The 142645-nt window shown below is 48.7% G+C and overlaps 3 protein-coding genes across 9 annotated transcripts; 2 read left to right on the top strand and 1 right to left on the bottom strand.

Moving 5' to 3' along the window:
• Positions 1-16054: 16054 nt before the first annotated feature.
• On the top strand, positions 16055-16453 carry LOC308346191 (large ribosomal subunit protein eL31-like; the record flags this gene model as incomplete). Its single annotated transcript, XM_080808868.1, has 1 exon — positions 16055-16453. Exon 1 carries the CDS (start codon positions 16076-16078, stop codon positions 16451-16453), a length of 378 nt encoding a protein of 125 aa, XP_080664994.1. The 5' UTR covers positions 16055-16075.
• Positions 16454-25283: 8830 nt separating this feature from the next.
• On the top strand, positions 25284-57604 carry MOK (MOK protein kinase). 2 transcript variants are annotated; one of them, XM_080808453.1, is made up of 11 exons: positions 25284-25392; positions 37015-37104; positions 38511-38581; positions 49728-49806; positions 49928-49976; positions 51754-51932; positions 53459-53560; positions 54507-54680; positions 55147-55261; positions 56749-56949; positions 57028-57591. In XM_080808453.1, exons 1-11 carry the CDS (start codon positions 25331-25333, stop codon positions 57106-57108), a joined length of 1203 nt encoding a protein of 400 aa, XP_080664579.1. In that variant the 5' UTR covers positions 25284-25330; the 3' UTR covers positions 57109-57591. The 2 variants fall into 2 exon arrangements, with proteins under 2 accessions (XP_080664579.1, XP_080664578.1); XM_080808452.1 differs by having other exon boundaries at positions 56749-57604.
• Positions 57605-61416: 3812 nt separating this feature from the next.
• On the bottom strand, positions 61417-127530 carry WDR20 (WD repeat domain 20). Of its 6 annotated transcripts, none has more exons than XM_080807777.1 (4): positions 127236-127515; positions 84035-84217; positions 71434-72693; positions 61428-61691 (listed from the first exon to the last, which is right to left on the bottom strand). In XM_080807777.1, the coding sequence occupies exons 1-4, from the start codon at positions 127482-127484 to the stop codon at positions 61638-61640; spliced, it is 1746 nt and encodes a 581-aa protein (XP_080663903.1). In that variant the 5' UTR covers positions 127485-127515; the 3' UTR covers positions 61428-61637. The 6 variants fall into 6 exon arrangements, with proteins under 6 accessions (XP_080663906.1, XP_080663903.1, XP_080663905.1 ...); XM_080807779.1 differs by lacking the exon at positions 127236-127515 and adding an exon at positions 84626-84680; XM_080807780.1 differs by lacking the exon at positions 71434-72693 and having other exon boundaries at positions 61417-61691.
• Between the last annotated feature and the right edge of the window lie 15115 nt (positions 127531-142645).

Below are 142645 nucleotides of genomic sequence, written 5' to 3'. Positions count from 1 at the left end.
TCTGATTTGCTACAATAAATCGGTTGGTTCCAGAGACTTTTAAGAAGTGTCCTTCCAGGGGCACCTGGATAGCTTGGTTAGTGGAGCACGTGACTCTTGGTCTCAAGGTTGTGAGTTGGAACCCCATGTGGGGTATGGCGATAACTCAAAAAATTAAATCTTAAAAAAAAAAAGTGTCCTTCCTTAAGGCATGTACATTAATTGTAAAGCTTTTACAAAGGTCTCTTTTAGATGTAAGAGAGCCGCAGAAGCACAGGCAGTTGGGAGCTGCCGATTTGGGTCTGGGCCCAGGACGGCCCCTAGCAAGTGGGTGATCTTGGCAAAGGCCTCTCTGGGTCTCCCACAACAGGCCACATGGCCTCTACAACCTGTCAGTCTGCCTGCTTAATTCTTCCCTATCAAGGGTTAAAGTTTGTCCTGCATGCTCAATAATCATTGAAAATCAGGTTCGCCCTTGTCAGAACTCAAGGCTCATTTCCTGAGTGGATGGGCCCGAATCACCTGGCAGGTGACTAACAGCCAGTGCCAATGGGTGATGCCTCTTGATCAGTCAACATTTACTGAGCGTCTGGGCAAAAATCAAGCGGTATTGTATAGTGTGTCACAGACAGCTGATTTCATCTGCACGAACACTCTTTAGAGTGGGTATTGTTAGCCCCATTTCACTGAAGTGAGAAGACAGTGCTCCTGGGATTTGCCTGAGGTCACCTGCTGTGAGTCTCTCTATCACTTTAACAGCTGAATTTTAATTCTTTCTATCCTCCTTTAACAAACCTTTTCTTAAACTTTACATCGGTTGGTCTGAATGCCTTTAAGTTGACCTATTTTTGCACCCACATTACACAGTACACCATGATCGCGTTTACCGAGCTTGTTACCCACGGTGCTTCATGTTAATTTGAATGGCTAATGTTCTGCTCGCTCCTCGTTATCTCATACCCCTGTGAGCTTAGTGTCCTTTGAGACATGTTTATTATTTTCTAAAGCGAACGCAATTTCTACTCTCTTTAGGTTGGTTGACATGTGCTCCCCTTGTGAACCCGTTTGAAATTCGTCATCTCTAATTTTTCTTCCTAACTTCTGCCTATTTCCAGAGGCTCAGCAGCGGGACACACATCTGCCAACCATGGCCTTGTGGCTGAACCTCTTGACATTGGAAAATAGGGAAAAGTTAACGCGAGGATCCGGATGGACGGTCCGAGGAACAGTTTAGAATGAATCGGAAAGCCGGAGCGGCTGTAGTTAAGTAGTATTCGAGCCGTTTCAGGAGTGGAGCTCGAAGGCGCCGGGGGTTCCAATTCACAAGCTTTTTTTTTTTTTTTTTTTTTTTTAAGATTTATCTGAGAGCGAGCGAGAAAGAGCGAGCGCATGCAAGCAGGGAGGAGGGGCAGAGGAGAGGGCGAGAGGGTCCCTTTTCTCTTCGAAGTAGCATTTCCTAGTCTGTTTAGAATTAAATAAAGAGGAAGGAATTATCTAGACCAGCGGTTCTCAGAATAGGGTCCCTGGTACGGCCGCAGCATCACTTCCGATCCTCTTAGAGACGCAAATTCTCGAGCCCCGCCCCAGAAATACAGACGCGGAAACGCTGGGGGCCGGGCGTGGCGCTCGAGGGTCCGCGAGGCACAACCGCCGGAAGGCAGGCGATCCGGGCGCTGGGAAAGCTTAAGAACCAGCGCTCTCGGCGAAGTCGCTCCCGAGTCCGCCCTCGCAGGCCTCCTGCTAAGGTCCCCCATGGGTATCCTTTGCTCTTCCTTTCGGGAGGCCCTTTCCCTCCCTGTCCCCCGGGGCCTCCAGGTACGGAGGTGCAGGCTGCGCACCAGGGGCGCGGGCTGGGCCACCCGGCGAGCGCGGCCACCCGGCGAGCGCGGACGCCCGGCAGCCCCTGCTTGCCCGACGACCCGCGGCGGGCTCGAGCTCCTCTGCAGGATGGTGGCCAACCTGGTTTTTACAATGTCACTCCCAGGAGCCACAGTGAACTTGCCCACGATGCAAACGAGCGGGAAATTCCTCGGCCCGGGGCCGTCAGGAACAACGGGCTGGGGCTCACCCGCCCCAGGCATTCACCGGCTCGTCGGCTTAGCAGGTGCTCGGAGGCTGTCCCGCCGCGCCCTCTGCCGGCAGAGGAGGCGAAAGACGGGTGGGCCGCCCAAGGAGCTCAGAGCCCAAGCGGGTAGAAGAAACAGGTGAAAGAGACAAGAGAAAGAGAAATGTGTCAGAGTCCCAAAAGAAGAGGCAAGACCACACGGAGGTAAGGAGGGAGAGATCAAATCCCAGCGGTCTGCAGGGATTACATGTGGCTCTTCAGAGCCAAAAAGAGAGCACCGTCTACAAAATACCAGCAACGTTGTTGTTTGTTTTTTTTTTTCAATTTATTTTGAGATAAAATTCACATATTATTCTTAACCATTTAATATGTACAACTCGGTAATTATTGGTAGACTGACAAAGTTGTGTAACCACCAGGGTACTCTAATTCCAGAACAATGTCATCCCCACCAAAAAACACCGAAAAACAAAAAAACCTGTCCTCATGAGCCATCACTCCTCCTTCTCCCCACCCCCTAGGCCCTGGCAGCCACTAATCCACTCTCTGACTCTACAGATTTGCCCATTCTCGACTTTTCCAATAAATGGAATCATTTTAAACGCATGTGACTTTTAGTGTCTGGCTTCTTTCCCTTAGCATCATGTTTTTGAGGCTGCTTAATGAGTACAGGGCTTCCTTCTGGGGTGATGGAGCTATTTTGGAACTAGATAGAGGTCATGGTTGCACAACACTGTGAATGTACTAAATGTCACTCTTTAAAATGGTTAATTCTATGTTATATGAGTTTGACTCCATTTTCAAAAAGAAGCCAAAATGTCAAAGTAGATACTTCGGACTTGGAAACTCCACTTTAGGAATTTCTCTTCTAGGTACACTTGGACATACAGGAAATAATGTATGTACAGGGTTGATCACTGCAACAAAGTTTGAAAGACCAAACTATTAGAAACAACCTGGATGTCCATCAGTAGGGGACCAATTAAATAGGGAACGGTGCAACCATGACACAGAATAGCCACCAAATTTATAAAATAATATAACATAATACATCATATCGTATTTTACATACCATTATATATTAAACAATAGTCAAAACATTAAATATCTATTTTATACAATAATTTAAATAAGTAATATATTTATAAAATTATAATTTATAGTTATTAAAATAATTAAATGTACATTAAATATATTTAAAACATTATTTGAGGAAGAAAAAATAACTTTCTAAACCAAAATGATTTTGGACAGGAAGACATTAGAGGAGGATGGGATAGGCAAAGGGTTGGGCCGGAAGATTTCGGGTGGAGGGAGATTGTATATGGGGTGAGAAATGGGGATTTATCCTGTAAATGACAAGCGACTGTGGGGACTTGGTCACCCTGGGGCTGGAAGGAAGAGGCTGGGACCAGCAAGAGGTGAGGTGGGTAGAAAAAGGTGGAGGGGTGTGCAGGAAACAGGTCTCTCGTGGGGACAGGGAGGAAGGAAGTGTTGAGGGTAGAGCACATCTGAGCAGGTGTTTTGTCCCTGGCCAAAATGCGATCCAGACAGTAGGGGACACGTAAGAAAGGCTGAGGCCACCATTGGAAGCGTTCAGGTCTCACTTGCAGTGGCTTACAGAGGAGAAAGCTTCCGGCTTTCCAGAGAAAAATATGTCCTCAAGGAGGGACAAGAGAGAGGGACTGAGAAGCATGAAGGAATTAAAAATTGCACGTTGTCATGTTTTGATCTTTTCCCGAATCTTAGTAGATATCCTGTGTCCAGGCAAGTGTTAGGGGCAAGGAAGTTCACGTGTAGATCGTCTGTGTGTTGGCACAGAGTTTTTGGAGAATGATTCCACGTAAGCCCGTAGTTAAATCGTAGGTGTCTTATAGTCCATCGGTCCCAACAGGACAGTCACGCGTGTGCTCAAAGACAGGCACACGAGCCGGTATCCACTGACAGTTACCCAGTGCGTCCCCAGCCCAGTTAAAGCTCCGCTGTGGTTCTGGCATTAGGTCTCAAATGGCTAAATTCGCACGCAGGATGGGGATAGCGATTCCGGAGGGGACCCGCGCTCTTCAAAGGCCGGGAGTTGTCACGAAAAGCGGCTGGGGAGGTTGCTCAGCAACCAGACCGAGGAGGCGGGTCGCACTGCGCACGCGTACACGTAGGGCCTACGGCGGCGGCCGCGGCGTCTTGCGCACGCGCGGGCGGCAGCCTCGCGGCGTCCGGAACCTGACGGTTGCTAGGGTGACGGGGATACAACATGGCGGCCGTATCCTAACGCTTTCTGTCGGGGGCCGGCGCGGAGGTCCTAGTTCCGGACCCTGCTTCAGAGGAGTGGAAGGCAGGGGGCCGTCCTTTCCGGCCCTTTCTTCTCCGTCCGGTGTCGGCAAGGGCTTGTCGTCGGCTTCCGTATCCAGGATGAAGAGTGAGCGGGGCCAGGAGGGACTGGAGGGGCCGGGCCCCGTCGCGCCTGTGCGGCCACTCGGAGGGTCGGGGTGGGGGGGCCGCCGCGTGTGGGGACCCCCAGCCTCCCTGGGCGGTCGAAGATGGTGCCCATGGGGTTCGGGGTGGATGTGGGGGCGCTGGGGTTTCCCAGCGTCCTCCCGAGTCCCTCTCCTCGCCCCCACCCCCGCATAATTTAGTGCAAGGTTATGTTACAAGTTTGAGGGTTTCGTTGTTGTTGTTGTTGTTGTTGTTGTTGTTGTTGTTGTTGTTTTAAAATGCTGGATTGAAACCGAGATTCTTGGACATTCGGCAGTGAGGTAGTGAGCGGTTACTGTGCGGCTTCCTGCTTTTTCCTGACATCGGTTTAGGGAACCGCTGAGAGGAAAGCTGGGCTGTTTTGATTTTTGGATCAAGCCGTTTTCATGGGAACTAGTAAAACACTGTGTTTTTATGGGAACTATTTTTATAGGGATTTTGAGACAACCTTTTGGTGAAGTGAGTGTTACTGGGAAGTTGGGAAAGGAGATCGTCGTCCCTGAAAATGTGTGACGGGTACAAAATTTACCTATACTTGGATTTGTGGACTATTGGGCAATTCAAATGCAACCAACTAGAATGGGCTAGAATTTTTTTTTCCTATGGAAAGATTAAATTTTATCAGATACAGTTACAATGTAAAATTTGCCTTGTATGCTAAGTGTCAGTTGGTGATTGATTGTGGCATAAATTGCGGACCAAAGATATTTAAAATAATTCATCTCATTCGCCCTTTACAAGACATTCTTATTTTCTGTTGGTAGATATTGTTTACATGTTTATCTTTTTCACTAATGCACCCAAAGCTGTAGTCAGAATACAAGGCCTACAAAAGGCTTTACACTTTTACTTGTAGTGTGGAATTATATACACATTTTTTTTTTTTTACTGTGTTCCTTTTTTCCTTCCCAGCTCTTTATTTTGAAAATTTTTGAATCTACATGAAAGTTGCAAGAAGGATTCACTGAATATTTATAAACCTTTCACTTAGATGCACGTTTTGGCTTTTGTTTGTGTGCTTGCTCACTTGTGCTCTCTAAATCAAGTACAGTATTTACTTCCGCCTAATTTTTGAGAGTTAGTAGTGGACACCAGTACCTTTCACCGCTTTCAGCAAGTATCTGCTAAGAACAAGGACGTTCTCCTGCATAATCACAGTACAAATAATGTGTTGGGGTAGCATTGTTATCCAAAATGCAGCCTATGTTTCAGATTTTCCCAGTTATCCCAATAATATCCACCATAGGTGTTTTTATTTTTTCCAGAATCCAATCAAAAATCACAAATTGCATTTTGGTGTCATATCTCTTTGGTCTCCTTTAATCTGGCCCAGTGTCCTGCCTTATGTGTCTTTCTTGACTTTTTAAAAGAATTCAGGCCGTGTATCTTTCGATTTGGATTTGTCTGATTGTTTCCTTATGATTAGCTTAAATATTTTGGTCAAGACTATGTCAGAGAGGGTGTTGTATGCCTATCAGTGTGTCCCATCTAGATCCTGATGTCAGCCTGATGTCAGCATGTCTCAGTTTTGTTTAAGTTAGGTTTGATCATTTGATCATTCCATTTATTCACCTTTGCTTCAAAACCTTTCCTGCTCCTTTCCTAGAGGCAACCACTCTTACGATTTCTTTTATGTTTATATGTTTGCATATATAAATGTGTATCTATGTATTTACATAGAAGCATATGTAAATGTGTATTTACCCCCCACTTTTATTTTTGTTTATTTTTTTAAAGAATTTATTTATTTATTTGACAGAGAGACAGCGAGAGAGGGAATACAAGCAGGGGGAGTGGGAGAGGGAGAAGCAGACTCTCCCCTGAGTAGGGAGCCCCATGTGGGACTTGATTCAATCCCAGGACCCTGGGATCATGACCTGAGCTGAAGGGAAATGCTTAATGACTGAGCCACCCAGGTGCCCCTATTTGTTTATTTTTTAAAGATTTTTCTTTTTAAGTAATCTCCACACCCAACGAGGGGCTCAAACTCACAATCCCGAGATCAAGAGTCCTGTGCTCTGCTGACTGAGCCAGCCAGGGGCCCCATCCCCCCTTTTAAACACTAATGTTAGCACTGCATGTTGTATACTGCAACAAAATACAATACATATTATAAACAAATATTTTATATAAGTACTTGCATTTAAACCTTTGGGTATTTTATATATATGTATATATAGTAGGTATTATTCGATATGTTCTTTTAGATGGCCCTTTTGGTAGTTTTCAATTAGTTGGTTTAGTGTTACATCTTTATTCTGCCTCCTACCCTAACATCCAGTCCGAGAGTTGGGGAAACCTATTGTCACCCAGGTGTGAGTCCTGATCAGTTAAATGTTTAGCAAATATTTAGCAGTGGAGAAAATATTCCAGAACAGGAGGTCACAGAGACAGAGCTGTGGAAATCGAATGAATAGAAAAAGCGAGTAATGGGGAAAATGGACTCCTAGCTTGGGGTCAAAGAGTGGGGGCAGGAATATCAGGTTATCATGCTGGTCTTTATCTTACGGTTTTCTAGGTGTATCATCTACTGTATTTTCTAGACATTGCCCAAGTGTTTAGGGATGTATTGATCATTGATTCCCCTTCTTCTTTTTGTTTTGCATCATAGGCAGTTGTAGGGAGGAGGGAGAAACTCAGCGAAGCTGTTGAGAGTGTGGGCTTTAAAGCCAGGCAGACATGGCAGCCTCCTGCAGGATACTGACCTTCCTTAAACTGGTTTTCTTCATTATTCTGGTTATTTATTGTTTCCCAACAAATCACCCCCAACGCAGTGGCTTAAAATAACATCTTAATCTCTCTCATGGTTCTGTGGGTGGCCTGGATTCAACTAGGCAGGCCTCACTTGGAGTCTCTCATACACTCGCAGTCAGATTCTGGCTGGGCTGGAGGCCTCCCAAAAGTTTCTTGGGCACCTGGGTGGCTCGGTGGTTAAGCATCTGCCTTCAGCTCCGGTCATAAATCCAGGGTCCTGGGATCGAGCCCCGCATCATACTCCCTGCTCAGTGGGAAGCCTGCTTCTCCCTCTCCCACTCCCCCTGCTTGTGTTCCCTCTCTCACTGTCTCCCTGTCAAATAAATAAAATCATTAAAAAAAACCCAAAAACTTTGTCACTCACGTGTCTGGCGATTGATGCTGGCTGCCCATTGGGACTGTGGCCTGGACTGTCAGCCAGAACACTACTGTTTCCTCATGGCTTGGCCTTCCTCCCAGGGTGACAGTTGGGTTCTGAGGATCAGCATTCCGAGGTAGGAGGTGGAAGCAGTGTTACCTTCTCTGCTCTAGTGTCAGAAATGTCAGTGTCTTTTCCACATCCCTCAGATTGGAGGATAGAGAACGTAGATCCCACCTCTTGATGGAGGAGTGGCAAAGACCATACTAAGATGAGTGTGTGGGCTGGGATATCTGGCCGCTGCCTGCTTTCAAAAGTAAAATCTTCCAGGGCACTTGGGTGGCTCAGTCGGTTAAGTGTCCAACTCTTGATTTTGGCTCAGGTCACGATCTCAGAGTTGTGGGATGGAGTCCCATCTCAGACTCCGCACCGTGCGTAACGGAGCCTGCTTAAGATTCTCTCTCCCTCTACTCCTCCCTCTCCCTCTCAAAAAAAAAAAAAAAAAAAAAGAACAGGCATAATAATACCTATTTTATAGGAGTGTGTCAAAGATTAAATGAGCAACTGTGTAAAGCTCATAGCCTAGCATCTGGTTAAGTGGTAAATTATAAATGAATTATTATTTGCTATCCCAGTGGATGGAAGGTGGGGGTATAAAAGGGGAACGAATGACAGATCCCTGCTTTGAAAAAAGTCTACCCTTATCTAACCCAGTGGGAGTGCCAACTTTTTTACTGTCTGAACTTTTTAATGGATTACTCAAAACATACCTATAAAAAGAGAAAAAGTCCTACACATTCTGAAGGCATCACAGTTTCCAATTATATCACAGAGAATTTTTTAAATTACGTGTTGTCACTGCAGAGGTTTAAACTTTGTGTCTCTCATAAATGCATTTTTATAGACTCAGAGTTGCGGGGCACTGCAAATAATCTTGTTTTATTCTCTCTCCCTAGTGTGCATCTCACCTTTGGTTTTTATAAATAGATGCATCAACTAGCAACTTTTTCTCTTTATATTAAAACAAAATTAAGTAAAAATAATACTGGCTTTGTGATAAATTGAAACAGCGAAAGGTTTTAAGTGAGTCTCAGGACCCTCCCCTACTTGACAGGGCCAATCCTGGTTAACATTTTCTCGGATGTGGGGTGCCTGGGTGGCTCAGTCAGTTAAGCGTCTGACTCTCGGTTTCGGCTAGGGTCACGATTGCTGGGTTGGGGGACTGAGGCCCAAATCAGACTCTGCAGTCCATGGGGAATCTGCTTGAGATCCTCTCTCTCCCTTTCCCTCTGCTTCTCCCCCTGATCCCTACTGTGTGCTCTGGCTCTCTCTCAAATAAATAAAATCTTTTTAAAAAGGTACATTTTCTTGGGGCACCTGGGTGGCTCAGTGGGTTAAAGCCTCTGCTTTTGGCTCAGGTCATGATCCCAGGGTCCTGGGATCGAGCCCCACATCGGGCTCCCTGCTCAGCGGGGAGCCTGCTTCCTCCTCTCTCTGCCTGCTTCTATGCCTACTTGTGATCTCTGTCTGTCAAATAAATAAAATCTTAAAAAAAAAAGGTACATTTTCTTACCGTGTACTCCCATAAATTTTCTATGCACATTTTGTGTGTATACATACATATATATGTAGGCGTGTGGTGTGTGTGTGTCTATGCATGAATGTGTATTTGTCCCGTAAACAGATTCCCCAAACTGTATGGGATTCTATTAAATATGTTGCACTGTAACTTGCTGGGATGATTCTTCAATAAAGGTGTTCGAACATAGATTTTTTTTTTTTAGTTATTCTTCACATTTATCGGGGGTTAACATTCCTAGCAGTGGATTTACTTCATTAAAGGGTGTAATTTAAATGAAAAATTTTTGTGAGTTATGAATAACTCTATGTCCTTTTGTGTTTTCATGATGTTTGGTAATTCAGGTCACAATTTTCCTCCCTACACCAAATAATTAATTGGGTACAGCCATCTTCATCGAAGGTTCTTGACCTTGTTTTATTTATTTTATTCTTTTAAGATTTTGTTTGTTTGACAGAGAGGGAGATAGTGAGAGAGAGAGAGCACAAGCAGGCGCAGTAGCAGGCAGAGGGAGAGGGAGAAGCAGGCTCCCCACTGAGCAAGGAGCCGGGTGTGGGGCTTGACCCCAGGACCCCGGGAACATGACCTGAACCCAAGGCAGACACTTAACCAACCAAGCCACCCAGGTGCCCCCCGACCTTGTTTTAGTAATTTGGCTTGAATTATTTAGTTTCTCAAAGAGAATTGAGATTAGAGCCTGAATCCTCTTCCTCCTAACTCTGGTTGAGTGTGGACTCCGTAATTAACCTCCCCCAATTCTTTTCATCCCTCCACTGGTGAAGCCCCATAGCTTGTGCCTATCACCTGCCTAGATTAAGATCTTTTTTAAAAAAAGATTTAATTTATTTGGGGGGGCAGGGAGAGAGGGAGAGAGAGAGAAAGAGAGAGAAAGCACAAGCAGGGAGAGGGGCAGAGGGAGAGGTAGGCTCCCTCCTGAGCTGGGGCTCCATCCATGACCTGAGCAGAGGCACGACGCCTTTGGTTAAGATCTTTAGAAGCATGGGGCGCCTGGGTGGCTCAGTGGGTTAGGCCTCTGCCTTTGGCTGGGGTCATGATCCCAGGGTCTTGGGATCAAGCCCCACGTCGGGCTCTCTGCTCAGCAGGGAGCCTCCTTCCCCCTCTCTCTCTGCCTTCCTCTCTGCCTACTTGTGATCTCTGTCTGTCAAATAAATAAATAAAATCTATAATTAAAAAAAAAAATCTTTAGAAGCAGTCCTCAAATACACATGTTTGGATTTGGGCATTACAAGTGTTCCTTTTCACAAAAAGTGAATTTGGCCTCCATTTTCATGCATTAAATAAGGCTTAAATTCCACTTGAAGAAGACTTGGTTTATTAAAAATGAATAGGATATTAAGTAATGCAGAGAGTTTTGTTTACCTTCCTCTTTCTACCCTTTCATACAGTTATATTATTTAACTCCTGTTTGTCCTTGAGTCTGGGTGGGTTTGGGGTTTTTTTTGGGGGGGGAGGTGACTGTTTATTTTGTCTATTCCCCGTAATGTGGGGCAGCATATTTGTTTTGTTTTGTTTTTCACTAGCACAATTCTGTACCCTTCTTAGCTGTGTGTTCTGCTTAGTGTACTTCTTAACGTTCCTCATCTGACTTTAAAGGCACGTGAAAATATGCCAGATCCTGTTGGGAGAGAATAGGAAGTTACTTTTCCTAGGTGTTTTTTCATAAGGGTGTTTCTCTTTTTTCTCTCCCCTAATTTTCATTTTTGTTTTATACCCAGCCCTTATGTCTATTGAAAGAGTTGTGAGGGAAATAAGTGCTCCTTTATCCACCATGACCATTTCCAAAGCTGCAGCTGGGTTGATCACTTGCTGGTTATGATGGTCTGGAACCGGCCAGGAATGCTGGCACCCACGGGGAGTTTCTACTTAAACCACTTCGAAGTGTATGGTTGACTGGTGTGGTTTTGGTTGCTTTTTAAGTAAGTTTGCCTGTCCGTGATGAAACACAAATTAGGATGTATTGTGTAAAATTTCTCTTCTCCAGGTGCCTGGGTGGCTCAGTTGATTAAGGATCTCCATTTGGCTCAGGTCATGTTCCTGGGGTCCTGGGATTGAGCCCCACACCTGGCTCCTTGCTCAGCGGGGAGCCTGCTTCTCCCTCTCTCTCTGCCTATTACTCTGTCTGCTTCTGCTCTCTCTCTCTCTCTGTCAAATAAATAAATATTTTTTTAAAAAGATTTTATTTATCACAAGTAGGCAGAGAGGCAGGCAGGGAGAGAGGAGGAAGCAGGCTCCCCGCGGAGCAGAGAGCCTGATGCGGGACTCGATCCCAGAACCCTGGGATCATGACCTGAGCCGAAGGCAGAGGCTTTAACCCACTGAGCCACCCAGGTGCCCCATAAATAAAAATTCTTTAAAAAAAAATAAAATTTCTCTTCTGTTCTCAAACTGAATTACTCAGTCCATAGCCCAGCTTTCAGTAACTGCCTTTCATCCCTCCCAGGAACTTCATGTCTGTCTCCCTTTAAGCTGCTGTTATAGTATCTAGACAGTTCATTTTGAGCTCATGTTTCTGTTGGTGATTAACCCATGCATTAACTGATTTCTTAAAGCTCTTGATAACGCCCATACCCACACACATTTAAGGTAATGTTTATTACCTGTTTATTCATTGTGAACATTGAAAAATATAGAAAAGAATAATGAAGAGGACTAAAGTCATTGCTAATCCCACCCGGACATAGATACTTTAAGGTATTTTACATATTTTGAGCTCCTGGGTGACTCAGTCCATTAAGCGTCCAACTCTTGATTTCTGCTTGTCATGATCTCAGGGTCGTGAGATGGAGCCCCACATCAGGCTCCGTGCTTAGTGAGGAGCCTGCTTGAGATTTTCTCTCTCCCTCCGCCCCTCCCTCACCCCCCTGTGCTCATTCTCTCTCCCTCTCAAATAAATAAATAAATCTTTAAAAAATATTTTATGGGGGCATCTGGGTAGCTCAGTCAGTTAAGTGTCCGACTCTTAGTTTCAGCTCAGGTCATGATCTCAGGGTCCTGGGACTGAGCCCCATGTCAGGCTCTGCACTCAGCGTGGGGTCTGCTTGTTTCTCTCTCCCTCTCCCTCTGCCCCTCCCGCTTGTGCTCTCGCTTTAAAATAAGTCAATAAATCTTTAAAAAAATAAAGTATTTTACATATTTATACCCATTCCCTTTCTTGTGTGTGTATGTGTATTTGTGTGATTGTTACCATCTTTTTCTTACTTAAATTATAGGTGAACATTTTCCTATATCATTAAATATTATTTGAAAGAATCATTTTTTTAAAAGATTTTATTTATTTATTTGACAGAGATCACAAGTAGGCAGAAAGGCAGGCAGAGTGGGGGTGGGGGGGAAGCAGGCTCCCCACCGAGCAGAGAGCCTGATGCAGGGGCTCGATCCCAGGACCCTGGGATCATGACATGAGCCAAAGGCAGAAGCTTAACCCACTGAGCCACCCAGGTTCCCTAAAAGAATCATTTTTAATGGCTACATAATATTTCAGCTTGTGGCTGAAACTATTATTAGATCATTCCTTGATGTTAGGTATTTAGGTTTTTAGCATTCTTGCTGTTACGGTACCGTGATGAACATCACTGTCTATAAATTTCGTTTGTGTCTCTGTTGGTATCGTTGGGATAGAAACCTAGAAACCTCCAGACTGGTTTCTAAAGCGCCTATACCATTTCCGTCCCCATTATCCACATGCGAGAGATCTGCTGGGTCCACATCTTCACTAACACTTGGCATTTTCAGTGTTTTAATTTTAGTCATTCTAGTGGATGTGCTTTAACAAGTTTTAAGAGCTGGTTGTTCCCACTTGGTTAAACCACCCTCTCATGTTGTAAAAGGCATGAAGTTACAGCTCAGCGTAGGCGACATCAGGGAATACCGAGTGACCAGCTCGCCTGATGGACTGGCTGTACCAGAAGTCTGAAAGTTACCGATAAGGAGAGACCAAGCAGTACTCTGGTCATTGATTATGAGGGGTAAGCCACCAGCAACTGGAGTTGGTGTTTTCACTGTTCCTCACACCAAAGGATGTGTCCCTGTATCGTTGGCAGCAGGGTTCCCAAATTCTGCCTTTCGGGACCTTGTTAGCTTTTGAAAAGGATCTGTTGCCAAGGTCAATGCTCCTATAAGTGCATCAGTGTGACTTCATCTGCATCCTCTTGGCAGTGTTCTGCTCCTGGGGGACAGCAGTGGTAGTGGAGTCAGGAAATGGCTTCTGGAGTCAGACTCCCTGCTTTTAAAGCCCTGCCCTGCTGTTTATTGATGTGACCTTGAGCAGGCTGCTTAACCTCATTTGTAAGATAGGGCTGATGGGGTGCCCTGTTGCGTGGGATTGTTGAAATGATTAAGTGTAAAATGGTGCCTGATTCCTAGTACTCAGAGCTTGGTGATTAATAAACACCATTCTCCTGTAAAAGGCATCTTGGAGAAATGGCTGATCCTCGGACTGAGACAGGAAATACACAGGATTTTGTAGTACCAGGAAGTAAGAAAAACTCAAAAACAAACCCTTTATTGATGGGGCATGTCAGAGGGACACAGGGACAATTGTGAATGAGCTCCCAGTGGCCAAACCTGGAACAATTTAAGCAACAAAATAAAATAGTATTGGATAATCCCAAAGTATAAAATAAATATCTATGGGTTCATATAATATAAATGATTAACTAGAATAGACAAACTTCTCATATAGAGAAGTTTATATATATAGAAAGAAGAATTCCAAAGGGGCGCCTGGGTGGCTTGTGGGTTAAGCCTCTGCCTTAGGCTCAGGTCATGGTCTCAGGGTCCTGGGATCGAGCCCCGCATTGGGCTCTCTGCTTGGCGGGGAGCCTGCTTCCCCCCACCTCTCTCTCTGCCTGCCTCTCTGCCTACTTGTGATCTCTCTCTCTGTGTCAAATGAATAAATAAAATGTTTAAAAAAAAAAGAATTCCAAATAATTTAAATGGATGCTCTATCCTCACAAGAATATTATTTCCCACTCAAAGTGCAGAATATGTGTGGTAAATTTTCCCAAAGAGTACAGTATAGAAGGGGGGAGGGAAAAAGTCACTTTACAGGGGAGAAACCTGACAAGACCTCAGCCTGGTGATTGAGGTCAACGTCAATGGTGACAAGCTACGCTGATGACATGGGCCCTTGATATGATGTGCCAGTATGGCACCACAGTACTCTGGTCTTCTTCCCCAAACCCATAACCTGAGTCTCATGATGAAGATGATGACAGATTCCAGTACAAGGACATCTTAGAAAATACCCGACCATTGACTTCAAAACTGTCGATGTCACAAACCAAGGAAGGTCTGAGGAACTGTCATCACAGCCATGAGGGGACTAAGGATGTAGGATGACTAGCTGTAAAGCAGTGTCCTAGATGGGATCCTGGGACAGAAGAGGATATTGGGTAAAAACTAAGTAATCTGAATAAAGCATGAACTTTAGTTAATAAGAATGTGTCGAGGACCCCTGGCTGTCTCAGCCGATAAAGGGTGCGACTCTTGATCTCAGGGTTGTAAGTTCAAGTTCCACGTTGGGTGTAGAGATTGCTTAAAAAATAAAATCTTTAAAAGAAATAATGTGTCAATATGGGTTCATTAATCATGACAAATGTAAGCTGTTAATAGTAGGTGAGGGGCACCTGGGTGGCTCAGTGGGTTAAACCTCTGCCTTCAGCTCAGGTCATGATCTCAGGGTCCTGGGATTGAGCCCTGCATCGGGCTCTCTGCTTGGCAGGGAGCCTGCTTCCCACCCCCCCTCCGCCTGCCTCTCTGCCTACTTGTGATCACTGTCAAATAAATAAATAAATCTTTAAAAAAATAGTAGGTGAAACTGGATATGAGGTATATAGGGATTTCTATATTATCTGTGGATTTTTCTGTAAATCTAAGACTATTCTAAGGTTAAAAGTTTATTTTTTAAAATGGTGCTTGTGTTGGAGAGGATGTGGAGAAAGGGGAACCCTCTTACACTGTTGGTGGGAATGCAAGTTGGTGCAGCCACTTTGGAAGACAGTGTGGAGACTCCTTAAGAAATTAAAAATAGAGCTTCCCTATGACCCTGTAATTGCACTACTGGGTATTTACCCCAAAGATACAGATGTAGTGAAAAGAAGGGCCATCTGTACCCCAATGTTTATAGCAGCAATGGCCACGGTCACCAAACTGTGGAAAGAACCGAGATGCCCTTGAATGGACGGATAGATAAGGAAGATGTGGTCCATATACACTATGGAGTATTATGCCTCCATCAGAAAGGACGAATACCCAACTTTTGTAGCAATATGGACGGGACTGGAAGAGATTATGCTGAGTTTAATAAGTCAAGCAGAGTCAATTATCATATGGTTTCACTTATTTGTGGAGCATAAGGAATAACATGGAGGACCTGGGGAGGTGGAGAGGAGGAGGGAGTTGGGGGAAATCGGAGAGGGGGACGAACCATGAGAGACTGTGGACTCTGAGAAACAAACTAAGGGTTTTGGAGGGCAGAGGGGTGGGGGGTTGGGTGAGCCTGGTGGTGGGTATTATGGAGGGCACGTATGGCATGGAGCACTGGGTGTGGTGCATAAACAGTGAATTCTGGAACACTGAAAAGAAATTAAAAAAACAAACAGGGATTGTGAGAATGAAAAAAAAATGGTGCTTGACATACGGTAACAGCACAACAATGGTAGCTATGATCACCTAACTTGGTTTTGTTTGTTTTTTATGTTTCCGGGGATCTGCCTGTGGGTAAGGCTGAATTTACCTTATGCATCCTTTCTTGGCATGTGATTGGGAAAAACATATCCTAAAATATAGCTTATTGAAGGACTATAAAACTTCTAGAAGGCTTCCTTTCCAACCCGGGCCTGGCAGAATGGCTCCCGCGAAGAAGGGTGGCGAGAAGAAGAAGGGCCATTCTGCCATCAGTGAGGTAGTGACCAGAGAATACACCATCAACATTCACAAGCGCATCCATGGAGTGGGTTTCAAGAAGCATGCTCCTCGGGCACTCAAAGAGATCCGGAGATTTGCCATGAAGGAGATGGGAACTCCAGATGTGCGCATTGACACAAGGCTGAACAAAGCTGTCTGGGCCAAAGGAATAAGGAACGTTCCATACCGCATCCATGTGCGGTTGTCCAGAAAACGTAACAAGGATGAAGATTCCCCGAACAAGCTCTACACACTGGTCACCTATGTACCTGTCACCACTTTGAAAAATCTACAGACAGTTAATGTGGATGAAAACTAATCGCTGATTGTCAAATAAAGGTATAAAACTGCAAAAAAAAAACCAAAAACAAAACTTCTAGAAGGTAATTTAAGGCGTCTTTGGGCCACTTTATCCTCCTCATCTTTTTCATCTCACTGTTGCATTTATATGGATGGTCTGACTTGGGAAAGGAGATAATCTAAGAGACAAGAGGTCCCTCTCATTGTGATTGGAGATACCCAATATTTAAAGATTGATTTGTTTTGAATGTAAGGACACACACATGAGTGGGTGGGGTGGGGAGATGTGAGGGGCAGAGGGAGAGGAAGAGAGAAACTTTAGCGGACTCTCCTGAGTGCAGAGCCTCGCCTGGGGCTGGATCCCACAACCCTGAAATCAGGACCTGAGCCGAAACCACAAATCTGATGCTTAAGCAAGTGCATCACCCAGGCGCCCTGGGGATACTCAGCATAAAGATGGAGATGAATAGAAAAGGATCAGTTGCCCGCTGGTCAATAGTAATAATTTTGTGATTCCCTTGTCAGTAGTGTTCCTCCCACCCTATGTGTCCGGAGGACTATAGGAATGTTAGAGTAAGGCATGTGACCAGGCATTTTCTCTGATTCATTTGTTGAGTGCACAGGGCACAAAGAGAACAAATTGTAGACCTTCCCCTTTAAGGGGTTTAGGGCCTTCCTGGGAGAAGTGCGAAGTGGAACGTGAGCGCTTCCGTAACAGAGGAGCCGGTGCCTACAGAATGAGGGGAAGACATCTGTTTTAAGGCCCACTAGGTGGGTCCCAGAAGATTAGAACCTAAAGCACCACGTGCTCAATAATATACACGGGTGCTTACTAGTTATTTTTTATTGTTTAAAGATTTTATTTATTTTAGAGAGCACACAAGCAGGAGGGGGGGAGAGAGAGAGAATCTGAAGCAAACTCCACGCTAAGTGTAGAGCCCAACGTGGGGCTCAATCCCACGAACCTGAGATCACAAGCTGAGCCAAAACCAAGAGTCGGATGCTTAACTCACTGCATCACCAGGCGTCTCTAATCTGACCTTAATATTGTCTACACACAAGTGTGTGGCCCTCCCTCTCTTTTATAGAAGAAAAGGACCCAACATTAGGGACACGAGGAACATACTGTAAGTCTTCCAGGTGAGGGTTATGTCTTACTGATCTCTGTGTCCGCAGCGCATGGCACCGTGCCTGGTGCGTAGCAGATGCTGAATAAATCTGTGTGCATAAATAGCGTTGGGGAAGGGGGTTCCCAAGACCACCCCTAGTTTCTGTGATTTGCTAGGATGACTCACAGGACTCAGGAACTAGTTTTACTCAGAGCTATGATTTACTACAGTGAGAGGACATACAGCAAGATGAAGAAAGGAAAAAGGGACACATGGCAAAGTCTAGAGAACAGAGAGAGAGAGAGAGGGAGAACACGAGCGGGGAAGGGTGGGGAGAAGCAGACTCCTCACTGAGTTAGGGAGCGCGCCTTGGGGCTCGACCCCAGGACCCTGGGATCCTGACTCTGGCACCCCCTAAGGGACTAGTCTTAAAATAATAATACCCTGTTGCCCGAAGCTTGCCTTGTTTTTGTGGTTGTTTGTTTCTGTCTTGGTGTAATATAATGGCAGGACCAAGGTGACCTTTGAACAACACAGGTTTAACTGTGGGTCCACTTATATATAAAGTGAACATGCCCATGTTACCTGCTCCAAGATCAGAAACCGCACTACCAGTCTCCTGGGAGTCCCCTTGGGTCCGTTCCACTGACACCACCTCCCAAGGGTAACCAGTGTTCTGACTTTCCACGCCAGAAATTTGTCTGTTTGAATATCTTTATTGAGATATAATTTACATACTATAAAGTTCACCCATTTGAAATGTACAATTCAATGATTTTAGGTATTTTTACTGAGTTGTGCAACAGCTATCATGCGAATCTATTACAACGTTTTCATTGTCCCCAGGAGGCATCCGTCCCCATTAACAGTCACTCCCCATTCCTCGCCACCCTTCAACCCAGGAACCCCTAATCTACTCCCTGTGCATATGGATTTGCCTCTTCAGACCATTCCATATAAATAGCTTTTTGTGTCTGGCTTCTCTTATAATGTTTTTAAGGTTCATCCACGATGTAGCTTGTGTCAGGCTGTCCTTCCTTCTATGGCTGCATAATACTTCCCTTTATGGATAGACCATGTTTTGTCGATCGGTTCATTAGCTGGTGGACGTTTGGGTTGCTTCTCCTTCGGCTGCTAGGAACAATGCTTCTGTGAGCATTTGTGTACGGGTTATTGTTTGGACGTAAATGACCATTTCTCTTGAGTATATACTTAGAAGTAGAATTGGTGGGTCACAGAGTAACTCTGTTTAACATTGTAAAAAAATTGCTCAACAGTTTTGCACAGTGGCCGCCCCAATTTTCCACTCCCACCAGCCATGGGCCCGAGTTCCCCCTTCTTCACATCCTCGCCAACACTTGTTAGCTTACTTTTTGATTCTAGCCGTTCTAGTGGGTGTGAAGTGGTATCTTATGTTTTGTTATTTTAAATTTTCTCATAAATTATTTTTATTTCACGGACTGCCATTTGCTTTAAGATGATATTAAACAAAATGCTTAGTTTTTAATTTCATGATCCATTTTCCTTAAAGGAACCATGAGAAAAACATCACATTATCCCTTAAATTGTTTTCAATTGATTATTTCTTTGAAAAAACAATGCAAGTACAAAGTATAACTTTAAAAGAGTATGGATGGTTATATGGTGAAAAGTGGGTCTCCTTTCACCTCCTGTCCCCAGCCGTCTAGGTTTCCTCCCTTGAGGTGACCATGGTTGGCGCTTTCTTATGTTCCTTCCAGTTCCTTCTGTGTGTAGATGAGCATACATGTGTCTGTGGGTTTTAGTTTTTTATTGCTGCTGTAATAAATTGTCACAAAGTCGGTGGCTTAAAAAAACACAAATTTATTATATTAGAGTTCTAGAGGTCAGAAGTCTGAAAGGAGTCTCCCTGGGCTAAAATCAAGTTGTTGGCCGGGCTGCACGCCTTCTGGAGACTCTGGAGGAGAGTCTGCTTCTGGGCCTTTTCCAGCTTCTAGAGGCCACGTGCATTCCTAGACTTAGAGCCCTTCCACATCTTCTAGTGTCTCTCTGACTCTGTCCGCTCCGCCGTCTCCTGCTGCTTGTAAGGACCTTGTCACTACAAGGCCTACCTGCTAAGTTTAGGATCATTTTCTTATTTTAAGGTCAGCTCATTGGCAACCTTAACATTTCCTTCTGGCGTCTTAATTCCCTCTTGCCATGCAGCCTAACATTCACAATTTCCAGGGACATGGACACTGTTGGGGGGGCCATTCTGCTGGATACTATGGGTATACTTTTCTTTCTTTCCTTTTTTTTTTTTTTAAAGACAAATGTTAACGTAGCTGACATGTTGTTCCTTAATTTGTCTTTTTTGTTTAATAATATATCTGCAAAGGTTCTTCCCTGTCAGAAGCTACAGAGCTACCATATTCCTTGTATCTGCTATAAATAGTCTTTTGTACGGCATTTTCGTAGTTGACTTAGCCATTTTTTTATAGTGTTTTCTCAGGTGCTAGAGTTTTATGTGTTTATGTAGTCAAGCAGATCAGTCTTTTCAGGGGGAGTGCTACTGTTGTTATACTTAGAAAATAGTTACCTTTAATGGAAAAAAAAAGTTTTCCTTAGATTAAAACAATACTGGTTACGTTCTGTTTGTATCTTGGGGCTGCTGCAACAAATTGCCACAAGTTTGGGGACTTAATACAACAGAAATGCATTCTCTCCCAGTTCTGGAGGCCAGAAGTCTGAAATCAAGGTGTCAGCAGGACTGTGCTCCCTCAGGCCCTTCCACCCCTGTTCCAGCCTCCAGAGGCTTCTGGCGCTCCACGTCTGTCTTCACGTGGCCTCCTCTTCTATGTGTATGTCTCTCTCCCTTTTTTTATTGTTGTGAAAAGCAATGACATGAGTTCTACCCTCTTAATAAACGTTTAAGTGTATAGTACTGCTAAGTATGCACGTTATTGTACAACAAACCTCCAGAACTTTTTTTTTTACCCGGCATGACTCAAACTCCATACCCGCTGAATCACAATTCCCCAGCCCCTAGCAACCCCCATTCTGCTCTCTCTCTGTGTCTCTTATAAGGACTTGCCATTGGATCACTTAGATAATCCAGAATGTTCTCATTTCAAGATCCTTCACTTAATTATACCTGCAGAGAACTTCCAAATAAGGTAATAGTCACAGGTGCCAGGGGTTAGGATGAGGGCCTATCTTTCTAGGGTACTCTCAGTGCTTTTTATCTCCCTCCTTGGAAGTCCTCTTTGGAAAATAAATTTTTGTGAGCAGCTTAAACAATCGTTTCTTCAGTCTTCACCTGCACGAGTTGCTGAATGTTTCCCAAATGCACAGCGGTCACAGGTCCTTATTTCCTCCTGTGGCAGCCACTACCGCATGATGGCGGTGTGTGGCATTTTGAATGGTAATAACATGGGGAGATGCTGTTCTTCGGGAGAAGCATTTTTTCCAATTTCTACAAATATGTAATTACAAATAGGATTTTCTCATCTCATGTGACCTGAAGCTAAGATATTTGAAAATGTGCACTGAAATCGTTATTTTGAGGAAGATTGAAAGGTAGCAGTGAAGTCAATATGACATATATAGGAGTCCTTACAGGCAAGAACAATACCATACCACGTACTGTCTGAGTAAAAGTGGCTGCTGTGTGTATTAACCCTGTAATGAGCTGTTGGGGGAAGCACTTTGCTCTGTGCCCTGAGCTTCCCTGCAAGTTTCTCGCTGAGTCTGCCAGATGGCAGAGCTTTCCGTCTCTGAGCTGCTTGCCCAAGAAGGGCTGGGCCACTGGCCCTGGGTTCCTCTCCGGTAAAGCACTCGGTTGCATGTACACGTGTCATCTGGGCCCATCATGTCACCACGAGACTTCGGCTCTGACGCAAGACGCTGTGTCTTCCGCCAGTTCTCACGAAACAGGAGCTGGCTAATTTGGTAACTTACAAGTAAGTAAAATCTCAGACAGGGAGAAGTTTGTTCTGAAAAATTAGGCACAGGCTGAATTTTTGTAACTAAAGTCACTGAATATTGAATGACAAGATGATTTTTTTTTGAAGTGAACTCCATGCCCAGCGTGGAGCCCAATGTGGGGCTTGAACTCATGACCCTGATATCAAGACCCGAGCTGAGATCAAGGGTTGTAGGCTCCACCGACCGAGCCAGCCAGGTGCCCCGAAAAGATGACTTTTCTGTGAAATCTTATAAATACAAATTCTCAAAAGTCTCTCATTGCTTCTGTTTTATGACATGATATTTATATATCAGGTATATTAGGGTAATGCTCCCCAGGTGCTGTAATGGATACATAAAACTCCGTGTTTCCAGGGCTTTCACAAGAAAGGTGTTTTTCACGCTCACGTCAAGTCCTATGTGGGTGTTCCCCATCGGGAGTCTTTCCTGGTAGCTTTTCCATCATCTCTATCTGCTAAGGTTTCCCGGGGGCTCATTTCTCTCCTGGCTGGTCAGAGGGGCGTGAGCTTGTGTGGGGCGGGGGGTCACATGGGGGAGGTTTGGTTTTTCCTTTTTTCTGCCAGCTGTCTTGGTGCGCGCTGCGGCCGCCACAGCAACTGCCGTTTCCTCTGCTTTTATTTTGTTATTCTGACTTTTTATTATGGACAGCTTCAAGCATGCCAGTGGTAGAGAAAATAATACAGTGAGCCCTCCTGTGTACCATTACCTAGTTTCTACAGTGATGACATCTTGCCGTTCTTACCCCTGCCACTTTTTCCCCCTGGAGTCTATAGTTTTTATTGTTGCTTTTTAATAAAATGGTGCTGTCATTATGGAAAATATCTAACTTAGGTGAGGAGACACTGGGAACCTTACCCCTCAGAGAGAGCACTAAGTGTATTATCTTAAAGGGAATAATATTCTGTGTCAATTTCTTTTTTCTTTTTTCTTTTTTTTTTTTTTTTGAGAGAGAGATAGAGAGGGAGAGGGCAGGGGGAGGGCAGAGGGAAAGAAATTCTCAAGTAGCTTGACATGGGGCTCCATCCCACGACCCTGAGATCACGACCCAAGCCAAAACCAAGAGTCTGACATTTGATGGACTGAGCCACTCAGGCACCCCTAATCTGGGTCATTCTTTTAAATATATTCAATATATTCCATTATATGGATAAACCATACGTAATTTATCTAGTTCCACATGGGGGGGGCATCAGTTTTTCCCTATTAATATAATGTTGAACTAACATCCTCGTGTCATACCTACTTGAGCAAGTGTTTTTTACAGGATAAGTTCTCTACTTGGAATTGCTGTGTTGGAGGGTATGAATGTCTTACAGATAGAACGGGTATGTCAGATTGCCCTCCAAGTGACTGTCCCTGAGTAGACATTCAGCAGTGGCTAGTGGGAACATACAGGAGCATTTTTTTTTTTAAGATTTTATTTGTTTATTTGACAGACGGAGATCACAAGTAGGCAGAGAGGCAGGCAGAGAGACAGAGGGGGAAGCAGGCTTCCCACTGAGCAGAGAGCCCGATGTGGGGCTCGATCCCAGGACCCTGAGACCATGACCTGAGCTGAAGGCAGAGGCTTAACCCACTGAGCCCAACAGGAGCATTTTAAAGCAAACCTCACACCCCTTATCATTTCACCTGGCAGTACTTCAGTATTTCTTGCGGATAGAGAAATTTTTTCATTTTTATACATATTTCTAAGAAACATTATCACTTCTAAAAAAAAATAATGTCTTTTATCATTGGTTTATTCAAATCAGAACTCACGTGAGCATTACAGATGTGTCCTATCCAAGAGAGGCGTTGGAGGGGGAGGCCTCCTTTGGGGCTGTGCTGTTGTACAAGCCTGCTCTGTGCTCGTGTAGGTCTGGGACCCAGAGGTGATGGGGCTTTTTGTGGTCCAGGTCTGTTTAACAGGTTTCTGATCTGTTTGCTTCCGGTCAGCTCCACACTCATGGTTCTTTCCTAGACACAGTTCGAAAGGCTGCCCTGTTTCTTTTGGGCCTTGCATTCTGTGTCTCGTCCTGATCTCCGGGCCCTCCCTTGAAGCTCCCCAAAACCAGTGCCTGGCCGGGGTGGGGAGTAGCTGCCTTTCTGTGATCTTGGTGCCACGCTGAACCCTTTGTGGGACTGGGAAGTCTCACAGACTGCTTCTGTCAACATATTTTACAATCTTACTCTTCTCTTACTTGGACTGAAGAAACTTTTTCAACCCAGTAAGACTTTTTCCTTTTGGGTCTTTCTCATTCCTTCCATCTCTGCTTGAAAAGTAGCATTTGCGCGCCGAGCTCGTTGTTGTCTGGAACCCTTTTGCCGAGGCAGTCAGTCGTCAACATGCCCCACCTCCCTGGCCCTTCCCACTGCTTTCCAGAGGCCCACAGGCTGGGGAGACACTGCTCCATGCCAGGCAGCGGTCACCACAGGCGGGACTTGGGTCCTCGCCGTGGCGCCCCAGGCTCCCCAGCACCCCAGCCTGCTGTCTGCCACCTGACTGTATTTCTTAGATTTTTTTTGTTCCCGGCATCTTAGCTCAAGATCCTCGTTCCTGCGCCTGTCAGGGTTTGGTCTGAGAAACAGCCACTGCCCTAGGGACTTCAGACAGCATGGCATTTCACGTAGTGAATCAGCGGCTATGAAGCCGTCCTCTGAGCCGGAGTGGCAGTGGTGGCGGTGGCAGCGAAGCCGGCGAAGCTGCTGGCCGCTTTCCCAAAGTCAGGAAATGCAAGAACGCCGGGAGCCGGCCACAGATCAGCTGGGCCTGCCCAGGACCCCGAGGCTGACGTTCAGGGGAAGGTTGGGGAAGGTTCGGAGGCTGCTGGTGCGAGACCACGCCTCCGCAGAGCCCCGGCTCGGGGGCTCCTGCTAGAGAGTTCCAGCCGGCCTCGCCGCTCAGGTCATCTGCTTTCCAGCTCCGACGGGGCGCCGAGCCTCTCCCCGCAGGCGGGCTTCGGGCGGGGAGCTTCCCCGCTGTACCAGGGGGAGCACAGCCCGGGAGGAGACGCTGCTCATTGCCGACACACAACTCAGCTGCCTATTTTTTCTCCCAATGTGTGAAAGTCCTGTTTACTTTTTTCCGAGTTGTATTGAGAGACAGCGGGCACGCGTCGCCGTGTGAGTGTAAGGCGGGCAGCACGACCGTTTGGTTCACACAGGTGGAGAAATGATGACCACGATGCGCTCAGCTACCGCCCATCCTCTCCGGCAGAGACGATGGAAAGGAAAAAGGAAACAAAATTTTCTCCTTGTGATGAGCACTCTCGGGACTCTTCTCTGAACAACTGTCCTGTATGTCATGCGGTGGCTGTTAGCCGAGGTGGCTGTTAGCCGTGGTCGCTCACCTTGGGGCGTGTTCCATCCCCGGTACTTCCTTCTCTTGGACCTGGAAGTTTGGCGCCGTTGACCCTCTTCGGCAGTTCCCCCTGCTGGCAGCTTCCCTTGAGCCGAGGGGAGCCCGAACCTTAGAAACCGTGGAGTAGGGCGCCTGGGCCGCTCAGGTGGTTGGGCGACGGCCTGCAGCTCAGGTCATGATCCCAGAGTCCCGGGATCGAGTCCCGCGGCGGGCTCCCAGCTCCCCGGGGAGTCTGCTTCTCCCTCTGACCTTCTCCCCTCTCAGGCTCTCTCTCACTCGCTCTCTCTCTCGAATAAATAAATAAAGTTTAAAAAAAGGAAGAAACATGGAGTAACAGTGCTCGCGGAGCCGGCGTCGGGCTACCGTCTGGGCGGAAGAGCTGCCGCCCGGGAGTGAGTGGACGGTCCCCCGCGCGCGCAGCGCTTATCCGTGTGGCTGTTTTGTTCCAGGCTATAAAGCAGTTGGCAAGATCGGAGAGGGGACGTTTTCCGAGGTGACGAAGATGCAGAGCCTGAGGGACGGCGGCTACTACGCGTGCAAACAGATGAAGCAGCGCTTCGAGAGGTAGGCGGGCCGGCCGCGGGCGCCGTCTGGTCGGCGGCGGGGGTAGAGCGGGAAGGGCCCCTCTCGTCGCGGGAAACGCGTATTCATGGGACAACGTGTGACACGCCGCCCGCGTCCTCCGGGCAGAGCAGTGGGGCTGACCTGCCGGTTCCGGAACCGCTCGTGTGTGGGATTTTACTCGCTTCCGAGAAGGTGGCGGTCATGACGACGGTCAGGTCCGGGCTTGCTGCCGTGTCCGCGGTCAGCGGCCACCGAACGTGTCATTCTCGCGGCGCGCCTCCCTTCGGGCCGCCGCTGTGCTCCTGGAACGTGCGTGTCGGGCCCTCAGATCCGCACCCTTAGTCCCAGCGCGCGGGAGGCGCTTTGGATGTAACGAGCCGTGCGCCCCTTAGTGTGCGGGAAGCGCTTTCCGGGCGGGGCTGGAAGCGTTCATTCCCGGCGGGGGGGGGGGGGGCGGGGCGGGCGCCGCTGTGGAGAGGGCGCCCCCCCGGAGCAGGCCGGAGGCTCTGGCCCTCAGAGCGTCTCCTCATCCCCTCGGCCTCGCAGCCGCTTCCGGGCGGCACGAGTCGGGCACCGGCCTGACTCGGAAGCTCTGTCAGGATCACGAGGCGGACGCCGGCCTCGCGGCGGCGGGGAAGCTCTCAGCAGGCAGGGGTGAGGCCCGGCCTGCGACGGCCCAGGAATCGGAGTCTCTCAGCGCTGACGGCTGCTTGTACGACACCGCAGGCGCCCGCCACGTGGCCCACAGCCCGCGGCCGCGCTCGTCAGCCTCTTCGCGCCACAGCGGTTCTCAGATCGGAAGGGCGCGCGGGGCCGTCCGTCACGTCAGAGAGCACCGACGACACACGTGTCCCCTCCCTGACCCCCACGGGGCGTCCGCAGCCCCCCTGCCGGCTTGCACACGAGGAGAGGCGCTTAGAGGACCGAAGCAGCCCGAGCGTCGTCGCCGCAGCTCACGAGGCCGGCAGAGCCGTATTTGGATCCGGATCTCACCGGGCCGGGACCGCCCTCCGCCGCCGCGTCTTCGGCCTCGCCTCTGCGCCTCGCTTCTCCCTCCGCGCACGCTCGGGGCTCCTTCTCCCGGCCCCCCCCCCCCCGCGGCGGCAGCTCTACCGGCCCGCGGCGGGCGTTCGCCGAGGGCCTCCCGACGCCGCGAACCGAAGAGCGCTCCTGCCGGGCCGGCGGGGAAGGGGCCTGGAGCCGCAGGACGGGCACGCGCACCCCAGGAGGGGACCGGCCTCCCCGTCAGCTTCCACCGTCGGGGCCAGGGGCGGACGCACCGACAGACGGCAGCGCCTGCGGTCGTGATGTGAAGAGTGGACGGGACAGACGCCGGCAGACGCGAGGCGCCTCCGGGCTGGACCGGCCGTGGGAGGGACGGCGGTGGCGCCGGCCCGCGGCGCGCGCTCAGGGAGGTGGAGGCGTCCGGACCCAGGACGGTTTGCGTCAAAGAAGCAATTCTCTGAGGGGCCGGGAACGCTCAGTTGTAGCCGGAGAACTACGGCCCCGCGGGAGAAGCTGGTCTACGGGACGTGCTTTCCCCGCCGTGCGCAGCGCGGCCTCGCCTCTGCCGGGCCCGACATGCTGCGCGCTGGTCTCCGCGCCGTGAGGTGCCTGAAGGTTAAGCGGGAACGAACAGAGCGGGGGCGGGCGGGCGCGGGCGGGGGCGGGCGGGCGCGTCCTTCCTGAGCGTGTGATCGCCGTCCGAGTTCAGAAACACTAGCGCTCTTTGTCCTCACTGACAAAGTGGTTGATTAGGGGCGCCTGGGTGGCTCAGTCGGTTAGGCCGCTGCCTTTGGCTCGGGTCATGATCCCAGGGTCGTGGGGTCGAGCCCCGCATCCGGCTCCCTGCTCAGTGAGGAGCCTGCTTCTCCCTCTGCCTCTGCCTGCTGCTCTGCCTGCTTGTGCGCTCTCTCTCTCTCTCTCTGACGAATAAATAAATAAATAAATAAAATCTTAAAAGAAAAGTGATTAGAACACCTGTTTTTCTTTTAAAAACTCAGGATAAGTAAAGGTTTTTAATAAATACCGCTGAATCAGAGTTACTTTTTATTTTGTTTTGTTCATTTGTTTAGTTAGTAATCTCTACACCCAACGTGGGGCTTGAACTCAGGACCCCAAGATCGAGAGTCTGATGCTCCACAGACAGAGCCAGCCAGGCATCCCAGTGTTACTTTTTTTTTTTTTAAGTTTGTGTACGTTTAGGGGATTATCAAGGCTTTAGCTTCTGCTGTATAAGTCATAATTTCAGGTATTGGCTTTCCTTGAGAGGAAGTACACTTATTCTGGGCTGGTGGAATTTTGTCGCTGTTTGATGTACAGAGTCAGCGATAGAGTCTTGAGCTGGTTTTGACAGGTATCTGCCAGCCACGTAATCCAAACCTGAGAGCAACTGGGTTTTGGGTTTATTCTTGTGAGTCCTGATTTGCTCTTGATGCATATGTTCACAACTAGTGGAGATTATGACCCAGTACTGTCATTATTTATGTAATCATTGTTCCACTTAGATTATCCCAGCTGTGGCTTTGGAGGCTCTTTCAGGTTGGCTCCTGTGTTCTCTTGATATGCTCCATCCTTTTTCTTTTCCTTTCCTTCTTTAACGCTTTAATTTTTGGCACCGCAAAATTCTCTAGGCTCATCTTGTATTTTTCCTGCCCCTAGAATCATCCATTTCTCTAAGGAGCCCTGGTTCCTTTTACTGGAGAAAGGTATTTAGAAAACAAGATCTTGGCACCAGATGTGCTCATTGCTCCTGGAATGTCGATCCCTCTAGACTCAGCAGACAGAACTAATCTGTACACTAGTCTGTATGCACACACATCTCTCTCTCTCTCTTTCTCTCTCTACCCTCCCATCTATCTTTTCAAATAACCATGAGTCCATACTGATAAATAAATGAGTGAATAAATAAATTGGGATGAGGGGACAATTCTTCCTTTCAGAAAAATTCCAATTAATAAATATAGAAGGACTGACGGAAATAGAAAATCATCATTAGAATAACAGTAATAATTTCTTCAGGGAGGATAAGCTGATGGATACTAAAATTAGTAGGTGATAGGATGCCTGGGTGGCTCAGTGGGTTAAGCGTCTGCCTTCGGCTCAGGTCATGATCCCAGGGTCCTGGGATCAAGTCCTGCATCAGGCTCCCTACACAGCGGGGAGTCTGCTTCTCCCTCTGCCTGCTGCTCCCCCTGCTTGTGCCATCTCTCTCTGACAAATAAATAAATAAAATCTTAAATAAAATAAGTAGATGAAACTTTAACAAGAATAGGATTTCTGCAGAGCCTCAAATGAGTTCCCCCCTAACTATTTATGAATTACTATGGTGGTTTTAACATATGTCCACACATGGTTCCTTCAGGAGATGGGGCTTAATTTCCTGGGCTGCAGGAAATGAATATGGGCTGCACTTGCTTCTAAGGGATAGAAAGTAGGGAGGGAAGGATAGTAACTTTACAGTGAAAAACCTGGAAGATACCACCTTAACTAAATGATAAACATCGTCAGTCATAAGACATATTGATACCACGTACTTTCTGGTATAATGGGTTTGAAAGAGCAAGCATATTACCTCCATGGTGTTCTTTCCTGAAGATCCATAACCTTTAATTATTTAATATTTAATATTTAATTATGAGAATACACCAGACCAGACCAAACTAAGGGGCATTCTATAGAATACTTGCCTGGCACCCCTTACAACTGTCTAAATAGTAAAAAACAAAGATAGGAAGTGTCGTAGACCGGAGGTCTTAATTATAATGAGGTGTCCTGGGTCCTGGAAGAGAAAAAGATCTTCATAGGAAAACTGGGGAAATCCAAATAAAGTGTCTAGTTAATAGAACTGTACCAATGTTAATTTTTTAGTTTTGCTAAATGTTGCATAAGGTGTTAACATTAGGAGCAGCTGGGTTATGGGGATTTTCTGTACCAACTTATTAACTCTTCTGTTAGTCTAAAATGATTTCAAAGTAAAAAAAAGAAATAGCAAAATAAATAAAATTAACCTCTGGTGATCTGGACTCACCCCTATTGCTCCTAAGCTCCCTCCACTAGTAAAGGTATTACTGTTATTTCTGACCTATAGGAAGAAATGACCTTATAGTTTCTAGAAGAAAGTTCTAAAAGAAAGACAACTGCCTTGGCGGTCGTTTCAAGAAAGAGATTGCCAATAATTTGTCGGAAGCTCTAGTGTCACTGATACTTGATCCACAGGTTTAATGGTTTTGTTTTGTTTTGTTTTGTTTTTTAACCATGAAAATAATATTTCTAGCTTCTGGATTCCTGGAGTATCTATCATTATTAAACAGTGTAATCTTATTCACTTGAAGAATAATTTTGGGTTCTTTAAAAATGCATTTCTGCTGATTTATCCTCGCCTAAGTAAATGCTCAAAGTCACCTTGCACAGTTGTGTGGGTGGCATAAGAAATGAGGAGCAGTTACAGGAAGATCACGCTGAGTCACACGGGCAGAATGAGGTTGGTATTTGGAGCTTCTGACTCCCACCTCCTCCAAGTCTTACTTCCAGTCCCTTCCTTTCACTTTTACAAAAATAGAAATTGACAGCGTTTGCAGTAATAGTTGCTAATGTGACGTCCGGGTGAGGTCAGAGAAGCCCGTTCGTTAGTACTGGGTCAGGAAGGCACTTTGAGCTTCTGAGGCTTGTTCTCCTGCAGAGTGGCTCAGAGGCTCAGTCTGGGGACAAGTGACTTACTTGCTGGAGGCCTGCGGTGTGACCCAGTCCTTTGGATACCCTGGTTTCCACCTGTCCTTACCACAAGGGCAACAGTTCATTACAGGTCCCCCCCCCACTTTTACTCTTTTGCTATGATTGTATTTTGTATTCTTCCTGTAGAAATACTGTAAAGAAACAGAATGGGTTTCTTTAAAAAAGAAAAAAACCCGTAGTCCTGATAGTTGTAAGATCTCTCTGGTGTCCTGAAGCAGTAGGACACGCATATGGGCTACTCCTGGTCGGCACAAGGATGAGTTCGGGCTCTGAAGTTATGGGACCTTGGACAGCTCCTGTGTCCATTGCTCTGTGCGTGCCATGCGGAGACACGGAGGCTGTCTCTTGCAAGACCCTGGTGAGTGGTCAGGCTGGTGGGCACTCAGCGCAGCACTTGCCCTGAGATCCACACTCATAGATCAACCTGCCGTGGGCCAGTGCAGGTGACTGGGGTTTCAAGACTTTAGAAAAGTGAAGCAGGCGATAGCAGGAATCATGACAAGGAGGACAATGGTTGTTCGCCACGTGTCTGGGGCTGGCCCCAGTGCCGGCAAATTATGTGCGTAGAGCTCTGAGTCCTCACTGCAGCCCGAGGGGAAAGATGGATGGTGTCATTGCCTTAGGGAAGCCTGGTCGGAGAGCCGAGTACCCTTGCCTGCCCAGGGTCACCGAGCTGGCAAACAGTGGAGCCCAGCGTGGGACCCAGGGAAGGACCAGCACTCTTCGCGGTGCTCTTGACTGCTGCAGACGGTCTGGTCTGGTCTTGACTTGGCACACGGTTTTTCTCCCGTCCCATTACTTCGTGGTCCTCAAATCACTTTTACAGAAATAAATTCTGCTTTGGAAGGTTATAAGTAAAAACAAAGATAAGAAATTAATGAGTCACTTTAAAAGCTCTTTAAAAGAATATAATTATGGAAAATTTCACACTTATGCAAAGTAAACAGAGCAGTATAATGGACCCCAGGTGTCCGGCCACCGGAATCAACACGCCTGTCATGTTCATTTCCTGTGCGTCTCCAGCGGGCCTCTTTCCCACTTGCTTGTCCGCTCACCGTTCTTTTTTTTAAGGCGGAATTTGCATACGTTAAAATGCACATTTCTTTATAATTTTGGCAAATGGCTGCTCTCATGTAATTAAGAGCTAGAACATTTCTGTCACCTATAAGACTCCTTCATGGCAGTTCTCCACCCCCATCCCAGGCAGTCAGTGCTCTGGGTTTTTCCCTTCATCCTCTACTAGAAATTCATACTAAATGGAACCACCGAAAGCAAAAGCACTGACCATGCTCCGGTGACCCGCTCTCCTGGCGCAGCGGGAGGAATCTTGGAGATTCCTCTGCCCTGTTGCGCCCGTAGTTTATACCTGTTTACTACCTAGTAACACACCAGCTGTTTATCCGTTCTCTGGCGATGGACTTTTACTGGTTTGGGTTGGAGGCTGCTGTGAATAAAGCTGCTATTAAAACTCATGCTCAAGCCTCGTTGGGATCTAGGTTTTCATTGTTCTCACGCAGCTCCCTAGAATAGAACCCCTGGAGCCAAGAGTAGGTGTTTCGTGGAAGAAACGGCAGAGCCCTTTTCCAAAGCACGTTTCCTGTCTCCATCCCCACCAACAAAGAAAGAGAGTCACAGCCGCTCTGCACGTCCCCAGCATTTGGCGGTGTTAGTCTTAGATGTTAGCCACCCTGGTGCGTGGTACCTTATTTAATTTAGTTTCCACTGCCCTGGTGACTGGTGATGATGGATACTCACTCGTGTTCTTATCAGCCACTCACGGACCTTCTTTTGTGAAACGTGTGTGAGTATTTCTTAAATGTTTGAAGTAATTCCCCTGTGAAATCACCTGGGCCTAGAAGTTTCCTTTGTGGGGAAGGTTCACCCCCACCACGCAGCATAGTGGGCCATGGCTCCGCGGTGTATCAGGACCATGGAATGTTGAAGAGTCAAGTAGAACCATACCAAGTGATTTTGGATTTTTATAAGGTTTTCAAAGCTTCATTGAGATATAATTTACATACCCTGAAAGTCCACCGCTGTAAGGAAAGCTATGCAGGTGTGCAGCTATCACTGTAATCCCATTTTGGAACACTTCCATCAGGTGAGGAGGCTTTTGATAACAAATTCCGTTTCTTTGGTAAACATAGGGCTACTCTGATTTTCAGTTTTGTGTCGGATTTGGTAATTATGTCTTTCAAGGTGTTCGTCTTTTTAAATTGTCAAATGTATTGGCATACAGTTCATAATACTCCCTTTTGTCCTTTTTTAAAAAAAGGTTCGGGGCACCTGGGTGGCTCAGTGGGTTAAAGCCTCTGCCTTCGGCTCAGATCATGATCCCAGGGTCCTGGGATCAAGCCCTGAATCGGGCTCTCTGCTCAGCAGGGAGCCTGCTTCTCCCTCTCTCTCTGCCTGTCTCTCTGCCTACTTGTGATCTCTGTCTGTCCAATAAATAAATAAAATCTTTAAAAAAAAAACGTTGTTTTTAAAAAAAAAAAGATTTGGGGGGCCTGGGTGGCTCAGTGAGTTAAAGCCTCTGCCTTTGGCTCAGGTCATGATCCCAGGGTTCTGGGATTGTGCCCCACATCGGGCTCTCTGCTCAGCAGGGAGCCTGCTTCCTCCTCCCTCTCTTTCTGCTTCTCTGCCTACTTGTAATCTCTGTCTGTCAAATAAATAAATAAAATCTTTAAAAAACAAAAAAGGTTTTATGTATTTATTTGAGAGAGAGGGAGAGGGAGAAACAGATTCCCTGCTGAGCAGGGAGCCCAATGCAGGGCTGGATCTCGGAACTCTGAGATCATGACCCAAACTGAAGGGAGATGCTTAACGAACTGAGCCACCCCGGCGCCCCCCCCCCTTATCTTTTTAATATCTAACTCTAGTGATGGTCCCTGTCATTCCTGGTATCATTTGGTGGTGGTAGTGTTTTATATAATTTTTTTCCTCCGTTGGTCTTGGTAGAGGTTTATCAGTTTTATTAATCTTTTCAAAGAACCAGCTTCGGTTTGTTCATTTTCTCTATTATTTGTCTATTTTCTTCTTCTTCCTCTTTTTTTTAAGATTTATTTATTTATTTTTAGAGAGAAAGAGCAGGGTGTGGGTGGGGTAGAAGAGGGGGAGAGAGAGTCCAAAGCAGTCTTCCTGCTAAGTGCAGAGTCTAATGCAAGGCTTGCTCTCATGACCCTGAGATCACGACCTGAGCGAAAAGCAGGGGTCGGTTGCTCAACCGGCTGAGCCACCAGGCGTCCTTATTCGTCTGTTTTCTGTGCCATCAATTTCTCCTCTTTAGTGTTGCTTTTCTTCTACTTTGGAGTAATTTACTCTTCTTAGTCTACCTTAAGGTGAAAACAGAATTTATTTTTAACCATTTCTTCCTAACATAAGCACTTAAAGCCACAAATACACGTCTAAGCCCCGTTTTCCTGCATTCTGTGCATCTTGATATGTTGTGTTTTCTTATTGCTTTGTTTAAAATGTTTTCTAATTCTCCTTGTGAGTTGTCTTTCCCCGTGGTTTATTTACAAGAGTGTTGCTTAATTTGCAGATGTTTGGGGCTCTTCTAGCTCGCTTACTGTCATAAGCTGTTGTGGTCAGAGAACGTGTTCTGTAAGTCTTTGTGTTTGGAAGTTTACTGAGACTTACCTTTGGGTCCAGCGTATTCGTCGGAGTAAAGAGCACGTTGTACTTAGGTGTTAAATGTGGGTTCGATGTAAGGTTGGTTAGGTCAAGGTGGTCAGCAGTGCTGTTAGGATCTTGTGCATCTTTGCCGACCTTCTCAGTGATGTAGAGGGGTCCCAAAGCTTCCAGCTCCTTCTGCTTTCCACCGTCAGTCTTTACTGCTTGTGTACTGAAGCCGTCCTATTCAGCACATCGTCTGTCTTTTCGGTGTACTGCCCCATCATTATGAAGTCATTATAGCTAGTGATAACCTTTATTTTGAAATCTGGTCTAATATTAATATAACTGCTTCTTCTTCCCCTTCAGCTAAAGGACTCTCTTCTTACACATTGGATTGGTTAGATAAACCGGGGCGCCTGGGTGGCTCAGTCTGTTAAGCGTCCCACTCTTGGTTTTGGCTCAGGTCATGCTCTAGGTCCAGAGATTGAGCCCCGTGGTATCAGACCCTCTGCTCGGGGGGATTCTGCTCCCCCTTTCCCTCACTTCTCCACCCCTCATGTATATTCTCTCTCTTTCTCTCTAAAATAAATCTTAAAAAAAAAAAACTTCTGATAAAGTGAAATGTTGAAATTGCATAATTAATATTTTTTATTTTTTAGACTTTGACCTGGTAATTAGAATTTTTTCCAGTTGTAGAAAAAAAAATCCATTTGTGGCACCTATCATTGGTTCTTTTTGGAACAGAGGCTGCCTGTACTCCTCTGTGTTCAATCCCATGATTGTTTCTGTGTCCAGTAGGACAGTGAAAACAAACAAACAAAACCCTGAATGTCACCTGACCGCAAGATTCAAAGCAACTCCAAGGCAGAGAAAAATAGTTAACTCCAGGGGCCCCTGGGTGACTCAGTCGTTGGGCATCTGCCTTCGGCTTGGGTCACGGTCCCAGGGTCCTGGGATCGAGCCCCGCATCGGGCTCCCTGCTCGATGGGAGGTCTGCTTCTCCCTCTCCTTCTCTCTGCCTGCCACCCCCCCTGCTCGTGTGCTTTCTATCTCTGTCAAATAAATAAATGAAATCTTTAAAAAACAAATAGTTAACTCCAGTTTTTTAGATTTTTTTTCATGATTTTTAAAAGAGAGAACAGAGTTGATTTATATTTTCTGAAAATAAAAATCTTTTTATTTGAACAAAGACTAGTGGTGCTCAGAGGAAATTGCCTTTCTAAATCTATTAGTTCATTATTTCTAAGTGCAGTGTCTGTAGAGGCAGGAAAGAGTTATGTCACAATAAGCAGAGTATGTTTTGGGGTATGATAGCCAGTTTTCATATCAAAGATGAGAAGAGTGGATGGTTGTCTCAGTGACTAGGCTGTTTAACTATCCAGTTCTTTCATTTTTTTTTAAGATTTTATTTATTTAGGGGCACCTGGGTGGCTCAGTGGGTTAAGCCTCTGCCTTCGGCTCAGGTCATGATCTCAGGGTCCTGGGATCAAGCCCCACATCAGGCTCTCTGGGGAGCCTGCTTTCCTCTCTCTCTCTGCCTGCCTCTCTGCCTACTTGTGATCTCTGTCTGTCAAATGAATAAATAAAATCTTTAAAAAGATTTTATTTATTCATTTGACAGAGAGACAGCACAAGGAGGGGAAGAAGAAGCAGGCTCCCTGCTAAGCATGTCGGGGGAGCTGGTTCTGCAGGCCAGGGTGCTGGTGAGGAGTGTGGTGGGGTAGGTCCTAAAGCTGATGTAATGAATGGAGAATGTCAGGATCCGGGCTCAGCACACACCAGAATGGCCGTGCATGATGCTTCTTAGAATAGGGAAAGCCTCATATTCTGGGTGGTCAATGGCTGTTCCGAGCCTCCTGACTGCTGTCCGCTCCCACCTCCAGCCTCCACCTGGCCCTTGGCTCGGTGGTCCCCAGACCTCTCCTCTCTCCAGAACTCGAAGGTTCGTGCCTGGGTTGAACAGGGGCCCCCTCCGTGGGACCTAGCTCCAGCACTATGGGCTGCGTCTTTCCTGGCGGGTTGCCGACCATGGTGCCCAAGTGCCTAACATTTCGCACGACGTCCTGGGCATGAGGGAGGCAGTTGGGAAAAGTAAATGGCAAAGGGGTCTAAAACTTGGGGTCGGAAATAGCCTCGCACTCAGATTGTTCAGGCTGCCTCTTACAGGCCAGGCTCCTGTTTGCCGGCTAGCACCAAAGACTGGAAACCTTCACACTGACCTCGGACAGTCATCATACACTCTCGATACAACTGCTCTTTCAAGAACCAATCCAAAGGCTGAGCTTTACACTGCGTGTCACAAGTTGGTGGAACAGAGTGTTGCCGTTCAAAGAAAGAAGACAATTCCCACAGTCTCTTTCCCGGCCTGGGAGATGGAAGTCTCTGGGGGATCGAGTCATTTGACTGGGGGTGACCAGGGCCCCGCCCATGGGGAGGCGTGTCTCTTGTAAGGGGTCTCTGGAAGGGGGTGACAGCCAGTCTCAGCCCCTCCACTTCCGTCACACTCACATGGGCATGACTTTGGATGTGAACAGGGCGTGGGGCCGCAGGGTGTGGGGCCGAGCAGCCTTTGTAGGAAGAGCCGGCAGTAAGGCGCCACTGCGGGAGACCAGGGAGACCACCAGCTGAACTACGCTGCGAACACGCACAGCGCTCACCAATCAAGCAGGAAGGCTGGTCTGTTCATGGAAATCTGAACCGGGTACATCAGACGGTGCTCGGGTTGCTCAGCTGGGTGGTTCCTAGAAACTGATTAATAGGAAATTTTAATATCTATTTCTATGTTTATTAATTTTTAAAAGATTTTATTTATTTGATAGAGAGACAAGTGGAGGGGGAGACACAAGCAGGGGAGTGGCAGAGGGAGAAGCAGGCTCCCCACTGAGCAGAGAGTCCGATGCGGGGCTCGATCCCAAGACCCTGGGATCATGACCTGAGCCGAAGGCAGGCGCTTCACTGACTGAACCACCCAGGCATCCGATCTATGTTTATTAATCATAAAAGAAACTACAAAGGTATTCTTTCAGGAGCTTAGGTGGGGAAGATCTGAATGTATGTCCGAAGCTATAAGACGCTTGGTTTTTAATCAGATGATAACCAGAACGAGACGTGCTGAACTTCAGCTGCTGATGGGAGAAATGGAAGCCGATTAACTTGCTTGAAATATCTATGAGGTTTTCGGTTGTGATCGTGGGTAACAGATAATGATTGAATAACCCTAATGAAAGCTGACCTAAATTAAAAGCGAGTTATTTCTCTTTCCCTGCACAATAGTATCGAGCACGTGAACAACCTGCGGGAGATACAAGCTCTGAGGCGCCTGAATCCGCACCCAAACATTCTTACGTTGCACGAAGTGGTTTTGTAAGTATACGGGGGACTTTACCAATGATCTCAATTTGATAAAAATGATTACATCGCTTTTTAAGAAAAACCGTGTAGATGTTTAAAATATTTGCCCTGTGGCTCAGGGAGTAACCATTTTCATTTCACTTTAAGTCCCGTATTTAGTCCCTGGGGCAAATGCGCGTCTGATCCCTCTCGCTGCTGTGCCTTCACCTGGGTGACTCCGTGTCACAAGAGCGTGCAGAATTCAGACGGCTCCTCTCCCGCAGCTCGGGGAGGCCGCTCGGTAGACGCAGCCTGGGCAGGCGAGGCCTCAAGGGTGGATGGTGGCCTCGTGGGAGAGCCCCGGTGTCTCGTGCCCCGGGCTGCCCTCGCTTTCTCCCTGTGCCTGCTGCCACGTGTGCACCGTCTCAGGCAGTGAGAGCTGCTGCCTCCCTGCAGCTGATGTAATCCAGAGGACTTTTCTGTTCTAATTCTAGAACAGCTTCCCTAAGGCTAAGCTGCCTGTCGAGAAGGCAGAGCACAGCTCGTCCCCAGGTGCCAGCACTTCTGCGGGAGCTCAGACCCAGGGTACCGGGACCGGCCCTTGTGTGGGTCCCAAGGGGGTGCACGCCGGGTGAAGCCCCTCGGTGGCTCTCCCGGCTGCTTTAAAACCAGCCGGTCTCTGACAGTTCCAGTGCGGCAGGCTTTAATCAGAGGACACCGGGTGAAATATCTTGTCACGTGGCGTGGCCTCCTGGCCTGCAATGTCCGGAGCAGCCAGTGTGGCCGTCACCGCGCTGCCCGTGTGTCCCGTGCTTCACGGGCACTTGTGCCCGGGACCTCGCTCGGGCCTCCTGACACACCGTCCCACGGGATGTGCCCTGAGTGGGGGCTGTGGTGACATGTTCTCCCCTGCCTGGGGCTCACCTGCTCAGCGGGAGGCCTCTGTCCCCAGCCCAGGCAAAGCCTAGACACCCCACAGGTGTGCTGTCACCTGTCTTTCTCCCTTTTCCCCTGACCGCTTTGTGGATTTTGTTCCCCCATTATAATCTATCCCAATTACATGGAAGGAGTTTAGGTAAATTAAAGCTAAATTTGCAGTCACGGAGATGAATTAAATTCTTTTTCCTGTTTTGCTCAGCCAACTCTTCAGCCTCCTTTCTCCTGTCTGCTGGTAGTTAATTTTATATTTTTAAGACACAGCTCATTAAAAAGGGGGCAAGAGTTTAGAATTTTTGCTTAAAGTGAAGGTTTTACTCTTATTTTAAGTTAATTTCACCTGAAGTACTGACTGAAAATCACAGCGCCTCCTTCAGTCAGGACGCTTCAGCCTTTGCTGCGGGAGTGCTTTATGTCGACCGGAGATGTTTGCAAGTGAGTTAAGTACTTGATTGTTTTCTGATTAAGACAAAACATTCTTACAAACCTGCTTTCTTCCTCAGCGACAGAAAATCTGGCTCTCTCGCACTCATATGTGAACTTATGGACATGAATATTTATGAGCTAATACGAGGTACGTAGAATAATTTGTGAGCTAATCTAAGATCTCCTTTTAAAGCTTGTAGTTCCCATATGCTTTGTTTTCGTCCTCAAAATCGCTAGTCACCAGAGTGCGGGCGTTCCTATAAATACACGGTACTGAGCTACTCCGCGCTTGGGAGGTATTTTTCGGGACTTCTCGTCTACCTGGCACAGGGCTGCCAGTGGGACGGGTGCAGCCCTGTGCCTTCAGGCTGGCCGGGAGCTGGCTGGGGGTGGCTCCCGGGGCAGCAGAGGCCGCTCAGGCCTCCCTCGCCTCAGGTCCCTCCGGGGCCACCCTGCTGGCTCTGCCGCGGTCAGCACTCCGTTCTGCGGCTCAGAACAAGGCAGGGCTTGCCCCCAAGCGTAATCCCCCCGACGAGAGACGTGACCCCTTCTCTTTGGATCCTCGCACAGTCCCTCCTGCGCCCCAGGGTGCTCACCCCTCACCTTCTGAACTAAAGCACCGTTAAGGGGAGCACGTGTGCCTGAACCGGCCTCAGTCAGGGCTGGTTCTGGAGGCTTCGAGAGGTCACGGGAGGAAACTGGATAGAAGAAGACAGGTGGTCGGCCCGTGTAGCAAGTATCCCCGAGGGAACGGCTGCACAGGTGTGTCAGGTGTCGGGACACATGAGCCTCGGAGACGCCCCTGGGAAATGCCCCGGATGCGTGGTGTTGTACACATTGCCTCGTGCTTCTTCTTTTTTTTTTTTTTTTAAAGATTTTATTGATTTATTTGACAGAGATCACAAGTAGGCAGAGAGGCAGGCAGAGAGAGAGGAGGAAGCAGGCTCCCTGCTGAGCAGAGAGCCCGATGCGGGGCTCGATCCCAGAACCCTGGGATCATGATCCGAGCGGAAGGCAGAGGCTTTAACCCACTGAGCCCCCCAGGCGCCCCATGCCTCGTGCTTGGACACATGGAAACAAATCAGCTGCTCCATGTTCCGTGAGGGACTAGTTAATGCTTGGAACGGAGTTTTAGTTGCACACGAAGAGCTTAAATAAAATGGTTACCGCGTGGGAAAGTAGAAAAAAGTGTTGTTATCAAACTAGTATATTTTATATGTGACTGGAAATGTGTGCTTTAGTAAATTACTAATAAAATAAATAGCATAGACAGGCAAGTTTTTATACGTCTGTAGACGTTGATGAAAAGCTTTTGGATCTAAAAACTTTAGGATCTTTTTGAAAAAAATAGGAGTTGGCCGTATATCTGGGACTAAATGCTATTTATGTGACAGACCTTGTGCATTTTATTCACAGGTAAACCCATCATTCAGGGATCTATTTAACTGTGTTTTAAGTCCAATTCTAACAAAGTTAGTTATCAGGTTGCTTGGTTTAAAACCTATTAAGAATAGAGCCATTGGTTAGAAGGAGCTTCTAGAACGTGGCCCATCTGCAGTAACAGAATGTGACAGGTGACAGTCCCACAGTGGCGAGGAAACCGAAAATACAAAACGTGAGAACAAAAGCAGCAGCCCAAGCGTGAGCAGTGTGGGCGGGCGGCCCCGGGATGGGCTAGAGAGTGCCCAAGCTCGTGGCGCGTGGTGGTCAGCAAGCCACGCCAGTAACGTGACGGAGGAAGTAGGAAAGTGAAGAAAGAAAATGGTTTTGTTTTGGTTTTTAAGACTTTATTTATTTGAGGGCGCCTGGGTGGCTCAGTGGGTTGGAGCCTCTGCCTTCAGCTCAGGTCATGATCCCAGAGTCCTGGGATCGAGTCCCGCATCGGGCTCTCTGCTGAGCAGAGAGCCCGCTTCCCTTCCTCTGTCTCTACCTGCCTCTCTGCCTACTTGTGATCTCTGTCAAATAAATAAATAAGTAAAATCTTAAAAAAAAAAAAAAGACTTTATTTATTTGACAGAGAAAGAGACAGAAAGGTAACACAAGCAGAGGAAGCGGGAGGGGGGAAGCAGGCTTCCCGCTGAGCAGAGAGCCTGATGTGGGGCTCGATCCCGGGACCCTGGGATCAGGACCCGAGCCAGAGGCAGACGCTTAACGACTGAGCCACCCAGGCGCCCCAGGAAAGAAAATGTTTTGAAAAGATCCGCACTTAAAGTGATGGCTATAGAGAAGAGTTTCACTTGAAGTTCAAGGAGTAGACCTTATTGATCTGAAATTTTCACATTTTAAGCATCTGTTTCAAACAGTCTGGATAAATGAGGTGTTCTGTGATTACATTTTCTCATATATTCTGTCTGACACAGATTGTGCTCTTTGATCCTATCTGTACGTACATCTGTCCATCAGGACAGAGCCCCTAATACAATCAAGAGAAACAACCACCAAACCTTAATATTTCATTGATAATTTTTTTTCTTACCAATGAACCAACATTTTGCTTCTTAATGAACCTACATAATCACTTTCTGTATTTAGTAGCGGGCCTCTTGGTGTGAGATGTGCCTTATGTTAGAGCTCTGATTGTTGCTTCTGAGAGTGTGGAATTTCAAAATTCAAGGGGAGGGGATCATTCCCAGCAAGTTTCTATGTAGTTAGACATTTGAGAAATCTTGGTTTAGAAATAAATATCTTCTCTTCCCAGTAGTAGAAGAATTGTACAATGGAAGAAATCGAATCCGTTTCTTACAGTATTTGTCTACAGAGAGAGATTGTAGGAAGTGGAATGTTCCAGGGTGCCCGGGTGGCTTAGTCGGTTGAGCATTTGACTCTTGATCTCAGCCCAGGGTCGTGAGTTTGAGCCCCTTGTTGGCTCCATGCTGGGCATGCAGCCTACTTAAAAAAAAAAAGGAATGTTATATTTTATATCAACAGACATTGACTCATCATGTAAATGTTGAGTGTCTTCCATAGGCCAGTGCTGTGCTCAGTGCACAGGGTCTAAGATGCTCAGGGGTATCCTAGTTTTAGAGATGCGGAAAGATGGGGAAACCGGCATGCAGTCACCATAAGATATTAAATATGGCAGTATTGCCTCAGGATTTCAGAGATGTTAAAATGTGAGGGGAAAAAACCTGCCTGAGCATTGATGCAATACAGTGGTCACTGTAACAGCCAACAGTTCCTCAAGGCTGACCACCGGGCAGGCGCTCTTCTTAGCCCTTTGTAGGAATTAACTCATTCTACCTTCACGACAGCCGTTCAGGCAGATGCTGTTACTATCCCCGTTTTAAAGATGGAAAAACAGAAGCAGAGAGATAAGTAATTTGTCCAAGGTTATGTACTTAGTAAGTGGTGGACATGGGCTTTGGACTTGGACAGCCTCTTCCAGCGGGGGTGTTCTTAACCATCACGTGTGCAGCCTCTTGACAGCCCAAGGTGCCTGGCATCACCACCATCTTCATCATTACCCTCATCGTCATCTCTGTTTTGTAGATGAGGAAATCAAGGCTTCAGGGATTAAGTGAGAACCCAAGGTTAAGTTATTAATAAATAGTAGAGTCAGAACTTATACTCCAGTTTGACTGAAATGCTAACCATCCCGCTCTATCACTATCCTGGGTCCAGGCTGCTGGCCCCCTGCTCAGTGCCCTCCGGTGAACGTGCACCTGCTAGTTATCTGCCCTTGTTGACAACGACACCGACTTACTGAGACCTGAATCCATCACTAAAGCGTTTCCTACGAGAATGACAGTTCATTTCTCTTAAATGACTGCTCTCACGGCAGCCCTGTCAGATTTCGAAGAGCCGGCTAATGGCACAAGGATGGTCACAGTGGTTACTGGGCTGTCTGCTTGATGCGCAGTGATGGCCAAGGTCTGGTGAAGGTAGAGGAGAAGAGTAGAAGATGTGTTTTTTCGTAGAGGGTGTAGAGTCTGTTGAAGAGAAGGAACCGTCTGAAAGTCACCGTCATGTCATTAGAGAAAATGAATTGCTTGGGGTAATTTTCTCTTTGTCCAGTAGGTGTCAGATGAGGCGGAGATGACTGGGCTTCGCCTGGAAGAGCGGCAGGTGTAGGCAAGAGAGGCGGGAGAGGAGGTCTCACTCATGCCACGTGCCAGGCGCTGCTCTGGATGTGGGCATATTGGGGATAGACATGGTCTCACCCATGTGGGCCCAGACTCTGAGGAAGAGAGAGACGCACGAACAAGTACAGAAATGATCAAGAAAGAGTTCGAGACAGAGATAAGTGTTCTGAGTGAACAAAACATGTCACATCACAGAGTGATGGGGATGGAGTATTTTAGACAGAGACAGCTAGTGCAAAGATCCTGAGGCCACTGTGATGTTAAGAGGCTAGTGTGGCTGGAGCACAAGGAGGAGAGTTAGAGGCAGCGAGGTAGGTAGGGGCCAGTGGGGTGAGTAGGGCCAGAGTAAGAATTCGGGTTAGTCTATGTTCAATGGGAAGCATTAGTGGGTTTTGAAGCAGGGAGAAGGATCTTTTGATTGGTGTACAGACCAGTGCTTCTAAAACTATCGTGGAAGACCAGTTTTTAGTGTGTTCATTTTTTCCCCTAATCTGTTGTGGACCAGAACTTTTATAAAATACATAAAAATTAAGTACTGGAAAAATGGTGATGGGTTTCGATGTCGCAGCAGTGCTGAATCACCGTAAAAGTTCCCGGTTGCTCTTTCTTGTCATCTCTTAAACCAGTAACAAGGAGCCCCTGGACTGGCATCAGTTCACAGACTATGCTTTTCAGAGAACGTTTCTGTTTAAAGACTGTTTAAAGAGCGAACAGGCCATAGGTGGACGTATCAGTCGACCCTTCCCACCACGGACAATGAGCAGCATTTGTTCTCGCCCGTTTAACCCCAAGGGACGTGTGTGATCTGGACGGCTTCACGGAGTCACCGGGCAGGCTGAGGAGACGCTCCGGATGTGGCATCCGGGAAGCAGCTTCCGAAATCGATCCCGCAGGGTTGGGCCGTCGCAGGGGCTGCTGCCTCTGCACAGACAGGCTGCTGTTGCTGCCACCAGCTCCGGAACCGGGTCGCCTCTGCTGGAGCCAGGAAGCTGCCCCACCACCGTCTGCACTCACACGGGATGCCCCCTTCCTCCCGGCTGGCCCCGCAAGGTGGGCCCGAAGCCTCGTTCTCGAGGGGAAGGATTGAGGCAGGACCCAGCCCCATCTGGAGCTCCCAGCTACAAACAACCCGAGGAACGAGGAACGTTGCTCTGGGCATTCATGCCCAGCCTGCGAGGTCGGGGTCGGGATGGGTCTGCACCGTGAGCTGCGAGGGGAGAGCGGCCCAGAGACGGGGAGCCTCTCTGCCCGCCGCGCACTGGGCAGCACCCCTGGCAGGGGCGAGTAGCTGGCGTGCCTGGGCGCCGCGAGCCGTCCTGGTGGGTGGACTCGGGGGCTTGTGCTTGCGGCGCCCAGCATCTGCCCCCTGCAGCGGGGAAGCCTGTCTGGGAGTTTGCTAGGAGAAACTGGTTAAGACAGTAACCTGATCATAGCGGCATCTGTTGTTTTACTTGTTTATGTGATCTCTACACCCAGGCTGGGGTCAAACTCCCGACTCCAAGATCAAGATTACACGCTCTTCCCACTGAGCCAGCCAGGCGCCCCCAGAGGCATCTCTTATTTTAACTTGTATCTGATTTTTTTTTTTTTTAACTGTTTCAAGTTAAATTACTCTGCTTTCTGCGTGGCTAGGTCACTGTGCCCCACCCTGCGGTGCCTGGTTCAGAGCCTCGGGTGCCGGCTCCCTCACCTCCCCCGCCCCGCTCCGTGGCATCTTGCTCTCGTTCCCGTGTATCTTCTGCTTTATTGTTTGTCCCCCTCCGGCCACTGAGCCGTTCACTCTCGGACAGTGAGGCCTCGCTGGCTCCAGCACGGATGCCCTCCTAGTGCCCAGCACTGTTGCCTGTGTGACACGGTGTCATCTACCAGTTGGTGGCTATAGATATCGAGGGCTGTAGTTTGGTTTCACCGCAGGGAGCACGCGCCATTCAGCTGTTCCCATACGAAAGAGGGAGTTTACGGTCAAACCTCGTATCTGCTGCCGGAAGCTCAGTCAGGCCTCTTGGGAGGTGGAACGGGGAAAGGTCTGGCTGTCAAGGCCACCACCGGCCCCCATGGAGCCACGTGGTCCCCTGCCCCTCCTCGTCTGCTTGTCCCTCCCCTCTTCTTTTGGCTGACGTGGCCACTCAGACCCTGGGAGCCTTCACTGGCAGCAGATGGGCCAGGCCCAGAAGTCCCGGCCCGTGGCCCCCTGCTGGGGTGCTGGCTGTCGCAGGTCTAATGGGCCGGGCCTTGTCCCCTTAGGGTTGTACCATTCAGAGGCTGTGGGTCGGGCAGGCACCCCGAAGTAAATCCGTGATATTGGGGAATGAGGTGTGGTTTGACTGTAAACACAGCACTACGGTTCATTTCCGTGAAGAGCTTAGGCAGTGTGCCTTATCACCTGCGACAGAGGTCACCGTGTCGGATCAGATAGGTGGTATTTTTATGTCACGTCAATCTGACCAACCGACTGTAAGACGCAGCATTGTTTTTTGTTTGTTTGTTTGTTTTTTTAAAAGATATTTTTTATTTATTTGACAGAGAGAGAGAGAGAGACAGATCACAAGTAGGCAGAGAGGCAGGCAGGGAGAGAGGGGGAAGCAGGCTCCCTGCTGAGCAGAGAGCCCGATGCAGGGTTCGATCCCAGGACCCTGGGATCATGACCTGAGCCGAAGGCAGAGGCTTTAACCCACTGAACCACCCAGGCGCCCCAAGACGCAGCATTGTCACATACGAATGGAAGCGGTGACACGGCCTGTCGTCTCCGGCACACAGCTCTCTACCTACCTAGTAATTTTACTTCTGTCCTTGCTAAAAGAGCTCTTTGGCTCTGTTTAGGCAGTTTTCGCCCAGATCACGTTCATGGGTATATAAAAAGGAAAGTGGCAGTGAAATGAATCTTTTGTCATTCCTAACACTTCCTTGGAACGTTCTGACCCAGTGACCGATGTCTTTGTTTTCCGTGCGCAGTAGGGCTCTGTGCCATTCAGAGCCGTGCGGCCGTCTTGCTGCTGGAATCTTCTTCCACGCCCACGCCACCAGCCTGTTAGTGTTGATGCTGCGGTTTCTGGAAGCGCGGCCCCAGGTGGGCTGCGTGGCCACGGCACAGAGCTCCCCTGCCCTGCGTGTCCGAGGATGGCGGGTCTGGGTCAGGCCTGTGAGCCTTGGTCCTTGTCTGTGAAATGGGAATGATGCTAGCGTCTAACTCCTCGGGGGGCTGTGGGGAGTCCCGTACAGTAACGCTGCCGCCGTTAGAGCAGTGGCCCCCTGCCTGGTCTTCAGTGAAGCGACTGCTGTCCTCCTCATCGTCCCCACCATGTTCACGCTGGTTAGTGCGTGCGCGCTGCGGGCCCGCCTCGGGTCTTCCCCATCCTGTGTGCTCGCCTCCGGGGCAGAGGTGAGGAAGTGGGATTTCACAGAGGGTCCAGCGCTCGCTGCAGGTGAGCTGGCTTGCTAGAGTGGAACCAGAGGAGCCGTCCTGGAGTTTTGCCGTGGTTGATAAGGGAGGGGTGTGGGGGATGGCTCCGGCTCCAGCTGAGGCTGATGGCCCGCCTGCTACCCCCTGCAGGTCAGGGTCTCTAACCCCAGATCCGTGTGCCATAATGCAGACTGTGTGCGTACCTGGTGCCCCGGGCGCAGCCTCTGGGCCAAGGTGTAGCTGGTAGACCATTTATTTGCCAGTGTCATGCTGGACCCCAGCATGCCCCTCTGAGCCTGAGCAGGAGAGCCTGGCACAGGCCTGCGGATGGAGTCTCTCGTGGGAGGGATTGTGTGCGAGATACTGTGTTACAGGGTGGGCTACACTGGTGGTCACGTTCCTTCAGTTAGTCCCCGCAGCCAATGCCGCAGCTTATCATTGTGTTCCTGGAAATATTTTTTACATGATGGATATTGTACATGACATGCTTTAGAATCTTCTTAGGATATTTGGTTAAAAAAATCAGCTAGCAGGGGGCACCTGGGTGGCTCAGTGGGTTAAGCCTCTGCCTTCGGCTCAGGTCATGGTCTCAGGGTCCTGGGATCGAGCCCCACAGAGGGCTCTCTGCTCAGCAGGGAGTCTGCTCTCCCCCCCACCGCCTGCCTCTCTGCCTACTTGTGATTTCTCTCTCTCTCTGTCAAATAAATAAATAAAGTCTTTAAAAAAAATCAGCTAGCCAAAATTAACTTGGTCGGGATAGGCACAGCAGACAGGAAGCACTATTCACGGTCTGCTGGTGTGCAGGAGGACACACAGGCGCTTATGAGTGGTTGATTAATTCTCGTACTTGTTGCAAGATGTTTGAGAACAAGAATCTATTGGGAACCAGGTAGAGTCTCAGGTCTGGAAAGTTGGGATCTTGTTTTTGAAAAACCATTGTAGAGAATGGATCGTCAGCCCCCTCTTGGTCAAGGGTGTGGACTCCGAGATTGTTCGGACCAGGGTTCCAGACGGCTCACACTGCCCCTCACTCCCTCAGGAGCCCCTCACGTAGGCAAGGATTCTCACAGAGGGGCACGGGGAGGGGGGAGCCACGTCCTTACCTGCGGGACTGTGAGTGGGTGGACCGGGGGAACAAAGAGGAAAGGAAGGGTCAGTACCTGAAGAGGGCTCTTACACTGGGGAACTGAGGGCAGCTGAGAAATGCAGATTCCTGGCCCATATGTTTTGTTTTGTGATTCATTAGGTCTGGGTTTGGAGCTGGGAATCACCATTTTTTTTATTGTATTTTTTAAAAGATTTTATTTATTTGAGAGAGCGAGAGCACACATGCAGGAGCAGAGGGAGGGGGACAAGTAGCCGATCCTGAGCTCATGACCTGAGCCGGAGTCAGAGGCTTAACCGACTGAGCCACCAAGAGGCCCCCACGGGAGTCGGCATTTTAAAGCATCCCTCGGTGATGGTGGAGTCTGGGTGGGTTAGACTTTCCCTAGAGGACTCCACCTTCCTGAGTGCAACTTCAGATGACGGTCCTGACCAGTGTGTGCTGGAAGATCTGGGTGTGTGGGCGTGGCCGGTAAGGTGCTCCTAGAACAGAACGGCCTGAGCACAGGGGTGAAGCAGGAGAGCTTTGGAGGCATGTGCGGAAGCATCTACGGGGGAATGTGGCTGGAACATTCCATGGACAAGAGGGATGTGGTGGGGCGTGGTTCTCCAAGTGAGGGTCCAGACCAGGCAGCTGCACCTGTTAGTAAGGCAGCTTTTGGAGCCCCACGCAGACCTCCTGAACCACAAATGCCTAGAGGTGGGGGGAACATCCTGGGTCTTCGTGAGCCCCCAGGAGACTCAGCTGCCCCTGTAGCCTGAGAGCCCCTCGTCAGGAGGAAGAGAGTCCTGAGTGCTGGGCTAGTTCAGTGGGCAGTGAGACCCCTGTCACAGGACAAGAACCAGATTTCAGGAAGCTTTTCATCTAACGGCACATGTGATGGTGAAGAGAAATTTTGCTTCCTTTCGGTTCTTAAACAAATAGGAATTTAATATAAAGTTACAGAATGACTCAAGCTAGGGAGAGAAGACTAAGTCTTCATTTAATTTTTCTAAATTCTAGAAAGTAGGTGATAAATTATTTGAAACAGAACAAAAAAATTACAGTATTATGAAAAAGTTAATTGTACTTAGACATTTTGCAATTTAAATTCCTTTTTTTTTTTTAAATTCCTTTTTTTTTTAAAGATTTTATTGATTTATTAAACAGACAGAGATCACAAGTAGGCAGAGAGGCAGGCAGAGAGAGAGGAGGAAGCAGGCTCCCTGCTGAGCAGAGAGCCCGATGTGGGGCTCGATCTCAGGACCCAGGACCTCGATCATGACCTGAGCCGAAGGCAGAGGCTTTAACCCACTGAGCCACCCAGGTGCCCCTAAATTACTTTCTATTAACAGAAAACATTCTTGTCTAGTGAGAGAAAAAGAATAAATTTGTCAACAGAAATTGCAAACAAAGGAGCAAAAATGTCAAAGGGGATGTGCACTTCTAGAGGGGAAAGTGGTTTCCTGGATTGTTAGGCGAGAATGGTGGTTTTTCTGATTCAAAAATAAAAACGCACACCTTTGAAATTAAAATCGAGTAGAATGTACCATCTTCTGGGACAAGGATAACCGTGATGCTGGAGTGTGTTGTTAAGAGTCATAGGACACAAAAACCCGCAGGCAGGCAGGCCTGGGGAGCAGGTGTGCGTGACGAGGAGAGTGGGCTGTGAAATTCAAAGCAATCCTAGGTCTTCTTCCATTTAAAACCCACTTCTGGGGCACCTGGGTGGCTCAGTGGGTTAAAACCTCTGCCCTCGGCTCAGGTCATGATCCCAGGGTCCTGGGATCGAGCCCCGCATCGGGCTCTCTGCTCAGCAGGGAGCCTGCTTCCCTTCCTCTCTCTCTCTGCCTGCCTCTCTGCCTACTTGTGATCTCTGTCTGTCAAATAAATAAATAAAAATCTTTAAAAAAAAAAAAAAAACCCACTTCTGTGGAACTGTGATCCACCCCCTTTTAAGATGGAAATCCCCAGGGGCACCTGGGTGACTCGGTTGGTTAAATGTTGGCTCTTGGTTTCAGTTCAGGTTCTGATGTCAGGGTCGTGAGATGGAGTCTGCTTGTCCCTGTCCCTCCTCCCCATGTGCACTCAAGTAAGCTCTCTTTCAAATAAATAAAATCTTAAAAATTCCAGACTGGAAGCCAAGGAAAAACCTGGATTTTCAAGTTACTCTTGACATCTCATAATCAGCAGTCTGGAAGGGTGTGTCCCGGAAGACCTGCCCCAGTGTGGGGCCTGGGGGGAGTGAGTGGGGTTTATCAGACCAAACCGCACAGGTGTTTATTACTCAGTACTGCTGTTGTGATCCGAAGGCATGCACGGGGGATTTTACATGGGATCATGCCAGTATGTAGGATTTTATTTTAAAATTTTATTTATTTATTTGACAGACAGAGATCACAAGTAGGCATTGAGGCAGGCAGAGAGATTGGGGGAAGTAGGCTCCCCGCTGAGCGGAGAGCCCGATGCGGGGCTCGATCCCAGGACCCTGAGGTCATGACCTGAGCCGAAGGCAGAGGCTTAACCCACTGAGCCACCCAGGCACCCCAGTATGTAGAATTTTAAATGGTGGATTTAGTGTGTGCACTCTGTATTTCCTGAAATTACTAAAGGTTGTTTTTTAGATTTTCACACATCATTAAATAAAATTGTTGGATTCTATTTTTGTTTTCAGAAAATGGGATATGTATCATTGGTAACCATATCGGCAATTTCCTTGATTGCACAGGGAGAAGACACCCATTATCAGAAAAGAAGATTATGCACTATATGTACCAGTTATGTAAATCCCTTGATCATATGCACAGGTATGGTCTTGGAGAATTAGCAGCTCCAAATTGATCAAATGTATTAACATTCATTAAAAATTCAATGTAAAAGAATTTGAATGAGGCACAAATTAATTCTATCCTTTTATATTGAATGCAGAAATGGAATATTTCACAGAGATGTGAAGCCAGAAAATATACTAATAAAGGTAAGAACATCTATATAAAAAAATGATATCAGAAGAGAGGTAGAATGGGAAGCCTTTCTGCTAGGTAGGGTTTCAGTCCCAGGTAGCTGGGCACCATGTTTGTTCCGCTGTTGTTTTCTCCCAGTTGGAGGAAGTGGTTTATTTAATAAGTTCCATCAACACAACTGTACATCTGGGAGGAAGTGATCTTAGGCACTCTCTTCTTACTATCGGCAAAAATCAACAGCTCAGTTGATCGGCAAAAATCTGGCTCAGTCGGTGGCGCGTGTGACTCTTGATTTCAGGGTCATGAATTCAAGCTCCACGTTGGGTATAAACACTACTTAAAAAAATAATAGATAAATAAACTCCATTCATATTATCACTCCAAACTCTGTGCATGTAAAAGCAGAAGAGGCAGGATTTGCACTCAGGTCTGTCCCATACTGTAGCCACGTCAACTGTACGTATTTCCAAGTGTGAAGGCTGGTAAGTTTGGGGATATGTGTACACACATGAAGCCATCATCACAGCCAAGCAGACAGACCTCTCGTCTCTGGAAGGTTCCTCATACTCCTTGGTCACCCCTCCTGTCCATTGTCCCCAGGCATTAGTTTGCACTTTCTAGGATGTTCTCTAAATGGCATTTGTAGTATGTGCTCTTTCTTGGTCTGGATTTGTCCCTCAGCATCATCGTTCTGACATTTGTCCACGTCGTAGTGCGGAGTGCCACACCTTTTGAAGTTGTCCCACAGTTGTTGGCTGTTCTCTGTCTTCACCATTATTTGTTGTCTCTGCATTTCAGTTTGGAAGTTTCTGTTGACACATCTTCCAGCTTGCTGATTCTTTCCTCGGCTGTTTAGCCTGTGGATGAGCTTATCAAACTCATTTTTTATTTCTGGCTCAGCGGTTTTATTTCTAGTGCTTCCTTTTGATTCTTAGAGGTTCCATCTCTCTGCTGGCATTTCCCACGTGAACTTTCCCTGAACTTGGCCATGATCTACTTTTTCCACTAGAGCCCTTAACTAGTCACTTGTAGAGATTTTAAATTCCCTGACGAGTCATTCCAAAATTCTTAACTCTGTGCCACGTCTGACGCTGGTTCTGATGCTTGCTTTGTCCCTCAGACTGTTTTTCTTGCCTTTTAACAAGTCTTACAATCTTGTCGGAGGTCTGACATGACGCGCTGGGTGATGGGATCGGGTGAAAGGCTGTTGGAATGAAGTTCCCTGACAACCTGGCTAGGAAACGCGCTGTGTTTAATGTTTGCTGTAGGTGTAGGCACAGAGACTCCAAATTTGTTGGCATCGTGTAGGTTATTACCTGAATGTGAGGGGTGAACAAAATGGGAGAGATATCTTGAAACGTGTCTCCCTGGTCTTTCTGACTTGACCCAAAGAACCCGTGGCTCCAGAGAGCCGGCCCCCACTTCCCCCACCCCCAGGGGCAGAACAAAGGGGCCAGCAGAGCTGGACAGATGGAAGTTAGAGACACAATAGGGCCAATGAACCACTATGGGATTTTTAATTCATTTGTAGACTCATGCTGTGACTTAAAATTTCCCAAAACCTATAGACATTTGGAAATATTTGTAAAACAGAGCCAGGATATTTGTAAACGCATCCCACTGGATAGAAACCCCACTCTGGTACCTGTCAGAGGCCCTTGTGCGCGCTCGTGGAGTCATTTGTATTTCATAAGCTGCTTTCGATGCTCGTAATTTTCCCATCGGCGCATAAATATTTGAAATGGTCTCTACTCTAACAGCTGCTTGGTGAAATGTCATTTGTCCCTGCAGCAGGATGTCCTGAAGTTGGGGGACTTCGGATCCTGCCGGAGCGTCTACTCCAAGCAGCCCTACACGGAGTACATCTCCACCCGCTGGTACCGCGCCCCGGAGTGTCTCCTCACCGACGGCTTCTACACCTACAAAATGGACCTGTGGAGCGCTGGCTGCGTGTTCTACGAGATCGCCAGGTAGAGCTAAGGCCCGCCTCTGGTCCGAGACCTCCCGCCCCGTGCCCGCGGGCTTCCAGGCCGATGTCCCGAAGCGGGCCACGTGGCAAGGCTCAGCCTACCCACCGGGTGGCTTCGGGCCGGGCCCTTCCTTTACCAGACAGACTGCACCGTCGTCCTGCCGACGGGACTGTTTCACGTGACAGAAAACACACTCGGCCTTCATTTTCCTTTTCGTCAAATACTTGTCCTTGTTCGCGCGTCACTAAGTGCAGAACAGCATCGGTTTCTTCTTCCCTACGGGCCTACCTTGGCCGGCGGCCGGCGGGGCTCCCTGCTCGGCTTCGCCCGTGAGACGGTTGACTCGTGAGGTCAGGACCAGAGTAGAAACGTGCTTATTGCCACCCTGTGGGGCCCGCCTTGGGGGTGTGTGAGCAGTGTCCCCGCTCCTGGGACCTACCCTGAGACACACCTGTGCTGGTCACAGGTATGAGGTGGGTCACCTTGTGGCACAGCTGGATTCTAGAAAGCCCGGTCCAAACCGTCCTCCCCAGCCTCCATGCCCCTCAGCCTTCGTGCTTAACCGGCAGGTGGAACTGTGGCCCAGGAAGAAGGGAGGTGGGCTGGTCCCACGCAGGGGAGAGTAGGGCGTGGGGTTGAAGACCCCCACGGAGGGCATGGGTCGGCCGGCGCTCTCTTGCTCGGAGTGGACTGTTACGGACGAGCAGGTGAATTTAACATCTGGGTGACGTGCCTAGGCGAGGACCCGGCTCTCACCAGCTCAGCTGCCCACTTCATAAATACAGACATGCGTGTCCTTCAGGACACACCGACTGAGAATCGACTGGTTATTTTTGCAAAGCTAGTGGCACTTTTCATGGACACTTAAGTACCGGCAGACAGGCCTTCCTGCTGCACTGAGTTCCGTACGGGGAGTGGATTGCGGTGCTGGGAACATGATGCCTGGTGCGGGGAGGGGGGCTCGCCACACACACCCCTGCCGCCCGCCCCGTCTCAGAGCTGCTCCCTGCCTGCCTGCGCTTTCCTCCTCTCTCCTGGAGCCACGGACGTGGCGGCTTTCCCACGCAGAGCTCCCGTCCCAAACTCTTTGTGGCATGTCCTGCGAATCAAATTTATTTATATAAGCTGAAAATCTTTCATCCACGATCCCAAAATCCATAAACACTCCGGAAACCGAAACGTTTCTTGGACTTCATTTGTCCCCAGAACCAGACCCGGCCCACCATGGAGTTTTGTGGGAAAACCTCCCCTGTGAAAGGAGACTTGTGGGGCTGATGCGTCTCACCGCGGGGACCCCAGGGTGTGCAGAGAGGAACGTGGCCGTCTCTCAGAAGGACGCCCCCCTGTCGGGAAAGGAGAAACGGGCCCAAGCCGAAGGGGGACCGGAAGCCCCATGGCTGCAGGGAGGACCACGCGGGTGGGACCGTGTCCTCGGGTTTCCGTGTGAGCGAGCCGCCCGGCAGAGGGGGACGCGGGCGTGAGGAGGCTGTGGCCTGTCCTCACCACAGCCCCGTCCCGCTCTCCAGTCTGCGGCCCCTCTTCCCCGGAGCCGATGAGCTGGACCAGATCTCAAAAATCCACGACGTCATCGGCACGCCTCCCGGGAAGACCCTCGCCAAGTTCACACAGTAAGTGTGGCGAGCGCCCCAGAGTCCCGTGGAACTCGCCCCCTGCCAGGGCTGGTGGTGGCCGCCAGCCGAGGGGACCGGTCCGTGCCTCTCCTGCCCCTGGAGGCCCTCCATCTGCTTGCGTCCCTGCGGCCGCCGAAGGGCCTGCTCCGGGCTGTCGTCCCGCAGGGGTCCTGCCAGGGCCACTCGCCCTCCAGCAGCACGGAAGAGTTCAGATGGCCTCGCGGAAGGCCTGGCGGGCGGGTCTCGTCCTCCGAATCTTTACCCGGGACTGAGAGACCTTCGGGTGGAGAAGGTTCCCACATTCAGGCTGTGCGTGGTGAGGCGTCCATGTGACCGTCACCCAGCATTGCCAGCAGCCCTGACAGCCAGACCACGACGGGTTAGGGTTTGGTTTTGGGCGGGGATGCAGCGGCTCCTGGGCCCTGGGAAGGCGGGGAGAGGCTACCGGTATGGGTTCCTCCTCCTCCTAAGTTTCATCTCTTCCCTCTCAGCTGTGGATGTGCTGTTAGTCTTCTCGGAGAAAAGTTGTTTTCTTGCATTGATAGCGCAACAGATTTCGCAAACCTCCGCCCCAGCCCCGTTCTAAAAACTAGACTTTATTTTTTAGAGCAGTTTCAAGTTCAGAGCAAAACTTAGTGGAAGGTACAGAGATTCCCTGTAGACCAGCCGGGGCCCACAGTCTCCCCCACCGTGACTGTGCCAGGGTGGCGTGTCGGTTCCCACCCACGGGCCCATGCTGACACATCATCACCCCAAGTCCGAGGCTCCCATGAGGGGGGTCCCTCTGCTGCCGCATGTCTCTGGGTTCGGACGACTGTGTGGCTACACCCCTACTTAGTGTATAAACTGTCATCAGCACAGGGCCCTATAGAATCATGACGACGCTGGCCGTGTGCTCTAGATAATGGCATGATCGTTTATTATCATTGGGCTTTTAATACAGGTCGAGAGCTATGAGTTTTGATTTTCCTTTTAAAAAGGGATCAGGAATACCTCTACTGACAGCCAGTCTATCCCCGCAATGCCTCTCCCTCCTGCACGCAATGGTGGCCTATGACCCTGATGAGAGGATCACTGCCCACCAGGCCCTGCGGCACCCCTACTTCCAGGAGCAGAGGTGGGTGCCCGCGCAGCTCCGGGTGGTGGCGGGAGCTGGCCGTTGGAGCGGGGGCGGGTAGGTCTGGGAACAGCTCTGTCCTGAACCAGGTACCCCTGAGGTGGCCCCCTCGCTCTTTGCTGGTGTGGCCTTCCAGGAGGAGGCGGTCAGTGGCCCGCGGCAGGGCACGAGGAGGGCTCGGCGGCTGCTTTGAGGTCGATGCCGAGGCTCTGGCGGTTAAACCTCCAGGAGGGGCCTGGCGCACAGCAGTGACAACAGGGGACCTGGCTGTGGGGCTGGGGGCACGCTGGTACTTGGCACGGGAGGAGCTGCCTGAGGGCGTCTCATCCCGCACCTCGGAGCCCTGTGCCAGGGCGAGCATGGTGGCGAGGGCGGAGGTGACCAGCTTGGGAACAGGGAGAGGGGACGTGCCATTGTGCTGGGCACCTTCTCAGGGGCGCGTGCCCTCCCTCTCCCTTCCCTGCAGGGCGGCTGAGAAGCAGGCTCTGGCTGGCCACAGAAGAGCTTTCTTTCCAGAGTGCCCTGTGGCTTCAGAACTGCTCAGTAACCCCTGGCATGTTGCCAAGGAGGACAGAAAGCAGGTACTGAGTGAAGGTAGTGAGCTGGAAACGGCCGTTGTAGCTGGGCCGGGCTGCCCTCGGGTGGCCCGTGTCTCTGTGGAGGACGCCCCCGCCCCCCGCCCCCGCCTGGAAGGGCGCCCGTCCTCGAGGCCTGACCCCATGCCTTCCTGTGCCCTCTGACTGACCCTGGCAGGGGACACGGAGAAGGTAAATTGGCCCCGGGTGACCCAGCGAGCCGGTGACCGGTCCCCACGCCCGCGCATCATTTGCTTTAGAAACAACAGGTTCCTTCTGCATTCTTTCCATCCGTGAGCACTGCAAGTGGCCCCCGCCGCTCGGCCCCACCAGCTCCGCGTCCGGGCTGGCACCACACTGTGTGGGAACTGTGCCCTTCCGTCACTCGTCCCAGCATCTCTGCGTGTCACTTCGTGCTAGGAGCTGAGGTCACTGACCTATCTGCTGCCAGGCTGCTCTCTGGAATTCCAGACTGCTGTGTCCAGCCGCCTGCCTGAAGGTTCCCTTTGGCTAATAGGCCGAGTGGTTCAGATCTCCTGGTCTCTTCCCCCAAACCTGCTTTTCTACCCATGCCTTCCCTTTAAGGGTGGAGGTGGCTCCCTTTCAGTGGTTCAGGCCCCAAATAGTGACACACCTGAGCCTCCCTCATTTTGCCTCCCAATTGGTGTCCCTGCTCAGCCCTTCCCACCAGGGAGACGTTTGTCTGACTGTGTCACTCCTGCCGGCACCCACCAAAGTCCGCCCGTGTCTAGAGGGGCCAGATGGGAGGCCTTCCCCACTTTGTGGGCCATAAGGTCCCATCACAGCTGCCCTCTTTTCTCCGGTGCCGTGGACGGTCCATCAACGAACCGTGGGGCTCTTTCCCAGTAAGACTTAGGACACTGCGATGTGCATTCCATCTGTTATATGCCATGAAACTATTTACAACTATTAAAAAATGTAGGGGCACCTGGGTGGCTCAGTTGAGTGAGTGTCCAACTCTTGGTTTCGGCTCAGATTGTGATCTCGGGGTCTTGGGATCGAGCCCCACGTCGGGCTCCGGGCTCGGCGGGGATCCTGCTAAAGATTTTCTTCCTCCCCTCAAATAAATGAACAAATAGAATCTTTTTTTTTAAGTAAAAAAATTCTTAGCTCACCAGCCACACTAGAGCAAGATGGCGGGCAGATCTGGCCGACCCGGAGCTAGAGCAGGGCCACCAGCACAGCTGTGGCCCGTGGAGCGCGGCTGTGACCGTCTCAGTGTCCTCCCTCGCGTCAGGCCAGGCTACCATCACCTGCCCCATGGGGCGGACTCCATGTGAGACTCCCGTGGGACGCTGCCAACAGCAGCCGGGGGGCCTGGGTGGCAGGGATACCATCCAGTCGCCGTATGGCCACACCTCTTGGTCAAGTTCCATTAGGCCAAAGTCGTGCAAAAGAGCCTCTTTGGTTTTTCCTAATTTCCATGAAGGGAACACCATTGTACGTTCATCTGACCTGTGTTTTGTTTCAAGAAACAGTCCCTACAGCCAGAGGAGGACCATCCCAAGAGACCAGGCCCAGCCTACGTCATGGAACTGCCCAGACTGAAGCTTTCGGGAGTGACCAAACTGTCCTCGTACCCCAGCCCCGCACTGCACCCCGTGTTCGGCCCGGGGCCCGGCAGGAAAGTGCCAGGGCTGAGGCCCCTCGAGCGTGTTGGCGCCCGCCAGAAGGTAGCCCATCGCGCTCGCTCCCCGTGGCCCACGGCTCTCGGGCTGGCCCTGCTGAGTGTCTGCTGTTTCCTTCAACAGACGGATGCGCACAAGGACACGAAGCCCGACGTAAAGCAGTACCGCCTGCCCTCGATCCACAGGAAGGGCGGGGGCGGCTGAGACGCCCTGGCCGGCTGGCCCCTAGGAGCAGAGACCGGGTGTGGCCGGGCCGGGCCGCGGATCGCCACCGAGCCCCGGGGGAAGGGCTGCGGGGAGAGGCCTGGCTTGTCCCCCTCGCAGCGCCTAGCGTCCCCGGAGGCACTGCCCCGCCGGCCAGCCGGCACCCCCTCGGTCTGGAGCCCCCAGCCTGCGGCTCCGGGTGTCCTGAGAGCGGCTGTCCTGTGCTCCAGCCAATACATTCGTAAAACCACCTCAGCCCAGGCTTTCTTCTCATGTTTCTAACTGAGAAATTTGGGGCAGAGAATATTTTGTAATCTTTTTTAAATCTGAATCAAAACAGAAGTCGGAGTTTATACACTGTGTTATTTAGGCTTGGTTTTAGCACGGGCTCTGCGCGTCGTGCCTTCTTTAGCATGTCACCAGTCACACCGGCACGTCGCAGTTACATCATGCTGTCGGAGTTTTATTAAAGAATAAGCTATCAGTGCGATATTTTAATATTTTCTGAGTTAAACATGTGTCCTGACATGCATTTCTCTATTTCAGGTCTTGGGAACATCTGTGGGAATTAATTTTGTTGGGAAGGCTTTGGCACAGCTTAGTTTTGTGGCACTTGAGAAGCCAGAGGCTCAGCCTGGGTGCGCGTGGCCTCGGTGCCCCGGGGAGCTGTGGCCAGACGAGGCCGCCACGCGTGGGGTACGTCCGAGCACCGGCTTCCCCGCGGCCCCTCGCATTGGCTCCGCAGTACAGATGCTGCTTTGCTTTGCTGCGGGCCACCTGCTGGGCAGACGCCAGCCCCCTCCTGAGCCCGTTTTTGTCTTGGGATGTAGCGTAGTGACACCTTCGTTTTCTCGTCTTCACAAATGTACACCATTAAGAAAAAGCAAATCTCCCAGGTTAGTTTTCGTCTTCTTATTCCCTCTTTGAAGACAAATCTGTGATGCTCTTCCACACGCTCTCCAGCGGCCACCGCCTCTGACCTGCCCGCCAGGTGGTGAAGCAGAACCGGGGGTCCCAGGCCGGCCCGGCCGAAGGGCAGATTCAGCTCCAGAAACAACACCTCCTGTGTCGGGGGCCCATGAGGACGGGCGGGAAAGAGCTTCCTTTGAGCCCATTTAACACCCTGGCAGAGGCTTCCAGATTCCCTGTCGTGGCGGGGGGCTCTGGCGGTCAAGAGGGGCGCCGCTCTGCCTCTGCGGAGGACCTGGGAGCTCCGGGGCCCCCGGGAGCTGAGGCAGGGAGGAGGCCAGAGCCGGGTGGCGCTGGGGCTGAGCGGCAGAAGAGCCAGGGACTCTGAACCCAGGCCGGGGAGGCTGCCGGAGAACCAGGCCCCCGACGGGCAGTGGCTCACGGGGCATGCTCCCGTCCTCGAGGACTGGCCCTAAGGACCATTTAAGGACGGACAAGAATTTGTATATTTAGGAAAACTGTTACCCCTGTAAGTGTACAAAACTCAACAGGAAGATCTTTAAAGTTCTCCCGCGTGCCTTTCGGAGAAAGCAGACTCGTCCCCACGGAGGGCCTCTCTGGGGCAGGCCAGGCCCTTGGGGGTGTGACCTGTCCACCCACTGAAGCTCTTTTGGCTTCATGTGGGTCTCTGGAAGACAAAGCTGGGAGGCGGTCAGCCCGGAGCGAGGAGCCCGGAGCGCAGCCACACCAGGCCCCAAAGCGGGCACAGCCAGTCCAGCCCCATGTGCGCCAGCGTCCACGGAGGAGCAGGCCACGCTCTCCCTTCCGGCACCCACCCAGCCGCCCTCAGCATGGGATCCAGTCCCCGGGCAGCTGGAATGGCTCTGGCTCTGTGCCTGGCCTCCAGGCCCTGTGCTGGGCCCGTGCGGGGGGGCCACCTCCGCCCACTGCCGAGGCCCTGGTGGGTCTCCGCTCGCTCCAGGCTGGGAAGGTGGTGAAGGGGACCTGAAGGCCAGGTGAGCCTTTGCGGGCAACGCTCTTCCCAGGCGACAAAGCCCAGTGCACCAGCCTCCACTCCTCCCCCACGGGGCCCTCCTGCCCTGCGCCCCAGCGGGCACGAGCACACACAGCCCGGGTGCCCCGGCGTGGAGGTGCGGCCTGGGGTGCTGGTCCCAGAGCTCCCGTTGACCGTGCCTTCGCGTGTGAACCTGTTTGTGGGGTAGAAAGAGCGAAGGCGACGCCACCCAAGGGACCTGGGCGCGGCCGCTCCCTGCCCCACCCCCGGCACCGGGGACCCTCGTGGGCCTGCTGCGTTTCCTCTGGCCGCGGGCGGGCTCACTGACTCCCGGGCCCGCAGCCTCGGCCCCCTCTCAGCTTCCCTTGGACCCGGCCCCACGCGGGCAGCACGCCTTCACCGGCCCCAAACGTGTACGAAAGCTCAAGGCAGCAAGTAAAAGTGAACGCGAGTCGTGCGGAGCCTTCCCTGGCTTCCGAGGGTGACGGACCTCGGGGTTGGCCTGGGGCTGCCCGGGACCTGCCATGTGCTGCGTGTCCGCGGCGGCGGGAGGCTGGGGGGAGTGGAGGGGCGGGGGAGGGCAGCTCCAAGGCATTTGGAAGCCACCTTGGATTACTTGGTCCAAGAGCCATAAATTCGTTCCCACTACAGATGCATCGACAGCAAATCGGGGCCCATCTGACAGCTTCGCCCCGCAGCCTGAGCCCAGGGGGCCGGGCAGGGGGCCGAGCCAGGACCGCTCACCTCCAGAGATGTGGAAGGAGGGATGGGGGCGGGGGGCACGGCTGGGGCGTCCAGCCCAACGGAGCCTGAACTTTAACACACGCGATCGTTGTCCTCATGCCCAGATTTGCACCTGTCACTTCTAGAAAAAGGAGCCCAGCCCAGAGGATCCCAGGATGAACGCTGGACTCCGTTCTCTGGCCTGGGCCTTGGCTGACCTGCGGCAGTATGTGGGCCCCCGTGGGTGTCCCTGGACCCGGCAGGTGGGGTCTCCTGTGTCCTTGACCACGCCTAGAAGCCAGCACTTTGGTCACCGTGACAGGCCATCCAGAATGTGCAGGTCACTTTGCATGTATGCGATTGATAAATTCGGACTCTCTCGAGACAGTGGGGGGTCTGACTCTTTCCTGGCGTTCCCTTCCCCCAGAACGCCTGTCCCGGGGACCCAGGGGCTCCGCGAGCTGCAGAAGCGTTGGTGGCCCAGCCTCTCCTCTCCCAGCGCCCCAGACACACGGCAGCTCTCGGAGGGCAGGCGCTCGGTTTTCTGGCTCCGCCGTGCGGACAGGCCCCAGATCTAACGTGCTCGCTTCGAGAGCTGTTGTTTCGGACACTCCGTGTCAGTCCCACAGGTTAAGAATGCCTCCCACGGGTGTAGCTGCAGACGACAGTCCAAGTGACAGCCTTCTGCTTGGCGATTCCCGCCGCTGGGGCGTCCGCTGGTGGGTGGGTGTGGGCGGGACCCGTGCCCAGAGCTGCTCCGGAGCCGGTCTCAACCCGACACCCGTCCCCGACGGTCCCCACACCCCGGACTCGCCAGAGGCCGTGATGACGTGTTGTGACCACGGGCTTCCGCGATGACAGACCGCGCCCAAGGACTTAAAGCTGGGAGGAGAAAGGGGTTCGCTGGCTCACCTGCACAGCGGTGGCCCCCCAACTCCTCACGGCGGCGGAAGAGCCACAGAACTCTCCAGATGAGCCGCGCTCCTGCAACCCGTCCTCGTCGTCCTCGTTTGGGCTTCCAGGAACAGGGTGGAAAAGGACAAATCATTTCATACCAAACTTTAATCGAACAAAAAGTTACATTAAAAATTGAGCCAACTTAACAGAAGATAAACGGTATATTCAAGAAACTTTTAATATTAATATTTTTTGTGAATTAGAAAGATCACTCATAAATGACGGAAATGACTGGTGAAACAACCACGTTCCCCAGCAGCAGAGTCGCAGCATTTACACACACAATACAGAGCTGACGGCGAGGGGAGCCCCAGTGTTAAGTTACTGTTAAGATTAAAAAGAGCATCTTCACACCCTGCAGGGCCATTGAGTCTGTGAGACCCGTATTTAAAGTAATTCCCTAATAGCATTAAACTATTTTAAGTGCAAAAATTCGTAAAAATCTGCGATTGCAGCATCCATCTTCCTGAATGACAGATTTAAGTCAGAAAGCAGCAGCCTTCTCCGGAAACGCTTTCCAGCTTATCTCTGATCACCTACATGTGGAAACATCAGTGCAAAAACAGAGTAAAATACTATTTATAACCATTGATTTAAGGGGACTTCTCGTCCAAGAATTATATTTTACACTATGTATATATGTATAGTTTTGTGTGTGTGTGTGTGTGTGTATATATATATATATATATATATGAGATTTTAATTACAGTTGAGTAAAATGCAAGAAAATCCCCTTTATTTTTTTACTGCGGCCCCAAAAGAACCTTTTAAAAATGGGAACAGCTTCTTTGGGTGAATGGCAGAGAGGGCCCTTCCGAGCGGGCCCCGCGGGTCCTCGCACGTGACTCCGGGTGACCGCCGCCTCCGTGAGTGTCCGCGCTCCCGTCTCCATCCGTCCGTCGCCCCCGTGGGGCCCCGTCGGCCGCTACACTACGGTTCCACCCGGAGAGCTGGCCTGGTTTTGGGATGACAGTAAACCCTGCAAACAAAGCAGTTTACATTAATCCAGCAAAACACGGGCAGCCAAGGAAGCCACACTCATCCTTCGCCAGAGGCTCCCACGACCACAGAGTTGTCGGACTGTTAGCCGGTGTGTGAACAAACCCTCCATTTCTCATCTACTTCTTCCTATCCACGTCACCGTGTGACGTTCCCAGTCACTGAAGCCGGCCCCAGGCTGGGCGTCCTATGCTGGGCAGGGCTGGCCTGGGGAGCAGCGGGTGGCCTCTCGGGGCCTGGGCTCCTGGGGACATCAGCGGTGCCCTTTGACCTCACGACCTGTCCCCACAGCAGGTCGGCCACCACAGGCGGGGTGTAGATCTTTCTAAAGGTGTCTTCCTGCCGGGGGTGCGGGTGGTCTCGCTTTCTCTGGTTGGGGTGATGGTGGCGTCCCTCTGCCTTCAGCACCGGCATATGGGGCTCAGCGCGAGGATAAGGGAGGATCTGGGCCCTGGGCTGTTGGGTTTGGGGACACGGCGCAGGACGTGGCCCCCACTGAGAGGCGGGAGGCCAGAGCTAGGATCCCCCCCAACCCTCGACACAGCAAGGAGCGTCTCCATTTCTCCACACTCACTGGGATAGAGTCTCCTCGCAGCTCAGTGTTCCTTCAGTAAGAAATTTAAGGTTACAAGTAAGCACGTGACCCTGAAGCCAGGTTTTCAGTTCTCTGAACACAAATAAGCTGTCCTAAAAAGTGTTTCCGTTGTTTTCTGTTGACACGGGACAAGCCTTGAACTTGGACGAAACGGAGCTGCGCTGGCACACCCCGGACCTGTGTGGACGCGGACGGCGAGGGGGGCCGAGACACTGCCCTTTGGCTCTGCCCATCCCTGGGGGCGGGGAGGGGGGCAGGGGCCCGGGAAACTGTCCCACCGGGACGCCTTCCACCTTGTTTGTCACAACTGACGGCTGCTCATCTAGACACGGTCAGGAAGCCAAGAGTGAAGGGAGGGTCCCCCCGGGGTCCCTGCTCCGAATCCACAGGAGATCTTTCCCTGGGGTCCAGGGGCTGCCCCCGAGGAGCACTACCTGGGCTGACTTCCACGGGGAGGCGCCCCCTGTGATTCCCACGCACCACCTCCAGGCAGCTACACGGCTGGAGGGGCCGCAGACCTCACCCTGGGCCCCCAGCCTTCCCGGGGTGGGGGGAGCAGTAGCCGCCAAGGGAGGGGAGCCGCGGACCCGTCCCTCCTCGCGGCCCCTAGGGAGCTGCAGGGAGGCCAGCAAGGTCGGACTCGACCTCCGGGGGACGGTCCAGAGGGAAGAAGCCTTTATCCCAAGAACGCTCTGCCTCCAAGAGGTTTCGGGGGACTCAGATGACAGACAGCGGTTCCCAGGAGCTGTGGGACGTCCAGGAACAGTGCCAAGTCTATAACGTGAAGAGGACCCTTTTCTCCCCAAATGAGAGGAGGACTCTGCTCCTCCCACTAAAGGGGGAGCGGTGACCCAACCTGGGGACAGACCCCAGTCCTGCGCAGCGCTCCAGAGGACGGTGGCCCGAGACGCCCGCGGCTATTTAAAGACTCAGGACACACAGAGAAAGGCGCCCCCCCCCCAGTTCCACCCCCCAGACCAGCCTTGTCCAACTCGAGGACAAGGAAAGCCACATGTGAAATTAAAAATTCTAGGAGCACATTTAACAATTAAGAGAAAAGGTGAAATTAGTTCTAAGACATTTAACCCAATATAGCCCATATTATCATTTCAACAGGTAATGAAGGTACAAATTATTAAGGTCGTATTTTATGTCATTTTCTCGTATGAAGCCTTGGGAACACCGTGGAGCACATCTGGGTTTGGGGCGCCCCGTTCCTGTGCCACAAGGCTGCAGGTGGCCCGCACCGCCCAGCCCTGCCTTCGACCCTCTCCAATCCGGAGCGCAAAGGCCACAGCATCAGCGGGGGCACCCCGAGATGCCACCCCACCCTCGGGGATTGGGGGGAGCCCCATTCTCCTACACAGACTCACTCACTCTCCAGTTTCCGTTGGCTGAAGCCTCCGCCCCCGACAACCACCACCCCCTGCTGTCCTGCTGTCCGCATGAGGCCCAGGTTCAAAAGAGATCACCAAGGTCACCTGAACAAGCAGCCACCTCGAACCCGCCCTTCCCCTGGGTTTCTGCCCATAAACATCAACTACCAGATGCTCCCCTGCCCAGGGGACCGCAGGGTCTGGATCACGGGGTTAGCCCTTCCGATGTCACCTGTCGGGGACAATTTCTTATGGACACTGTACACCAGTATGGACCCGGGATCCACACCCTGGTGCCGCCCCTCGGTCACCGCGCTGGGACACAGCCCGGGACGCCAGCCTGGCATGGAGGGAGGATCCCGAGAGCTCTGTGGGGTGAGCCTCTGCCAGAACAAAGGGACAAGGGACAGAATGGTGGGCCTCCAGCAGCCTGGCACCAAGCAGACATGCCCCGCTGAGGGGGCACGACCCCAGGGCGCAGGTGAGGGTCTGGAGCACTCCTAGAAGGAGGGTGCGAGGGACTGTTGGACACAAGGCCTTTGCAGGTCAGCGTTAGGGGAGGGGGGGCCCATCCAGAGGCTGTCCGGGGCCAGCAGACACGGTCCCCGTCGGGCCTGGCACGGCCGGCGGGATGTCAACCCCACCTGTTCCCTTCCTGGAGACGGAGCCGGCTTCGCGGAGACGGACCGTGGAGGCATCCGGAGAAATCCTGCCGTTCAACCAAAAGTTCACTGTCAAGGTCACCTTGCTTCTATCAGCTGTGCTTTCGTTTAAAGGTTACCAGGGGACAGAGAGAAAGACGGGCAACACAGGTCCCCATCCAAGACCTGCGACGGCCATCGCGAGGAACCCCTGCGGACGTCCGGGGCCCCGCTGCGGCCCGGGCCGCCTGCTCCGGAGGAGGGCTTGCTGTTGGCGTCCCCCCCGGTGACTTCGGGGGGAGGATGCAGAGTCGGGCCTGGCCAGCCTGCATGGCGCTGACCCACCAGACACCGGACAGTGGGCGACGACGACCCGCTGCGCGAGCACCCATCCTCTCAGGCCCCCGGGGGAGCTATTAGAGGACCAGGGATGACTCCTGAACCTGGTATTTAATAAGCTGCTGTTCTCACCAGAGCGGCCGGTTTAGCCCCGCTAGAGATGTCACTGACAAGTAAGGGATGAGATACTCCAGCTCTTGGTCACGCACAGACTAAGAGGCAAATATCATTCGTAAAGCGATGGCCCTTCAGAGACGGCCCCGAGTCGGCGAGATGTCACCAGGCTGCCTTCCTCCAGAAGCTTCCAGCCGTGGACGCGCTCCCCCCCCCCCCCGCCAGGGCCTCGCCGCTCACAGGACCCAGACCACGTGCCCGGCGGGGCCGAGGCCCCAGGGCCCCCGAGCCAGGCGTGGGAAGTGGGCCAAGCAGGGCCTCGGCCCCCACCCCGCCCCCGAGCCCCCGCACGCTCTGGCAGCGGACCGTGTTCCTGGGACAGCCTCCAGCTGCCCAGTGACAGGTTACACCAAAGGTGACACGTTTCCCCAGAGGCCCCTCAGCCTGGCCTCCAAGGCCAGGGGAAAGTGACGCTCTTGTCAGACGTCTGGGAAAAAGGCGCTCCCGGGCACAAGCGTGTGAGGGCCGCTCTGAGAAGGGGCCTGGAGATCAGGCCCAGACTCTTACCCTCGGGCCCCACATCCGGTGGCTGGGGGAGGAGACCCTCTCGGGTGTCCCTGAAGCCTCTCCAGAGGCGCCCACCCAACACGAGAGGCCGGTCTGGAGGCCACCGACGCTAGAGGAGGGGACAGGCTGAGCGCCTCCGGGGACTCCGACCCTTCCGGGACCCCCCGGTCCAGATTCAGCGGCTCCAAGAGGCAGCCACCCGCGGAAGCAGGGCCTAGAGCCTTTTCGCAAGGCACAAACTAACTCTTTTGAAAAGATGAAGTGTTGTGTGTATCTTTTTAAACTTGCTGTTGACCTAACAGGTGCGGCGTTAAAATCCACTCCGCACTTGGGGAAACCCCACGGCTCCGCGCCGGGAGACCCGAGGCGGCCCGTGTGAGGCGGAGGCCGGGGCCGTCTCCTCTGCTTCGGCAGCCTGGCGTCAGAGGCCAAGGGCACACGCCTGCACCCGAAGCTCGGGAGGCCGGCCCCGTCCGGAAGGTGCTGGGCTCCACCCCCTGCAGGAGCTCCCTGAGGCCCCGGCGGCCCCGAGCCCCGGGCTCAGACGTCTCGCGCCAAGTGGGAGCACCAGGGCCTGACCAGGGGCTCGGCCCCACGTTCGCCTCTCACGGCCTCCGGGGCACTTGCAGATCTAGGCCGGGCTCCTGGCCTTGAGGCGTTCAGGGTCGCAGGCGTCAGGGCGCTGCGGAGAGGGAAGGGACCCTTCAGAGCGGGACAGTGTGAGCGGCCAACTCTTGGCACCCTCAGTGGGCCTTCCCTCACCGGCCCTTTCTGCAGGGGACCGGACCGCTGGACTCCCCGCGCTGACCAAGTCGCCAGCTCGCCCCGGCACGCCGGTCAAGACCAGGAGGAGGGCAAGGGCCCTCTCGCCCCAGCCCGCCTGCCCAGGGAAAGAGCTCGCACGGAAGCCTGCCGGCTGGGTGGCCGCCGGGTGTGCGGGGTCCCGGGGCCAGCTGGCAGCCAGGGCACCTTCCGAGTGCCGGCCCTGCGGTTCACAGGGCCTCCGCCAGGCTCAGCCACGGGGCCACCAGCTGCCCCTGCCCGGCCAGGAGTCAGGGAGACGAGGGCCACACGCAACGGTCAGTGCCTCTGATCCCACAAACTGCGCGTCTCATTACAAGGAACTCTGAGCTGGCAACGGGAGGTAGAAATTCATGGCTTCTTGCTCTATAAATGCTAACAAAGCCCGTAATTTTACAGCATTTAGAAGTTTTCTTTTTTGGCTCATGGAGACTGTGGTGAAGCCCAGCTGGGAAACGGCCAGCCGCAAACCGTGCACGTGCACACGTCCCCCGCTCGCTTAGTGCACATCCACGCGCACAGGGCGGCAGCCCTCCCGCCCAGACACACGCGCGTGAGTCTCGAGCTGTGACAGTGACAAGAGAAGAGCCAAAAACCAAGACAGTGAAACAGAAACATGATTTTCTTAAAATGATAAATTAACAGTACTGATATTAAAGCTTCAGTAATTACTGTAACATATTGTAACTAATATCGTAACTTAATTTATCAACATTTCATGTTAGGAAGGCTCTTTATCGAATTTATTCATCAAGAAATTAGATGAAAACGTAAAAAAGGAAATATATTATTTTACCTTTGACTTTCATTAAAGGTAAATAATCGTACAATTTTATACAAGGTCACCTAACATAGCAGTCTTTAATAAATTCAGGCATACAGAAATAAAAAATGCAGGAAATTCTTCCTTTTACACTCAAACTGGGTGGCAGCAGTGTGAGGACACCAAGTCACATAACAGGAGAAGCAACAAATCAGAGTTAATACAGGGGGGAGGAGTAGGGGGTGCGGCGGACTCTGCCCTCCACTGTGGGGTCGGGGGGCATTCTCACACAGCTTTGAACTTGGGCTCTGAACACAAGTGCTTTTCAATACGGGCCCCGGACTCCGCTCTCCAGACTGCTGTCCGCACTCATGGGCCATCCCTGGGGTCACGGAGCTGAGCCCCTTGAGGACCCGAACAGACGACAGTCCCCGGCAGCCCACCATGACAGGCCTTCGGCGCCCGGTCCCTGCGGTGTTCCTGGGACGGCTGACACCGCCAGTTACTCATCAGGCCCACAGCCCCCGTGCAGGGGTCCCCGCTGTGGAAGGGAAGCCTGACAGTGGACACACCCAGCAGCACCAGGAAGTCAGTCGGGGCCGTCGGCTGGTTGGCCTCTGCCGAGCCCTCGGGCACAGAAGGGACGCTGTGCTCCGTGTGTCTCTCCCGGGAAAGCCAGGGGGACTCTGCTTCTAGGTCTTCCTCGCACCGTCAGGCACCCGAACGCATCGGGGTTTCCCGAAGGCTTCCTTCTCCAGCCCCCCCTGGCCCTGCGTCCTTTCCCCTCACACTTGGACCTTCCCCAACAAAAAACCAAGCACCTGCCCGCCTCGGTCGGAGGCGAGGGAGCCCCGTGCGCAGATCCAGACTCTGACAGAGCAGCTTCCCCAACCTCCGTGCCAACTCACCCCTTGACGGGGTCTTCAAAATTCAAGATGCACCACGGGAAGCGGGGCAAGTGGGGCAACTGGGGCAACCTGCCAGCCAGGACCTGGGTGTTAGGCCAACAGTGGAGCAGAACACCTGAGTCCCACTGGGACGTATGCGCATGTCCATAAAGACGGTACAGTTTCCTGACGTCCTCTTGCTAGTGGCTTCGGAGCGGCGAGGGCAGTAATGCTGGTAATAGCTTTACTGCTGTTTTCCACTCCTCCCCTGCCCTATCCTAGGTGTTTATCCTCAGTCCCAAGGCAATGGCTCACAGAACACTTCCAAAATGCTCCAGAAGGTTCAATCAGCACAAAAGACAAAATTAAGATTCTTTACCACTATTTAAGTGAACTTAGAACCCAAAGGTACCGATTATTTTTCAAGAGTCTGTCTACTCCCTCTTACGTGTTTGCTTTTAAAAGAAGGCAGGGTTGGGGCGCCTGGGTGGCTCAGTGGGTTAAGCCTCTGCCTTCAGCTCAGGTCGTGATCCCAGGGTTCTGGGATCGAGCCCTGCGTTGGGCTCTCTGCTCAGCAGGGAGCCTGCTTCCCCTTCTCTCTGCCTGCTTGTGATCTCCCCCTAATACATAAATAAAATCTTTAAAAAAAAAAAAAAAAGGCGGCAGGGTTTTCCAAAGGCTTCCTTGTCCAGCCCTCAGGGACTTTAGTCCCCCAGCCCCCAAGGAAGAGAAGAATCTCAGAGCAGGGCTGGGGTCCCTGCACGCAGGCCAGGAGGGAGCGGGGGTCGAGAGCCCCCTGGGCTGTGCCTTCCCTGGGCGCATGGCAGCTGTGGCGGCCGAGGAGCAGCCTCTCTCGCCAACAGCTAACTCATCCCCGGGACGAGGCGGTTGAAGCTGTTCTTGCTCAGATAATGTTGAAGCGAGAACACTAAACAGTTTCCATGAAGCTCAAAGTTCAGTAAGGAAACTAGAAAAGCGCTCCCCAGATGTGCTCAAGGCCACCATGGAAGCTACCCGGCCCTGGGCCTTCTGTACCTGAGACCAGGACCCCCACCCCCCGGGGCAGCACACGGCCCCGTCGGAAGCCAGTCCCGGGGGGGCCCAGCCGCCTCTCCAGTGCCCTCTTCTCCTCAAGCTGCGGGCAGCTCCGGGCCGCGCTCGGCTTGGTCTCGGAGGACACCTTGCATTCTGTCCTCCTGACAGTGGGACACTGGCTCAGCGGCTCAGTGGCTGGCGAAGAAAGGGGGCGCGTGTCAGAAGGGCCGCGTGACCCTCTGCAGCACCTCACCCCCAGCAACGGGCCCCAGAGCAGGACGGACAGACGTTCAGCATACGGTCACCAGCAGGAACTGGAAGAACAACACTGACCAAGCCCCAAACCCCAAACTGTGACATGACCATGGTTTCAAAAACTGGGGTGGGAGCGGGGGATGGTGACACCACGGCTTCCGTCAGCACATTTCAGAACTTGCTTGGGAGGGAACAATAATCTCCTCTTGCCTCTCCGAGACATCCCCAAACTCCCCCTCGGTAAGGCCCCCGGTGCCCCCGAGCGCCCCTGTGGTAGCGCGCAGCGGAGGGCGCCACAGGGTGAGAGGGGCCAGAAAGCCCCCAGCCCCAGGGCGCACCGCGGCTTCCCCGCCCGCAAGGCAGGGAGCTGTGCTCAGAGCCCGACGTTCCCAAGAAGCTTCCCCGTAAACGCTACTTACCTGGGACGGGCCACTCTGCCTGGGCCACTCAGTCCTGAATTCTGAAACTGCATACTCAAGGCCTCAGAAGCATCTGAACTGAAATTTCTAAACCTAAGTAGGTACATAAAATTGCACCTGGGGTGCCTGGTTCTGATTCTCTCCATCTGACATCCCAGTTCAGCCTCCAAAGTTGAACAGTCCACAAGCACAGCTGTCTTTGCTGCCGGTTAACATTTAGGAACAAAGGACCACAACAACTTAAGAGTAAACAGAACATGAACATACACCCGTGACGTCATGCATAAACGGGGGGCGGGGGGTGCACCTGGAAGGCTGGCGCGCTTCGGAACACCGCGATCTCGGAACACCACGATCGGAACAGAAGGCCCTCCCGTGGAAGGGGCGGGTGGAAAGTGAGCTGGGGGTTGCGGGGGGCAGGAAGCAGGCCCAGAGAAGTGGGGTCCCCCTCCCAGGGGGCTGCGGGCTGCGCTCCAGCACACAGAGCTCCGGCTCCAAGCCCAGAGCGCGTGTCCTCTTTGCTGAATCGCATCCACTACTCAAACAGGTGTGAACGATCAGCGTCTCTATGTTTAACGACAAAGGTGTGCAGAACAGAAAACAAACCAGAAAAACCAAAGTAAGTGAACAAATAAGATAATCACCATCTTGACATAAAATATTTGGGTCTAAGAACCAGCTCCTTCCCCGTGAGACTGGACTCTGAAACGCCCCGCGCAGCCTCTGGCCCCCCGCGAAAGCGGCTCGGCGTCCAGCCAGAGGGGGCTCAGGCGGCCGCGCACCAGTGCCGGGGCGAGGCAGTCCAGCCGGAAGCCGGTGAGGACGGAGCCCAAGCGGGCGGGACACGACAGCCACCCAGTAATGCAAGGGGGCAACTGGCCCCCTGTGCCTCCCCCCTGGGTAGGGTCCCCTGGGGAAGCACTCGGAACCTGGGGTGGGGGGTGGTGTCTGTCAGTCTTTACAAAACAAGACCAAAGAGTCTGTGCCGGGCCTACAGTTGGGCTTTTTGACCAAAAACAACATCAGCAACAACAAAAAACCCACAGAAAATTGCAGAAGGAACCAAAACCTCCTTTCCCTTGTTGGATAAAAACACAAGCAAAGCGCGTCCAACGGAAAAGGTCTTGGCTCACGTGGCAAGAGGCCCCCCCGACGCCTGCTGCTGGCGCCCGTCCTCAGCCCGTGGCTCCCAGGAGCTGGCCAGGCTCCGGGGACAAGGGGATTTTAGTCAGTGCACCGAACCTCAATCAAAGTGCTACAAACTGCTTCTTTGAAAAAAGATGTTTATTAAACAATTTTAATTGTCATAAAATGACTAAAATGGGTTTTAAAAATTAAGGCTCTTCTCTTTCTGTGGATTGCCAGAACAATGTAAAAATAATATCAATCAACCCTGCTGAATGCTTTGTTTCCTAAAGTTAAATTTCATAGATTCCTAAACATTTTATGATTAAGATAAAAACTGGACTAGAAATGACAATTAATGGCCGCCCATACTGAACACACACTCTGATCAGGTGTACAACATTCTAATTGAGTAGTTAAGCAAAAATATTCCAGTTAAAGCAGAAGTTTTAATTTTAGCATTTTAAAGTCATTGTTTCCCCACACTGTCGTGATTTTCCTAAAGTCGAAATAGTCTAATACAGGAGCGCTAACCTTGGGACTCTATATGCTCCCAGGAGGGTGACTGACTTGGCTGGCAATTAGTTTGATTATATTTTTTTTTAAACGTTCTAAGTTGAATTATCAAATGATTCAGAATTACATGGCATGCAGTATCCAAAATTATGGCTCTGATGCATTTAGATTTACATTAAGAGTAAGAAGTGCCATTCACATTCATTGTACACCCCACCCCTCCCGCAAGGAAAAAATCTCTACCTATTCGAGTTCTAGATCTGGTGCAGCATTAAGGATTAAAACTTACCACTTTACCAGGCCTTCCCCATGTGCAAATAAATCCCTCCTGACAAGCAGTGACTAGACAGTCTTCAAGAAAAATTAACACAGTCAGTCTTTCATGCGCTATCTTTTTACAGATGAGCGGCTCTAACAAGGGGACGTCTTCCATCCGAGGACACAGGGGCGTCCCCAGGGTTTTAGCTGGGTCCGTTTTGGTTTTAGTAACCAGGTTCAGTTTGTCGCTGCTCTTGCTAGAAATGTGTCCCATGCTGTGGTTTCGCTTGTGGTCTTTCTCGTGGTGCCTGTCCTTCCGGTCGTGCAGGGAGAGCGTCGCGAATTTGCTGACCCCAGAAGCGACGGCGCCGTCGGCCACGCTGCTCTTGCTGCCGGCGCTGGAGACGGTGGAGTGGGGGAGGCTGTTGGAGCGGGGCAGGGGCGGGGGCGCGGAGCTGCCGGGCGTCGTGACGCTGTTCCCCGTGCTGCCGGCGGGAGGACTCGTGGCGTTCATGACATTGGTGTGTGTCCTTGCTCTCGAGAGGGGCTGGTGAGGGAAAAGGATGTCTTCCGTGAGGTCCCAGAGGCAGAGCTGCGTGTCCTGGCCCACCGAGCCGAACCGGTACGTCACGCTGACGGGGCGGCTCTCGGCAGAGTTCCGTTTGGACAGCCGGGACTGTGTGCTGTTGGCCCGGTCGCGGCCGAAATGAAGGAGGTCCTGGAAGTCCTCGTCACTGCCACTGAACTCCATGGGGTCGCTCTCTTCCACGCTAGTGGTGTAGGGGTCGAACGCCACAACGCTGACCCAGGACTTGTGCCCGTGGCCTCGGGCGATCACCCGGCAGTCTCCAAAGGCCCAGACGGTCACCAGGTCGTCCTCGCCGCCCGTCACGATGTACTTGCCGTCCGGGCTCCAGCACACGCACAGCAGGCCTCCGAAGTAGCTCCGCATTGTGCCGTGCAACTCCACCGAGTCAAAGTTGAACACCCGCAGAAACCCGTCCTGGCTCACGCAGGCCAAGAACTTGCCATCTGGGGAGAAAGCAAACTCGTTGAGGGCCCCCTCGCCCACGGTCCACTTAAGGAGAGGGTTCCTCGTGGATTTGCTCTTGCAAGTGTGCACGGCGAAGCTCTCGCCCTGCTTCAGGAGCTGGTAGTGGGGGGCTGTGGTGCCACAAGTGTGCTCCACGTTATACAAGTACATGCTCCCACTCGCGTGGGCTACTAGGAAAAGGCTTTCCGAACCGGGAACCCATTTGACACAGGTTACGCGTGACTTGTCTATTAGTCTCTGTGAAGACAAAGGAGAACAAGTTATCACAATGGAGAAGCTTTACAGGTCTACTTTTCCAGCAAGAAACTCGTCTGCTTCTCGGTGAGAAGGGAAGGGTCCATCCAGGCACTGCACACTATCCCGCGGTCGGCCAAGCCCGCGGAGAGCACTGGGGCCCCTTGTAGAACTACTTTCTAGAACCGCACTTGGGTGTGAGGCCACCGGCTTTCGCTGAGGGAGTCGGTCATTCAACACACGCTGCTGAGAGCCTACCACGTGCCAGACACCGCACCGGGCGCTGGGCCACACCGACGAGAGGCCGGCCCCCCGCCACCTCCGTCTCTCCCGCCAGGAGCGTCTGAGTCTGTGCTTCCCGGCACCTACACCAGCGCCCTCCCTCCGAGGCCTCTCTGCATTTCATCAGCACCTAAGTCCCGTGCCGTCTACACCTGCCCCTCGGCTCCGGCTGCTCCGGGGGTGGGTGTCCACGCGCAGCCCCCGGCAGGAGCGCACCTCCTGGCTTCCCTCAAACTTCCCAGCTCAGACTCTCTGTCCCGCACGCGTCCGGAAAAGCAGTTCCTCCGAAGCTTCTTCGTGGTGTTTAACAAAATGAGAAGACGAATAATTCGGGAGGACGGACCCCACCACTGCAACGCCGTGCTAAGTTCTGCTCCTCTCATAGGCACCAGAGTCTTGTCTTTAAAACCGAAACAGCAAAAGGCCAAAGTAAAAAGCACCCAAAGGCACACACGCGTGTGTCCCCACTTACAGACCGTGCTGTGGGGCTCGCTGGCACAGCGGCTCCCCCCGGGGTGCCCCACTCCAGGCTGCCGGGTCCCAAAGCACGTCACCGGAAGCCAACCAGAAGTTCCCAAGACTCCCGAGTTTTTGGAAACGCCTCCTGCCAAACCCTCTCCGCCACCAGCTGCCTGGGAACCGGGTGCCTCAGGGTCAGTTAAACACGACCACTTCCCCTCCCTGGCTGGGACCCCGGGCCTGAGCCTTCGGGCACCGAAGTAAACCTCCCTGCCTGCACTACCCCCAACCCCCTGGCTTTGCACAGCTGTGCTGAGTGTGCTACGTCTTCACAGAAAAGCAAAGAACATGAAATCACTAGTTTTTTTCCAAAGACGGACTGAGCAAGGTGCAGAAGAGCAGGCCCCGGGCAGGGAGAAGAAGGGACACCCCGTGCGGCACGCAGGGCCCCTGGCAGGGATGAGAAGGGACGCCGGCCCCCTATGGCACACAGGGACCGGGCTGCAGGTGACACAGCCGACTGCCCCATGGGGGCACCGCCGGCCTCTGAAGTCAACAGAGACACACGAGCTGGCCTTGGGGACACAGCCAATGTTCTCATCCCCTGCCTCCTTGCCCTCCTACCTACGCCAATGCCAACAGCCTAAAAGCCCAGCACCCCACTCCGGCAGGGTTTCCGAGGCCTTCACTGCTTCATCCTTAAGAGGTTAGAACGGGGGCGCCTGGGTGGCTCAGTGGGTTGGGCCGCTGCCTTCGGCTCAGGTCATGATCTCAGGGTCCTGGGATCGAGTCCCGCATCGGGCTCTCTGCTCGGCAGGGGGCCTGCTTCCCTCTCTCTCTCTCTGCCTGCCTCTCTGTCTACTTGTGATCTCTCTCTGTCAAATAAATAAAATCTTTATTAAAAAAAAAAAAAAAAGGTCAGAACGGGGCTCTCCTCCTGTGAGGGCTGCCCCCATCTGTCAGACTGTGCTGTCCCCGCCGGGCCCCGGCTACCCAGTTGGCCTCGGGCCACCGTGGCTCTCCCGTGTCGGGGGCGGCATGGTCAGGCGGCCCCAGAGCTACCTCGCGCTGGCAGCCAACACCATGGCTCTCGGTTCCCGCCCCTCACACGTGTCCGCAACCAGACAGATTGCAGTCTTGCCAACAGAACACCACGGCCACGCTATCCTGTGTGGAAATTTTTAAGGACAGACATTGAAACTTCCAGCGCAACGCTTAAGAGAAAGTTTTATTTCTGGCTGAAAGAGATACAACAAAAATAGTTCCATTAGACTCCGAAACCATAATCCCATCAAGTAAACAGGGTATTGTTCCAAAACTGGGAGGCGTGAAGACAAAGAATGACAACACTGTCGTCGTAACAAATGTCACTGGGACAAAACACACGTAGACAATTCATTCCCTATTAAACAGGTGCATGGAGACAATTGTAAGTAGACACATGCATGTAACTTATGGCCAAACACCCAAGCCTCCCCTCCTGAGCCCCGAGCCAGGCACCTGGGAATCCGGGACAGCAGGGCAGGCAGCCACAGACGCCAGCAGCCAGGCGCCGGGACCCGGCTCAGACGCGGAGGGGCTCTCCCTGACAGGTCATGCGCTCCAGTGTGCCCAAAGCATCCGCCTTGAGGGGCGCTCCCCGGGGCTCCCACGGGGCTGGGGCACGCGGCACACACACAGGGACAGCAGGGCTGACCTCCCATCGGAGGCCTGACTCCGCATCCCAGGCCCCGGGCAAGCGGCTCTGCACATGTGTTCAACCTCGAAAGGACCCCGCAAGGCCAGCTTCTGTTCTGAGTAGGCAACCTGTTCTCACTTATATAGAAGTGTGCAAAGCTCACTCGCATCCCTTTCCTCCATTCCAGTTCACCTGTCCCCAGAGTCGCCAGCACGAAGCTTCCGGTTTCGCTCACCAGAACGTCTCGCCCACGGACAAGGCCAACATGGGGACAAATCCATCCACCCTCCTTGCTTCACACTACAGACGACGCGCCGGCGCCCAGCTGCTGTCTCACTCGGCCCCGCGTCCGAACAGCTTCCGCACGCGTATCAAGACCGCGTCCCTGTTCCTCTCTAATGCGGCACAGCATTCACTCACACGGAGGGAAACACGGTCATTTGTCTTGAAGTCCCCACCGCCAGCCATTTCCGGAGCACGCACGGCAGTTCTCGTGTGTACGAGTACGCTGCAGGACCGATTCCCGGTAACACAGCTGGGGCAAAAGGCATCTACATTTTAATCTTGACAGATACTGCCAGATTGCCTCCCACAGGGGGCAGAACTCGATATTCGCATCAGCAGGGTAAGAGCACCCGCTTCCCCCAGGAAGGTAGATCTTATCAGCATATCGCCACCAGGAAACGGAGGCTCGGAAAGGCCAGGACACCCGCCTGCAGCCCCACTCGCTCACTGGCTCACCGGCTCGCTCACCGGCTCGCTCACCGGCTCGCCCTCCCGCTCGCCCGTGCATCATTCCCGCATTCCTCCTCAAAGGCATCAAGGCCGGGCGCTGAAACGGCACTGATTAGAAGAGACAGGCATTCGCGTCCAAGTGGGAGGAGAAGACAGTGAAATTTGCTGACGGGGAGGAGGCCGGAGCGCCTTCGATCTCAGACGGGAGAGCCTAGCGAGACTCCTTTCTTGGGCGGCACAGGCTAGCTGAGCGGGCGGACAGCCGCAGCGGGTAGGCCAAGGGCACGTGGGGAAGAGCACCTCACAGAGGGAACCACAGCCACGAGATGCTGAGGCAGGAACAAACCCAGCCCTGGGCATCCCAGAGAAAGAAGGGAGCCAGAGCAGGCGGGGCGGACTGGGCGAGGCGGGGCTGCCATCCTGCGCCGCCGACAGACGTCAACCAAGGCTGGGGCCACTCACACTGGTTCCCAGGAACAGGACGAGCCCGTCTCAGACCCCAGGCCAGGGCAGGAGGCACAACTCTAGGGCCAGCTAGCTGACAGTCACCGAATTTAAACAGCTCTGGTTATCATCCGGTTTGGATTTAACAAAAAAAAGAAGAGGAAAGAAAGCATTTCACTCCCACTTTTCTAATTAAGAAACAAACACCTGGACGCTTATTCAGTAATTACAAGCCCAGTATCTATACCGTAAAGGTGTATTTCTGTTGCTGAAAATAACTCGTAAAAAAGGTGGAGAATCTCAGTGCCCCATGTTAAGTAACAGGACGCCCCTGTTAAGCTTGACTTCTCCAGCATCGGTGGGTCTGTGATCCGGCCGCACGGGGGCAAAACCGCCTCAGCGGAAGCGTGGCCTCTGAGGGAGGGGGCGCAGGGGAAAGACTGGGTGCGGACGGGCCCGGGACAGAGCCGACCGGGCGGATGCGGGGACACACACAGCACCTGTTTTGGCTGGAGCACCCAAGCAGGGGCAGGGAATGAGGTCCGGGATTGCGAGTTGGGGCTCAGGACAGCCAAGTCTCAGGCTAAGCAGCTCTGGGCCGTGACCCTGAAGCCCTGGGCCACCAATCCCACAGCTCTGAGCACTTGATCTGTGCCTGAAGTGAGATGCGCTGTGTGTAAGATACACGCTGGATTCGGAAGATGTGAACAACTACGGCAACAATCCCATTCATCGTTTCATATTACATATATGTTGAGATAATATCTGGGTACATAGAGAAAACAAAATCTTAATTTCACCCACCTTTGCTTATTTAATGTGCTGTCGGAAAGTGTAAGGCTGCACATGTGGCTCACACTGTCTTTCCACTGGCGGCGTGGCTGCGGGCGGGGAGCGAAGGCTTCTGAAAGGGGCAGCGACAGAAGAAAGAGGAATCCCCCTTGGCAGAAGGTACAGAATGGAAGACGGGAGGCGGGGAGGCAGGTGGGGAGGAACCAGTTAGGAGGCTGTGACATTGTTGTGGACAAAAAAGTGACCGGTGGTTGCACGGCAAGACGGGCTGTTAACGGTGGCTTAGGCTGCAGTGAGTGGGGCAGGGGTGGGGAAGGGGCCTGTGGAGTCTCCTGGGCCTGGAGCTCAAGCGCCTGCCACACACAGGAAGGCTGGGGGTGGAATTATGCTGGGGAGATGCCCAAGTGTCCTCATGGAGTAGGTTGAGAACAGTGAGAGCCAGATCTGTGACCTCCTAAGATCCCCGAGGAAGGCGCAGTGTGGACGAAGAGGACAGGGGACGCTCCACTCAAGAGGGAGCAGGACAAAAATCAGGTGGGCAGAAGGAACATCCAAGGACATGACCCCAAAGTCCCACGAGGCGAGGAAGGAGCCGAGGCTGAGGGACCACCACAGACCAGGAGCTCTGCAGCATGGCAACGACCCTCTGTGTCCTGTGATGGACTCTTTGAGGTTGGCTCGGTCTCCCCCACGAAGTGAAAGTCAGAGGGGGCAGTGACCCCAGCAGGGCTGAGGCAGGCAGAGCAGGAGCAGGGAGGCCTCCTTAGAAGAGCACAGGGCGTGAGTCTGAGGGACCAATGAGAGGGGCGGGTGGGGTTCCGGGGAGGGGGGTTCCGGGAGGAGCCGCCCCAGCTCCCTGGCTCCCTGGATGCAGAGAAGCCCGGGGACACTGACTGGTGGAGGAGGGAAAGGAGCAGAGGAGAGTGTGAACCCACTTCCAGAAAACCGGCGGGGGGGATGGAGCGGGGCAGGAGCTCAGGGAGGGGGAAGAGGGTAGGGAGGTGGCCAGGTGGTTCAGCAGTTAAGACGGGCTCTATGAGGTCCCCTGGCTTGGCCGCTGGGCTTCCATTAAAGAGTCAAATTCCAAAATGCTTGGAGCCGATTTCTATAATCACTTTTGTGAAAACCAGACACCAAACCTGGAGGTGGGTTCACCGTCTCTGCATGTCACAGAGCGGCTCCCACACCCACACTCCTCACCAGCCCCCCGCCAGTCCTCACCTGCGGCCCCGCACAATCCCCACCCCGACTCCGAAGAAACCTTCCCTTTGCTGATACAGCTCCAGTACAAATCAAACACTAAAACTACCGTCATCAAGGGCATTAAAAGACAAGATTTAGCTACAATCAACTAATAAAAAGGAAGCAAGAACAAAAATAAATCTATAATCGTGTTAAAGTATCACTGCTAGGACAAAATTTTCTAAAGCACTTAGCTGTCTCTTTATTTTTTATTTTTGGGGGGAGAAGGGCAGAGTGAAAGGGAGAGAGAATCTCAGGCAGACTCCACACTGAGCCCCAACGCGGGGCTCGATCTCACAACCCTGAGATCATGAGCTGAGCTGAAACCAAGAGTGGGACCCTTCGCCGACTGAGCTACCCGGGTGCCCTTTAGTTGTCTTTTTATTCTTTTCTACTACTAACAACGCGGCAAGCAGGAAAAATTTATTTCAGGGGCAGTGGGTACGCATTTTATAATGCAGATATTAATCTATAACAAAAATACTGAAGCAAACAAATCAAAAACCACAGCAGCTGGGGCGTGGGGAGCCATAATGTATCCACAAGCAAAACGCAGGACTAAGGGCTCTGCTTCTGTAAACACATTTAAAGAGAGCAGCTTCCCTCAGAAGTGTGAGGAAAGACTATTTCAAAGCCATAGAAAGGAGGATCAGATGTCTTCTTATCAAGGCTAAAACTCTAAGGAGTAGGGCATTATGAGCTCCTTTCCTTCCTTTGATTAAAAAACTAACAAAATGCTCATAACCACTCTTTTGTCCCAGAACTGGACAGAAGACCGCAAAGCTGGGCCTGGCTCTCCCCGCCCCTGGGGGCACTGGGTGCCAGGAAGGAGCAAGATGATGCAGCCTCGGGCTGGCCGAGGGCGGCCTTGGCTCCCGTGGGCCCTTCAGACAGCAGGAGACTCGGACCCACCCAGTGTGACGGCCCTGGCCTCCCAGCCTACGACGGGAAACGAAGTCAAGGACAGAGGGTGTCAGTAGCGGAAGAAGCCGCGGTGATGAGTCCGTCTTAGATCTTACATCTTCCCCAACAATCAAAACACACTTGAAAATCCTCCAAAGTTAATATTCTATGGATACAACCCTGAAATAATGAGAATTTCTACAAAAACAAGTCTGAGTTCCTCATCATCTAGAAACTGTCCCTTTATAATCCGCCCCCCTCAGTGCATCATAACCACCAGCAGCAGCGAGTGAGCTCCACAGCCTTCGGGGTCCTCCACGTGAGGCGGAATGCTGACCGGCTGGGGACGCTCCTTTCCGGGGAGCTTGCAGAATGAAGGGCCCCTCCACGGGCACACACAGAATGCTACAGACACAGTGAGGACCCACTGAGAGAGACTGGAGGGAGCAGAGACCGGGGGACCCGTGGGTGTTACTCCCCCGGGGAGGCTGGAAAGGACCAGGTTCTTCCTTCCTTCGGGACTGAGCCGGTTCAACAGCCAGGCCCTGGGGCGTGACAGGGACACCTGGCAGCGGGGCCTGAAGGGAGCATGGCTCCCCTCGAAGTCCACTGGCCAGCCGGGGAGGAGGGATCTCTGACGGAGTGTGTCATCTACTAGGCTCACCTCATTAAAAATGTAAAAACTACAAAGACAGTCAAGTTAGGAGTGAGCACTGGGACTTTTCCCATCTTCTTTGTACATCTATAAACAATCATTAAAAAAATTTTTTTTTAATTTTTTAGTTAATGGAGAGGAAAAAAAGATCACTTTTTAAGATATACTTGACACCCAGATAGAAATTTTCAACTATCTTTAACATCAGGTGGATTTCTAGACTCTCTGATTCCATTCCACCCATCCACCTCCCCATGCAAACATCGGTTATCCCTTCACGGGCCAGGAGCCCGGAGAAGGGCGGCAACGGTGGAAGAACTGGTACTGGGGCGTGTGTGCACGTGTACACGTGTGTGCAACGGACACCGTGAGAGAAGCGCTCGGAGGAAGACACACGTGTGACCCACGTGACAAGCTGTTCCCCGTCCTCTGCTCTGCACACGCTCATTCTCTGCCTGGGTCGTCCTGGAAACTTACTGCCTCCCCCTTCCAAGAAGCCCTTCCCCGCCCCGGGGGGCCAGCTGCTTCCCTTCTAGCCGCACACACTGCTGAGCATCCCCCAAGGGCTCGCTGTCCCAGCCCGGGGCTCAACAGTCTCCTCACCTCGCTTTCGGGTGGGTGATGTTCTCCCCCCCGCTTTCCAGGCGAGGAGGGACGGAGGGAAAAAGCAGGGAGGCGCTCAGGTCAAGGCTCCGCGTTCTGAGCCACGGGGCTGAGTCTCTCAGTGGCAGGAAATAAATGCAATGCGGGAAGCGGCCCTGCGAAGGCCCCGGGACGAGCCGTGCAGAGTCCGGGAGTACAGTCGGTGCCACAGATACTATGCAGTCTCATCTCCGGGACGGGACGACTAGTTACACGCCAAACTCCCGAATTTTTACCCCTGGGCTCCAGGGTCCGCGTATCTAACATTCATCGGCCTCTGCAGCTTGTCAAGTACAGACGGGAACTCCGATCTTCCCTCCACTCTACACCCGCTCCTTCCCCAGTCTTCCCCAACGGGTAAGTGACAGCCGGAAACCTACCCGTCTCCAAGCAGCAGCCACGGAATTGGCAAAAACACCAACCTGACCGCCTCGTGCTCCTAGCCCCCTTCACCCTCAGTGGCACAGAGCTGGGGTCTCACAGCCGCCCTTCGCATCACCCTCCCCGGGGACACGGCCCTCCCTCCGCTCTCCTGACCCCCCCATCGCCCCTTCCTTCCTACTCCGGGCCTTCACCTGCTCTCCCTTCTGGGAAACACTCCATCTCAGGCTGGACCTGGCCGGCCTCTTACTCGTGTGGGAAGCCCCACTTAGAGCACAGCCCCTCTGTCAAGAGAGGTCCTCACCACTCCTGTCTCTCTCCTTGCCTCCCCAGGCCTCTGCCTCCTCATGTGTCACATGTCAGCATTTGCCCTAAGCGCGTGTGAGGGGTGTTACTGCCGACACGTCTCCCCCTCTCTCGAGGGGCAGTGACGGAAGCAGCCCAAGTGGGCACAAGGTAGGTAGACCGAGGTCTGTCGCCGGGATGGAACAGGGCCACTGCTCTCGGCCATCAGCTCTCCCGAACAGGGACTAGGCCTCCTCACGGGCCTTGCTACCTCTGCCACTCTCTCTTCATTCCAATCCACATTCCACAAGTGCCGACGCGCGTTCTAAAGGACACGCTTGACACACTCATTCCCTTGATTAAAAGCCCAGAACTACCCTTAGAGCCTCCAGCATCAGATCCAAATTTCTCAGTATGTCAGCGCGTTCACAGTCTGGTTCCGACGCATCGGTCGGCTCTGACCCTGGTGTCTTTGGGGCCCGCACACTGACTTGGTCGTGCCTGGCCACCCAACGCCCCTCCACATGCCAAGCGGTTTTCTCCAGCTCTAAGAGCCTCTCTCCCATTTCCCCAACTCCTGTGTACCTTTCAAGACCCAGATCAAGTGTCACCTTCTGGAAATCTCAGATTTATGATATTGGATACATGCTGAAGAATACGGTGAACATGTATCCCCAGGCACTTTGTCCCCAGCACTCTGATAACATGGCCCGGAACCCCATCCATCCACGGCCCTGAGCTGGGAGCTCCTGGGAACACAAGGGCCCAGCCACCTGGCAACTCCACACAGTGGGGCTCACAGGCCGTGACCGGGAGCCCACCTCTGTCGTCAACTTATTACCTGCCTGGACAACTCACTCACCTTCTCTATGTCCTCCTCTGTAAGACAGCAACAGCTGCCTGCCCGGTCACACTGGGGCAGATCTAGAACAGGCCGAAGCCTCTAACTCTCACGCCAAGGCGAAGCCTGCGTGATACCAGCTCCGAGCGCAACTCCTGGCACCCTCGGATCCAGACCACCGTGACGCCTGCTCTGACACCCTGACCAAAACCTGACGAAAATGCCCACCGCGTGGCCAAAGACTCTCCTCACTGTGAAAGGCAAACAACTTCAGCCTCAAGCTGCGAGCACCGAACTGGCATTTAACCCTACACAGTTTTACTTTCAAATAAAACGTTAAGATGCGCATGAGACAACTCGCACTGAAACCAGAGTGACGAGCTGCTTCCTGGCCCGCGATGCCTGTTGCTGTCCAGAGCAAGGCGTGGATCTGGCTGACGCGTCCGAGTGCTCTCAGGGCCCCGAGACTCTTGCCTCCCCTGTGATGTCACACAAGCCCCTCTTGTTCTCCAAGTGGCATCCTGTGCCATCCCCAGCCGGAGCAGCCTCCCGATGTCGTTTACAGACAGCCCTTCCCCCTCGATAACATGCCCCCTACCGAATACAAACAAAACCCCATAATGACTCCAAATTCAGCTTTCTGTGACAGTGCAGAGAGGACTGGTTGCTCCCCCATAGCTCCCACCAGGAGGAAAAAAAGTCATTCGGCTACTGGGAAATCACTTCCCCACACGTTATTAGTAAAAGACTTAGGTAAACAAAACAAGTTTTCTGCTTCAGACTTATTTTTAAAAGAAACTGGGATCAATACTTTTCTTCTAGAGTTTTGTCAATCCACATGGCAAGTTCTGTTTCTGGTCAAAGCAGATGCAACCAGAAGAGGAGGCGGCACGGCTCGAGAGATCTCACCAAATCCACGAGCAATGCCAGACAGAAGTGCCACGGACGGGGACCGGCGGTGGAGATGGTGCGGGCCGCGACGCTGTTGAAGAATCCAAATTTTAACTGCAATCTGTCCACTTGAATATTCTCACCTAAACAAAACTGTTTCTGATGAACCAGAACCTATAATGTTCTTCTGTTCCAAGTTCATGACATCAAAACCAGGCAAGAGCACAAAAACACTTGCCCTTCCTGAGAGAGGGATCCCACGTGACCTGACCCTTGTCACATCAGGGCCATGGTCACCAGATGACACCGGAACCCAGGGCTTCTAAGTCAGCAACCCCACCACATCGCTTCCAGTTGCTGGGAAAGTCACACTGAAACAGAGGAGGGAGGACGTCGCATCTGCTGTGGCAACTCTGGGGGCCGACAAGCCCCCGTGACAGCTTTACCACGTGATCTATGTGGTGACTTCCACAGCTACGCTGAACAGTTCTGGTATGTTCCAGAACACATGGCTCATGTAGCTCAGGCGCCTTCCAGAACAAAACTGGAGGTGCTAGGAAACCAGCACATGCTAGGTCACTAGCAAAAACTATATCATGTGATCCAATTTAAGTGCCAGGATTTCAAATATGTCAAAGGTGATTTTACAGCAAATATTTCCAAGAGAAAGAAAGCTAACCCTTAGCCAAACACCTGTCAAATACAGACACAAAAGCCCGAGCTACCACTTAGATGGCCTACGGAATTATTACCAAGTTCTTTGATCTGCATGAAATTTTCTGGTGATGTGAACAAGGTCTAGAATTCTGTATCTTTTTATTTAAATTATAAATATCAAGTGACAGTTTCACCCGTCTCCATTATAAAAGAGTTTTAAAGCACTCGCTACAGACACCTAAGCATGCTCCATAAAAAATGCCCAGAACAGGTACCCCGAGGAAGAACAGGTATAAGTCAAGTTAGTTCACCACATTTAACCGGGTAATACTAGGTAGGACAGTTAGAGAATGAAAAATGGGCTTAGCTTGACGTGTAAAATAAGGCCCACTGCCCTTGGCAAGAACGTTTAAATTCTTAAAGGGATTCTTAACAGCTAAGACAGGGTGCTACTTACTTCCTCATTAAATAGTTTGCTAGTTTCTTTTTTGATTGGATCTATAAGCTGGACTTGGCCTGCGGAAAAGCCCACTAGGAGAGAGACACTTTCTGCTGTGGCTGTTAGGTGGTTGAAGTCATGACAAGTAGGCTGTGTTCCTTTGTAAATCCTTTTATCTATTGGTTTACTCAAGTCAGCAGCCTGGAGGAGAAAGAGAAAAATACATACGGTAAACAGCACATTGAGATGAGAAATCTAATAGTTACTCTATTTTATACTCCATTATGATGTTCAATCTTAAAAACAAAGGTATTTTAAAAATTTTTTTCCAGTTTTCAGCATCTTGTAAAAGCACTTTCATATACATCAGCCAATTTGATATTGTTAGACTATTTGTAATATGTTCATAACTGTTACTTCCACGACTTGTTCTTAAAATGTCTTTAACAAAAACTCCTGGACTTCAGGAGGAAAAATCCTTGAGATACTAAATTCAGTATTTGCAAAATACATTCAATTCCAAGCAATTTCTAACAGAGTACCTCTAACCACATAAAAACTCGGCTTGCATATTGATCTACAGCATCTAAATGCTCATTGGTGAGTTACCTGTAGCCCAGGGGTTCTCAAAGTGTGGTCCCCAGACCAGCGGTGGCGGCAGCAGCATCACCTGGAAACTCAGAAATGCAAATTCTCAAGCCCCACCCCAGATCAAAAGAATCCGAAACTACAGGGGCGGGGCCTCGCAAGCCTTCCAGGTGATTCCGATGCCCGCTCAGAGTTGAGAACCACTGCTGCGGCCAATTATAAGCAGGTGCCTTCTTACTGGGGCCCAGTCCCTCTTCTGCACCAGTGTTCAGGTACCTTTCACTTACTGAGCCCACACTCAGAGTGCACGGCGTGCATCACCTTTAAACCCTACAACGACCCTTCAAAGTAGAGAACAAGTTTAGGGAGGTGAAATAACTCAGCCAAGGTCACCATACCTACCTAAGTAAGCGGCTGGATGGAGAGCCCAGGTCTGTTTGACCATAAAGGGGATGGGGAGGACACACACGCACACGCCCCAAAGTCAGAAGCAAATGACTTCCAACTTGGGACAAAAAGTGAGTTTCAGTATGCCTCCCCATAAATCCCTAGAGCGGGACTTTCTTCTCCTTCATGAGGAATGTTCCATGCAATCTAATGTGCCAGGCTGACGCCGAAATTAAGGACGCCGCCCTCCAGCCCTAGAGGAAAGTCACAGGTGCAGACAACCGGGCTGCTGAGCGCGTCCCCCGACACGACCACTGGAGCCGCGGCTACTGCTCTCTGCTGACCAACCCGAGGTAGGTTCTGAAGAGTTCTTTCTTTCAAAGAGGCCCGTGATATTGTGCTGAGGATCGTTTCACTTTCCAAATGACAAACATAAATACTGCGTAGAAATTCTAGGCATCTTTAAGGAAACTCCAAACCCGAACATTTGGAAGTCTGGACCCGAGTGGGACTCGCACCGGGAGCCTGGGGCAGAGGAGTGAGGATGCGCGCCACGCGGACACTCCCAGCCTCACCTCAAACGGAGATGAGTATCTCTGTCCTACCAACCTCATGGGATTGTCTGGAGGATGAAATAAGAGAGTATGTACATGAAAGAGGCTTGAAAAGTATAATATAAAGTACGATACAAAACACAGGGAAGTCCTGACTTTGCAGCAAGGTGAAAAGGGACCAGCGGGGAAGGAAGTACTGAGGCAGGCTGCAGGCTGTGGCCAGCAGAGGTGTGAGGGAGCTGCGGAGCCAAAGCAAGCCACCTCCGACCCTCACCCCGCCCCCGGCCCCAGGGACAGGCCCACGGACAGAAGCTGCTCCCGGGCTGGGCCCTAGAGGTGGGGAAAAAGAAGCCAGGCTAAGGGATCTCAGCAAATTATTTCAGAGCTAAGAAGGTTATCAGCAAATGTCGGAAGAGCTCAAAATAGACAGTAAAAGACGCTGGCAACTAGAGACAAAACACAAATCTAAAATACGAACAATTACATTATTACATGATCTCTGTATAGCATATAAAACTCTTTGAGAATTTTTTTTAAGTTTGCTTAGTGAACTTCACCCTTAAGAAACATATCTAAAATTATGCATAAAACTATAAAAATCTATTCAAAGGCAAGCCAAACATCACAGAGAAAACATGCTAATACAAATTAAACGAGCAAAGGACATCCGGTTGTTCTCAGAACAAGGAAGGGAGTAAAAGTGCCCGCTTTACCGGTACCGCTTCTAGGGCAGCGCTCACTCACAGACCCCTAACAGCAACTACACTAGCTCAGCTCTCGGTGTGGTTATTGTACCTCCTGGCCTCCTAACAAGAAACCTGACGGAAAAGCTGTCATCTGTAAATAGATCACATGTATTTTAATGCCAACCGAAAGACTACTTTTACTCTTAAATCATGTAAATACTCCCCAAACACCCTGTTTACTAATCTGCTTAACAACTTCCTTCCCAGACCAGGGCTCTCAAACTGTACCAGGCCACGCCAGCCTGCTGGTCGGCACCAAGAGTGCGTACAGAGACGGAGGAGCGGCACTCGGAAACTCTGAGGGCAATCAGACGGGAGAACCTTGTGTTGACTGTAATAATAAAAATTTGAATTTGTAGTCCACATGTCTTTTTTAGTTTTGTTTCCCATTAATATATTTTTTTCAATTTTAGAAAAGTATCAGCCCAGACAGACTGGACATTTTTTTTTAAGATTTTATTTATTTGTCAGAGAGCGCGGGAGCAAGTGCGCAAGAGCAGGAGCAGCCGGCCGCGGGAGAAGCAGGCTCCCTGCTGAGCAAAGAATGTTCCATCCCTAATGTGTTCGATCCCAGGACCCAGGGACCATGACCTGAGCTGAAGGCAGACGCCTAACTAACTGAGCCATCCAGGTGCCCCTAGACTGGAAATTTTAACTGATCCTTCAACACTGGGGAGAAGCACTGTCCCGAGAGGCACCAAAGTAAACCGAGGCCCAAGAAACACTCAGAGTATCTCTTATCTAAGGTCACTCCCCATCCCCAGCCCCCAGGGGCACCAATCTCGCTATAGCAGCACAAGTGCTGCCAAGCCACACAGCCCCTACCAACAGCAAGCAGGAATTACTGTGAAGCCCAAGGTGACCGCTAGAGGTGTGCCCATAACTGAGAAACCCGTGGACTCCGCCACTGGTGCCCGAGCTCTCTGGAGCCCAAGACCAGGGCGAGAAAGCCAGGTTACCAGCGCCTGCCTTCATTTTCAACGGGGCCATCATCTCTGCCCCATCTTGTCCTCTGTCCTCTGCAGCCAATCATCAAGTTCAGTCTCTTTTCCCATTGATGTGTTGCTGCTCTATTTCTTCTTCTTCCTCTTCCTCTCTTCTTTTGGGGCGGAGGGGTGCCAACATGGACACTGAACTCACACACCTTTTAGTAGCAATAATGACGCCTGAGCCAGCCATGCCTCTTCTGCGCGGGCTCCCCAGCGAGAAGGAGAAAGAACCCAGACTCTGGAGCCAGGCAGGCCTCGGTCCAAACCCTGCCTTTCCTCTGGATAGCCAGGTGGCCCGGGCAAGATGCTCCTTTCCTCTCAGAGAACACCACGCCCGGCTCTCCTGCCAGGCAGTGGTGAGGCCCCTGAGAACGGATCCACAAAGCACAGGGTGTGCAGACGCACTCGAAGGGCAGCGACCTTTGTGAATCTGCCCCTGTCCCATCCTATCTCTCTGGTCAAATGTTTCAGGAGCCTCCTGACTTGTGTCACACTGGGGTCTGACGTCTGCCTGTGGAACTCTTGCTGGGCCCAAGGAGCTTCACACTCCCACCTCTGACCTCACAGCAACCCCAGGGGGCACTGATCCCACCTGCCAGCCATCCTCCGAGGAGAAGCCAGAACCGGGAAAGGATTCCGGCCTCCAGGACCTGGCAACAGCGCTCTACAGCTCCTGCCACCCCGGCGTCTGCTTGCCCTCCACGCCGCACTCCTGAGTGGGCTGCAGGCACACAGCCCCCCTCTCGGGCTCCCTGTGGTCACTCTCTTGGTTGGGCTGGGGCAATTTTACCCAGTGGCTCAGGCCCCACCTCCAACAAGCCTTTTCCCAACCACCGTTCTTTGGGTTGGCTCCTTTATCTCAATTCTCGAGTCCTTAATTTGTTCCACAAAATTTAGTATTTAATCACTTATATGATTATAGTACTGTTTTATGTCTGTTATCATCAATTATAAGAAAATTACAATGACAATAAAAAATTACCATGAAAACTCCTTTAAGGAGCAGAACTTCTTTATTAAATAGTTACCCCTGTATTACCCCACCAAATCAGCTTTTATGTTTCAGCTTTCTGGTGAATTCTGCATAGATGGGTTACACACACTTGGGATTTTTTTTAATGCATCTGCACCCTAATTATTGCCAGTTACCTGAATTCTTAAGCAGGAATTTACAGCAGAACGTATTTTTTAAAAATCTTACAATGTTAAGAATTAGATCACATTTGGTTACTCAGCCCCAGTAGAGTGCCCCGTCCGTCACGAGTGTTGTCTGCTGAACAAACGAAACTGCAGGTATTCCAACTTTTTCGGGTAAGATTAAATGGTATCTTATGCTCATTCGCTTCTGCATAAGGAGTTACTGATTACAAATAATCTGTCAGTGTCTCGTTCTCAAAAGAAAAATTTTAAATTATGGTTTAAAAATTCCTACCATACTTGGGGCGCCTGGGTGGCTCAGTGGATTAAGCCTCTGCCTTCCGCTCAGGTCATGATCTCAGGGTCCTGGGATCGAGCCCCGCATCAGGCTCTCTGCTTGGCAGGGAGCCTGCTTCCTCCTCTCTCTCCGCCTGCCTCTCTGCCTACTTGTGATCTCTCTGTCAAATAAATAAATAAAAATCTTTAAAAAAAAATTCCTACCACAGACACAAGCTGGTTATCAAAATCCTTGATCAACAAGTACAAACAATTTCACGTTTCCCTTTCTAGCGCTCAAAGGTCTGTAAAAGAAGCCCCTTACTCCAGCTCACATCTTCACGGCAGAGCCCCGCCCGGCCTGCTGGGGAACGCCCAGCGAAAGGAAAGCCCCCACAGGCTCGGCGGGCCTCCTCACACTGCCGGGGCCTCCGTACTGGCACAGCCTTGAGCGGAACTCAGGGGAGACCCGTGGGCCCGTGCCGAGCGCCCTTCATGGAACCTGCTACCCGATACTCCCGAGCGCCCAGAAGCATGTGGTGTGACATGGACAGTATCTCAGAAAGACCTCTTTTGGAAAAAAGCATGTGAGATGATGATCTATGGGGGTGGGGGCAGCGTCAGTAATAAAGGTGGCCTTTATTTTCCCTACATTTTCTATTCTCCCTCCCCATCCAAAAACCACTTCAAAAACCAGTTCCACAGAACTTGCCAGAAAACAGTCCTTCCACCCATTTCTAAGCACGTTCAACTCATCCCAGATATGATGCCACATTCATCTTCATGAAGCCTTAGGTCACTGTCCCACTTAAAACCTCCAGGGCTCGGCCCTAATACTGGCCGAACTCCTCAGCTCGCACCCACAGGGCTCCCCAACGTGGACCTCCTCATCCCCTCCCCTTCACACGTTTCCTCCAAAGGCGCTTGTTCACACACAGCCTGTGCGCCTTACACCCTCTTCCCTTTCCTTACACGCCTTCTCCCACTTGGAATACCTTCCCTGGGCGCCGTCTCCACGCAAACTCTGCTCACGGCAGCACAAAGGTCGTGCCTTCCTGCTCTCACCTGACGGTCACTGAGTGCCACACTTATTAGCTGCAGCGTTAACCGTATTCCACATGTCGTGACAGTCCAGCTCCTTTTAAAAACAACCGAGAAATCAGGAGGCCGCCGAGTCACTGAAGGCCTGCATGAGTCCATCAAAAGTAGCTGGAGCGGAGCCAGCGACATCCCGGGTCCCGGCTACAGGGCCCGAGGGCCACTAGGGAACGGGCGGCACGCCTTCCGTTAGCATTCCTCTTGCCCACATCCCAGACAACCAAAACAGGAGCCAAAAATGGGCAAGCGATTCCTTCCAGGGCGCGAAGGACTGCGTACTGGGCGAGAAGGGGGACCTCTGGAGTCCGACCTTAAGACCTGGGACGCGAGACACGCCACGGTACGGAGACCGCTCCGGTTTTCCGGGGAGGAGACCTTCCGCCAGGTCGGGGTTTGGGTCTCCAGTGTGTGCAGGGGATGAGCGCAGAGTCTGGGTCTGGACCGCAACGAGCTGGCGGTCCTGGGGAAATGCTGAAGCCTTCAGAGCCCCAGGCATGAGTGAGAACGAGACGGGCCACTCAGAGCCGAGATCCGTTCCCTTTGGGAGCTAAGTCCAATGCACTACGCAACCACAGCGTTCTTCACCACAGCGGAAAATACCCCGGCTCGAGGGGCAGAAATACCGAACAGCGACTTCCAAACACCTCACGCCCGCACCACACACGCAGGCGAGCAGCTCAGCGTTCAGGTCCGTCCGCTGTGGGGCCCGACACAGATGCCGACTCCACGGGCCGACCCGCCTGCCCTCAAGCAGCAAGGACACAGGCCGACTGCGCAGCACACCCGCACAAGCCGCCTCTCTCACGGCTTCTTCGGCTACACCCCAAGTATCTGCATAACTGGCACGAAGGTATTTAAAGAGTCTAACACCGATTTAAAAATACATATCGGGGGTAGTAAGGAATCAGTCAAGTCTGGAATCTCTTATCCCAGTAGGGAAAAAAACATGTCAATCAATTGCACAGTTTCAGTGTTTCGAACGGGACAGAAACTCTCCGCCTTCTCACCACTCGATCCCCACCTAACAGAGGGCCTGGCGCAGAAACGCCCTCACGGATACTGGCGCAGACACGAAACAACTCTGGAAGTGGCGGGGAAGTCGCACAGCCAGCACACATAAAAGCAAACATGCGATCCGTCCACTGACCCAAATCCTGACTAACCGCCGATGCCTTCCTGGGTGCCACTCGTGAAAGAAAACCAACTGCGGCCAGAACCGGGGGTCGCCCTACAGCCACGACGCACCTTCGCGCCGCGGTTCTTCTGGCCTCACCGCGAACCCGAGGCCTGAGGACGTCTGCCACTCGCATTTTATAAATACGAAGACGGACTCAGCGGTCAAAAGGAAGCAAGTGGGGGAGCCAGCGGTCTCGATGCCAGCCCCTGCGCTCCTCCCAGTGCGCCACGCTGCCGTGACAGGAAGCTGACCAGGTGACATCTGCGGTAGCACCCAGAGCTGAAATCCCATCACTGTGTGACTCCAGCTGCCTACGCTTGCCGAGGGAACCAAGTACCCCAGACCTGCTCCGTGTGCCCCCGACTCCAGTCCTACCTTCTCCATGCATTTACCTCGCAGGCCTGTTTTATTACAATGGAGTAACAGGCTAGGGCGCCTGGGTGGCTCAGTGGGCTAAGCCTCTGCCTTTGGCTCAGGTCATATTCTCATGACCTGAGATCGAGGCCCGCATCGGGCTCTCTGCTCAGCAAGGAGCCTGCTTCCCCCTCTCTCTCTGCCTGCCTCAATGCCTACTTGTGACCTCTCTCTGTCAAATAAATAAGTAAAATCTTTTAAAAAATAAAAATAAAATGGAGTAACAGGCTAGAGTCCCAAGATTAACACCTGGCACTTCAAAGGCACTTTAGAAAAGTTAGTTCTCCCCTTTGAAACTGGGATTTCTCCTTGTGCATACATAAGAATTTGCTGCTTATCACAGACAGGCTTTGACAATTCTCATCACTCATGAACACCCTCAAAGAAACATAAAAAAGGAAAAGAGAGAGAATTCTTTCTTCCCTAAATGTCCTGGAGAAGGACAACAGCAGAAGCCAAGTTTAGGGCATGGTTTCCTTTCAATATAATTTTCCAGAACCAGATCGCGCCTTCCCTTCTGTAGCTTCCATTCCCTCCTCCTCCTCAGACACCTCGCACACGCCCGCCCTGGCACTGGCCCGCCAGACCCCATCCCGTCACTGAACACAAATCACGGTATGTCACTCGCCAGCATGCTTCCGCGGGGCTCTGGCCCCGGAGTGAGCACCCACCCCCCGCTCAGGGCTCCTCCTGTGTGCGTGTGCTCGGCAGCAGCCGGGACTCCATGCAGGGAGGCAGCATCGAAGGACACGGAGCCAGACATCATCAGAACACAGAACACAGGCAAATGAGGTGTAGAAGGCGAGGGGCCCTCCTGCAGGTCATTCCAGAGCGGGAAGAGGTGCCCAGTGACAGAAGGCGTAAGATATGTTCAGGAACTTTCCCTGTGGAACTGCTTACTGTTCTCCGCAGGAGCCGAGGCAGCTGAGCTCTCTGGAGCCTTGCTTGGTGGGGGACGGGGTGGAGGTGCTAAGGGAGGGGGAGGGGGTGCCGCGGTGGGGAAAGGGGGCTGAGCTGACCGGCCCAGCACTGTCAGTACAGACCTGCTCGAACAAGCTTCTACCGCGATCACGAGTCATTTCTCCCCCTACAGCCTGTCACTTAGAAACTGTTCGCTATGGAAACTGATTCCTCTTGCCTCCGATAGTTTTTAAAAGCCAAACTTAATAAGCTGCTGCCACCTCCTCACCAACTCTTCACGTTTTTGAGTGGAACCCCAAGTTCAGGCGAGGCTGCTCCCCGCCCCATGAAATACTACGGAGGGCTGTGGCGCTGTGTCGTGCGGGCGAACGGAGCACTGATTTCTTCATTAAGGAGAAGCCATGAATAAACATTAGATAAATTCAGTTTGCACACATTCTAAGACCAGATCTCATCACATCAAAATGCTGACATATTCAAATGACCTATTTTTTATTAAACCCTCTGTTAACTATGACTAAATATGCATTCCTATTCCTAAGGGCATACTAACATCTCACATGGAAGAAAAGGCAAGATGTTTCTATTTCTGCAAAAAATGCTTACTGTGAACTCTCCGAAAATAATTTTTTTAAGTTCGCCCTTAAAGGGGCTTGGGGAAGAATTCTAGGACCTGCGAGTGTTGTGACACTGGTGAACTAGGACAGCGCCAAGGCAGGAAGTCCCCCACGCTGCGGAACCGTAGACCACTGTCTCCCGACACGGGGATGATCCGTGAGCTTCTGCTGCGGGCACAGCACAGAGATGGTTTTTAGATGTTCCGATTCAGGCTGCAGAGCAGCTCCCGTTCTCAGCAGGAAATACCCTAAGTCCCCTCATGTGTAGAGTCCCTGTGACTTCCCAGCAATCATGTCCCTGAGGCCCAGGGAGTGTTGGCGACCTGCCCAAGGTCTCACTGAGCTTAGAACTGTGCTTTAAACCACATGGAGCTGCTGTCTTCCCAAGCACCCAAACCCAGGCTGCAACAGTGAACTACTGAATCTGTAACACACGAAACCTTTCAGTAATTTCTTTTTTAAAAATTTTCTTTATTTTATTTGCGAGAGAGCACACGCATGTGCGCGGAAGCAGGGAGAGGCAGAGGGAGAAAGACTCTGGAGCAGAGGCCACACTGAGTGGGGAGCCCGATGCAGGGCTTGATCTCACGACCGCGAGATCAGGAGCCAAAAGCAAGAGCTGGATGCTCAACCGACTGAGCCACCCGGGCATGCCTGTAACATCAGGACTTTTCTTAAACGGCACTGATGTGTAGCAGTAATTCTTTACCAAATGACAGCACTCCGGAGCAAGTACATCGTTGTATTTTCACACAGAAAGCAAGAAAGAATGAGAGAACATGAAACTTAGCTTATGCAAAGAAGGGAGATGAACCCCGTGGCCAAAATATTCTATTTGGCCTCTGTAATTCAAAGAGTTCATCTCTTACCCAGCCAGAGCTCAGCTGCAGAAAGCAGCCTCAGCACGACAAGAGCAACAGAGAGCTGACCTGTTCGGAGTACGCCCCCCAGGAATGCTCCGCCCCCTTCCTCCGCACTGCTCCAGCGTCCCTGGAGCCCCTCACTTGGCCCTGGAGCCGCTGGCCACTTGTCCTGTGCACCTCATCTCCCCCAGCTACTCCCAGATTTTAAGGGAATAACTTTTATAGGCCTCCTCAGTAACAGCCACTCAGACAGTTTGGATTTTTTTTTTTAAGATTTTATTTATTTATTTGACAGAGAGAGATCACAAGTAGGCAGAGAGGCAGGCAGAGAGAGAGGGGGAAGCAGGCTCCCTGCTGAGCAGAGAGCCCGATGCGATGCAGGGCTCAATCCCAGGACCCTGAGATCATGACCTGAGCAGAAGGCAGAGGCTTAATCCATTGAGCCACCCACCGGGATCGTTTTTTTTCCCTCTTACCCGATGTTTAAAAAAAGAAAAAAGCTCTTCTGGGCACCTAAAATGTACCAGAAGCTGCTATAAGTCTAGCAACGCAATAGCGGCCAGTTTGAAAACGGGACCAGTAAAACTGGCCCACACAGGAATGTGGAGCGGCAGGCCTCACATCGCAAGTGCAGGAGTACAAGCCTGCTCTGCCTTTACGAAGGACAATTCAACAACATGCAGCAAGCCTTCCTTCCTTTAACCACAAATTCAGCTCCCAGGAATGCCTCCTTAGAACTTAATTTTCAAGTTGTAATCTGTAACAGCCCGAAAGTGGCCCAACACAAATGTCAGGAACAGGAAGAGAGCTACGTAACTCAGCGGCCTCTCCATGCGACGCCACTCCTGGGATATTTGCAGAGACAAATATGGACAAACCTTGAAAAATAATCTTGAAAGAAGACAAATATAAAAGAAGCATATGCTAAATAATTCTATTTATATCGAGTTCAAAAATAAGGAAAACTATCTGTGATGTCAGAAGTGAGGACTGTGGATACCCTTGAAGAGTGTGGGGAAAGGGCCACGGGGAAGTTCTGGATGCCAGGAATGCTTTCCTTAATCTGGGGTTGATTCTACTTTGTCAACAATTAATAGAGCTTTACACTTAAACACATTTCTGTCTGTATGCTATTCTTAAAAAGAAATTTTAATGAGCAAGCACATGTACAAAGGCAGCCAACTGAACTTGGTTTATAATGAAACATTATTAACATCTTGAGTGCTCCAAAAAGGAAACAGGTAAATACATCATGTAGCCATCTAAAATGAAGATACTTACTAGCAAAGAAGGATGTTACATGCTATATTAAGTGGAAAAATGAAACAATAAAAAACAGGATTCTGAAGACAAAGAATTACAAAGAAATCTTAAAATCACATTCATACTGCAATCGTATTGTTAGTAATATTAGTGTATTGTTCTGAATACTGTAGAATATTGTAGAAGAAAGCAAAAAAGCGAAATATGAAAGTCATTAGAAGCTGAGACTCTGGGGCGCCTGGGTGGCTCAGTGGGTTAAAGCCTCTGCCTTCGGCTCAGGTCCTGGGATCGAGCCCCACATCGGGCTCTCTGCTCAGCAGGGAGCCTGCTTCCCTTCCTCTCTCTCTGCCTGCTTCTCTGCCTGCTTGTGATCTCTGTCTGTCAAATAAATAAATAAAATCTTTAAAAAATAAAAAAGCTGAGACTCTGCACATGAGAGGAATAAATGAAAACAAAAACAAAAACAAAAAAGGAATAAATGTAAAACGTTCATCTTCAATTTGATTAGGAAAGACCAATATGAACTCCTGTGCTTTATTTAAGTGTCCAGGAAGAAGGTATAGAAGCAATGACCAAACAACAATAGGAACTCCTAACACCTAGACTACACTTCAAATGGTATTTGCCACTTGAAAGTCACCAAGGCTCCTGGAACTTGATACCACTTGATATGGGGCAAAAAGTGAACAAGATACATTTGGAACATCTTTTTGTACCTCTGAGCAAGAAAGCTATCAAAGACTCAAGGGGCAAAGCACAGGGGCTACCATAAGGCAAAGATGGGACGATATAATACTAAAATGAGGAGCGCCTGGCTGGCTGAGTCAGTAGAGCACGCAACTTTTGACCTTGGGGCTGTAAGTTCAAGCCCTGCTGCGAGATTACTTGGGGGAGAAAAGAATAAACATCAAAATGATACTACAGAATTTTCTCAGAATAAAGAATCTGAGCTCATACTGATATCAAGAAATGGAGAAAAGGAAGCTCTTCTTTACAGTACAGTAACACCTAGTAAGTGTAGAAAGAAAGAGTAATGGAGTTTTAAAATCACCATTTACAACCATCACAGTAACACAATAATAACTGATTCAGCCAAAGTCATCAATGAATGCTAAAACTGAAGATTTCTTAAGCAACAGGCTACTTACAAAGTCTCAAAGTGTTCCCTCACAAATTACATCTCAATTATGAAGAGAAAAATGGAAACTTACAATAGAGTAATTTAGTAAATACAACTTTAATCAAGGTTAACATGAATTTGCCCACTAATAATGGGACAAATCAGCATTGAGTGCCTCTTGACATGCTGCCCTGGGACGGACACATCAATTCCGTGTATTCCGCCAAACGGCAGACCATGAATCCAATCATGAAAAAAAAATCAGACAAACGCAACTTGAGACATAGTCTACAAAATAACTGGTCTGAAGTCTGAAATGTGTCTAGATCGTGGAAACAAAGAAAAGGCTAAGGAACAGTTCTACACTGAACAAGACTGAAGAGCTTGCCATGCACGGACTTGGACAGGACCCAAACCAGGGAAAATGGCTTATAAAGGACAGCATTAGGGTAACTCGTGACTGTTGATTAGATGAGTGGAATGCATCAATGTTGTATTTCTGATTTTGATAAATGTACTGTGGTTGTGTAAGTGAAAATACTTCTCAGGAAATAGGAATTGAATTTTATATGCATAAATGGGCATGATATCTACAAACTAGTCTCAAATGATACATATTATACACACACGCACGCACACACACAAACACACACGGGGTGGGGAAGGGAGCATACAAATGGTAAAATAAATGGGCAAATGTGCAACAATTAGTCTGGATGACAGGTATAAAAGGAGTTCTTTGTACTATGCTTGTCACTTTTCTGTAAGTGTGAAATTACAGCAAAGTAATTTTTACAAAAGAGAGACTTAAGAGGCATGTACACTAAAAGCAGTGTGTGGTCCTTGTTTGGAAATATATGTGAGCGAGCCAACTACACAACATTTATTTGTGGTCGTGATTACATGAATCCACACACTGCAGACTGTACAGACAAACGGTACAGAACACACACATACAGTACATTTGAAACTGCTGAAATTCGAACGAGCTCTGTGGATAGCCAAGGTCAACATACCAGCTCTGACGCTGTACTATTGTCACACACAAGCACCAGGAAACCAGGTAAAGGGTACATGAGACCTCCATGCGCATTTTTTAACTTCCTATAAATCTATAATGATTTCAAATTAAAATGTTAAAAATAAGTAATAAAAAGATCCTATGAATCAAGAAACTATAAAGAATAGTTGGGACGGGCACCTGGGTGGCTCAGTTGGTTGAGCGACTGCCTTGGGCTCAGGTCATGATCCCAGACTTCCAGGATCAAGTCCCGCATGGGGCTCCCAGCTCCTTGGGGACTCTGCTTCTCCCTGTGACCTTCTCCTCTCTCATGTTCTCTCTCACTCTCTCTCAAATAAATAAATAAAATCTTAAAAAAAAAAGAATAGTTATGAATCTGTCAAAGAACAGACAACGTTCAAATGTAAGTTTTTACGTGTGAAAATGTGGTTTTATTTCTCAGAATTATATATATATAAAAAATATACATTATACATTATATACATACATATACATATACATGTATATGTATATATACAAATATATGTATGTGTATGTATGTGTGTATATATATATATACATAAAATAGAAAAAATACAGACGATACACTGTTTGGCATCTGCCTTAAAATAATGCAGTCAGGGTGACAGAACTCACTGCAAGAGATTGGCCAGATGCTGATAAGCAGCAAGGCTAGGAGACAGGTGTATAGAATTCCATGACACCATCCTCTCAATTCTTCTGTAAGCTGGAAATTTTCCATAATTAAAAAGTATGATTCCTTTTAGAATATACATTTATTTATGTGTATATATTTCCAAAGAAAATAGTTTGAAAAGACAGTCATCAAACTACTAAATGTGGTTATTAAAGAGTTGGGGGCAGTATTTAGGCGATCATTTTTTTGCCTATCTTAATTTCTAACTCTTCATCAATAATTATATATTATTTGTGTAATCTCTTTTTTTAAAGATTTATTTATTTATTTATTTGACAGAGAGAGATCACAAGTAGGCAGAGAGGCAGGCAGAGAGAGAGGGGGAAGCAGGCTCCCCACTGAGTAGAGAGCCCAAAGCAGGGCTCGATCCCAGGGCCCCGAGATCATGACCTAAGCTGAAGGCAGAGGCTTAACCCACTGAGCCACCCAGGCACCCCTATTTGTGTAATTTCTTAAAAAGAAAAAAAACACAGGCCAAAAAAGCCACTAAAACTGTTTTGAAATTATTCTAAGTAGCTTAAAAAGCATGTTATGGCCTAGCATAAGGTCGCAGAAAAATCTGTGCCTTATAAACAGTAAAATTCACCATAAAAGAAATCTTACTGTTACATCAAGTAAATGCATGAACAGGATGATATATCACCAGGATATATTTGAACTAGCCAAATCATGAGTTTCACGCCAATTAGGACCGCTGGAGTCTGTTATTAATGTTTCTGTGGCACCAGTGATGTCACTCAATGAGATGAGAAAGGACAGGAAAATTCTTTAAGGAGCCAACCATTCAGAGGACAAATAAGCAGGCCATGGCTGGTTCTGTTGTTCCACTCTTCAAACAGCAATACAGCGGTACAAGGGCTCACTGTGTGTTCCTCATTTGCTACAGTGGCAAATAAAGATAATCTGTCCCAGTCCTCTTTGGGAAATCCAATTTCTTCCAAGTTTATCACCTAATTTTTCTTCTAATGTAGATTTCCAAATTGAATCCCCATCTTTTTCTCACAAGAACTGAACTTGAGAATTCACCATCAATCCCATGCTCTTCTAGAGATTCCAGGAAAACTCAACCCTAAATTATCCTCAATCCAGAAGAAAGAGCTAAAAAAGTAACACGGTGAAATTTGTTTTTCTGAATTCAGAATACTTAGCATTTAAAAATGTTTTTAGCATTTAAAAGGAAAATATTTAATATTTAACATTGTAAAATATTTTCGCATTTAAAAGTTAAAATCTCTGAGGCCTGAATTAAAACTGTTAGGCTCAATAGGGACAGTATTGTATTCATAGTGTCAATGGGGACAGTGCTGTATTTTAAATGTAGGTTAGCAGGCCAACCAGCTTGAACTGATTAAGAAGCTCCACACCCAGGGCTGAAATCGACCCTAACCCAAAAGTTAACACTTGGCAAGGACTGCACTTCTGCTTCACTCCATTTATCATTCATTATCTCACGTAATCAAGTACATAATTAAAAATGTACAACTAGCAGCTTAAAAAGTTAAATATAAAGCTATTCACGAAGAAATGGATTGAAGAAGCAACATTTCCTAGTGTGAAAAATTTTCTAACATCCCTGCGTACGACCGTCTCATACGAGGTAGGTAACCTGAGTCTCATTCCTTGGAATTGGAAGACAAACAGAGCTAAAAATGGAGCTTTTCTAAAAGCCACATTTGCTCTCAAGATGCTGCAACTTAAGACCAAAGTGCAAGGTGCCTAAAGTCATGCAATCAATTCACACAGCAGCTAAATTTGGAGCTCTGGTCCTATTCCCCAGGAAACTTGGGAAAGCACAGATTAACCTAGCCCAAAGCCCTCACTTCTGTCTCCCCTGCTTCCATTCTTGCCTGTACAGTAGCTGTCAGAACCTGAAAATTGAGTATTTATAACCGAGAAATGCAAAGACTGCAATACTCATTCAGCTTAGCATAAACCCAGTGACGCTGATTTAGCTGGCACGAAGTTCACAGGTAAGTTCAAACGGCTGCCAGCCTTCTCTTGGCTGAGAAGGGAGTAGCTTGCTTCTTGATTAATTCCGAGTTTTCAGGCTGGCTGTGTCCTGAAAGCTAAGGCCAAAACCCACTCCCACAGCTCGTTCCAAACCTCCTGACAGCTTTCCGGAAAGTCTGCCCTCTGTGGCAGAGCCAAATGCCCACTAACAAAGTGCTGGCTAGCAGAGATGCATGCGAATACAAAAAGGATGGCAGGAAGAGGCAGCAGTTTGAAGCGAGGCTGCACAGATGCTGAAAGCTAAGAAATGCCCGCCAGCAGCTCAACTTGATGCGTGAGATCCTAACAAAGGCTGAGCCTCCAAATACCAGCCAGTCCCACAAGCAGCACCCGTGGCTACAAAGTAAAAGGCGGTCTCCAGGGTGGAATGGAAAGATCTCTGACTCTCCTCCACGCGGAGTACACTGACTAAATTTGTGTTTAAATTTGAAGAGACACAGGAGTACACTGACTAAATTTGTGTTTAAATTTGAAGAGACACACGACAGCATAACACTTCCAAATGTCTGACTGTCTACAGCAGGTCCCAGTACTTACACTGTTCTCAGAAGTCCTCGGACCTCAAGCCACCTACATGAAGGTTGGGCAGCGAGAAACCACCGCACACTCAAGGACCCAAAGGAAGAGGAGCACGGCAGAGCACAGAGAGGAGCCAGCGCCCGGCCCCGGGGGGCTGGTATTCAAGCCCAGCATCCGCCGGGCCCGAAGGCTACCTGCCCGCACTGCGGGACACACTTCTCCCTGAGACCCCGGCAAGGAGCTCAGTTATTTAATATTTTTAAAGGACCCGAATTATTTCTCTGTGTGAACTCACATGCCCATCCCATCCTCTACACAGGTCCTAATGCAAGGTTAGGTTGCTGGTTTTCAGCAAAAACAGTGAGTAGTATAGCATGTCAAAAGTGTAAAGTAAAACATTGCAGAGAAAGTCTGGATGAAAACCTACTTTATAAGTCAATCGGAGAAAGACAACTATCATATGATCTCTTTGATATGAGGAAGTGGAGATGCAAGGCGGGGGGGGGTTGGGGGGAGGTAGGAAAAGAAAGAATGAAAAGATGGGATTGGGAGGGAGAAAAACCATAAAAGACTCAATCTCAAGAAACAGACTGAGGGTTGCTGGGGGGAGGGGGGACGGGAGAGGGTGGTGGGGATATGGACATTGGGGAGGGTATGGGCTATGATGAGTGCTGTGAAATGTGTAAACCTGGCGATTCACAGACCTGTACCCCTGGGGATAAAAATACATTATATGTTTATTAAAATAAAAAAAAATTAAAAAAGAAAACCTACTTTACACTTCGAGGGGCGTTCAGAGCACGGACCTAGGAGCCCTGGGTCTTAGACATTCCCAGCTCTGTGAGCTTAGACAAGTAATTTGCCCTTCTACACTACTGCTTCCACAAAATGGGAAAGTAAGGACAATGCAGTAGTTCTCCCGCATACAGTGTCCGAGCACTAGGAGTGACAGAATTAAGCAGTTAGAGGGGTCCGCCACAAGCTACTTAGATAAGCACACGCTACTGTCAGTTATTATCACCCTTACGTAAATGATATCAATTTACACTTGCTAAATACATTCAAACCAGGGTACACCGAGTTAGCATGGAAAAAGCATGGGATTCCTCAGAGGCATTTTATCTTATTTTATTTTATCTTAAAGATTTTATTTATTTATTTATTTATTTGACAGACAGAGATCACAAGTAGACAGAGGCAGGCAGAGAGAGAGGGGGAAGCAGGCTCCCCGCTGAGCAGAGAGCCCGATGCGGGGGCTTGATCCCAGGACCCTGAGATCATGACCTGAGCCGAAGGCAGAGGCTTTAATAACCCTCTCTCTCTCTGCCTGCCTCCCTGCCTACCTGTGATCTCTCTCTGTCTGTCAAATAAATAAATAAAATCTTAAAAAAAAAAAAGAATACAACAAGGGAAATCCAGAAATATGGGTATTACAATCATTTTTTCTGTGACCAGACAACCAGCACACAGTCACGCGCACTCTGGGAGGATTTCCATGAAAGGCTGTGTGCGCTGGGAGCCTGACAGCTCCCCTGGGCGCTCCCCAGCTGTGGAGCCTTGGCAGGGCCCTCCCTCCCTCAGGGCCTCCCCTCTCCTCTCAGTGGGAAACACCACCACCTATTTGACAAAGCAGGTGAGGGTGAGACATGTGCGAAAGCACCTGGTTACGTGCACCACAGAGTAGGTGCTCAATAAATGGCAGCCGTGACGACACAGTACTCAGTGACTTTGACTGTACCCTACACAGCAGGCAGCGCGTGTGCACAGAGTGTTTGCTGTAAGGAGAGCCTTGAATCAGATCCCATAAAGCAGTGGCTCTCAAACTGCAGCACAGTGGAGCTCCTGCTAGTCAGAGACTCCGGGGCCGGCCCCAGCATTCCTGAGTCAGCGCACCCCCCAGTCTGCATCCCCCCAAGTGGAGAAGAGGAGCTGCCGCTGCCGGGGGTAGGCCTCGTGTAAAAGAACCACTGCTCAAAGTGCAGGCAGAAGGCAGAGGAGCCTGGCGGTTTCGGTGCATGTGAGAAGTGCCTAGGCCATGGTATGGTCAAGCAAAAAGGTACGAAATGGTCCTTGAAAGAAAACCAAGCCAGAGAAAGAGACACAAGAAGTGTGCAGGGACATCAAGGTGTCAGCTTGGCCAGTGAGTATCTGTGTGGGAGAAACTCATCACAAGAGCTGACAGATTCTTTTTTTAAGATTTATTTATCTGAGGGACACCGAGAGCACAAGAAGGGGAGAAGGAGAGAGAATAGCAGGCAGCCTCTGCACTGAGCGCGGAGCACGACACACGCACGGCTCCTCTCAGGACCCTGAGGTCACGACCCGAGCCAAACCAAGAGCCAGACACTTAACCGACGGCACCACCCAGGCACTCCAAGAGACTGGCCGGATTCTGAAGAAGGCATTCGTGGGCTAACTTTCTTACTAGGCTCAGCTTGGAGTCAGTGGCTTGGGTCAAGTGAGCCATCACAACTCTTGGCAAAGGTAACCACACATGAAAATGGCACCTGCAAGCAGGGACACGAGACAGCAGGCGGGGCCAGGCTGAATGACATGGAACTGGGAAGAAGAGAACAGAAGTGCAGGCCCATCACCGACTGCAGAGCCGGTGACCCCAGAGCGCGCTCTCTCACGGGAGCCGAGCCCTTCAGAACTCTCACTCCAGAAGGTGGCCCATAAAAGGGGTCTACTAGGTATGAGAAGCAGATGCAAGAATCAAGCCCACCGGAGTCCACTATTTATTTATCTGGTGTTACCAGGCATTCAGCAAGGGAGCGAAGAGATCTCAAACATGATTCACTCAATAAAAGAGAAAATCTTATATTGCAAAGTTATTAAATGAGGTCCCTAAGCACAGTGCACGTTAATTATCACTGCCTCTATTATTACTACCTGATCAATTTCTACTTACCAGCTGAAAAGTCTACAAAACTTGTTTCAAAACAATGCTCACTGAATAGCCTATATCCCAGTCACTACTTTTAGGCCAACAGTGTTAAGATACAGCTAGCCATGACTTATAATGGAAAAATACACAAAAAATATACAGGGCATCATGGCCCACTGGTCTATATCACTCAAAGTTCAGCAGAAAACTGCCGACAGATGATTTTCCAAAAAGAACAGAAGAGATCAGGAAATCCTAAGATTGTTCCAGGAAAGAAACAAACAAACAAAAAAAGGTGGCTGAACCCCATCCTACATCTTACACCAGAATAAATTTTGGCAATATCAAAGAGACATCAAATGTCAACAATGAAACCTCAGAAGTATAAGAGGAAACAATGAGGATCTCTAAAAATAAAATTGGGGGGTTAACTGTGACCCAAACCCATAGCTGTGTAAGAGAATAGACTAAGACATTTGTCTATGAAAACAAAAATAATTCTACCTAAGAAAAACCACCATGAGCATAATCAGAACACAACTGACAAATGGAACCAAATGCTTCCACTCCAATCACAAATTATGGACTAATTTACATAAAAGGACCAAAATCCTAGTTGAAAAATGGATACAGGTCATGGACAACTCACAGAAAAGAAAATGCATACACCTGAAACTACTGTAGCATCATATGTAAACTATACTTCAATTAAAAAAGATGGGGTGGCTCAGTCCGTTAAGCGGCTGCCTTTGGCTCGGGTTGGGATCCCAGGTTGGGATCCCAGGGTCCAGGGCTCCTTGCTCAGCGGGAAGCCTGCTTCTCCCCCTCCCTCTAACCCTGCTCATGTGTGCAGTCTCTCTCCCTCTCTCTCTCTCCCCCTCCCACCCCCATCAAATAAAATCTTTTTTTTTTTTTAAGTTTTTATTTATTTGACAGAGATCACAAGTAGGCAGAGAGGCAGGCAGAGAGAGAGAGGAGGAAGCAGGCTCCCCACTAAGCAGAGAGCCTGACGCGGGGCTCAATCCCAGGACCCTGGAATCATGACCTGAGCCGAAGGCAGAGGCTTTAACCTACTGAGCCACCAAGGGGCCCCTAAATAAATAAAATTAAAAAAAAAAAAAAAAGATACAAGTTAGGCAAGCAGAAAAAAATACAAATGTCTCAAGTATATGAGATGATGGTTAATTCCCAGTACAAGAAACATAAAACTCAGTGTGATACTTTCTCATCCTGGAATTGGTAAAGATCAAACAATAGTATGTTGTGCCAGAAGCATTAATCCGTACAACACGTGAAAGCAATGTGACCACGTCTACCAAAATTACAAATGCACATGTCCTCTGACCCAGCAATTCCACTCAGAAACTTACTCCCCAGATATACCAGCAACAAGGGCAAAATGATGTACGTACAAGGTCATTTACTGCAGTACAGGTTGTAATAGCTAAAGACTGGAAACAACTTCAATGTCCGTCAAAGGGGGAAGTATTGTACGTTCTTACAATGGGGCATTGTGCGGTTATTAACAAAATAAAGATGCTCTTTACACACTGACAAAAAATAATCTTCAAAACAAAACACGGTGCAAAAACTGTGCGGGTGCTAAAATCTGCATTTTTTTTTTTAAAGGAGAGAGGAATATATCTCTGATTCTTTATACAGAACCACAGGCCAGCTCTGGAAATGTACACAAGAACTTCACACTGGTGACTTCTGAGGAGGGGAAGAGGGTGGCTAAGGGAACAGGCTAAAAGAGACTTCACTGCAGGCCCTTTGAATTTTGAACCACGCAAATATATTACTTATTTTAAAAATAAAACATGCTTCTGAAACTAATAATATACTATATGTTAATTAATTGAATTTAAATTAAAAAAGGAAACCTCTCCCCCCAAAAATAAAATAAAATATGCCTGGGGGCACCTGGCTGGTTCAGTAAGTAGAACATGTGATTCTTGATTTCAGGGTTGTGAGTTCAAGCCCCAAAATGGGCATGGAGCCCACTTTAAAAATAAAATAATAAAAAAAATAATAAATACGCCTATGAGAAGTCATAACACCTACATCCGAAATAAAGATTTTCAAACTGAGTGACTTGAAATAACAAATTTCTTTCACTATCAACTCAGTCAAAATGTACTGAGTTCTACTATATGTGCCAACCACTGTTTCAGGCACTGGGTTTCAGCAATGACGATAGTAAATCCCACCTCTTTTGGTTTCAGAAGGCAGTCAGTAAACAAGTAATCAAACGAGTATCAGAGAGCAGTAAGGACTGGGAAGAACGATTCAGTCAAGAAAGGGAGTCAGAGACTGAGGGCAGAAGGGTGACTTTGTGCATTTCTGAGTATGGTAACAGAAAGCTTCTTTGACACGGTCGTCTTTGGGCAGAGATGTGAAGAAGTGAGGGAGTCAGCTCTGCGGCTGGCCAGGGAAAGGATTCTAGTCAAAGGAAAGTACCAGTGAGGGTCGTGAGGGTCACTGGGCTCCTCTTCACCAAACAGAATGGAGGGAGTAAGGGAGAGTGTGGCAGCAAATCACACTGGGGGGCTGGGAGAAGGAAGGCACCATAGCCTAATAATGAATTTAGATCTTGTTCTAAGTGACATGAGAAAGCATGAGAAACTTTTCAGCACTGGAAAAACATGATCTGACCTATATTGTTTTAAACGGCATTCTGGCTGCCATCAGAAGAGACTATAAGAGGCAAAGATAGAAGCAGGGAGCCCGCTTGGAAACCACTCTAGCAATAATCCAAGTGAGGAATGATGCTTCCTTACACTGGGGAGGTACTAGTGGAAGTGGGAAGTGATGATTCCAGATATATTTTAAGGCAGAGCCAAAAGCCTTTACTGAAGGTGTGGAAGTACACTGGGGAAAAAAAAGTCACTGGTGACTCCAATTTAGCCCAAGCAACTTTCTACAGTGACCTCACAGGTTCATTAAAAAAAAAAAGTCACACCTCCATACACAGCTCAAATACTGTAAAATAGGTTATAAACACCATCAACAAAAAGCAATGCTTACCCGCATTCCAAATCAGGAAGCTGCAGGAGATTTTAAAGTTGAAAAGAATCCATACCTGGGTTCATTCTCTAAATACTTAATGAGCATCTACACTGCAGAGACCTAAATTAAGCTTAAAATATGTAACAGAGCACCAAAAAAGTACTGGCAGAAAAAATAACAAAATATTAACAGCTGCCAGATATGAGATTTTTTTCCTTCTCTAAATTTTCCAAATATTCTACCATAAACATATCCTACTTTGAACTGTAGAGGGAAAAAACTTACCTTTTCAATGCCACCAATGAGACAAATTCCTACATGGCAAATTTATTAGTAATAAAAGAAAAGTTGTATTATTTTTTAATGTATTTTTAAAATGTTATTTAAGTAGGGTGCCTGGGTGGTTCAGTGGGTTAAGCCTCTGCCTTCGGCTCAGGTCATGATCTCAGGATCCTGGGATCGAGTCCCACCTCGGGCTCTCTGCTTGGCAGGGAACCTGCCTCCTCCTCTCTCTCTGCCTACTTGTGATCTCTCTCTATCAAATAAAAAAATAAAATGTATTAAAGTAATCTCTATAGCCAACATGAGGTTTGAACTCACAACCCCAAGACCAAGAGTCACATGCTCCACTGACCAAGCCAGCCCAGGTGCCCCTCTGTGGAAAAAAAAAAAAATTTTTCTTTTTTTTTAAGATTTATCCATTTCAGAGAGAGAGAGAGAGCGCGGGCGCGCACACACGTGAGCCAGGGAGAGGCAGAGAGAGAATGCTGGAGCAGACCCCGGCTGAGTGAGGAGCCCAGCAGGTGGTGATCAGGTGGTGACGATGACAGCGATGAGCCGGGGCTCGATGTGGGGCTTGCTCTCACAACCTGAGCCGAAATCAAGAGCCAGCCACTTAACCAACTGTGCCACCCAGGTGTCCCTAAGAAAACCTTAAAAACCGAACAGATGTCGATTTTCTTCCATGCCTCCACTGGCTGCCAGCACTAAGGTAAGGTACATGTGGGAGAAGAGGGAAAGAGGAGCAAGTCGGGGAGGGACGGGGTACACGCAACAGCTTGTTACTGTAGATGCGTTCTCTCACACAACAGAGAAGGATCAGCAACAGATTCATTTAAAAATATTTAACCAAATACCAACCACTACAAGATGACACGCTTACCGTACTAATCTTCCCACTACCAATAAACAACGACAAGCCATTTCTGGACTATCCACTCATTCGCGTATTCACTGAGACTGAAAGGGCACCAAAACCAGGAGCCAGACACGGGGAGCTCAGCAATGAACTGGAGAAAATCAGCCCTCCTGAGCGGGCAATCTAGTTTAGGTGGTGGAGTGAGGAGGGACATTAAACTTCAAATTCAAATTACGCTATTTTTACGGGGATATGTGCTAGAGAGATGAGCTGGTAGAGGGTAAGAAGAGACCTGACCTAGTCCGGGGGTCGGGGTAAGAGGCTCGGACAAAAGCTGACAGAGAGGGAAGATGTGCGGGAGTAGGGATGAAACGGGTGAAGGGCAGGCCGTGGAGGGACCTTGCAGACAAGGGAAGCAGCACTTGAGACTCGGCGGCAGGAAGGGTGCGGAAGTCTGGTCAGAGGAGCGCGATGAAGGCGGTACGGCGGAAAGACACAGTGAGGGAAAGCGGGGAGGGACGGTAAACAGGGCCAGATGGCACAGGGCCTGGTGCTAGGCCACGGCAGCTGCTTTGCTCTCCACGTTGAAAGCAACTCAGACCGCTGAAAGAGTTGAGGCTGGAGTGACCATCAGATTCACTTTTTAAAGATCACGGAGAGTAAGTCAGAGGACACAGCAGAGGGCCAGTCGGCTACCAGGGGAGGCCATGAGGGCAGTGAAGATCTACTTCAGAGATAAAATCGACTGGGATTCCTGGGGGACCCCACTGGCTCAGCCGGAAGAGAATGGAACTCTTGATCTCTGGGGTCATGAGTTCGAGTCCCAAGTTGGATGTAGAGATTACTAAAAAAAATAAACTTAAAAAAAAAAAAAATCAACCAAGATCCCTGACAGAGGGAAAGTAGGGAGGGGAGAGAGGGAGTGAAAGGAAGTGTCACAATAAAATAAATAGAATAAATAAAACAGAAATCACTTAAAAGGACCAAAGACACCCTGAAAACAAAAACTACATATGGAAGTTGAAAATAAGGAATAGACGGGGCGCCTGGGTGGCTCAGGGGGTAAAGCCTCTGCCTTCGGCTCAGGTCATGATCTCAGGGTCCTGGGATCGAGCCCCGCATCGGGCTCTCTGCTCAGTAGGGAGCCTGCTTCTTCCTCTCTCTCTCTGCCTGCCTCTCCGCCTACGTGTAATCTCTGTCTGCCAGATAAATAAATAAAATCTTAAAAAAAAAAAAAAAAAGAAAAGAAGGAATAGAAAGACATTCCATGCAAATACTAGCAAAAATAAACTGATTTCCAATCCTCAAAACAGAATTTTGAGGAAATTAGACATGATCAAGAGTTCATATGCCAACACAAAGAACAATCTACAAAGATTCACAATTCTGAATTTAACACAGAGCAAAAAGTGATAGAGCACTTGCCAGGTTCCGAATAACAGGGAGATACTTGTCACACCTATCAGAAACTGGTAAATAACACAGATGGACAACGTGAACAGCATTAAAACCCCGAACACAGGGACGCCTGGGTGGCTCAGTTGGTTAAGCCGCTGCCTTCGGCTCAGGTCATGATCCCAGGGTCTTGGGATGAGTCCCGCACCGGGTTCCTTGCTCGGCAGGGAGGCTGCTTCTCTCGCTGCCTCTGCCTGCCTCTCTGCCTGCTTGTGTGTACTCTCTCTCTCTCTCTCTCTGACAAATAAATAAAATCTTAAAAAAAAAAAACAAAAACCCGAACACACACACACACACACAGATATGTCATCGCGAGCCTCACAGAAAATATACAGTCTTAAAAAAAAAAAAAAACACATTCTTGGGGGCTCCTGGGTTGCTCAGAGGGTTAAGCCTCTGCCTTCGGCTCAGGTCATGATCCCAGGGTCCTGGGACTGAGCCCCGCATCAGGCTCTCTGCTCAGCAGGGAGCCTGCTTCCCCCTCTCTCTCTACCTACTTGTGATCTTTTTCTCTGTCAAATAAATAAATAAAATCTTTAAAAAAACCACACACATTTTTTTAAAAAACATTTTTAAAGTTTATTTATTTATTTGACAGACAGAGATCACAGGTAGGCAGACAGGCAGGCAGAGAGAGAGGAAGGGAAGCAGGCTCCCTGCCCAGTAGAGAGCCCAATATGGGACCCGATCCCAGGACCCTGAGACCATGACCTGAGCTGAAGGCAGAGGCTTTAACCACTGAGCCACCCAGGTGGCCCTAAAAACTTTTTTTTTTAAGAGAAAGAAGGAGAGCACATGCGCACACATGTGCAGGATTCGAGGGAGGGGCAGAAGGAGAGAATCTTCAAGAAGATTCCCCATTGAGCATGGAGCCTAATGCAGCTCGGCCCCATGACCCTGAGACTACAACCTGAGTGGAAATTAAGAGTCGGACGCTTAACTGACCAAGCCGCCAGGCACCCTGACAATATATTCTTCTAAAAGCACACGGAAGAAAAAAAAAATAAAAAAAATTAAAACACACAGAAGATGTTAACTGGATCACAAAGAAAGGTCTCATCACATTTCAAATAGCTAATATCAAAAAACATATTCTCTGACCATACAATGAAAATAAGTTGATCAATAACAAAATTAAATACTATAAATGAACTAAAAAAATATCTAGTTAGAAATTCAAGTGTAAAAAGGGAATAAAAGTGGAAATAACAAAATATTTAGATCTTGGTATTACCACATATCTAATATATAGAAGACTGCTAAAGTAATCCTTAGAAGAAATTCTACAGCTTTGGACACATCATTTAAACAAAAAAAAAAGAAGGGGGGAGCCTGGGTGACTTAGTCCATCACGTGTCTGCCTTTGGCTCAGGTCATGATCCCGGGGTCCTGGGATCAAGCCCCACATTGGGCTCCTGCTCCGCGGGAGCCTGCTTCTCCCTCTCCCTCTCCCTCTCCCCCTACTTGCGTTCCCTCTCTCGCTGTGTCTCTGTCAAAAAAATAAATAAAATCTTTAAAAAAGGGGGAATCTGAAAACTTATGTTGTCAATTCAGAAAGCTAGGAAAACAGTAAACCTAAAAAAAAACAAAAACAAAACCAAACTAGAACGGAAATAAAGATTACAACAGACATTAAGCAGAAAACCAACAGTAGCTGATTCTTTGAAACAACATTTTAACTGACGAACTCTTGCAAGTCTGTTCAAGAAACATTTAAAGTAAGAATGAGAAGGTGAAGCCCAGCGGGTGATGGAGCCCAGCAGCTGCAGAGAAGCCCCGAGCAGGCCAAAGCTCTGCAGAGAGGGGGAGCCCAGCACCAGCCTGATGATGCCCACGTCCACCATCACAGACACATGCTCTGGACAGCAAAAGGCAAAAGGAGCAGGAGAAGGCGCTGGCAAAAGTCACCGTCAAGAAGGAAGTTCTGAGGCTGACAGCGACAGAGACGGACCTTTCCGGAGCACGTGCACTGTATGTTTCAACTGCCCTCCCAACTGGCGTCACGCTTTTCAGGGACTATCCGCTGGATTAACTTACTGTGGTAAAGACCTTTTCCTTGGCGGGGAGGGGAGGGGAAAAGGCATAAACAAACAATCTTAGAAAACAGAGTGACTTACAATAGGAATGAGAAAGGAAAAGGGAGCAGAGTCCGGTTCCAGATGGGCTGGGGTGGGAGGAACTGGCAAAGATGAGCAAACACTGAAAGGCCGGAGACGGGTGGGCCAGGAAAGGGGTGGGCCAGAAAGGCCGAAAGCCCGGATTAAAGAGTCACTGCGAAGAGACAGTGGTCATGTCAGTGCTGCTGAAGAGAGGGCAAGGAAACCACAGACTGCAAGGTGTCTGTAGATTCGGCAGCAGGAAGTTGAGTACCCAGTATCCTGGAGAAATTAGAAGGGTCGGAGCCAAGGTCACATTGGAGCAGAAGGACAAACTTTTCTATATGAATTAGTCATTTTGGAACTGAAGCCGATTCAGCGGCTGCTAAGACCCAGAGCGTCACTCTGGGAGCCAGTGCCGGGGTGGAGGTCACTGGGGGTGGACATGGAAGCCAAGACACCAAGGAGCTCAGTCCCTCCAGGGTCCTGCGGTGGACATAAAACCACCCACGATGACAGCAGAACTGGAATGGAAAGGAAGGCTGTGAGGCGGGTACTGAAAGTCTTCAATGACCAGAGGTGGTCATAAGTCAGAATAAGGCCATAATTAAGAGAGAAAAGTGGATGAGTCTAAAAGGGCAGGAGCGGGACGCCTGGGTGGCTCAGTTGGTTAAGCGGCTGCCTTCGGCTCAGGTCATGATCCCAGCGTCCTGCGATCGAGTCCCACATCGGGCTCCTTGCTCAGCAGGGAGCCTGCTTCTCCCTCTGCCTCTGCCTGCCATTCTGCTTGTGCTCACTCTCGCTCCTCTCTCTCTCTCTGACAAATAAATAAATAAAATCTTTAAAAAATAAAAAAATAAAAATAAAAGGGCAGAAGGCCCAAAGGAACCCCAGGGGGGAGGGGCCAACGGACCTACACCTAGTCAGCGTACTCACCTGGAGCACAGCAGTTGGGACTCTGCCTTTCCAGCTCTACCTGCACCCCACTTTCTGAGCAATCAGGGAAATGCAAACTGCGGCCCTGTCGAAGAAAGCCCTGAGCATAATACCCACCATTCTTTAATTAGCTGAGTTAACACTGCCCTCAGTCTTGCTAGCCACATGCACACCTATTCCAAAATCCAGACAAAAGGAAAGTGCAATGTCGGGAGTTGTGTGATTCCCATAAGTAAGCAGGAAGAAGTAAAAGGGACTGGAAGGGACAGTGTGAGCAATTTCGTCCAGGATACAGGACAAGGAAGATGTAGCTTCCAAACCAAGATGATGAAGACACCAGCCACAGCCTCCTCCTGGGTTAGCCCAGAAGAACAGCATAAGATTCAAGGCTATGACTAATTTCTAACAGTCTCTCAACAAAAGCAAAAGAGGTTGGCAACCCTGCCTCTGTGAGCTTTGGTAATAAGAGCGACCATATTTGCCTTGTGACAGGGATTTTGAAAGATCATCTAATTTACTCAAGTAAATCCAGAGGACTATAATCTCAACCAATTCATTCATTTAAAATCGACACAATGAAAAAAAATAAATAAATAAAATAAAATCGACACAATGTGCTTATTACATACAGGCACTGTGATGGATATGGACGAATAAGATGGTTTCTGCCCTCAAGATTTCAGTCTAGGGGCACCTGGGTGGCTCAGTGGGTTAAAGCCTCTGCCTTCAGCTCAGGTCATGATCCCAGGATCCTGGGATCGAGCCCGCATAGGGCTCTCTGCTCAGCAGGGAGCCTGTTTCCTCCTCTCTCTCTGCCTGCCTCTCTGCCTACTTGCGATCTCTGTCTGTCAAATAAATAAATAAAATCTTAAAAAAAAAAAAAAAAAAGATTTCAGTCTAGTGGGGGAGACAGAAAGATCCAAACAAAAAATTCCAAATTTTGTGAAAAAGTGGGAAGGGGGAGACAGAAAGATCCAAACAAAAAATTCCAAATTTTGTGAAAAAGTGGGAAGGGGGAGACAGAAAGATCCAAACAAAAAATTCCAAATTGTGTGAAAAAGTGAATAGTAGTCAAACAGCAACATCAAAGGAAAGAGAGGTCTCTAAACCATGCAGGAGCACAACACAGTCCAAGTGGTCCTCCAACTACACTGCGTGATCTTCCCTATTTTATTGATGTATCTTACCATGAGCTCAAGGTAAAAACTGTAGGGCATCCGGGTGGTTCAGTCCTTAAGCATCAGCTCAAGGTCATGATCCCGGGGGGTCCTGGGACTGAGCCCCACATCAGGTTCCCTGCTCATCAGGAAGCCTGCTTTTCCCTCTCCTTCTCTCCCTGCTCTTGGTTCCCTCTCTCCATGTCTTGGTCAAGTAAATAAATAAAATCTTTTTTTTTTTTCCAAGAAAAAAAAAGGGGGGGGGGGGACTGTTACATCTGGATTCCTCATACCTCAGCCAGCCCAAGACCCTCTGCATAGCTTGCATCTCTTGATATAGATCTATTCTCCCGTCTGCTATCTACTCACACGGCAGCTCCAGAGTGGGCTCCAGGGCAATCAGGGTATTAGATAATCCAATGTCCTTGCTAAAGGTCAATTAGTATATATTTCTCCTTGCTAAAGCCACAGGAATGGGCTGCTAATCCAATCTGGGGCAACAGGTCAAAGAAAGAGGTTTGCTGAGGGCTTCAACAGTCTTTCTTCAAACCATTTTTCTTATTCTTCAGAGAAAACGTCTAGAAGTGCTGTTCATTTGCATCCTGGATACGGGTTCTTATTCTGGACCAGGTGTTACAGAAATGTGAATCTAGACCTCCTCCACCATTTTGCCACTTAGGCCAGGCTGACATTCAGTGGAAAGCAGAACCAAGCAAATATCAGCAAAACTGAGGGGATGCCACAATCAAACCATGCCTGAATTTACCTCTGGAATATTCAAAAAGCCAATGCACCCCCTTTAAAGTTTTAACTACTTTGAGTTGGGTTTCCTGTTACTTGCAAAACCAAACATCCCTAACATTATAATATACCTGAAGTACGCTAAATCGTAAAACTACTAGTCAATCACCATCCACCAGCTCCTTTTATAGCACATTTTAATGTTCACCTCTTGCTTCTAGAAAGTCTTTGTTAAACCTAATTCTCAAATATTAAAATGTAAATCTTTCCCTCTTCTTTAAATCTTGGATAATGACAACTAGTTAACACCAAAATAATAAAATCATGGCTCTAATTTATCCATAAAAATTTATAAACTACAAAAAATACTGAAAATTATCCCAGGCAAACACACACACACACACACACACACACACCCCTAAGCAAAGTCACAAGACAGATGACAAATGAAAAAAAAAATCTTTTATTCATATCACAAAGAACTAATCTCCCCAATACATAAAGAGCTCCTTTTTAAAAAAATCAAAGATATCCAACAATCCAACACAAAAAATGGGCTAAGGATATGAAACAGTTCATTGAACAAGAAATACATTCTATTCTTACATATAGAAAGATGCTCAAAGATGTTCTCATCACAAGGGAAAAACAAACAAAAATAACACTAATTTCTCACCTATCAGATCAAATGCAAGTTTGACAACACGCCCTGTTGGTGAGGCTGTGCTGAAACAGGTACTCTCATGTGTGAGTAAGAATAGTACAACCCCTCCCTCTGGAGGACAGTTTGATGATATCTATCAAAAATATATATGCCAAGGACGCCCAGGTGGCTCAGTAGGTTAAGCGTCTGCCTTTGACTCAGGTCATGATCTGGTATCCTGGAACAGAGTCCTGCATTGCGCTCCCTACTCGGTGGGAAGCCTGCTTATCCCTCTGCCTATAGGTCCTCCGGTTTGTGCAAGCACACACTCTCTCTCATGCTCAAATAAATAAATAAAATCTTAAAAAAAAATTATATATATATATATATATATATATATGCATTAACCTCTAACCCAGCAGTAACCTCTTGTGAAAATACATCCTGTAAATATACTTGCCTCCATGCAAAATAATATACATATGAAGGTATTTACTGCAGCATTATTTGTAATAAAAAGAGATTAACAATTAAGAATCATCTGGTTAGGGGCGCCTGGGCAGCTCAGTGGGTGAAGCCTCTGCCTTCGGCTCAGGTCATGATCTCAGGGTCCTGGGAGGGAGCCCCACATCAGGCTCTCTGCTCAGCTGGGAGCCTGCTTCCCCCTCTCTCTCTGCCTGCCCCTCTGCCTACATGTGATCTATCTGTCCCCAAATAAATAAATAAAATCTTAAAAAAATAAATCATCTGGTTAAGGGCACCTGGGTGGCTCAGTTGTTAAACATCTGTGTTCAGCTCAGGTGATGATCCCAAGGTCCTGGGATCCAGCCCCGCATCGGGCTTCCTGCTCAGTGGGAAGCTTGCTTCTCCCTCTCCCACTCCCACTCCCCCTGCTTGTGTTCCCTCTCTCACTGCCTCTCTCTGTCAAATAAATAAAATCTTAAAAAAAAAAAAAAAGAATCATTTGGTTAAATAAATGTGATACATATCCACAGCATGGAGTATAAAGCCATTATAAGAAAAAGTGAGGAAGCTCTCTATTTACTAATATGGTAAGATCTCCAACATATATCATTAAGCAGAAAAAAACAAGATGCAAAATATCATACACAGTATGCTCACTCAACTTTTCTGTTCAAATGTCATCTTACTCTTACAGCAACAGAAGGATGAGTCAAAAACAAATGAAATGATTATAAGGAGAGGAAGGGAACTTTGCAGGGAGGACAGGCTAAACCTCTCTGAACAGAACCTTGTTTTATGATCTTGATGTTGGAACTACATAAATGTTTTATATAATCAAAACACAACATCAAATGTATTTCCTAACACATTTACTGAGGACTAATAGATCTACAAGGAATTGCACATATTAAATGTGTACGTTTGGTAAGTTTGGACCTATGCAAACATCTGTGATACCATCACCATAACCAAGGTAACAGACACACCCAACACCTCCCAAAGTTTCCTTATGTCCCTTCATTTTTGTTTTTGTTGTGAGAACACAACATGAGATCTACCCTCTTAACATCCTGAAGCACAGAGGACCATGTTATTAACTAAAGTTAATGGCGTACAGAAGATCTCTAGAATTTATTCACGTAGCATAACTAAAACTTACACAAAATTAAATTTAAAAACAATCCCTCATGTTCTAAAACTGGATTATGGTAACAGTAGCACAACTTGGTAAGTTTGCTAAAAATCATTGAATTATTTGCTTAAAATAGATGGCAGGAAGGTACAATGATTTTGCTGGACTAAGTCTGAAGACGTAGTGAAGGACCTAAGAAAGCCAGCAAGGACCACGCCTCTCCAACTTTAGCGAGCACCCAGACACAGTTTGGTAAACTTGGAATGAGGCCTAATTCTGTACTTTCCACAAGTTCCCAGGGAGCGACACTGGTGGCACTAGTCTGTGTGCCATACTTTGAGGGTCCAGAAAACTTGGGACACTTAGAGGAGCTTTGCTCTAAGCAGCTGAGAAACTGGGGCAGTAGCTGCCAGAGGCAAAGGCTAGGTACCAAGTGGGTGAGGGCTCAGAAGGGCTTCTTCTTGCCTTTTGCTGGAGGATTCGACTGAGCCAGGGTTAGAACTGAGAGTGAGTGCAAGGGGTTCTAAGGACTAAGCACAGCACTTAAGACAGGAGTATCCTAGAGAGAGCAGCAGTACAGCAGGAGCCAAAATCATTGAGAACTGAAGGGAAGGGATGAGGGTCCAACAGGGATGGTGCTGATACAATCTGAAAGAGGATAACATGCTAGGAGGGGTCCTGCAGGACGACAATATACTAACATAGCACATTACCTCACAAGTAGTACCAAAAGAAAGAAAATACATTAAGAAAAACATTTTAAAAACTACACTAAGAGTTTTGGAAGACAGGATATAGTCAACATTCTTTTTTAAGATTTTATTTATTTATTTGACAGAGATCACAAGTAGGCAGAGAGGCAGGCAGAGAGCGAGGAGGAAGCAGGCTTCCTACTGAGCAGAGAGCCCGATGTGGGGCTTGATGCCAGAACCCTGGGATCGTGACCTGAGCCAAAGGCAGAGGCTTTAACCCACTGAGCCATGCAGGCACCCCCAACATTTTTTTTTTAAGATTTTACTTATTTATTTGAGAGAGAGAGCACAAGCAGGGGGAGGAGCAGGAGAAGGAGAAGCAGATTCCCCATTAAGCAGAAAGCCGGATGTGGGGCTCGATCCCAGGACCCCAGGATCATGATGTGCGCCAAAGGCAGACCCTTAATGACTGAGCCACCCAGGCACCCCCAAATTTAGGATCTTTAAAGTTTATTTCCCACTGAATAACAAGCTCTAGTGCAGATCCACTAACTAATGTAATTTGGGAGCAGTGATGAGTGTAAGTGACATCTGATATATCTGCAACAACCACAATGTGATATGCAAACACCTGTGACTTACACTGGTGGTAAAGTCACAAGTCTGTTACTACCGTGATGTGTTGCCTAGATCCATAATTAGAAGGACACACTGAAATTCAGTTAAGAGTTTTTTTCCCATCTAGGCTGATACATTCCCTAAACTCTATTCAGATTAAGAAGCACTAATAAGGGGCGCCTGGGTAGCTTACTCACTGGGCGTCTGTCCTTGGCTCAAGTCACAATCCCAGAGTCCTGGGATAGAGCCCCATGTCAGGCTCCCTGCTCCGCGGGAGGCCTGCTTCTCCCTCTCCCACTCCCCCTGCTTGTGTCCCCTCTCTTGCTGTCTCTTTCTGTCAAATAAATAAATAATCTTTTTTTTAAAGGCACTTGTTTAATAAGTAAATACTGCCCAAAACAACAGACACCATCTGCACGTTTGCCACTACTTACTTGTCCATCTCACCATCAGATTATAGGTACTTTAGGCCGGGACTCTGTCTTAGTTGTCTTTGGGTCCACATGGCCAATAAATGTCAGCTGAACAGTCATTTATTATCCTACTGGACTGCGAACTCCTTGATGGCAGAGATTGTCTCAACAGTACAAACCAGCCACTCAATACATCTTGATAGACTGAATGAGTGAGTGAGTATCTTATTCTCCCTTGTTGGATGATAATCCTCTCAAGGTCAGGGATCATGTCTCATATGTCTTTGATTTCCCATGGTCTAGTATACTGCTTTTCACATAAAACTACTCAAATATTTATTAAATGAGACATTAAGACAGGACAGAGCCTCTGAAATGAAGATCAAAGTAAGTAAAGAGAATGAGCCCATGTACCTGTTCTGCTGTAGCAGGACAAGAAAGTGCAGTACAGAGTGAGGCTGGACGTGAACCGACCAACGGAAAGACAGATCCAGGCCTCACGGATCATCTATAATGTGGTTCCCTGAGAATATGCTAAAGTATTCCTATTCTTGCTTTTTAAAATATAAAAACTTTATAAATTCGTTCCTCATGAGTGATCTTCTTTCTTATAAAGTCTGCATTTTCCTAGTGCTACAAAATTAGTTAAAAGTATAGCAAAGGGGCGCCTGGGTGGCTCAGGTCATGATTCCAGAGCCTGGGATCAAGCCCCGCATCGGGCTCTCTGCTCAGTGGGGAGCCTGCTTCTCCCTCTCTCTCTGCCTGCCTCTCTGCCTACTTATGATCTCTGTCTGTCAAATAAATAAATAAAATCTTTAAAAAAATTTTTTTTAAAAGTATAGCAAAGATTGATTCAGAATGTTTTTAGTACAATATACCCTACTTTTAAAAAATCTATATTACAAAATAGAATCGAGAATGCAAAACATGGCTCAATTTACAAATTACCAACTGGCAGAAAAGTTGTGAAGTTGAGAAAAATGCTACAAAATAAGAGCAATCGCCACCTCAACCTCGATCAGAAACAAAGATAAAGCATTTCTGAAATCAGAAATGCAAAGATTTGAGTTTTGAAATTTATAAAAAATGTGATCTGTACACAATCTTTCAGGGCAAATCATCTGTGTGAAATCCAAACCAATATTCTCCTCCTTCCAGGCAGAGAAACACTTCTCCACCTCACCTTTACTCCTTAACTCCACTCAATACTGGCACTGCGTACACCATGTGCACAGCACACGCCTTCTACTTCATATTACAATTATCAGCACAGAAATACAAGCCCCTTACAGGCAGAAGTACCTTACTTCACCCTCACATCACCCACAGTAGACAGCAGTACCTTGTAAACAATAGCTCTGCAATAAACACTTGATGAACGAGGATTTTTTTTTTAATTTTATTTATTTATTTGAGAGAGAGAGAGCGAGCATGTACACGCGCACGAGCTGGAGCAGGGGCAGAAGGAGAGGCAGACTCCCTGCTCAGCAAGGAGTCTGACTTGGGACTCGATCCCAGGTCCCTGAGATCAGGGCCTGAGCTGAACGCAGACGCTTACCTGCCTGAGCCACCCAGGTGCCCCAGAGGATTTTTTTTTTTTTTTAAGATTTTATTTATTTATTTGACAGACAGAGATCACAAGTAGGCAGAGAGGCAGGCGGCGGGATGGGGGTGGGGGGAAGCAGGCTCCCTACTGAGCAGAGGGACCCATGCGGGGCTTGATCCAGGACCCTGGGATCATGACCTGAGCTGAAGGCAGTGGCTTTAACCCACTGAGCCACTCGGGCACCCCGAGGATTATTTTTTTTTAAAAACAAGACATACCTTGTACTCTATTATAAATAACAGATGCCAAATGTTAGGAGAATAAGGTAGCTTATCGCTAATATTCCCAGATAATTTAAAATGTCCTGAAAATGAAGATTAAGGATGTCTACTACCAATTAGTTATTTCTATTTTTGATGTTTACTCCTAAATAACCAAACAGGACATTTCGTATTTCCACACAAACTAACCTCATTGAAATATAAATAAAATTGTTCTCTAAGACATCAAACACCAGACTACAAAAATCTTCAAATTTATTTTTAAAACAAGGTTCTTCAGGCATATGGCCAAAACTAGTCAGTGATAAAATGCACAATGTTTTGATTCTTGCTCAACTCTTCTACCAAAGCACAATAAGTACTTAAATAAATGAAGTCATTAAATTAACTCAACAATAACAAACACAAATGACAAGTTTCTTGAGGGCAGAGACTTTGTCTATACCCAGCATCTGAAAAAGCACCTTGCATCTGATAAGCATGCCCTGCAAATATTTGCTAAAACAATGTCATTCCTGACTATCTCCTGGATTTCACAGACATATTCTGAGAGCTTCTTACCATTACTCATATCCACCCATTCTATCCTGCAAAATCTCATCATCATCATCCTCTTCACGGTCAAGAGAACCAAAGTATCATATGAAAGTTTCTCTAGCCTGCTCTAAGTGATAAGTGAAGATGCTTTCCGTTTAGTATATAAAATGTGATAGTCCGGGTCGCCTGGGTGGCTCAGTGGGTTAAGCCTCTGACTTCAGCTCAGGTCATGGTCCCAGGGTCTTGGGATCAAGCCCTGTGCTCAGCGGGGAATCTGCTTCCTCCTCTCTCTCTCTCTGCCTGCCTCTCTGCCTGCCTGTGATCTCTGTCTGTCAAATAAAGAAACAAAATCCTTAAAAAAAAAATTTGAAAAAAAAAAAAGTGATAGTCCAATAACGAAACAATTACCAGTATTTCAGGAAACATTAAGTAGCCCTTAATGAGAAAAAAACTACAGGTTTCCATTCAACTCCACATGTGTCCTACTAAATTAAATACAAAATTTTTCAAAGTAAATTTGATATAAAAAGTTCTAATCTTCCACACCTCTTTCTAAACTAGAAATGGAAAGCAAAGAGATGTGATAATTACAAATGGAGTGAAGGGTATGAACGTGACCTTCTCTGGAGCAGGCCAGAATGTAAAACCAGCCTATGGGAAAAACCTTTGGAAGGCTTCTAGCTCACCCTCCCACACAAAGCATGAATTCCTCAGTCACCAACAGGTGGTCCTGCAGTCTTTGAGAAAGAGACAGATTATGTCCCACACAGAATGCTCATTCTCTCCCAAGTCAACCCACTGTACTCCTAGATAACTCCAGCTCTGAAAATATTTGAGCTGTTATTATAGGACTCTTCTGGCCCCAGTTTCATGGCAACACAGTGAGTACAAAGCCTCTTCTAGCATAAAGACCTAGTATCACAACATGTTCCACTTGCTTTCACAACACACCCCACTCCTCAATTCCCATTCAATGAGGAGGCAATGAATCCAAGATATGAAGACATCTTCCCAATAGAAAGATGTTTATTTTCATCACAAAACTACTGACCACAGATTCCTACAACCTTAAGAATTGAAAAGGCCTTGGAAGCCATCTAATTCTACTCCTCTCCCCTCTAAGGTAGGAACTGCTTCAATCACATCTCTGGGCAACACATTTGTGTCCCAGAATCTTAAGATGGGACGGGGATAAAAGTCTCTTTGATTTAAATGTTAAGTAGTTCTTAGTATAGTTTTTAAAAGTTGTCTGTTACTGGGGCACCTGGGTGGCTCAGTGGGTTAAGCCTCTGCCTTCGGCTTAGGTCATGGTCTCAGGGTCCTGAGATCGAGCCCCACATCAGGCTCCCTGCTCGGTGGGAAGTCTGCTTCTCCTGGTCCCTCCTCCCCTGCTTGTATTCTTTCTCTCGCTGTGTCTCTCTCTGTCAAATAAATAAATAATATCTTAAAAAAAAAAAAAAGTTGTCTGTTACCTCATAGATTTGGAAGGTAACGTGGTTTGACAGAAACAGATCAAAACTAATCTGTGTCATTTGGTTACTTTCCTTTACTTCGTGGCCTCTTGCTATACAATTTCCCAGTTGTAAGAAAGCTAAATTTGCTACCTCCTAACAATAATTTTAAAATGTCTTTACAAAGATGTGAGCCACTAAAAATACCCATTATTTGGAAGCCCAAAATTGAATAGGCTCTTTAGCTTGTAAAGATCTTTTTAGAAGTATGACTTAATGGGACGCCTGGATAGCTCAGCCGTTTAAACATCCAGTCTTAATCTCAGCTCAGGTCTTGATCTCCAGGTCGTGAGTTCAAGCCCTGTGTTGGGTTCCATGCCAGCATGGAACCTACTTTAATTAATTAATCAGTTAATTAATTAACTATAAGTATGGCATAGATGGACACCAGTGCTTTACTCAGTCATTCACCCAACAAATAAATACTAAGGGCCTACCTTATGCCAGACACTGTGCTGGGCACTAGGAAAACCATGAAAGCAGAAAACAAATGGTCTCTCTTCTAAAGGAACTTTGTTTATAGAAAAGAGAGATTAGGGGGGCACCTGGGTGGCTCAGTGGGTGAAGCCTCTGCCTTTGCTCAGGTCATGATCCCAGGGTCCTGGGATCAAGTCCCACATCAGGCTCTCTGCTCAGCAGGGGGCCTGCTTCCCCCTTCCCCTCTGCCTGCTACTCTCCCTACTTGTGATCTCTCTCTCTCTCTCTCTGTGTCAAATAAATAAAATCTTAAAAAAAAAAAAAAAAAAAAGAGAGAGAGAGAGATTAGGGGTGCCTGGGTGGCTCAGTGGGTTAAAGCCTCTGCCTTCGGCTCAGGTCATGATCCCAGGGTCCTGGGATCGAGCCCCACATCGGGCTCTCTGCTCCGCGGGGAGCCGCTTTCTCCTCTCGCTCTGCCTGCCTCTCTGCCTGCTTGTGATCTCTGTCTGTCAAATAAATAAATAAAATCTTTAAAGAAAAGAAAAGAGAGATTATCGCCCAGAGAATTAAAAATTCAGAAAAGTGCTAGAAAGGCAAAGTTCAGGATGCTATGAGAACATGTAATAAGGAAAACTGATCTAGCCTGGGAATTCAGAGCACGATACGCTACGGAAGTGATGTTTAAGCTGGGATCTGAATGGTGGCCATTCACATTTATGTAAAAACAGATGTCATAAAATGAAAGGTTGGTCCAATAAACCCAGCTACCTTTGGTATCTTTATCCTAAAACAACCTCTTTAAAAAAAAAAAGGAAAGGAAAGCCAAGTACTCTTTAAAAAGGTGGGGGGGGGGGCGCGCCTGGGTGGCTCAGTGGGTTAAAGCCTCTGCCTTCGGCTTGGGTCATGATCCCAGGGTCCTGGGATCGAGCCCCACATAGGACTCTCTGCTCGGCAGGGAGCCTGCTCCCTCCTCTCTCTCTGCCTGCCTCTCTGCCTACTTGTGATCTCTGTCAAATAAATTAAATAAATAAATAAATAAATAAAAATAAAAAGGTTTGGGGTTGGGGCGCCTGGGTGGCTCAGTGGGTTAAAGCCTCTGCCTTCGGCTCAGGTCATAATCCCAGGGTCGTGGGATGGAGCCCCTCATCAGGCTCTCTGCTCAGCGGGGAGCCTGCTTCCCCCTCTCTCCCTGCCTGACTCTCTGCCTACTTGTGATCTCTGCCTGTCAAATAAATAAATAAAATCTTAAAAAAATAAAAAATAAAAAGGTTTTGGGGGGCGGGGCCCGGGTGGCTCAGTCATTGGGTTGTCTGCCTTCGACTCGGGCCATGATTCCAGAGTCCTAGGATCGAGTCCCGCATCGGGCTCCCTGCTCCGTGGGAAGCCTGCTTCTCCCTCTCCCACTCCCTCTGCTGCGTTCCCTCTCTTGCTGTGTCTCTCTCTGTCAAATAAATAAGTAAAATCTTAAAAAAAAAAAAAAAAGTGTTTAGGGGTGTCTGGGTGGCTCAGTCTTTAAGTGTCTGCCTTCAGTTCAGGTCATGATCTCAGGGTCCTGGGATCCACCCCTACATCAGGCTCCCTGCTTATCGGGAGGCCTGCTTCTCCCTCTCCCACTCCCCCCACTTGTGTTCCTTCTCTCACTGTGTCTCTGTCAAATAAATAAATAAAATCTTTTTAAAAATTAAATAAAATAAATAAAAAATAAGAAGGTTTAAAGGCCAGGGGCACCTGGGTGGTTCAGTCATTAAGCATCGGCTCAGGTCATGATCCCAGAGTCGTGGGATCCAGCCCCGCATATGGCTCCCTGCCCAGTGGGAAGCCTGCTTCTCCCTCTCCCTCTGCCGTTGCCTTGCTCTCTTGTTATTTCTCAAATAAATAAATAAAATCTTAAAAAAAAAAAAAAAGGTTTAAAGGCTAGGAATTGATAGTTCTTTGGAGAGAAGGATAGGGTCATACTCTACTGTGGATACCCCACTTGGTATCATTATCATCACTGTAGTCACTAAAATCTTTGCTGAAATGATTAGCGTCAGTGCTAAATCAACGCTCATATTATCTTCAGTTAAGCAAAATAAATTCACGAAACTACATTTCCTTACACAAGAAACTCCATTCCGAACTTCAACTGTGAAAAGATGCTTTCTTGTACCTCACAGGATTGCTATCAAGATTCGACGAGATACTATATGACAAAATGCTGGGGCAGATCTTGAAATGGTTGGAGGATATGGCATCCGTGCGATCAAAAAGCTTGATCGGTCCCTTCTCGCTATGACAGTTCTTTAGACTCAGCTGTGCTTCATTTTCCTGACCATGAGAAGAAGAAGAAAAAAAAAAAAAACTGTAACACAGGTTTGCACTCCTTTCTAACCACGGTTTTCTCCAAGAGGGTGAGACTGCAAAACTCAAAGGTCCCCTCTAGCTCTAGAAACTGACCTGCACATCTTTTTAAAGGGCCAAGAGTCCACTCCTTGCCTCCTATTTGAGACCACCTCCTCATCCACTCCATTCCCCCATGACTCCACGCTTCCTTTCAGGAACGGCAGCACACAGTCCATGATTTAAGTTTCTCAAAGACCTATTTCCCAGGCAGATTTAAGTTGAATGTATGCATCCAAATTAGACCTTTTGAATGATCCACATGATTGACGTAAAACTTTGTATGCCCCAACAAAAAAAATGAGTAAAAACAGTCAAAATGACCAACTGTCAAGATCAGTTACAACTCCTAACCCCAAAAAGTAAATTTTGGTTTTTTAGGGAAAATTACCTGCTCAATTTCAAAATCAGAAAAGACAGTCTCAAAAACTATCACTTATACTCAGAAATGACAATAAATACATGCAAAGTCATTCAAGGAAAACAATTTTTTTAAATTCACAATGGCTAAAAGAGAACTAAAATGCCCACAACACAATGCTGTAAGATGTTGCCGTGTGAAAATGAAATTTAACAAAAAATAAATTATGTAGCTCAATAAATTATGTACCTAAAGCCAAATCTACATGTTTAAGATTTGTCTTGTTTAAAATAATTTTGGAGTGTGGTCTTGAAAAGCTCTCCTACTTCTCACTTTCATCAAATAGCATCCCAGCTAAGAGAACACAACTCTGATACTTCCAAGCAAGAGACCCGTTTGATGATGCAAACCAAGGCCACAAGATCCAGATAAGGGCTGCCACTAGAGAATGCTTCACTGTCAGAGAAAACTTTTTTTTAAAAAAGGTAATGTCGAGACTAGTAATTGCTAGTCAATTCAGCTGTTAAGCACGTTTAAAATCTTATATAAATTTTAGTAACTTAAAATTCTAAACTTGTTTCCAGAGAAAAAGTTGATCTTTTCAGGGTCAATGGCAAGATAGCAGCTTCTGGTTGGACACTCTTTATGCTTATTTTAACTATATTTTACACATACCGAGGGTTTCAAGCTTTAAAGTTCATTACAGTTAGGGACGCCTGGGTGGCTCAGTTGGTTAAGCAGCTGCCTTCGGCTCAGGTCATGATCCCAGCGTCCTGGGATCGAGTCCCACATCGGGCTCCTTGCTGGGCAGGGAGCCTGCTTCTCCCTCTGCCTCTGCCTCTGCTCACTCACTCTCTCTCCCTCTCTCTCTCTCTGACAAATAAAAAAAAAAAAAAAAAAAAAAAAAAAAAAAAAAATAAAGTTCATTACAGTTAGTATATTATAAATTACAATGTGAGTGCTGCAATATTCTCCCTTTAAAGAGAAGCAGATAGGAGTTAAAGAACTCATCCAAGGTCACCCAACAAGTCAGCGAAAAAGTTGGGAGCAGGACTAAAACTTCAGCTCCTAGGCTACTACCTACTTCACACGTTCCCAATTCCACAAGAGAAAAGACGAAATCAAGTAATTTACTTTCAGTAATAACAGCATACCTCAAACACAGTAAAGCACTTATCACAAACACTAACCAAAAAGATGCACCTGGAACAAATGAGACCGCTTGCTACTTCTGGATACCACTGTCATGTCCCTAGCTCTTGAAACCAACCAAAAACTTACTGGTTCTGAATATATTACATTCTAGAGAACTTTCACTCTTAGTGTGTGCAATTTGCTTTCACACTAACCAAACACTTATAAATTGTTACCACCTTTTTCCGTGCCTAGGTGCTGTGGGAGGCATCAATTTCCTCACTCCTCCCAAAGTCAAGTCAGAGGCCACATACCTCAAAACCAAGCAGTTTCTGAGAACATAGTTACATAGCCAATAAAGGAAAAGCTCTAATAAGTTGTTTCTTTTGAAGAGATATTTTTAAAGGATGATTACATGCTTCACAGAATTAATATTAAGTTGCCCGCCAAGAAAAAAAATGATTCTTGTAAAGTAGCTTTTAAGGCTTATGCCTCCCTGTTTGGGACATAGTCTGACTTGTTGGACAAGAATGATCTGGGCACGCTCACACAAAGCCCCTATGAGCAGCTTAGTTCACTGAAAACACCATTCCGACCTCCCAACTGTAGTACTCAGTCTTGCTCATACTGTAAGGACCAAGATGAGCCTCTTCAACGATCTCTCAGGAGAAGGCTCCCCGGCGGAGAAAGTGACAGCGGTCCTCCTGATGTTTCTGGGAAAAGTGTTAACACCAGAGAGAGTGGCTCCTAGGAAGTGTCAGTGCGGTGGAGTAGCCCTTGGTTCCGGACAGGTCCTTTCTGACCTAGTCTCAAGTCCTTCGCTACCAGCCCGGGTTCCGCCTTACAGACCTTCCCAAACCGCCCCGCACCCCTGTTCTCTAAGCTGGAGCGAGACTCCCAACTCTCTCGGGAGGCGAGGCAGTCTGAGCAGACAAGACGGCCACCCCACCTCTTCCGGGGACTCGCAGGCCCGCTCCCTGGCGGTGTCAGAGCCTGACGGACCCTGCCAGAGAGAAGGCAGCCGGCCCCTCCTGGGGCCTCCCAGACGGAACCCCGCACCCTACGGTCCCTTTCCACAGCCCCCACCCCTTCGAAACACGACCCTCCTTACTCGTGAATCCCCCTTCCTCAGGAGCACCCCAGTGGAGTTACCGGCCCACTCAAAAGTAAGAGCGACCGCCACCCCTATCGGTCACCCTGGCCCCCACTGTCACCGCCCTGCTCCGACCTCTGCCCACGCCGCTGGCGGGCCCTGGTGACGCCCGGGTCGGTACCTTGCGGACCCCCTTGTAGATATAGAAGTAGAGCTCCCGGCCCACATTGAAGCAGAGGCGGTCGCCGTTGCCAGACTGGTCGTTGAGGTTTACGAAGGAGACGCGGACGGGGTTGGATCCCTGCGAGTTGAAGGGCACCCGGTTGGGCCGGCTGTACTCCGAGTGCGGCAGCAGCTTGTACAGACCTTCCCGAGTGGTGAATTGGGTCTTAATCTCGTTCATCTCCTTCCCTCCTCCCTCCGTCGCCATCTTGGAAAGCAGCGTTCATCCTGCCCTAAGTGCCCGGATCACGCCCACCGCGCAGGCGCCGTCGCAGGCTGTCGCTCTCTCCCCCCCCCTCCCCCGCCTCTTCCTCCTGGCCCCTCCCACTCGCGAGCCGGCCCCGCGGAGGCCGGCGGAGGGGCAGGGGCGGGCTTGTTTACGGCCCGACTGCGCAGGCGTGCTCACCTGGCGCGCTCCGCGCGACTGGGCGTCCTCAGGCCCCTCCCCCGGGCGCGGCCTCTGGGCCGCTCCGTGACCGTGCAGGTGAGGCAAGCTCTAGCCGGGGGCCAGGCTCGCTGTGTCGCCTCCCCGCCACCCCCGGGACCGAGCCGGTAAGCCGAAGCGGCCGTAGGTCTGCGGTGGGGAGCGCAGAGGAGAACTCGAGCGGCCTCCTCAGTTGCCTCGGTCGCGCCCTGAGGGGACCCGGGACCCCGAGGAGCGGAGGGAAAGGGCCGCCCCCCGAGGCGGGGTGTGCACGTGGGTGCCGAGAGCCGAGCACCGGAGCTCCGGCGTTCTGCCTTCGGGAAGATGCGGGGGCGCCCCGAGGCTGGGGGGAGCCCCTCACGCAGGCCTGCCCTCTGCCACCCGCACGACGGTCGGGGAGCCCCTCAGCGCCTCCCGGAGCCTCAGTTTCCCGCTTCGCGGTGCGGGGTCGAGCGCTCGGCGCGTGCGGACGCAGCTCTCCGGGCGCCGGTCGGGGGAGGGCCCTGGCCGATGTGGAGCGAAGTGGGTTTCTTCAGTTTGCCTTCCCGGGTGTTTAGAGAAAAGGGGGAGCGTCGGGCCGGGCAGTGGCTTTCGGAACCACAGACCCAGTCGAAGCAGGTGTCACGGGCCGTGCTCAACAGCCTGACAAGCAGAGGCCGTTGACCAGAACGAGAGAGGCCGAGGTGGCACCTGCGAGGTCACTAGGCGGAGCGGCGTGCGCGCGCTGCGGGATCTAGGAATGGAAGGACGGGCGTGTTGTACCCCTGGGTTTCCCGGCTGGAATAGGAAAGTTTCTAAAGCGACAGAAACTTTCTGGGAGAATTCGCGCGGGGGCGTGGGGGACAACATTTGTTACGGCGAGAATGAGCTATTCTTCACATTCAAGTCATGGCTGGAGGGTCGCAAAACTAGTAGACGGAGGTAAGTTCTCCGGTAGAGGAGCCTGGACCACAAGGCAGGTATTACACAGCAAGCAGGTACTGCCCGTGACGTAATAATGCGTCTGACACCATCATCCTCTACCCTTGTTCACGTTGGCAAAAAAACGCGAGAGCAGGATCCTATTTATTGGACCCCGACATAGCTGAAATGTGGGGTTCTAATGGTTTTGATGTTTCCTGCTTTTCTCTAAAAGTCAGACAGATACCGAAAGTCTTTTAAAATGCCAGGATGTGTACTGTGGTCGCCGCGGATTTATCCCGGTTTCTTCTGTGTTATTTTACATTGAAAATATGTATTTGATCACCTTGAGGGATAGTGACATCCCGAATCCTCTAAAAATAATTCAGCTGTGTTCCCTGGTTATCAAGGGGGAATAAAGCAGGGTAGTTTCTGGAGAAAAGAAACAAAGGTCAGCAAGCAAAAATTAAGACAAAATTGTATTAGCCTTCAATTAACCACAATTAACCTCAATTAACAATAAAACCGTATACCTCAGGCTTTCTATTAAGATTTTACACTGTCAGGGCGCCTGGGCGTTTCAGTGGGTTAAAGCCTCTGCCTCCGGCTCAGATCATGATCTCAGGGTCCTGGGATTGAGCCCCATGTTGGACTCCCCTCAGCAGGGAGCCTGCTTCCCCTTCCCTCTTCCTGCCTCTCTGCCTACTTGTGATCTCTCTCTCTTTGTCAAATAAATAAATAAAATCTTTAGGGAAAAAAAAGATTTTATTCTGTCTAAATTCAGCATGTTTTATTACAAAAATAATAGATTGTCCCCTTTGTCCCATTCACAGCCTTTGAGTAATCTCTATTCTTAGTTTTTCTCTTGTAGTTCCCCCCCAACACACTCAAGTATTCAATAAAGAACACTGAAATTTATATAACAGGGCCTGACCTAAATACAGTTCATTTCTAATTGTCACTGTCAAGCCAGTCATTTCTTTTCTTTCTCTTTTCTTTTTTTCTTCTTTTTTTAAAAGATTTTATTTATTTATTTGACATAGCACAAGCAGAGGGAACAGCGAGAGCAGAGAGAGAAGCAGGCTCCCCGTTGAGCAGGGAGCCCGATGTGGGGCTCGATTCCAGGACCCTGGGATCATGACATGAGCCAAAGGCAGACACTTAACCAACTGAGCCACCCAGACACCCCAAGCCAGGCATTTCTGAATGGATTGGTGCCTCACAGTCATCTGTAAACCTGGTTAGTTCCTTTCCATTCTCTCAAACTTGAATCATTATATGGCAGCTTCATGAATGACTTCCTTGATCTTAGTTTTTTTCTCAACTTTCCTCATGTAAACAACTACCAAATTTATTTTCTTAAAACAGTGCCTTAGAGGGGTGCCTGGGTGGCTCAGTCAGTTAAGCATCTGCCTTCCGCTCAGGTCATGATCCCAGGGTCCTGGAATCAAGCCCTGTGTTGGGAAGCCTGCTGCTCCCCCAACTTGTGCTCTCACTGTCTCTCTCTTCCTCTCTCTCTCTGTCAAATAAATAAAATCTTAAAAACGACAACAATGGCTTAGACATTGCATTCTCTTACCCAAAGACTTTCCGTGACTTGCAGTAACCATATTAAGTCACATCAAGCAATTCACAGCCTATTCTTATGTATTACATAAATCCCCCATTACAGTCAGACTGTTCTGCTGGCACCTTTGGCTCCTTCTCTTGCTTAGAAAGCCCTTCCTTTCCTTTCCGTCTTCATACACTGTGCTTCAAGAACTAGCTAAGTCTCACCTTCACCAAGCCTTTCCAAGCTTGAAAACCATACTTGAAACCAAGGATTCTCTATTGAGCATTCATGGCTGGCTCCAGGGAGTGTCTGAACTCCTTCTAGTAATAAATTTCTGTGTACATGTTGGTTATATCCCTGGAGTGTGTAGCTTTTGTCAGATTTTCACGACTTAGACAGCCAGCCAGCAGAGCCATCCAGGCACTCCCCACCACAAATTTTTAAATTAGCTCTCTAAACTTCTGGGGGCACTTTTCTGAGCTTCCATTTGTCATGTGTAATATCCTAAAACAATATCTTCTGTTGGTATTTGTCAGCACACGCCAATTATCTTATATTGATACTAATCTTTTAGTGTATTTATGCTGACTTCCAACCAGACCGTCAGCACATTCAAGGATATGAGGGACCTTTTTAAAATTGTTTATGTCCTCAAATATTTATTTGATGTCCACATGTGCCACTCTGGCCTAGCCTTTGGGATCATCAGTAAACAAAAATCCCTCAGAGTTTTCTTGCAAGGAGAAGACCAGATAAATAATAAACACAAGTTAGTAAATTGTATAGTGATTGTGCAAGCAAAAAGTAGTAGAGTGAGCAAGGGGTTTGGGAGTGCTGTGGGTAGTTCGAATAGTTCAGTAGTTCGCAGTTTGTGATAGGTGGTCAAGATAAGGCTCATTGAGAGAGTGACAGTTCAGCAAAGGCTTGAAAGAGGTGAGGGAGGTGGGAAGATCTGGGGCAAGCCATGCAGAACTCCCAAAGCAGGAGCATACCTAGCATGTTCAAGAAATAATAATACCAGGGTACCTGGGTGGCTCAGTCTGTTGAATGGCTGACTTTGGCTCAGGTCATGATCTCACAGTCCTGGGACCCAGACCTGAGTCAGGCTCCCTGCTCAGCAGGGGAGTCTGCTTCTCCCTCTGCCCCTGCCCACTCCCACCCCAGTTTGTGCGCTCTCTCTCTCACTCTCTCCCTCAAATAAATAAAATCTTTAGAGGAAAAGAAAAGATTGGTTTATTTGAGAGAAAGAGAGAAGATGCACATATACATGTAGGCATTGCCCCCACGGTGACTTTATTAAAAGAAATAGGTGGGGCCCCTGGGTGGCTCAGTCAGTTAAGTGTCTGACTCTTCATTTTGGCTCAGGTCATGATTTCAGGGTCGTGAAGGTGAGCCCTCTGGTTCTGTGATGAGCTTGGAGCCTGTTTAAGATTCCCTGGCTCTCTTTCTCTCTTGCCCCTCCCCCATCTTAAAAAATAAAATAAGTAAGATTAAAAAATAGGAAATAGGCATACACAGGGGCGCCTGGGTGGCTCAAGTCGGTTAAGCATCTGCCTTCTGCTCGGGTCATGATTCCAGGGCCCTGGGATCAAGTCCCACATCCGGCTCCTTGTTTGGTGGGGAGCCTGCTTCTCCCCCTTCCTGCGGCTCCCCCTGCTTATACGCTCTTTCTGTCTGTCTCTCTCTTTGACAAATAAATAAAATCTTTAAAAAGAAAAGGGCATACACAGATGTATTTAGGAACCACATTTAAAAACCTTTACTAACTCATGTACAGTAATCAATCTCTCCAATTTTTCTTGTTGGTTGAGTATATTCTATTATTACATTATGACTTGGTACTTCCTTATAAGACCATTATGGGACTTGAAAACAAATTTGGAAAACATCACATAACATAGTATCCTTAATATAGCACGCCTGCTTTCTGTCTCAGATTTGCAGAATGGTAAAACTGACCCACAGTCAGGATTACTAAATCATGGTGTGTTTTCAGATGCAAACTGATCTTGCACAGAGCATCTTACCCTTCAATAACCGTTATAAAGTGAATACAATACTTAATATTTCACACGTATCCAGAAATGTCAGTGCTTTTTTTTTTTTTAAAGTATAAGTGCTTTTTAAAGATCTTTGAAAGTCTGCCAGTCAGCACATTTTATGGGAGCCTATGATGTGGATATTATGCTTAGTGCTTATACATGCTCTCGTTTTCATACATAACCTTGTAAAGTAGGTGCCATTATTCCATTCTTATAGAATGAAAACTAAGAGAGTCATGAACTGACTTGTCCAAGTTACTACCTTAGAGCTAGGTATAAAGCAGAAATAAAATTTGCATTCAGGTCTCCAAAGAGAAACCTCTTGGAGTAAAATAATCACTCGTTTTTAAATTACACATTACTAAAAGGGGAAGAATAGCAATTCAGGTGAAGCAAGTATGTATTTTTCTTTTAATTTGAAGTTTTTTGTTTAACTCAGAACTAGAAAAACAACCCACAGAATGGGAGAAAATGTTTGCAAATCGTATCTGATAAGATACATACATCTGATAAGTATGTAGAATACATAGAACCCATACAATTCAAAAGCAAATGACCTAAATTTAAAATGGGCAAAGGATCTGAGTAGACATGTCTCTGGAGATCTACAGATGGCCAATAAGCACAGGAAAAGATGCTCGACATCACTATCATCAGAGAATTGCACATAAAAAAACCACAGTCGGATCCCACGTTGCCCTCCCTAGGATGGTTATGATCAAAAAGACACATAATAGTCAGTAGTGAGTATGTGGAGAAATTGAAGCCCTCCCATACTTCTGGTAGGAATGTAAAAAGAGTGCGGGCACTTAGGAAATTAATCTGGCATTCCTCAGAAGTTCAAGGTTAGTACATGACCCAGCAACTCACTCTTCAGGCATATACCCAAGAGAAATGAAAACAGTTCCACGCAAAAACTTACACAGGAGTATTCGTTGAAGCATTAATCATCATAGCCAAAAAATAGAAACAAACCAAACGTCCGTTAACTGATGACTGGATAAACAACATGTAGCGTATCCACAATTGAATATTATTCAGCCGTAAGAAGGAAGAAAATACCAATGTGTGCTGTAAGGTGGCTGACCCTCAAAAACCAACGCCAAGTGGAAGAAGGCAGACACGCATCACGTGATTCCATTTACATGAAATGCCAAGAGCAGGCAAATCTTTTGGGACAGAAAATGGGTTAATGGTTGCCTGGAGGAGGGAGGGGGAGGGAGAAGGAGGAGTGACTGTTAATGGGTACGGGGTTTCTTATTAGGGTGATGAAAATACTCTAAAATTGATGGGATAGTTGCACCATTCCTAATATACTCAAAACCACTGATTATACACTTGAGATGGGTGAATTGTGTGCACTGTTAAATGAAATTGAAATAAAGTGTACAGTGTCCAATTTCTTTTTCAAATAGCTACTAAATTATTAGGAGGAAGTACTTGTTAGATTATCTGGACATCTAATAAACAGAACTGTTATGGGTCTGAGAACCTAGAAAGTTCGGGAGTCTCTGCCTTAGGGCATGAACCTCCCTCGATTCCTAAGTTATACCTGCATTTTTAAAGATTTTAAATATTTGAGAGGGTGAGTGAGTGAGAGAGAGCATGAGCAGTAGGGAGAGGCAGAGGGAGAAGCAGGCTACCCTGCTGAGCAGGGAGCCTGATGCGGGGCTCAGTCCCAGAACCCTGAGAACATGACCTGAGCCAAAGGCAGAGGCTTAATCAACTGAGTCACGCAGGCCCCCCTTTAATTGTATTTTTATCTCTATCTGAATCTTCTTACTCTTCTAGGATCGAAGGAAGAGGTGTTTCTTCTTTTCAAAACTAATTTCTCCACCATGTTCTCATAGTAAGTTCCTCTTGGATAACATACTCCCACAGTGTCTTACCTGATCTCCTGAGCCAAGCTCTCATGCTACCACCGCCTCCTTCCATGCAGTGTGAACCGTTGTCCTGAGAAGAGCGGTAGAGGCAAAGAGGGACAGGGGAGGGGAGGTTGGTCTGAGAGGGTTTGGCAGTGCTGCTGGTGGTTGTCAACAGAACTGCTCTAAGTAAAAACAAAACTTCTCTACCTATTGCCCATCTCCAGTCCCAGCCTTGAAAGATCCACAGCTGTCTCCTATCCCCTCATACAGATACAGCTGCACGTGTGCTCTTGTCTTCAACTCTGGAAATCAGACAGAAACGTGAGTTCCATACCATAGTAACAAAAGAAATACAGGAAGAAAATGAAGGAATCATTTGTCACAAGGCTGTGATATTTTGTCACTCACAGGCACAGAACCAGTTGAATTATTACTTAATTACTTAGAATTATTACTCAGAACTGCACCCAAATTAGGACATCACTTCCCGTAGCTAGGACTTGTAGAGCTTTGTTTTTCATTGTTAACGCTCCTCCGGTTAGAGGCTCAGTGACAGCCTTTCCAGGCACCCCAATAAACATTGTGGATTTTATCTCTTTAGAGATTAGAGCAAGGGCATTCAAGCTTCATAACTTCCATTACAGTTTCTGATTTCTTCTATCCTAAAAGGGGAAAGAGAGGAAAGGGGATTGAACAAAAAGAGCTGTGATTTCCGTGTAAAGGAAAAATTAACATGCTGCTGCTTATACATGGTTAGACACACTTCTCAGTCACTCCCTGGAGAGCTTTTGTGGACATTTTGGGACTCTTGGGAAGTGACCAGGAAAACTGAGTGATTTTTAGCCACAGGCTTCAGTGAAGTGGGGAGCCTGTGACAGAAAGGAAGATGCGTTTGTTAACTTGAAATTCCATTTTAAGAGTTACTGTTTGGGAAAGTAAAAACACAATTTATGGTATTAAAAAGATCTAGCCTAGGATGGGGTAGGGAGTATTCTCTGAAAGATGATCATATATTTTTAAAATATTTTATTTATTTATTTGACAGAGATCACAAGGAGAGAGGCAGGCAGAAAGAGAGGGAAGCAGGCTCCCCACAGAGCAGAGAGCCAGATGTGGGGCTCGATCCCAGGACCCTGAGATCACGACCTGAACCAAAGGCAGAGGCTGAACCCACTGAGCCACCTGGGTGCCCCTCTGAAAGATGATCTTAAAGGGAGAATGTTTTCCTGTTAGGAACCCAGTTAGATGAAGTTTACTGAGAGGAGAAACCTGTGTTTTTATTCTCTGGGATTGAAAGAATCCCCTAGGGCGCCTGGGTGGCTCAGTTGGTCAAGCAACTGCCTTCGGCTCAGGTCATGATCCTGGAGTCCTGGGATCGAGTCCCACATCAGGCTCCCTGCTCGGTGGGGAGTCTGCTTCTCCCTCTGACCTCTCTCCTCTCATGCACGCTCTTTCTCTTTCTCTCTCAAATAAATAAATAAAAATATTTAAAAAAAAAAAAAAAAGAATGAATCCCCTAGCAGATAGTGAAGCACAGAGTAAATGTTCAACACGTACTGAATTGGTTTTCCTCCTTTTCCTTCCTGCTGGTATCTTTGTGGGTTTTTTCCCTTTCTCTTCCCAGTGCTGCTCTTTCTGCATGCTCCCTTACTGAGCTGTAGTCCCTGTAGCCCCTCAGACCTGTCCCACCTGGGCCTTTGTGCCTTTGCACAGGCTGGAGTCCCTCTCACATTTGTTGGTCACAGGGGCTAGACTGCTGCCTCCTCCCTCAGACCTTCATCTGCTGGTCTTCCCTCAGATTCCAAGTGAAAGGCTGCTTTCTCAGAGCGGCTTTCCCTGACACCCCACGTCTAGGTTACGTCACCTTAGTGTCCTCTCAGCATCGTTATTTCCTCCGTGGGCCTTGTCAGGACTTCTACTAACATACATGTATCATCTTCACATTTATGTATCGATTTACTTGAGTAACAGTCACCTCTGCCAGTGGGCTCTAGGCTCTCTGAGAACGGGGGTCCTCTCTTTTTGTTCATCCTTTTGCATCTAGGTTGGGGGCTGGCATTCAGTAGGTACTCTGTGTATTTGCCAAATGAACGACCCACCTCCTTTAAGAAACGTTTTCTGACTTGGAGTACTTCATGTGAATACTCAGCTTCATTATGACGTTCATCACGCGGCTGTCTCCTCTCACTAGATTCTCAGCTACACGTGACTGCAGTTCGCATACCTGCAAACATGCTCGTTCATGCTTGCAACCTTACCGCTGAGGTTGAACTCTGCTTTAGGGTCAGATCACTGTGTTTCCAAATAGTTCTGCTTCTAGCCTTTTTTGGTGGGTGTAGTAGAGGGTAGTTCAGCCCCTTGTTTATTTTATGCATTTGACTTTCAAGTAAATACCTGTTTGGCCCGTTTTTCAGTCACTGCCATAGCCCCAGCTCCATCCACTTTCCTCTCCCAGCCCTCCCCCCACCAAAAAAAACCCCAAAACATATCCTTGGAGAATACTTTCTTTAGGGTCCCCTTTCAATTTTTAGTAAGATAAAATATTGAATTTGCTGGAGAACCTCATATAAGAATTATTAACAGGATATTTATTGCAGCTCTCGATCTGCCTGTTGGGATAAGAAAAGATTATAAAAGGTAAATGGTGCTCAGGACTGTTCTGTGGATTGAATATGTACCCAAAAAAGAGCATTGAACTTAAGGTCAAAAGACATATCATGAATTCTACTCAAGATCCCATTATTTAATATTGTGCTTGAAGTACTAGTCAGTACAGTAGGAAAAAGTTTAAAATGAAGTTATCATAATTTATGTAGGACTGTATGTTGGGAAACCTAAGGGGATCAACTGAAAAAGTCTTAACAAGACTGTAATAAGGCAGCAGGTTATAAAATCAGTACTCAAACTTTTTCATGTGAAAATAGTAACTAGTTTAAATAAAACAAAAGGAAATACCACTCCTGTCACTCACAATAACAAAAAGAGGAATAAACTCATAGTTGCTTATACCAATCACACAGGGAAGTGGGGGCCTTTAATCTCATTGACCACAGTGTAGGTGGTAACCCTGGCATTGAACTGTACAATGTCTCTGAATATACTTAGAAAGTTTTCAAAAATTACTTGAAGAATACTATAAAACTCTGTAAAGAAATCAGAATAGGGGCGCCTGGGTGGCTCAGTGGGTTAAAGCCTCTGTCTTCGGCTCAGGTCATGATCCCAGGGTCCTGGGATCGAGCCCCACGTCAGGCTCTCTGCTTAGCAGGGAGCCTGCTTCCTCCTCTCTGTCTCTCTCTCTGCTTGTGATCTCTGTCAAATAAATAAAATCTTAAAAAGAAAACCTTAAATAATTAAATGAAATACCTTGTTTTAGGGGGCACCTGGGTGGCTCAGCGGGTTAAGCCTCTGCCTTCGGCTCAGGTCATGGTCCCAGGGCCCTGGGATCGAGCCCCGCATCGGGCTCTCTGCTCAGCAGGGAGCCTGCTTCCTCCTCTCTCTCTACCTGCCTCTCTGCTTACTTGTGATCTCTGTCTTTCAAATAAATAATTAAAATCTTTAAAAAAAAAAAAAAATACCTTGTTTTAGGGTAAGAAGACACAGCAGTATGAAAATGCAAGTCTTTATTTCAAGTTTTTATATAAATTCTAGTTAGTTAACATATAGTATAATATTGGTTTCAGGAATAGAATTCAGTGATTCATCAACTACATAAAACACCCAGTGCTCATCACAATAAGTGCCCTCCCTAATACCCATCCCCCATCTAGCCCATCCCCCACCAACCTCCCCCTAGCGACCCTCTTTGTTCTCTGCCATTAAGAGCCGCTTATGGAGACACCTGGGTGGCTCAGTCGGTTGGGCGGCTGCCTTGGGCTCAGGTCATGGGATTGGGTCCCACATCGGGCTCCTTGCTTGGCGGGGAGCCTGCTTCTCTCTCTCCCTCTGCCTGCCACTTTGCCTGCTTGTGTGCGCTCTCTCGCTCGCTCGCTCGCTCTCAAATAAATAAAATCTTTTTTTAAAAAAGAGTCACTTGGGGCGCCTGGGTGGCTCAGTGGGTTAGGCCTCTGCCTTCGGTTCAGGTCATGATCTCAGAGTCCTGGGATCGAGCCCCACATCGGGCTCTCTGCTCAGCGGGGACCCTGCTTCTCCCCTCTCTCTGCCTGCCTCTCTGCCTACTTGTGATCTCTCTCTCTTTCTGTCAAATAAAATAAAATCTTAAAAAATAAAAATAAAAAATAAAAAAGAGTCACTTAATGGTTTGCCTCCCCCTCTCTTTTTCTTTTTCCTTCCTCTATGTTCATCTGTTTTGTTTCTTAAATTCCACATATGAGTGGAATCATATGGTATTTGTCTTTCTCCGACTTGTTTCACTCAGCATCGTACTCTCTAGCTCCACCATGTTACTGTAAATGGCAAGATTTCGTTCTTTATCGTGACTGAATAATCTTCCATTGTATATACATATACCACATCTTCTTTATCCATTTATCAAGTCAATGGACATCTGGGCTCTTTCCATATTTTAGCTATTGTGGACATGGGTGCTGTAAACATCGGGGTGCGTGTATCTCTTCAAATCAGTATGTTTGTATCCTTTGGGTAAATACCTAGCAGTGCAGTTGCTGGGTTGTAGGGTAGTCCTATTTTTAACTTTTTGAGGAACCTCCATACTGCTTTCCAGAGTGGCTGCACCAGCTTGCATAACCACCAGCAGTGTAAGAGGGTTCCCCTTTGTCCACATCCTCATCAACACCTGTTGTTCTTGTGTTGTTAATTTTAGCCATTCTGACAGGTGTGAGATGGTATCTCATTGTGCGTTTGATTTGTACTTCTCTGATGACGAAGGATGTTAAGCATCTTTTCATGTGTCTGTTAGCCTTCTGTATGTCATCTTTGGAAAAGTGTCTAGTCGTGTCTTCTACCCGTTTCTTAACTAGATTATTTGTTTTTTGGGTGATGAGTTGGATAAGTTCTTTATAGATTTTGGATAACAACCCTTTATCAGATGTATCATTTGCATATGTCTTCTCCCATTCTGTAGGCTGGTTTTTCGTTTTGTTGATTGTTTCCTTTGCTGTGCAGAAACAAGCTTTTTATCTTGATGAAGTCCCAATAGTTCATTTTTGCTTTTGTTTCCCTTGCCTTTGGAGGTGTGTCTAGTAAGATGTTGCTGTGGCTGAGGTCACAGAGGTTGCTGCCTGTGTTCTCCTCTAGGATTTTGATGGATTCCTGTGTCACACTTAGGTCTTTAACTCATTTTGAATTTATTTTTGTGGATGGTGTAAGAAATGGGTCCAGTTTCATTCTTCCGCATATTGCTGTCCAGTTTTCCCAACATCGTTTGTTAAAGAGACTTGTCTTTTTTCCATTGGACATTCCTTCTTGCTTTGTTGAAGATTTGACCATACAGTTGTGAGATAATGCCAGTTCTTTCTGAATTAATGTATGAATTGAATGTAATCCAAATCTAAACAGAATTTTCTTTAGAACTTGTCAAAAGTATCCTAAATTTCATTTGGCAGAATAAAATATTTGAGAATCATAGAAAATTCTGAAATAAATGTTTGCCTCCCAAATATTAGTATGTATTATAAAGCCTCATTAATTAAAACATCAATGCACTATAATAGAGTATAGAATTAGACCACAATAAAAATGGACATATGGTAAAGATGGCAGGGTTAATTTAATAAAAAGTATTGGAACAATCAACTATCCATTTATAATAAAATAAATATGGGTTCCTACTTCTCATTCCAAAATAAACTCCAGATGGATCAAAGATTTAAATAGAAAAGTTAACCATAAGAATTGAAAAACTAAGTGAATAAATATATTAGTGATCTGGAAAAGGGAAGACTTTTCTAAACATAGCTCTAAACAAATAAGCCGTAGGATATTTTTATTCTGTATCTCGTATACAAAACACCACTCAAAAAGATAACAAACTTAGAAAAAGTATTTGTAACACATTTGGCAAGTGCATAGAATCCCTAAACTTAAAAATGCTTCTTTAAGTCGTTAGAAGGGAAACATTACCCACTAGGAAAAGATAGACAAAGGGCATAAGCAAGCAATTCACAAAAGTTATGTTTATCAGACTTTTTGTTTATGACTTCTAAGTTTCCTATCATGCCTAGAAGAACTTCCCCACTCCAAGATGCTCAGCTGTTCTAATGAAAGATATGCAAACTAAAACAAATTTTTACTATCACATTGGAAAATACCAATTACCAATTACAATTGTCACCAATTGTGACAACAGTATTGCCACAGAGTTTTGTGTTTGTATAAGGATTAGGAGGCATTGGTAGGAATGTAAATTGCTAGTATTTGGAGGGCAGTTTGTGAATGACTGTCAAAATATGTATTGTAGTTAACATGATTTGAGTCAACCACTCCCAATTCTTAGCATTTTATCCTCACAAATGTATACAAGAATTTTCACTGAAGCATTGTTCATAATAGTGAAAAATTGGAAATCACCTAAAGGCCCATTGATAAAGAGTTAGATAAATTATAGAAATCCCATACAGTTGCAGTTGTTAAAAAATAAATGCATAAGCCCACATGGACTGACGTTGTAAGCTGTCCAAAATATATATTTGGTAAAAAAACAATTTGCGGATGAGTGAGTTTAATATGCTTTCACTTCTGAAAAGTTAAAACGTATACAGACAGTAGTACCCCCTTCCCCATGGTTCTGCTTTCCGTGGCTTCAGTTACGCATGGTTAACGGTGGTCCAGAAGCAGATGTCCTCGTCCTGGCTGTTGTCGGGTCACTAGCCTTGGGCCGCACCACTATGCCTGCCCTATGCACTGCACTTCATCTTGTCGTAAGGGAATTTTATCATCTCACTTCTCACCCAAAAAGAGGAATGTTTGGGTACAAGATCTTCTGAGAAAGAGACCACACTCACGTATGCTTTATTACAGTATTTCATTATAATTGCTCTGTCTTGTTATTGTTGTTAATCTCTTATTGTGCCTGATTGGTAATAATTAAGCCTTATCACATATATGTATGTACAGGAAAAAGCATACATACGGGGTTGAGTATTCTCCACAGTTTCAAGTATCCAGTTAGAATGTGTCTTAGATGTATCTTAAGGGGTGTTAGAGTGTATCTCCCACCAGGGCACCTGGGTGGCTCAGTCAGTTAAGTCTCTGACTCTTGATTTCAGCCCAGGTCATGAACTCAGGGTCCTGGGATCGAGTCCCATGTTGGGCTCTGCGCTCAGTGTGGAGTCTACTTGTCCCTCTGCCTCCCTCTGCTTGTTCTCTCTCTCTCTCTCTCTCTCTCTCAGAGAAATAAAATATTAAAAAAGAAAAAGAAAATAAAGAATGTATCTCCCATGGGTAAAGAGGAATGACTGGTATCTGTAGGGTTTTGTTAAACCCTGAGTTTGAGAAATGACTTCATTACTCACTTTTTTTTTTTTTTAAGATTTTATTTATTTAGCAGAGAGAGGGTACACATAAGCAGAGGGCTGAGCAGGGAGCCTGCCTCGAGGCTCGATCCCAGGGCCCTGTGATCATGACCCAAGCCAAAGGCAGATACTTAACCGATTGAGCCCCCCAGGTGCCCCTCACTTTTTAATTTTTTTTAAAGATTTTATTTATTTATTTGACAGATGGAGATCACAAGTAGGCAGAGAGGCAGGTGGGGGGTGGGGAGGAAGCAGGCTCCCTGCTGAGCAGAGAGCCAGATGCGGGCTCAATCCCAGGACCCCGAGATCATGACCTGAGCTGAAGGCAGAGGCTTTAACCCACTGAGCCACCCAGGCGCCCCTCACTTTTTTAATTTTAGAGTGTAACCTCCCTGAATCTATTTTCTTGTGCCTAAAGTTAGAATACTATATATATATAATATGAAAGGGCTCAAAAGACAAAATATATAAAAGCTCTTTTTCAGCAGTAATATACCACATAAATACATGTAATCAGAAGTTACTAAATGTAGATGACATCCATAATTATCCATATTGTAACAAAGCTAATAGGCCTATAAATTTTTTGAATGGACTTTTAATGTTATCTTGTATTTTTGGTCTGCGTAAATAATTCGTTAAGTTTTAGGGGATAACAGACCCCTTGAGAAACCCCATGAAAGCTTTGAACCCTATTCCTCAACCCAAATGTGTACACTTACCAAATTTTACATATAGACTATTAGGGTTTGATAGATATTTGTCCAAACCAAAAAAATAATTCCACAGACTCCTACTATAAATTCATCTTCACAGTGAATAAAGAAGAGGAGAACTGTTCAGTGCTGTTATGGATGGACTGTGTCCCCCTAAGGATATGTTAATGTTCTAATCCCCAGTTCCTGTAAATATGATCTTGTTTGGAAATACAGTTTTGCAAATGTACTTCAATTAAGATGATCTCATCGAGGCAGGCCCTGACCTAATACGACTGATGTCCTAACAAGAAGGAAACAGGGGCGCCTGGGTGGCTCAGTGGGTTGGGCCTCTGTCTTCGGCTCGGGTCATGGTCTCAGGGTCCTGGGATCAAGCCCCGTATAGGGCTCTTTGCTCACCGGGGGGCCTGCTTCCCCCTCTCTCTCTCTGCCTGCCTCTC

This window comes from Martes martes, assembly GCF_963455335.1.
Source record: "Martes martes genome assembly, chromosome: 7".
Taxonomy (NCBI): domain Eukaryota; kingdom Metazoa; phylum Chordata; class Mammalia; order Carnivora; family Mustelidae; genus Martes; species Martes martes.
The sequence above is the reverse complement of the archived record's forward strand: the minus strand, read 5'-3'. Positions and strand labels throughout refer to the sequence as shown.

Bases quoted from the DNA above. Each gene is read 5' to 3' on its own strand.
- MOK (XM_080808452.1), top strand. From the start codon at position 25,331: ATGCAGAGCCTGAGGGACGGCGGCTACTACGCGTGCAAACAGATGAAG. The intron at 38,582-49,727 runs GTACGTAGAATA...TTGATTGCACAG, and splicing joins TATTTATGAGCTAATACGAG to GGAGAAGACACCCATTATCA. The intron at 51,933-53,458 runs GTAGAGCTAAGG...CCCGCTCTCCAG, and splicing joins GTGTTCTACGAGATCGCCAG to TCTGCGGCCCCTCTTCCCCG.
- WDR20 (XM_080807777.1), bottom strand. From the start codon at position 127,484: ATGGCGACGGAGGGAGGAGGGAAGGAGATGAACGAGATTAAGACCCAA. The intron at 72,694-84,034 runs GTAAGTAGCACC...TTGTCTTCACAG, and splicing joins GCAAACTATTTAATGAGGAA to AGACTAATAGACAAGTCACG. The intron at 61,692-71,433 runs GTAAGTTTTAAT...CTTTGTTTGCAG, and splicing joins GGGGAAGGCCTGGTAAAGTG to GGTTTACTGTCATCCCAAAA.